Raw genomic sequence first — 142,107 nt, forward strand, 5'->3', positions numbered from 1 at the left:
AATCTCAATGTATCTTTCCTGGTAAAATATTTTATAAATAAATAAATAATTTAGAGGCTGGTAAAAGGGATTGCAATTATTCAAAGGTTATTACAAAAATGTAAATAAAAAAAATATATAAAAATAGAAAGGCAGACAATTAGTTCTTATATTCAGGGTTATTCACTAAAGTGAAAATTCTAAAAGAATTGGAAGGGAATTTCAAATTTCAGGTTAAAATCAGAAAACATTCTATAAGTTAGCTGTGCTGTCAGTTCGACTACTCTGGCCTTAAATATGAAATTATCACTTTGAAGTCTCACTTTAGTAAGTAACGCTGATAATCTTCTCCTCTGTGCAGGCCGATTGCTTCCCAGCAGTCCAGCTCGATCTCTGATTGCAGCATCTGAGTTCCCAATGTACATAGATGGGAGGCAATCAGTACAGCAATCTAGGTTGAAAAAAAAAAAGACTCTGGTCCATTGAGTTGTTCATTTTCAAACATATATATTTTCAACAACTTATTGTTTTGGTTTTTCCTGCTTTTTTAGGTTAAGTTCATCCATGACCAGGCTTCATCAGCACCAAAATATCGGGGTTTCTTTCATGGCGTGCGGGAGATTATTCGAGAACAGGGTGAGTAAGTATGTGTTGCAGTGCCCCCTGCTGGCTCAGTGTACTCTGCAGTTTCCTCTAGTCTAGAGATTCTAGGGACAAGGGGTTCTAGCCTCTCCACCCACTCCCATGAACAGGGTGGCCCATACATCCCTACCCATCCAGCACACAGATACACTGGATACATAAGATATATGGATGGGTAGGGACTTATGGGCCACCCTGTACAATAGGGGACCTGGAAAACAATACTAAAACATCTTGTGAAGAAAGTGAGAAGTATTGATACTTTTTGTTATGTATGGAATTATGCTGGATAGATTATACATTTCACAAAAGAATTGTAATAAAAGATGCTGTTTTCTGGGTGAAATAAAACACACTTCTCCTCTCTTTATCTATCTGTCCACTAGATGGTACTGTTGACCTTTGTGAATAATGTAAGAACACTAAATGTAAAAAGCAGGAATGAGCCCTGGAAATAGTTTATCCAGATTTTTTTTACCCTTCTTTGGTTCAACTGACTTTTATTATTGTCCCATTTAATTTTGGCCTAATTTGAAAAAAAATTGTTTGATTGTGTTACTTCAAGCACCATCACTACATCAGTGATTTGAAGTGGTCACGGTGCCTGTAGTTTGCACGTGAAGCATTTTACTATGAAACGTTGCACATACAGATATATGTTTTGCTTTGCTGCCAGTGGTGTACTCCACCTCCGATGAAACAAGAGTTCTGAGCTGGCTAATTTCAATTCTGTGCATGTTGAATGTCTGTCGTCAGCATGCTGGCAACAGGAAACCAATGGCATTTGCCACCGAAGTCTCCAATAAGCCTGTCTGCACTGACAACCCTCCCTCTGCAGTGAGATAGAGAGACGTCATTAGAGGATGATGGGCCTGCAGGGAGAACTTGGCTTCAGCACAGATTGCTGGTATTTTGTGTAATTTTATGTAGGGGGGAGGGGACCAGGATAGTAAGGGTTACACAAACAGTGTTTTATTAAAACACTTTTTTTTCTTGATGTTGAGATACCCGTAATAATACTCAGCCATACCAATGAAAGTAAATCCTGAGTCTTTGATCATACATTGGGTAACTTGTCCAGTGGTCCCCACCCCTTTACCTATATGTGTAGGGTGAGAGGTTAACCTGCATAACTGTCCACCTAACCTCCTCTCCCCATGGCTCTGGGATGGGGTTCAAACAGTAAAGCTGTTTTGATTAATTAAAAATGTTTGGGTGTTTTCTACTATTAAGAAGTTCCACTTTTGGCTGTAAAGTTAATCTGACTTTCTGAATCAGGCAGTGTGAAAACAGCTGGGCTTATTTAGTGATCGTCACTTTAAATGCATATATCATTGTCACTCTGCAGGTCTGCGAGGGACGTACCAAGGACTTACTGCTACTGTTCTCAAGCAGGGATCCAACCAGGCCATTCGCTTTTTTGTCATGACCAGTCTTCGTAACTGGTATTTAGGTAAGTTCTAATGGGATGAGTGGGATGCTGGGCAAAACAATTAATCTAGTTTTCTATTTCCTACAAATAGAAGCCACTAACAGTGAAATGGGAATTATTCATAAAGTGGAGATGCACTATCCCTTTTTCTTAATGAAACTAAACCTCAGTTTGAATACAAACAGAGAGATAATACAGAAACCGAGTACAAACGGTATCTGCATAGAAAACTCCTAGCAGTAAGTAATTAGCAGTAGAAAGTCTAACCAGATACCCAATCACGTTAGCAGCCATGAACACAGGCTCCTGCTCAGAGCAGTTCTGACATTCTTGAGATGCGTCTGGTGTCTTCACATAATTCTGGATTTGGGGAGACCAAGCAGCTGGCTTTTCTTGGACACTATTTAATTTACTTTTAGGTGATGATCCACAAAGAGAAATGAATCCATTTATCACTGGAATCTTTGGTGCCACAGCTGGGGCAGCTAGTGTATTTGGAAACACTCCATTAGATGTTATCAAAACCCGGATGCAGGTAACGGAAACATTTATTTATTTATTTATTTAGATATTGACCTAAATTCATGCAAATAAGTTTGTATTATCATTTTTACAATTGATTCAAATTGCAGTTTAATTGAACGCTGTGTTCACAGAAAGACTATCAATATTTCCTCTACACACATTGCTCCATTAATTTCCCATTTAATTCCATGGCACATTTGCTAAGCAAAAAAAATAAATAAAAAATAAACAAATAGTGCAATAATATTAAAGTGCAGAAAGTGCATATGCAATATGTGTCTGCTATTGAATAACTTTATTGTATAGCAAACTTGAAATATATAATATCTAATTCTAAAATATTATTAAATGGTAGAAAATTGTGAATAATGGTTAAATAATACCCTTATGCATCACCACTGGTTTATTCATTTTTTTTGGTCACAGACCTTTATCTTCTCTTTGATATCTGCAATGGTTGCTAAGTTGTTTTGTTATATATTACTATGTCCACGTTGGGGGTTACAAAAACATGTATTACACACATTGCAAATTGATCTGGCTTGCTTTTAACAGTTGGGCACAGATTGTACCTTAGTAATAGGCAGGGGTTTTTTTTTTGAACTTGTAATAGCAAATTGAATATTTTTCAAAATATGCCCGATTATTACTGACTTACGGAATACAAGCTGCATTAGGTGACTTTGCAACCAGGATGGATCTGTTGAATAGTTGATTTGGGTTTCTTTCTCTAAGAAGCCTACTTCACCGATCAATTAGCCCAGTTAGTGCCATTTCGAACGTTAATGAATAAACTCCTATGTCTCACACTTTAATGATTGCTGTATTATTTTTTTTTATCCTTAGGGGTTGGAATCTCATAAATATAAAAGCACGCTTGACTGTGCCAACCAAATACTGCGCAACGAGGGACCATTAGCGTAAGTGACCCCTCTATTTGCTGTGGCTTAATTTACTTTCTGTTGTATGTCTTTTTTATTTTTATTTTATTTTTTAAAATAATTTACTAGTAAGTAAATTCAAAAGAAAAACATCATGAGACTATCAGGTCTCTAGTATATCAATGAAAGGCTTAACAAGAATGCTGGTTTGAGTGAAGGGATGCATACCATGCATGGCTACATTAGAAGACACCTTCAAATGGAAATAATAATGTAAGAGGCACAGAAAGTAGAAATTTGTAGGGTTTGTGCCATATTGTCACATACAGGAAGTTTAGAACGGTTCTTAACACATCGTCATAATGCAATATTAAGTCTTACAATGGGCAAACACTAAATGATAAATGATAGTAGAGACCTCAAGCTAGACCTAAGTGCACAAAACGCATGTGATTAACAGCCCTAGAGTGTCATAAATATCTTGGGGAACAAAAATATTCTGAGTGTTATCATCCAATCAAAATTATTTGGGATTCTGAGAACATATTTGGCCCTGATTAGTAGTAGCACCGATTAGTTGACCAGCCATTTGCCAGTTGGTGTAGGGCAGGAGAATCCTGATGTGCAACCCAACATATACAAAATGAGTGGCCAGTATACCTGGAGGAATGGTCACCCCATAACCCCCTGCTTGTATGAGACTCGGGTACCCGTGAAGGGGGGGCACTGTCCTTCAGCAGTGAGACTTGAAAATCTGTTGACCCAGTTTCCACAATCCATTGTGTCCATATGAACATATAGATCTGGGATCTCCCAGTTGCACTTATTCTTTGAAAGACTAAGGATAAAGGTGGCATTATTTCTAACATAGAGGTATGAGTCCTTTAGCTAGATTTAGTATCTGAATGGCCATGGATTATTTTTTTCTTTTTTGAGGCTCGAGTGGTAATGTTGTGCAAGAGTATAGTCGCTGGCTAAGGTCGGGGAAGTAACAGGACCTGTTGTCTGCTTGAAAGCAATGGGGGTGTAACAATGTTAATTTATAAAATCTCTATTGAAATCTGCACTTTGTGTAAAATAGAAAAGGGACACACTCTTCACTCTTAAAGGATTTCAACAAGCTAAAGGTATTAAGGAGTCTGTAGTGTCCCTTAAAGTTAGATCAGGAAAAAAATATATCAGAAAATGTAAATCTATTCATTACCTAGCAATTTAGGTAACACACTGCATATTCTGTACAGAGTGCTAGCATGCTGTTTTCTAACGAGAAGAGCAATTTAAGTTTTTATTTTATTTTATTATTTTCTCATTGCATTCTATATAATATGTAAAATTTGTAAAAAAAAAAAAAAAAAGAAAAGAAAAGAAAAATCACCATATCTTGTTATAGGCCTTTCAAATTAAATTAATGTCCTCTATGTCCCAAAGTATAAAATCTGTGTGTGTGTTGTTTTTATTTTATTTTTCCCTATACACTGACATTTGTGGTTTTCCACAACACACAAAGACTTATTTATAAAAAGTGCCTGTTCTGTAAAGTGATGTGAACATGTAAAAAGGGGTAGAGTCACCAATGCAGTGTGCCTGTTGGTATCACTGGTTTCCATAGAGACTTCCCCACTTTTTAATACATTCGATTACTTTTCAGAACACAACACTTTTATATATAAACCCTCATATATTGATCTTCATCTTCACCTAACAGTTACCACATGGCTCTCTCAAAATCAGATCCAACCGACATCTACACATATTGCTGACTCTAAAAGAGTTTAAATAGTTTGCATTAAAACACAGTTTCATTTAAAAATCTTAAAAACTTTGTTTCTGTTTGAATTCATTTCATGAAAAAGAGATTCTTATATTTGAGATGTTTGTGTTTCCCCCCTCCCCACAGGTTCTACAAGGGGACAGTCCCACGCTTGGGCAGAGTTTGTTTAGATGTTGCCATTGTATTTGTCATTTATGAAGAGGTTGTAAAAGTTCTTAACAGAGTTTGGAAGACCACTTGACCTTATTCTCATTGACTGCAACTCAAAGGCTTTGAAGGAAGATGGGTAGAACTTGTTGTCTTAACGTTGTTTTTTATTATTCCATTGAGTTCTGAAGGGTTATGCTTTATGAATTAATGTGATAAGCTTACATTAACCACAGTATCTGCCTTTAACCTGGTTGCTGCTAATTTTATTTTTATTTTTGCATTTATTGCTAATGTTTGGTCTTAAAATGTTTTCAGATACTTCCTTTATGTGGGAGGCAACGCTTTTAAATGTTATGTAACTAGCAGCTTCCAATGAAAGGCTATGTTATGGTATATTTGTTGCCTAATACTAATATTGCAGAAATGCCGTAGAAGAGGGATATATATCTAAATCCTTTTTACAAGAAAAACCCAGAGCAAGGTGCTGATAGAATCCAGTAACATGCCCAAAACACAGAACTCTCCTGAAATCTGGTGGAATATAAACAGCATTTGAAGACATTACTCGTCAGCAGTGCTTTTGGATTGTCAGTTTTTAAAATCTATACATTACTAGGTTTGCCGAAACAATCCATCTTTTTTATTCGAAAAAAAAATAAAAATACTTGGACTGTGCATACTTTTATTTACCACATTAAGTTTACAAATGAGAGTATTTCAGCTAAAAATAAATTTAAGTGAATGTGTCATCCTCAAATCGTGACAAGTTACCATTCAGGCAGGTATAGATTCAGTCAATACATTGTTCTGGTAAAAGCACTAGCAATTGTATAGATTAAAACAAATGTTTACCTGAAGATAACCAGAATGGTTGGCCAGACTTGTGTGCAGCTGACAGTGTGAGTGCTCGACCTTTCAGAGCCTCCAATTTGGTAATCTTTACCAATATGCCATTGGCCCAAGAAATACCGTAAATTTGGTCACTGTTTGGCTATCACAAAGGGAGGCCAAGTTATGTTAGCCATGACTGATGCATGATAAATGAGTCAGTTGTCGCTCAAATCAGTGACCAAATGGACATTTTGATCAGTATGGATTCACTTTCCATACTGATTAGAGTACTAACTGAATTTGAGCGACAACTGACTTCTTTACATAAACATTAACCGCATCACTAACAAGTTTTTTGTTTTTTTTTCTGTAAAAAAGACTACAGTAACATTTATTAGAAGCACGACATGCATTGCTAGCACATTCACTGTGGACATAAAAAAAAACCCCAACAAGTTTGTGTATAGAGTGTTGTCTATTTTATGCAATTTTACACTATTTGAATTTTTGGGGAATGTTTAATTTCCACCACAATATAAATAAAATATCTGTTATAATACACACAAACCGTTCATTCAGTTACACCAGACTTTATATGCAGGCTATCACAGCCTGCAAAAAATCTCAATGGTGTACTTTGTATGCTTAGAATTCTCCCTCTGTTCTTCCCCTCGTCGTCTGCTATTGTATACCCTTCACGTTTGACTTGAGTTTTATTATTGCCAATAAAAGTATTCAGTGCCAAATGTGCTTATTAAGCACAGTGTGGAAGCCTCACTAAAGTGTGATATGTACAACAATTTTCATTCAAGTCAGACTTGTGGAAACCTCATCAGATTCACTCTTATTTAACCGTTACTCCTAAACAGTGGTTTTTAACCCCAGGGCCAAATGTGGCTTCCTGTTGCTCCCCATTGGCTATAGGAGACATTATTATATATCCATCAGGTTCAATGAAACTGCCTATAACTAATTGTTTACTGCAACATCACTGCCTTTGCCTTTGAATGAACTACTTTGAAGAGCCTACTCAATGTATTTTAATATATTTTATTTATTACACTAGACGTGAATACTGTGTCACTGAGCTTTTACAATGTAATACCTGTCATCAAGCCAATGCAATGTGCATAATTTATGTCGTTGTCAAAAAAGATCACTGCTCTAAAACGAACATTTGGAAGTATTTGATCTCTTGTACATATTAGATACTGTGTTTGTGTATATGATTTCACACATTTGTATCTTCCTAACATGATTTTTGTCTCATTTTGTGGCAATATTTATAACAAATATATAACTGCCTTTATATATATATATAAACACTCCATCTGAAGTAGCCGTTTTCATTTAAATGTTTTTTTAATTTCAATGGAAAATCTGAGGATTTTTCTCAGTAAATTGTGAATGGTCAGGAATTAATCCGTGCATATATTTTAGTCTAAAATGTGAAATTGTCTGGTCGGTTTCTGACCTTTAATGGTTTAGTGAAAAAGACCACGTCTCTTGTAAAATTGTAGATCTTACAGCCTTGGAAATGCAACAACAATGTTGCAAATGGCTCCAGTGATCAACTCTAACCGGGTTATTTACCAAAACAGGAATTGTGGAGAATTAACACATGGACACACTGAAATTTATAGTGCGCCTATATACAATGGGCCCTTTGAAAGTAAGGCACCTGCTTGTGTGCGGTGGATCACAGTACTTTAAGATGCAGATATAGCAGTAAAGCCCCTAGAATGTTCGAAATGCGTAAACTGAAGATTTTTTATCTATTAATTTGCTGGCTATCACAGAGTGTATATGACACGTGCTCTTAAAGTAACACCATGCAATGCTAGGCGTGATAGGTGCAATTTTACAGGCTTACATTTCACTTTACCAATTCTTTACAACTCTGCGTTTAGTAAATAACTCCATTAATATTTTAAGCATACATATATACTGTACATGTAGACCATAAAAAAAACAAAACCCAACCATTGAAAGTGTTTGTGTACAGCATGTAGAGCAACGCCTGCTTTAACTCCTTCACTACCTAGCTGTTTAATTCTATGTGAGACGGGAGTTCTTTATCATTGTTAAATTGTCTGATCCTACAGTTGTTTAAAAACACATTCACACCGATCTTTTACTATCATTAGAACCCAGATGTGTAGAGTTATTTCTTTAGGCAAGCAATTTGGGGTCTTTTTCCCAAATGTTCCAAAATAATTGTCAGTTCACTTTAGTAGGAGTCTTCCATTCCCAGCTCTTCTATTTTGGTGTAAATTTGCAAGTCAGCTGTCAACACACTGTTTACCCATAGTGATTAAGGTGTATTTAGGCTAATACAAGAGCTGATGTCTTGTATGATAATTCCCTTTAAATTTGACAGACATAATACCTCATATACTAATATTTTTTACAGGGTGATACTTTCTATATATTTTTAAATTAAAACTCATCTTTTCTGCCATGCTATTGGGCTACTGTTGCAGCATTTGTCCTATGGTATAATGTGGAATGAAGAAGCAGCGTTTGTGAACTAATAACTGTGAATGAATAACCGTATAAACCCTAGTATATGGTGTATGGAGTGTACCTTCTAAAATAAAGCTTATTTAATCTTACAAAAGGGAACTATCATGAATGTATATTTATTAATGGCCGTGCCTTTGAAATGTGTAATTTATTACAGTATATTGTAATGTTAAAAAAAAACAAACAAAGAAAATCCTTTGTTATTTTTTTACTTGTTTTATTTTAAGATTTATTTTTTTGCCTGTATTCCAAGTACGATTTGTATGTTTACTGCGATGTGGATATTAAACAGCACCTGCCATTTTAAAGCGGGTCTTTGCATAATTTAGTAAACACCACCATCTCTAGCTAGTATCAGCAGCCGTGGGGTGCAGTGGAAGGTAGGTTACCAGAAGGTGTCCTTAACAGCTGTCACCATCTTCATCCTGGCAATGACATTCCAATGTAGCCAGTGTTAGTATTATGTAAAGCTTACATCTTTATAAAAAAAAGTAAGACGTGACAGACCAGCATTACAAGGATATTTGCAATTATAATTTTTTTTACACAAGAGCACAGTGCAGACTTCATTTTCTTCAGTCCACAGCCCGAGCCCTACATCCATCTGCAGTATACAAAGGAGCTCTTCAGGTGGTAGTAGTCCCCTCTTTTTTGGTAGTAGTCCCCTTTTTCTTATTGCATTATGCAGGCAATGAATTCAGCAAACAGATGCCAAGGAATGCCAGTTTATACAGTGATGCCTCCAAAAAACATTTAAAGGGAAACTATAGTGCCAGGAAAATAAAGTTGTGGTGCAGAAAAATACCCTTCTGTCACTAACACAGTTGATTTCAGCTCTGATGTCCCTCGGCGCTGGTTCAGGCTCCGCCTTCGCTCCTCTCGTGGGGGAGCCCTAATGTGCATGCGCGACATACATACATTCAATGCCTTCCTATGGGGGTTCGGGTGACACTGGATGTCCTCATGCATAGCGTTAGGATGTCCAGCATCAGTTAAGCGACCAAAAGTCGCCAAACAACTCTGAAGTCCCTAAAGTGGGACTTGCAGGGTTAAGGGACCTAGGACACTGCATGCAGACCACCTCATTGAGCTGAAGTGGTCTGGTGGTATATGTACATATATTAATATAAAAATACACTTATATTTAAATTACACACATGTATATATATATATAATATATATAATAACTATATCTATTGTATATATATATTATTATAAAATACAAATAATAAGTAATTTAAATTAAATAAAAACATGTAAAAATAATAATAAAAATTTAAAAAAAATATATATCTATATGAAATTTTATTCTAACTGTATTTTGATAGTAATCTATATTTATTTATATAAAAAATACACTTAGAATGAAATTGTATATATATATCTATGTATATATAAATAAATAAAAATAATACAAAATATACATATGTCCATATACAAAATTACATAAATAATTATATAAATATACACGCAGACTTCAAATATATAAATATGCATATATATTTAAATTCTACGTGCGTATTTATGTAATATTTTTTTTTTTAATTCTTTATTTTTGAAGCGCAGTGTTACAAATATAGGTAAGCCTTGATAAGACATGAACATGAACAACGTTCCTGCATGAAAATCTGCACTTATTTTTTTTTTTTTTTTAAACAGGGTGGTAGACACTGTATATACAATCAGGCAGGGTATACAAGAGTAGTCAACTTTGGGTACATAAGCTTAGTGTGTGTGAAGTTGATCTTCAATGTCTGGGACATATGAATAAGGGAACAGGCTGCAAGTGCTTATGCTATAGCGACACTTGTATAATGTGAGGCAGGGGAGTTAGCCATGGCAAGTGTTGGTTGCATAACTACAGCACCTTATCTTCTGGGCTAAGATGTTCTGACGCGTAGTACTCAGTGCTATAGGAAAATTTTGAGTGTACAGGGTACAAGACATGTGGTTGCGCAGCTGCTAAATGGTAGAGACAGGTAAAGCTCCTTGTGGTGATTTATCAGCAGTGTGATAGTGTACAGGTGAGTTGGTTTGCCTCAGGGACTAAAAGCGTCAACCCATATCAGGTAAGCTGAGGTACACGTTTGAAGGCCACGGCCTCTAAGACCAGCTCTCTAGTATACAGGCTCGGGGTGTGCACATGTTATGCTGAGGTGGGTGTAGCGACTTGGTTGGCATTACATCTTCCAGGTATGAGCTATAAGGTGACGTAGTAGTTTGGTGAGGTGAGCTTGGGTCTGGGTGCCTGGTTTTGGGTCCCCGGATTAACGGGCAGAGACATTACAAGGCCACTATGTTTTAGGGCTCCTTAACCCCGGAGTCCTGGGGGGGGGACGGAGGGGGAGGGGATTGTGGATCTTGGATTGTGTCAGGTCAGAGGACACAATCTATAGTGCGATTCGTGTGTTCGCCTGATAGGTGTGGGCCGTCCGCCGACTAGGGCAAAAATGCAGAACTGGCAAACAGGTTATGTACAAAATTATACACTCCCGGTGGTGGATATTGCACTAGGCAGTGTAACGGAAACATCAATAAGTCCAAACAAAATTAGAAACACCAATAAGTCCAAACAAACAAAAGAACCAGCCGGCATATCCGTTGGTTCCTTGTGGCGGGGAACTTTTCCCTATCAAGTGCCGGTTGGGTGCATGGTACTGCGTCCTGCTGGGGCCACCGGCTCCGAAGGGGTAAACGGTGTTATGTTGGCGACATCCCATCGGTGTGTCGTGTTGCTCCTGGCGCCTGCCTCTGGGTGAATGCCTAAAGCTTGAAGAAATTGGGGTGCGTCTTCTGGCGTTGTCAGTTTGTGGGTTTGCCCGCTTTTGGTGGCAATTAGCGTGCGGGGGTATCCCCATTTATAAGGAATGTCCGCCGCCCTCAATTGAGTTGTGGTGTCTTTCAGCGTTGCCCGCCACTGCAGCGTCTGGCGGCTCAGGTCCTGGTAAAATTGTAGGGTATGGCCATCGAAAACATACGGGGTCTGTCCTCTGACTGCACGGAGGAATCCGTCTTTGTCTGAGCGGGATTTAAAGCCCATTATGACATCCCTTGCGGAGGCTGGGGCGTTGTTTGGGCGCCCTGGTATGCGGAATAGGCTGTCTAGGGTCAGTCCCTTGGCCTGTTTGGTTGGTAGGGCGGCTTGTAGCAGTCGCTTTATGAGGGATGGCAGTTCGTCTGCCGTCACCGTGTCAGGGATCCCCCTCACCTTAACATTTCTCTGTCGCGCCATATCTTCTAGTTGCCCTACTCGGGCGTTTAGCTGGGAGCATGTGGTTGTGAACTCGAGCAGTTGTTTTGTCGTGGAGTCTTGTCGGACTCTTAGGTCCTGGACCGCATCTTCCGTGGCTCTCATGCGGCCTGTGAGTGTGCCCAGCTCTGTTTTGAGGCCTGACAATTCAGCCGTGAAGAATGCTTTAAGGTCAGTCACCATACCTGTCAGGTCGGCCTTAGTGGCTAGTGGTGGTTCTGACTGCTTTGATGGAGCTGCTTGGTGCTTCCTTTGGGGTGTCGGGGTCGGCATATCGCTCAGGTATTCATCCTCCGATGCAGATAGTGACTCCATTCCCATGCTGTGAAGGACGTCCGCCATTTTGGGCCTGCAGGCCTGGGACAGGAGTTGCCCGATGTCCCGTGTATGTTCTGCGGGCGACCCTCGGGGTTTTCGGGAGTGTTTCCCCATGTTGTGCTGGGTCTTTTGCAGCCTTTCCCCGGCTTGTGGAGGTATTTTTAATGGGTTTCGTGGCTATTTGGTCCGTGTAATGTCGGAGCTCAGGTTTCCTGCGACCTGCCGGCTCGGCTGCTAGCTCCGCCCTTTATGTAATATTTTTACATAATTAAGTAATTTTATTGATTGCAATTTGAGGGACCTGTCAACTCACCCTTATATAAAGGGATGTAATTGTAGAAAAATCTACAGGGGGTGATGAGAGTGGAAAGGTCACAACAAACAGGACCCAGTGGAGCGCTAAAGAATATGTCAACTCACCCTTATATAAAGGGATGTAATTGTAGAAAAATCTACAATTACATCCCTTTATATAAGGGTGAGTTGACATATTCTTTAGCGCTCCACTGGGTCCTGTTTGTTGTGACCTTTCCACTCTCATCACCCCCTGTAGATTTTTCTACAATTACATCCCTTTATATAAGGGTGAGTTGACATATTCTTTAGCGCTCCACTGGGTCCTGTTTGTTGTGACCTTTCCACTCTCATCACCCCACTGTTTTGCATGTTATTGTGTTAAGGTTTGGAGGTACCTTCACGTGTGTTGAGCTGCTTAGTCATACTAGATTCTTCATTTTATCATTGTTTGAGCGCCTCTATAGCACGGTTTTTTTTGTTACAATTTGAGGGACCTGCCTGCCAACCCAGGCCAAAAGTCCAGAGAATTTAATTTGCTAGCACAATATTTTACCCTGTAACGTTCTATGACACCCTAAAATCTGTACATGGGGGGTACTGTTTTACTCGGGAGACTTCGCTGAACACAAATATTAGTGATTCAAAACAGTAACACATATCACAGCGATGATATTGTCAGTGAAAGTGACTTTTTTTTTTGCATTTTTCACACACAAACAGCACTTTCACTGATGATATAATTGTTGTGATACATTTTCCTGTTTTAAAAGACTAATATTTGTGTTGAGCAAAGTCTCCTGAGTATAACAGTACCTCCCATGTATAGGTTTTATAGCGTTTTTGAAAGTTACAGGGTAAAATATATGGGTCAAATATTTTTACATTGAAAATGGCCAGGTTGGTTACGATGCCTTTGAGAGTGTATGGTAGCCCAGGAATGAGAATTACCCCCATGATGGCATACCATTTGCAATAGTAGACAACCCAAGGTATTGCAAATGGGGTATGTCTAGTCTTTTTTAGTAGCCACCTAGTCACAAACACTGGCCAAAATTAGCGTTCAATTTAGTTTTTTACTTTTGTCACACGCAAACAAATATGAACGCTAACTTTGGCCAGTGTTTTCGTCTAAGTGGCTACTAAAAAAGACTGGACATACCCCATATTGAATACCCTGGGTTGTCTAATTAAAAAAAAATGTACATGTGGGGTGTTATTCAGAGGTTTATGACAGATAATAGTGTTACAATGTCACTATTGATAAATTTTAAAAATGTATGTTTTGAAACCGCAATATCCTACTTGTACCTATAATACTGGGTATTTTTAAACTCAGGACAACATTTAGCAGTTTTATCATTTTCTTTTGTAGATGAGTAAAAGATTTTTCAAGTAAAAGTCAAAAAAACATATTTTTTTCAATTTTGCATCATATTTTTATTTATTTTTTACATTAAATTACATGGGATTATATAAATAATGGTATGTAAAGAAAGCCCGTTTTGTACTAAAAAAACCCCAATATATAATTTGTATAGGAACAGTAAATGAGAGAGCGGAAAATTACAGCTAAACACAGATACCACAAGAGTGTAAAAAGAGGCCTGTACAACATCGCCAAAACAGTCCAGTCCTTAAGGGGTTAAAACATCCTTTAATGATTGGAAGGAAGTAGGGCAGTTGTCTTTTTTTATTGAACATCAGTGGAAGTTTTTCAACAAAACAACACATTGTTTTTAAAATTAGCATTGAAATAAAGATGTAATTTACAATAAAGATTGTTCTGGGTAATACATTGTGCTATCACTCGTTCCTCTATTTCAGATCTTTATTAGTTTCATGTGGTTGTTAACAGTAGTTCAATAATTATCTTACAGAACGATTAACTTTGACCACTTAGCTCATTGGATTTGCGTGGTGCTTTACTCAACCATATATTCTAATTAAAACATAAATAATGTTCCAGTCATATTACCTATATCCCAGCACCTGCACTGAAGGGGGGGGGGGGGTCACTCGAGTAGTTCTCCAATCTAATTGTCTGTCTCCTATGCATGTCGGAGGGTTATGTTTACACAGCCAGAGAGGAAGTGTTAAGTTCCATAAACCTCCTGTGCTATAGTGGATGTCAACCATTGTGCCCAGATGCCCATATAAGTCTGTGGTTTACACTTTGCACTAAAGCTCTGTAAAGATCAACAATTCTTCCATGTGGGAATACCAAAAATCTGAGGAGAGAGTTTTGATAAACACTCCTTCCCACATACGTTTGCCATGGACTCCTGGAGGAGTGTGGAAACGGCCTCCTGCCCACTGACTGGGAGTTACCCTGCCCAGCCCCCATTAGTAGCTTTCCCTGGGTGCCCCTGGTTAATCACTTTCCCTTCATGTGAATAGAACCGAACACTGGCTCTCTGACGGCCGTTCGGATGAACCAAACCCCAAAATAGTCCCAGCGATACTTAGCTGTGACTGCTATGGAACTAAATTCGGCATGAGGACTTTGTGGGTTCCCGGTCACCTCAGCTAAGTCCCATAGCCACTAATCTTATGGAACTGTTTTCGGCATGAGGTGAGCGTGCAGTTCCCGGACAACTTGGTTTGCGGTTTTGAACCACTTTGAAATCCGCCAGGAGAGAGCTTTTTGAAGGGAAGGTGTCTGAGACTAAGGGGGACATTGCTACCTAATTGCCTGGCAGAGAACCCCATATTGCGGCCACAGGAGCTCCCGAAAGTTGACTGGCAAATGCACCAAATGCCCTGGAACTTTTTTGGGCAAAGATCACATGTGTAGCTGGTCAGAACTTTAACACAGTGGCCTTTTCCCTACACTGCATAGATCTGAGCAATATTTGGAAAACTTGGGCGCTCAGATCAGGGCTATTTAACTATGTATTATTTGTGAGGTTGCCGGTTCCAGACAGGTAGAATACTTCTCTATATCATTTATGTTGGTGTTGGTGCTCCTTATTGTTTTGTTATACTGACCTTGGAGATTTGCACCCACATTTTGAGAGGAGTGCTGGCCCTCCCATGCTGCTTTGCTCAATGTCTGTGGAGTCCTGTACCATAAACTCATCAACTTGTATGTCATTTTCTCGATAGTGAGCAGTGGTGGATAAAATCGCAGATCTTTTGCCATTTGGGTATCTGTAAAAAACAAGCCCAACGCAAACTCTAATTTTATCATAAGGGAGGGTGAGGGGGGTCGCCCTTGTGTTTTAGGGTAGCGGTAAGGTAAGAAATTCCATGTTTTACCAGGTCCGAGTTGAGGCATACTTCCTCAGATGGTGTGAAGTGTCGGCTGAGGAGGTGACCTTGTAGAATTCTGTATAAAAATATCTTTATTTGGTGATATCTAAATATTGACATAAACCTTGTAGCGCCTGACCTCAGTAGCATTTTCATTGTGATTATCAGATCATTTGTTATCAAGTGCCTGGCCTGTAGTAGAATGTGTCCTGTCATCCTTCTAAAAGTCCTAGGGTCTAATACTGGAGGAAAGGCAGGATTGTGTACTATGGGCGTTAGAGGGTATTGGCAGGAAGATAAGATTAACATAAATGCAAGTGCATAACATATTGTTAATGTTGCTTTGACAAAATTGCTACCCTTAAACTATTATTAGGGTATGGAGGGTAGGTAAGGTTATTTTTTTTAATGGTGCGTTCCCCATTAAATAGCCTCTGAAGAAGGGGATCTCTAATCCACAAAACATGTTCGGCGAACTCTTGCACTTTTAACTTTAACCAGTGAACCATCAAATTTCATCAAACAGAGCCATCTGCTAAAGTGACTGTTTGGTGGAACCCACAGCACCTAGTGAAACACACAGCAACTTGGTCATCAGCTTTTACTACACGGATGCAGCCCCCAACCCATACAGCCATACCAGGAGAAAGGGTTTTATTCCTTTTTTGGCTTTTAATTCATTTTGAAATGTGAGTTTTTTTAATAGTATTATCAAATAAAGAATTATACAGAGACCACTATGGACTGCACTTTCTTTTTATAGGTATACTGAGGCCACCAAGAGGATACTATTATTACTACACTTGGTCAATTCTTTGAAAGTTATCCAGCCAAACAAAGTTATCCAGTGTAACTTGAAGGTACGCTAAGGACACCTGGTGGATATTTATATCATTACACATGGTAATTTTCCGTAATTTACTATATCGCAGGTTATTTGTAGTTACCTGTAAAATTGCTTATTAAATATGATATTATTTTAGCAAACAGGTTTGGGCTCAGCATCTATTTATCCCTTGGCCGCTTAGTTATTACTATCATGTAGGCCACAACAGCACCAAATCCTGATTTACTATTTTTTGGTCTTTAGTTTGACTTTTAAGGGACTTTTGTGGAACTTTTTTTGATTATTCAAGAAGTTGGATTAGAACACATATTGTCATTTCCATATGTAGTGGACCTGCAATCCTGAGACCGAATATCTCAGCTGAAGTCCTCTGAGGCTGGAAGAAAGCGCTGTTCAGTGATTATAGCCTATTCCTGCAGTAACTGGGCAACTCACAGTTCTGGGAGTCAACTGCTTTATTCAGTTCCAAGCTCAGATTTTTATGCAGCATGGGGTCTCCATTGAAAACCACACAAACCCCTCCCATGCATCCCTGTGTCTGGGAGATAATTGAGTAAAGACTGGATAACTTAATTATCTCTCAGATACAGGAAATCCCATGAAAAAGACATGAAACCCCCAAAAAACATATTTATATTTCACAGTGAAGTGGAAATCAATTCAATCAATTGATTATTTTTGTGTATCTGCCCCTTTTCAAATTGGTTATGGTGCATGCATGCTTTCCAAAGTAAATCACACCAGACACGTTTCCCGGTTGATGAAATACTCTGGAATGTTTATTCAGGGGGGACGACATGTCCCTTATCAAGCACAATTACATCATAAGCATTGTCAGAGATAACATGAAATAATACATTAATAATTGGTTAAGTGTTAAGTGTTTTATTCAAAGCACGTCCTACTGGGTGTGCCATCTCATGTCATTACTGTCGTCATGAAGTTCTCCCCCGGATTCCAGCGCCATCTTGAAAATGAGAGTGTTTAGTCGATGGGTGGGGTACTCTTGAGTGACATCTAGTGGTCATTTTAGTAATTTATTTAATAATACTGATTATAACTAAATGGAGTAAATAGGCATTTTACTTTAGCTAATATTCTGTCCACAACAGTCCCTCCTTAAAATGACTATTTACGACTTAAAACAACTACAGTAAGCATTCAAAAATCTAAAACAAATCATAAAACAGACAAGGAGAGCAAGGAAAATTAACATTAAGAAGACAGCCACGCCTATCTGGGTCAGAACCTTTTGCTAGCCATTCATCCATCAAGCAATCTACCCCATGAATTAATGGTTCCTGAATTACTTTTAATTCTTCAGAGGGACACCCTAGCTTCTCTATCGTCAAGGTTACGTTACCATATGAACCTGTGTTATCTGGAATGTAGGTATAACATGTCATGTCATAGTATCTGGGAGTATCTTACATACTCATCCTCTCTTTGCCAAAATCGTGTTTAGGGCCATCTGGGATGTGTCTTGTAAGAGTTAAGCCAGTTCTTGTAAGGCATCTCTAGTATAATTAACAACGTGCTGTTGGCTATAATAGATATAATAAAAGCAAATTAAAATATCATGGTGGGGGCGGGGCTTGGGAGCAGAGCTGAGCGGACGCCATCTCCATCAGCTCCCGACCTCGTAAAGATAAACCTGAGAATATCACGAACATCTCAACCCACTCGCAGACACCAACCCCACTCCGAGCATTGGGTGATCGTGAGGAGCCGACCAATGCCCTTCTTTCACCAACCAAAGCCGGGAAAGGTGAAATTAAAACACCGGGCCTACCTCACTCCCACGAGAGACGACCTGGAGACTCTCCTAGATAGCATCGGGACGAAATACCGCCCGGAATCGGAGGAGACGGTCACCGCACCACACAGCAGCCCCACTGCAACAATGGGGCGCCGCACACAAAAACAGCACCCGACATCGGCACCAGACCAACCAAACATCGGGGAAATGCTGCAACGACACGCACCCTCCAAAATGGCCGCCACGAGATCCTCCACAGTAGGCCTCCCGCCAGCACCTTCGGAGCGGGCTCACTCACCGGAGCTAAGGCCTGAAGACAAGCGAACCAAATCTCCCCTGGCTGGCACAGAACTGAGCGAGAATACCTTTGCCACGAAACAAGACTTGCAAACTTGGATGCAAGAGATTCAATCCCTGCTGGCCGCGGATATTGGTACTCTCAAAACGGACGCACGAAAAACCGCGGAGAGGGTGAGTGCCCTGGAAGGGGACATACAATCATTAACCAGTGAGACATCCAATCTCACCGGAGCCCTGCAATCCCTGCAGACTGCCCACCAAGCACTGGCGACGCAGGTGGTCGCCCAGGAGGACCGCCTGCGCCGCAATCATATTAAGCTCAGGGGAGTCCCAAAAGACATCGCCCAAGAGGAATTACCCCACTTTGTGAGGAGGCTTCTAACCTCCATACTACCGCCAGCCACAGCCAGAAAAATCAACCTAGAGGGCATATTCCGCCTGCCAGCAGGCAACAACACACCAGCCGCGGAGGCTAGGGACGTTATACTAAAATGTGCTACAACACAAGACAAAGCGGCAATTCTGGCAGCAATCAGAGGCAAGACTCCCCTACTGTTCGAAAAATCCAGCCTGTTATTTTTCCAAGACCTCACTCGAGCGACATTACACTGGCGGAGATCAATAAAACACCTAACAAGCCGCCTGAGAACCGCAGGCGTACAGTACAGATGGGGCATCCCGCGAACCCTGCTGATTCCGCACAACGGGACTATTCATAGAGCCACGTCAGAGGCTGACATACTGGCAGTCCTCACACTTTTTGGATTATCGGACGCACCCCAGACAACAGCCCAAACAGGACCATCCGGGATGGGAGATCCAGCTACCACGAGGCCATTTACTCCCCGATCCCCAAGCACAGGCTCGGAAACCTGACACAGCCTACAAGAAGGCCTGGTCAACCTGGCTCAGGCGGACTCTATTGTACTCGCATACTGAACTGTTACTCTTTCTCTATAACTGTTTAGATATTTAGTTATACCTATTACTACATATGTTCTTAACTCGCACACTCCTCCACAATCACCCATCCACGCACCCAGAAATAATCACACACTCCGTGACAAGCACACGAGCCCTCATTAATGCAAACAGGCTCCAGACAAGCTAACTACACCTTCCCCCCCCCCCCCGCAGCCCCCTTAGGTAAGAACCGTGACCCCACGAGGACGCTACAGTGCAACCGACCGGCTCACATAAGTGTCCACAGCTAAAATAGCTCCTCGGGTATACCACCCTCGACTTCTCACGAAAACTACGAACTAGTGCACTTACACATAGTAGTACCTAGCCTCAACAGAAGCGCAACCATGTGACCCTATCCGCGAAGAACAGAAACAGGGGCTACCTCCATCACACGAAGGGTTATACACCCAGACACATTTGTAAGCACTACTACACACAACCGTTACGCAACATGTTATAAAAAGAAAATATGTGCTGAACTACTTGACTAATACTCGTGTAATGCATACTTTAATCTCTTGTAATTGTCAAACTAATGCATGAAACCGAATAACGCACAAACAAAATAAAGAATTTACAAAAATATCATTAGCGGTGATGGTTGGGGAAATGGACTCAAACTTTGTCTTTTACTGTGAAAACATCTGGTACCCCCCTTGGCACACCTATGGCATCAATATATATATATATATATATATATATGTGGGTCAAACATCCCTTTACAGGGGTGCTCCTTTTTGTCCTGAAGCATGAATGTGGTGTGTCAAGAGTACCTTGTCATGTATTATGTGTATGGACATAAAAACCTAGGCTAGGGCACATTTACTTATTCATCATAGTATGAAACCTGTCCCATGCTACGTCAGTGTAGGTGGACTCAGATCATTTAGTCAATATTAATATCACCACAAACTCAAGATGGGCAGATAATCCTGAAGAAGCTTGGCACCTCAGCTTCCGGATGTGAGGGCTGCAGGGTAAGGACTAGGTCTGAATCTCTTTAGCTTCACGAGGTCTCCTTTTGGAGTCCTCGGCTTTCCATCGATGGCAGGTGGTCAGGCGTTATTATGGCCATCAAAACACCTACTTGTTGATATATATATATTTTTTCTAACAAGTAACTTTTTCTTTAGAGTCACTTCCCACGGAGCAGAAGCAGGCTTGAATCTGGAATGGTGAATCCACGGAGTGATCTCTGCAACTTTCACGATGCACTACTGGGTATATGGTCTTGGTTGTCACATTGGTGACTGGCTAGGTCTCTGGCCATCCTGACAAAATGTCTATTATAACTAGTGCATATTTGAACCGGCAACTTTTTGGCACCTGGATATAGTCACTTGGATTCTTGAAAGGGATAGTGAGGTTTAGCTAGATGCTTAGGGCTTTCCTCCTTTTCTGTCTGAGTTGTCCTTGGCACAAATGACACAGGATCGGCAGTAACTGTTGATCAGAGAGGTAATTCTAGGTGCTTCAGAGTATTTATTGATCAAATAGTTCATGAGGGTCTTGGATAGGTACAAAGCTCCATGGGTCCACTGGACCACTGCCCAGTACATGTTTTTGGGTAAACAGAACTTGAGAGTGTTGGAGTACAGCCCGTCTTTAAGGGTTGCCCCTTTCTGTTTCCAGCTTTGTATTTCTTCAGGTTCAGCAGCTGCTTGTTATTCCTTCAGGAGCTTGAGATCTGTGGATAGGATCTACATGGTGAATATAGAAGTTTCTTCAGTGGACACTCTTCTGTCCACTTCCCTTGGTGCACTTGCGGCTTGTTTGGCAGCTTGGTCGGCTGAGTAGTGCTTCTTCTAAATTCAGTTTTCCGTGGGCCTTCACCTTCAGTATGGCCACTTCTTCAGGAGGAGTAGGGCATCCACCAACTTCTTAATAGCCGTGCTATGCTTAACTGGCGTGCCAGTCGCTGTGCGAAATCTTCTTGTCTTCCAGATTGATCCAAAATCATGTGCCACACCCAGGGCATATCTTGAGTCAGTGTAGATATTAGCACATTTTCCTTCAGACATTTTGCATGCCACTGGGAAGGCTGTCAATTCAGCTTCTTGAGCAGATGGATGTGGGTGAGGAAAGTGAAGATGCTTGATGTACCTGATCTTCTGTAGCAACAGCAAATCCAGTATGTTACCTTCCCTTTTCATCCGCAAATCTAGAGCCATCCACAAACAGAGTGGAGTCATGATCTGGCAAAGCAACTGCATGCACAGTTGAGAGGTGTCTTGTTTCCTCTTTCATCTGTTCAAAGCAACCATGAGGAGCAGTAGTAGAGGTATCCTCACCTATTCCTGTGTGATATTGAGGGTATCTGTCTTTCCATTCACAGTTCTCTTGCTGACCCCCCTCTTTAGAGAGCTGATATTGATTTTTAGTGTTCCATGTTTTTTTCTGATGAGCCAAGTTCCTTTCATGAGATTTCTGGGGACTTGAGGGAAAACATGAGGGACAGCCACCTCCCAGTGATGATACATGTGTCTTACTTCCATGGGTATCTGGATCAGGGCCGCACTATTTCCTTGAGAGTCCCCAAAACAGGTCTGTCATGATGAGGCGTACCTCCACCAGTCTGAATAGTTCTTTTTCGTAGCGTGGATCTGGTCCTGGACGTCAGGGTCTATGTCAAGACTGTACCAATAGTGTGGTATTCCCCCCCTGGGAAGTGGCAGAAGAGTGGCCGGAGTAAAATTTATTCGCAATATGACGTTGCCAGGTAGAGGCAGAGTTGTCTGTGGGCGGAAATGTCTTAGAGAGGTAAGGTGCTTGAGCTGGAATTAATATCATGAGGTGCAAGAATTATAAGCTTGTGTCCAAAAAAAAAAGTCATTTGTATTATTCTGGAGTTTGCATGCTTTAAAATTGCCCACAGGCAGCAGGGGCTTCCTTGTGCCACAGGGTTCAGCTGATAGGAGTAGAGTTAATAGGACGCTGGCAGGAACCAAGAGATAGTGTGAGTACCCCAGAGGCATGAATCAGTCTGTCAGGGGCAAACAGTTTAAAAGGTGTCTGGTAATTGAGGAGGCCAAGAGTAGGGGCTGAGGAGTTAACAAGTTGCATAGCACAGAAGCCTGAATAGGCTTCATGAGACAAGGAAAAAGTTGAGGTACTATCACTTATATGAATTAGACCATAACAATTATACCACCCTGTAACTTAAATGAATAACCAGTAGTGTCTGGGTTAATAAAACATGTCACAAATCCTTCTAATGCTAAAACATTATTTAACATTAAGGGTGTTACTGTAAACATACGATCTGTAACTAGCAAGATTCGATTAAGTGGAGATACAATGTTTAAAAGAACTTGCATTATTTGGCTATTTCCCTTGTTGCAAGACACAGGCATTAATGCATATTCATCTGGATAATCAGCTGTTATGCTCTTATATTCATGTCCAACAGATATCATCCGCAGGCCACACCGCAGCTGCAAATGGCATCCTAGCATTTTTTATTTTTTATTAAATATTATTGTCACTGACACATTTCTGATACAGGGAAACAAATAGCAGGATTGTTTTAGTAATTGTAATTTTTCTGTTCATAATATGTAGAGTTTAAGGAAAACAGCATGTCTCAAAATAAGACGAGCATAATAGGGGTTGGCCTCATGATGGAGGCAGCCATGACAGGGGCGGGGAAGGAAATGATGGCAAGGGAGGAAGTGAGGGGGGTGACGTCGATGATATGTGTTGGAAAGGAAGAGACAGGAGGTGGGGGCATGGTAAGGACGGAAGTGACGTTACTTTAGGAGCGAACATGACTGTAGATAATGGTAATTGGGTGGAGGTCACGGGACTGGCAGGGCCAACCTCCTTCTGTACTAGGCGCCATCTTTTAGGGAGGTGGCTGACGTACTTTCAACATTACACTATATTATAACTAATAAAATAAGTCAGATAAGCAAAATGTTTTGCAAAATGAAATACTAAACTATAAACAAACCTGGCAGGTTAAATAAGACAGTTGAGAACATTATGCATTTAACTGCCCATAAAGCTGTCCATAGAAACGTACTTTAAAATAACATGATGCAAAATAAACTCACGGAATTCAACCAATTTCCCTTATCATCCAACAACCATTAATCTCCTTCCTCTTCATATACTAACCTAGCTATTCTGCATATTCCCTCTATCCACATTGCTTAGTATTGCAACAAATCACACTAGCCTTTTACACTTAACATGTCCAAATATACCTCTATTATTGTATCAGCTTCACCTTCCTAAACACCGTAATCAACCCCTCTCTGCCTTATACACCAATCTCGGAGGAGATACTTTACACCGTGAAAGAAAATACAGCGCCTCAGAAAAGTGGAATGCATTCTTGTGAGCTAGTCTCCCCCACAATCACAAAACACAATATATATATATACAAAGCGTTACAGAATCTGTTGGCGCCATATAAATGGCAATAATAATAATACTAATAATAATAATAATATATTCAAACTCTAGTAACCTCTATATGACACATCACTCCGTAACCTTCCTAACAACTTCTATGTATATAACAATGTACACAAAATTACACAATTAGAATATTTTCCAGCAGAAATCCCATCTCTAACTCTTATCAGTAGCTCTGAATAGCTGAGCAACCGTAAAACTTCACTGAACACAGACTTGCCATATTCCTCACTGAATGCATGCATGTCGCTCCTCCCCCCTAAACCTGTACATCACAGAAAGCAAGAGAAGGGGAGGAGGGGGTGGAGAAATTGAGACAGAGTGCAAAAAGGGGAGAGAGAGAACCGAGAGAAACTGCAGGCATGAAGGTTAACCATGTGAGGCCGTAAAGTAACAAGACAGAAGGACAGAGACTTATACGTTACATTTATTGCAAGCAAAGAGGCACATAAACAGGTGAAGACACAATATACAGACTGCACCAGGGCCGGCGCTTCCTATAAGGCGAACTAGGCAGCCTTATAGGAGGGGGCGCCCTCCGCTCCCATCGCCGGCCCTTTAAATGCCTCAGCCGCCTGAGCGCTCTATAGAGAGCGCTCAGACGGCTGCTGCACTGCCTCACCTCCCCTTCCCTGTAGCGTGGCCGAGCTCCTCTCCGGTCCGCGCCCCGGCCGGACTGACAGGAAGTGCACACTCAGTGTGCACTTCCTGTCAGCCCGGCCGGGTCGCGGACCGGAGAGGAGCTCGGCCACGCTACAGGGAAGGGGAGGAGAAGATTGTAGGGAGGGGGAAGAAGTATTGGAGGGATGGGGGAGAAGTATTGGAGGGAAGGGAGAAGAATATTACAGGGAGGAGGGAGAATATAACAGGAAGGGAGGGGGGAGGGAGTATTACAGGGAGGGAGGGGGAAGAATATTACAGGGAGGGAGGGGGTAAGAGTATTACAGGGAGGGAGGGGAGAAGAATATTACAGGGAGGGAGGGAGGGGGGATATTACAGGGAGGGGGGAAGAATATTACAGGGAGGGAAGGGGGGAATATTACAGGGAGGGGGGGAGAATATTACAGGGGGGGGAGAGTATTACAGGGAGGGAGGGAGGGGGAAGAATATTACAGGGAGGAAGGGGGGAGAATATTACAGGGAGGGAGGGGGGAGCATATTACAGGAAGGGAGGGGGAGAGAGTATTACAGGGAGGGAGGGGGAGAATATTACAGGGAGGGAGGCAGGAGAATATTACAGGGAGGGGGGGGAGAGTATTACAGGGAGGGAGGGGGAAGAATATTACAGGGAGGGAGGGGGAGAGAGTATTACAGGGAGGGAGGGGGAGAATATTACAGGGAGGGAGGGGGGCGAATATTACAGGGAGGGAGGGGGGAAGAGTATTACAGGGAGGGAGGGGAGAAGAATATTACAGGGAGGGGGGATATTGGAGGGAGGGAGGGGGGAGAATATTACAGGGAGGGAGGGGGGAAGAGTATTACAGGGAGGGATGGGGATGAAGATTACAGGGAGGGAGGGAGAGAAGATTACAGGGAGGGAGTGAAGAAAATTACAGGGAGGGAGGGGGGAGTGGAGAAGATTGGAGGGAGAAGAAGAGAAGATTACAGGAAATGAGGGGGGAATGGAGAAGATTGGAGGGAGGGGGGAAAAGAAGAGAAGATTACAGGGGGAGAGGGGGAGAGAAGAAGATAAGATTACAGGGGGGGAGAAGAAGAGAAGATTACCGGGAGGGGGGAAGAAGAAGAGAAGATTACCAGGAGGGGGGGAGAAGAGAAGATTACCGGGAGGGGGGGAGAAGAGAAGATTAGGGGGGGAGGAGAAGAGATTACAGGGAGGGAAGGGGGAGAAGAAAAGAAAATTAATGGGGGTGGGAGATTGCAGGGAGGAGGGGAGAAGAAGAGAAGATTACGGGGGAGAAGAAGAGATTACAGGGACGGGGGGAGAAGAAGAGGAGAACACAGGGAGGGGGGGAAGAAGTGGAGAACACAGGGAGGGGGAATAAGAGGAGAACACGGGGGATAAGAAGAGGAGAACACGGGGGAGATGAGAACACAGGGAGGGGGGTTGAGGAGAAAGTGGTGGAGAGAGAGACCACTAAAGGAGGGAGGGGGTGGTGGAGAGACCACTAGGGGAGGGGGGTGAGGAGAGACCGCTAAGGGAGGTGGGGGGTGGAGGATAGACCACTAGGAGAGGGTGGGGGGAGAGGAGAGACCACTAATGGAAAGGGGGGGCAGAGGAGAGCAGAGACCACTAAGGGGGAGACAAGAGATCACTAATGGAAAGTCGGAGAGAAAAGGAGACCACTAAGGGAGGTGGGGGGGGGGAGAGGAGAGACCACTAAGGGGCAGGGGAGATCTCTAAGGGGTGGAAGGGAGAGCTCTATAGGACAGGGGGCAGGACAGGGAGCTCTTTCACACTACGCACACACACACACACACAATGCATCCCTATACACACAGAAACACAACATGCTTCCCTTACACACAGAGAAACACACAATGCATCCATTACACACACACACAAACACACACACACACGCACACGCACACACACACACACACACACACACACAATGCAACTCTTACACATAAAGACAATGCATCCTTTGCACATATACACAGAAACACACAATGCATCCCTTACACACACATGCAAACACACACTGCTTCTCTTACACAGACACAGAAACACAATGCATCTCTTACACACACTCAACGAACCCCTTACAGACACACACACTGCATCCCTTACATACACAGAAACACACTTTGCATCCCTTATGCATACAAACACAGATTCACACAATGCATCCATTACACACAACAAGAAACACACAATACATCCCTTATACACAAACACACGCTGCTTTTTATCCCTTACACAAAAACACAATGCTTCCACTACACACAAACACACTGCATCACCTACACAAACTGGTATCCCTATACACTACATTCCATAAGCACACACATTAGATTCTCTACAGTAACACATAACACATCCCCTGCCTACACACTCCACTCCCTGGGAGCAAACTCATGGGTGGAACATGTAGGTGGACTTATGGGTGGACCTTATGTACAATGAAGAGAAATGTACAGGCACTCTTCCATCTAACAGGTGCTGGATATCCGGGTAACCCACTCCTGGTACCTCCCAATAATATATGCAACAAAAAAGGATACCGCACTCTGTATAAATACTGCTTAGAAGCTAATTCTTGCAAAAATAGTTTTATTTAAATAATCAAAGCGAATAGAATATCATAAAGGTATACTTGATGACTAACAAAATATATCTACAATCCTACCATTGCACCTAAACAATAATTAATATATACAAAAAGCCCCCAATATAAACCGCAAAAGATAATCAAGTAAAGTGCACAAAGGCACTATATGATAGAGAGCCCTCTATCTCTTATATACACTGTACAGAAAAATTCATCAGTAATATAGAAAAAATTCATCAGTAGTATAGAAAAAATATATATGTGAAAAAACAAAGAGAATGTCCAAAAAATAAAACAGTAAAAAGAAGAAAAAAATATAAGAAAAAATGAGAAAAAAATGAAAAAAGTATTTACAGTCCAAATGTGTATACACTGATGATTATAAGTAGTTATTACTCCAAGTGTTAAATGGTTAGATCTCACCACAGTTAGAGGCCAGAGGATTCCCTGTATCATTAGTTGTTTGTATCTGCGTCCAAGGGATTATCTCCGGTCTGTGCCAGGATAGAGGAACATGTAGTCAGTCCTCCTTTGTGCAATGCGTCCTCCAGGCTCCTTCCTTGCTTGCTCGTTGTTTTTAGAGGGTCTCTTTACCTTTGATGAAATGCTGTAGCAGGCGGTGGGGTGCTGTAACGGGCTGCGCGCTCGGAATCCAATGATCCCTTCAATGGCCCTGTCGGGAATGAGTGTGAGAAGCTGCTTATGTCTCTATTGCGCGCCCGCCCTTTCTCGCGGGTCGCGCTATGATGACGTCACACTCTAATCGACATGAATGTGCTCCACAGAGCGAAAATCTCAAAATAACTTTATTAACATATTTACATATCTACAAAACTCACAAAACCATTCCCAACTATCGAAAAAAACCTTAAATGTGTTTAAAGTTGGAAACAACTTAAAATAAAAAATACTAATCTGTTATATATTAACAATTATGAATGGTTAATGACCAAAAAAGGGGGAAAGATTATGCTGTAAGTAACATAGGTCGTTATTATTATTGTAAAGTGTTATGGCCGACACCCACTCCATATCATTTTTAAAGGGACACAGTCACTTTCTTAAATCCTCTGTTTTTTAAACCATATCTATGTAATTTCTGTTGTGGCCCATCTGTGTAACTCAGAGGTGCCTCTGTAAGCATGTAGTAAGAGTATATCACCGAATTGGTACATAAAGTATTAAGACACTACAATGGCCCCTCAGAGATAAAAACTCCGGCTGTTTAACAAATAGAGATGTACTCACCAGTGGTGTACCAATGAAATATATCCATGGCCATCCCAAATGAGAACCCCGTAATAACTATTCGGGTTGCGGACCAACATAGGTTAATTTTATGAGAGCCAGAGGTGGAGATAGGGGACCAGGCGGACCAATCATGGTCAAAATCTGATAAAGATAAAATCATAATGTTATGACGGTTACTTGGATCTGAGTACACAGTATATCAGTTTAAACAATGCTAACCTGTATTTATAAAAAATGTTTCAAATCATAATCCTCATTCAAACCCTGTGGATATAATGTGTCCAAGACACTAATCCACTTCGTCTCCTTGCACAAAAGTGCCTTCTGTCTATCCCCACCTCTCCGTAGGGGCTTGACAGTATCGATCACTTGAAAGCGTAATTGATTTACGCTGTGACCGTGTTGAATAAAATGTCTAGGCACTGGTTTAGCATCTGTTCCTTTTTGTATAGCGGCCCTAATGTCCCTCTTATGTTCACCAATACGGTCTTTGATCGGTCTTATAGTTTCTCCAACATAAAGAAGACCGCAAGGACACTTCAATATGTACACCACATAATCCGAGTTACATGTGAAATAATCTAAGATCTTAAATTGTTTCCCTGATAGAGGGTGTGCGAAGTATTCACCCCTTATAATGCTATTGCAGTGTCTACAATTGAGACATGGGAAAGTGCCTTTTTTTGGTTCAGAGAAGAATCTCCGTTGTTTCTTGCCGCTCCCAATGTCGGAACGTACCAATCTATCTTTCAAATTCTGTGCCCTACAATAGGAGAACAGTGGGGGATTTGTAAATTCAGTAGGAAGATTAATGTCACCCTCAAAGATGTTCCAATGTTTAAGGATAATGTTTTTAATATCCTTACTGTGGGGGGTGTATGGGGATATGAAGGGTATTCTCTCCATTTTCTCTGTTGTTCTGGTAGGATTAAGTATAATGTTCCTATCCATAAGTTGAACTCTTTCCTTATGTTTGCTGACTACCTCTAATGGATAACCTCTATCCATGAATTTTTTGCAAATCAGATCCAGTCCTGGTTCCACTTGATTATCTTGTGAGATAATTCTCCTGACCCTTAGGAGTTGGCTATATGGTAAGCCTTCTTTGAGATGGCGTGGATGATAGCTTGAATATTCAAGGAGATTATTCCTATCAGTAGGTTTTGTGTAAATGTTGGTATATAACTTATTGTTGAGTAAATGAACACGGGTATCCAGAAATGGTACCGACTCTACGTCACACGTTATTGTAAATTTAATATTGGGATCTAACATGTTCAGAGTATGGAAAAATGTATCTAATTGTGTCTTTGTCCCGCCCCAACAGACAAAAACATCGTCTATAAATCTCTTCCATGTTATGCAATTCTTGAATAATGGAGTGGTGTAAATATATAGCTCCTCCAATCTGTTCATGTACATATTCGCATAGGTTGGGGCTACATTCGAACCCATGGCGGTCCCTTTGATTTGTCTATAAAAACTATCTTCAAATAGGAAGTAGTTTTCCGTTAGGACAAATTGTAGTAGATCCAAAATATATCTTTTTGTGTCCGGATGTAATGTTAATGTATCATCCTGGTCCAATGTCCATTCTATTGCTGCTATACCTTCAGTGTGGGTGATCGATGTGTATAATGACTGGACATCTAACGTGACAAGCCAAACCTCTGTGTGTGCCTCAATCATCAGATTATCTATCAATTTGAGGAATTCATTTGTGTCTTTGATGTATGATTTCTGTTGGGGTACATATTTAATTAGGTACTTATCGAGGATCACTGCTGGTGGTTGTAATACCGAATTTGTTCCGCTGACTATGGGCCTTCCTGGCGGGGCTTCTGGGTTTTTATGAATCTTAGGGAGAGTATAGAAAACCGGAACGGTGGGATATTTCTTATCCATGTATCTATACTCTCCCTCTGAGATTATGCCCTTCTCCAGCGCATCCTTATTCAGTGTGCTTAAGGTGAGCTGTAACCGTTGGATGGGATTCCCTTCTATTTGTTGATAACTTGTTATGTCATGAAGTTGTGATCGGATTTCTCTAACATAATAGTCCCTATCCATAATCACCAGTGCCCCACCCTTGTCTGCGGGCTTAATGACTATTGAATTGTCATCTTTCAGAGAATTGAGTATTAGCCATTCCTTCCTAGTGAAGTTAGGTTTCTGTTGGCAAAATCTACCCTTCCTTTGTCTCTTCTTCCTCAATTGCTTAACATCTTTCTTCACTAGATTAGAGTATATGTCAATAGACTGATTGAACATGTACGGAGTAAAAGTGCTTTTAGGCTTCAGACCTGTGTCCAGTGAGATGGATTGTTCCGTGGAAGAGAGCGTCCGTCGTGTTGTCTCCATTAGTGTGTCTGTATTTCCCGTTTGGCTCTGTGTGTCTCTCTCAGCATCTGCGACAAAAAAATGAGCTTTCAATTTAAGTTGTCTCAAAAATTTATAAATGGCCACATCATACTCATACCAATATGGGGTTGGAGTGGGAACAAAAGATAAGCCTTTGTTTAACACTTTTTCTTCCTGTAATGTTAGGGGCCTACCTGGGTGGACCTTATGGGCCTACTCACCGTCAGGCCCTGGGGCCCAGACCTTGAGCTGTGTAAGGGGCCCCAAAAAATGGAGCTGCTTGCCGTTCTCCCAGAACACTGAATTTTGGGACCACAGTTACAAACAGTCTCCAGAGATTCTGTTCTACACCAGAACCAGTGGAACCAGACTGCAGCCAGAGCCCATCACCATCCTCACCCGTGAGTCCCGTGCGTCTTCCCTAAACGTAGACTAGTCACGGGGGTCCACCCACCCGAGGTGGTGGTCACGGACCGGAGCGGGTGAGCGTGGGTGACTAACACAGCTCTGGGCAGCAAGTACAGGAGAGGTAGAAAACAAGTGAAAAGATGAACGTGGAGAGGCTAATTAAAAAACATTGACAGAAATCACAGATATAGAGATGTGCACAGATTCCGGAATCAAGGACGAGCCACACAACACACACACACCTAGGGTACCCACACTATAGCAACAATTGCACAAAAAAACACAAAATGATGGAGAGCAATATAGCCATGTACATATTAAAACAATGAGCATAGTAAAACAATAAAACACAGCAAATAAACCCTGATCCACTCAGGACAGTACAATAACAATAACAATCCCAGTCTTTCTCTAGGCTGTACCCAACCCCTTACCGGGCGGACAATAATAACCCCAACCCTTCAGCGGGTGGTCAACAAAACCCCAACCCTTCTACAGGTGGTCCCCAGCCCTTTACCGGGCGGTCTACAAAACCCCAACCCTTCTACGGGTGGTCCCCAGCCCTTCACCGGCGGTCGCGTACCCTGCCCGCTAGGCAGTCAAGCTAAAGTTTAAAAAAAGCAAAACTCACTCACCGGCCGTCTCATACACATACAGTAATTCAGGAGGCAGATAGACAATCGACAGGTTCGTTCAAAGAGGCACCGGATAAGAGATTACCTGTCTTGTAGCCTTCTGGAAGCCGGAAGTGGACACTGAGACGGACCGGCACAAAACAGGAGAATACAGACAAACGGCTGTATTTAGGAGGTGATCAGGCTCCGATTGTCCCACTTCCTGGGGGCCTGCTCCGGTCCTTGGGTTCCGGCCATCCAAACCGGCAAATTAGGTGCCCCATGTTGAGGCGCCAAATGAAGTGGAAATCAATTCAATCAATTGATTATTTTTGTGTATCTGCCCCTTTTCAAATTGGTTATGGTGCATGCATGCTTTCCAAAGTAAATCACACCAGACACATGTTTCCCGGTTGATGAAATCTGGAATGTTTATTCAGGGGGGACGAAATGTCACTTATAAAGCACAATTACATCATAAGCATGGTCAGAGATAACATGAAATAATACATTAATAATTGGTTAAGTGTTAAGTGTTTTATTCAAAGCACGTCCTGCTGGGTGTGCCATCTTATGTCATTACTGTCGTCATGAAGTTCTCCCTCGGATTCCAGCGCCATCTTGAAAATGAGAGTGTTTAGTCGATGGGTGGGGTACTCCTGAGTGACATCTAGTGGTCATTTTAGTAATTTATTGAATAATACTGATTATAACTAAATGGAGTAAATAGGAATTTTATTTTAGCTAATATTCTGTCCACAACAACAGGAACCCCACGAATCTTATATTACTGAATAGCCCATGTCTGAGCACCCAACATATCCAAATAGGATGACCCAAAATAGTTCCAGAGAAACGAGGGCAGCGGCCAGTCCACTTTCGGGGGGTTCCTGTGCAACACTGATGAAGGCTTCCCCTGGCTTTTAGGTAACGAATGCTCCACCCAGTCAGTAGTTCCTATCTCCTGAACATCGTTCGTCTAACTGGTCGTGAAGTGGGACGGGCAGCAGTTCAATCTTTGCCCGGGTTTGTGAGAACACGTAGCCGAAATAAGTTCCATGCATTCGAAGATCAAGTACCACTGCCTGTGTTGGGGAGACAAAATGGCCTCCATTCACTGGAACACGTGCGTTTGGTTATATGCATGGAGGCCACCCAGGGAAAGCGAAAGCGCTCAAGTTAATCACTTAATTGCGGTTATCAGCCAGGGGGGTCAGTGTTCTGGGAGGTATAAAAAAGTGACCAAACATGTTCGGTTCGGTTCATGAATAAGTTATGGAAACTTGGGGTAGAACGGGCAACCAAAAGGAATAGTACAAGGTCCGCCACACCATATCTATCCTATTTCATATTTTTTAAAGTTTTGTTTATTCTTGTTTAGTGTTTTATACTATTACTCATTCAGTAGCATGAACACCTGTATATTTTATTATTTTTAAATGATCTGTTTTTATCTTTTTTATCACATATTGCTTTCCTTCTTTTGTTTCTCACTCCCTGCCTTTATATCCTAGATCAGGGGTCGGCAACCCGCGGCTCCGGAGCCGCATGTGGCTCTTTTGAACCTTTGCCGCGGCTCCGGGGCGGATACTAGGGAGGGGAGGAGGCGCATTGTGCGCCCTGACACTCCCCACTGTGGCGGGCGCTGTAGTTACGCACCGTCCTGACGTCTCCTTCCCGCCCGCTGTCAGATCGGAGGGCAGCGGCGCGCATGCAGGTCTACGACTGCGAGGAGGAAGATGACATCCGTCCAGACTCCCGTCAGCAGCAGCAGCAGCAGCAGCAGCAGCGTGCTAGGCACCAGTGTGAGGTAAGTGAAGTGATGCCTCGGGGGGGGGGGGGGGGGGGGGGGGGGGGGGGGTGAGCCCGGCCCACACACTTACACAGACAGAACTTAAAGACATTTTTATCCAATTTAATGTGCCACTAGTGTACAATGTATTTTTTTTTTTTTTTTAAAGTGTAATTTATATCATATAATAAAACATAAATCCCAAGTATTCCTATTTAGGAGGAGAAGTCCCTATTTCCCAAATTCCTTTGTCACTCATTTCTATCATCATTGCCCCTCTTTTCTAGGAGCTCCATTTTGTTGGTGAGTCTACAGCAGAGCTCCACCAAAATAATACTGACAGTAGTATGTCTTTAAACTACAATAAATGTGTCTGAGTCTACAGCACAGCTCCACCGCAATAATACTCCCAGTAATGTGTCAGAGTTTGTAACAGAGCTCCACAGTAATAATACTCCCAGTAATGTGTCTGAGTATATAACGGAGCTCCACCACAATAATACTCCCAGTAATGTGCCTGAGTTTATAACAGAGCTCCACCACAATAATACTCCCAGTAATGTGCCTGAGTTTATAACAGAGCTCCACAGTAATAATACTCCCAGTAATGTGTATAACGGAGCTCCACCGCAATAATACTCCCAGTAATGTGTCTGAGTGTATAACAGAGCTCCACAGCAATAATACTCCCAGTAATGTGTCTGAGTGTATAACAGAGCTCCACAGCAATAATACTCCCAGTAATGTGTCTAAGTGTGTAACAGAGCTCCACAGCAATAATACTCCCAGTAATGTGTCTGAGTGTATAACAGAGCTCCACAGCAATAATACTCCCAGTAATGTGTCTGAGTGTATAACGGAGCTCCACAGCAATAATACTCCCAGTAATGTGTCTTTAAACTACAATAAATGTGGTTAGAAATCGGTCTGTATAAATAAGATATATTGTTCTTCAAGTATTCCTTTGTCCATTTGAAATGTTAGGAGGCATGTTAATACTTGTTAATAGATACTACTTGAAATCTGCTGTAGTAAACTGTATGATCAGTCATAATAATGAAATTAAATGTGTTACGCATAACCAGCTTTTGTGGACAATTGTGACCATAATACATAAAGGGTAACTGAGCATAGCGCAGCCATAATCCTTAGTAGCTGGGTTACTAATACTTTGTTGTCATCTTTTTAAGCAATCAGAAGGAAAAAAAAGTGACAACAAAGTTCTTTTTATAATGACGAGGATGACATTGGGCCCTCATTATTAATTATTATTTATATCAGGCACTGATTATGATTTATAGTAGACTGGGGCCCTGATTAATTTTCTATGGCATTTTGGGGCATTGATTTTGCTATGGGGCCCTCTGATTTCTAATTACGTCCCTGTTTTGGACCCCCGGTAGGCCAGCCATGGATAAAGGCAAGAAAAGAAAAATTTCTGAAGAAAACAGAGTGTTTAATGATACATGGACAGAATCATTTGCATTCTCTACTGACAAGACTGGTTTACCAGTATGCTTAATATGTGGTGAGAAATTTGCAAACAACAAAAAGTCAAATATTGCAAGACATTTCCAGAATAAACACACAGCCTTTGCTGAAAAATATCCAGATGGAGATGAGAGACGAAAAGCCATTGCAGAACTTATGAGGAAGGTTGATAGGAGCAAAAATAATTTCAAGAAGTGGGTGAAGTCTGCAAATTCCACAACATATGCTAGTTTTGTAGCCGCTCAGGAAATAGTCAAGCACGGGAAGCCGTTCACAGATGGAGAGTATATAAAAGAAGCATTCATTAATATTTCGGAACATCTATACATGGACTTCAAAAACAAGAATGAAATTGTGCAGAAAATCAAAGACATGCCTCTCTCTGCGAAGACTGTTAAAGACAGAACCCTAAAAATGGCAGAAAACATTAGCAAACAGCAAATTCAAGACATTAATTCAGCTGTGGCGTACTCCATCGCCTGTGATGAGTCCAAAGATAAAAGTGATATTGAACAAATAGCGCTGTTCTGCCGATATGTGAACTCTTTTGGGCCACAGGAAGAACTGATTGAGCTGATACCACTAAAAAACCAAACAAGGGGTGAGGATATCTGTAAGGCTGTCCTGGACTTTTTAAGTGCTAAAGAAATAAACACCAACCACCTGGTCTCAGTGGCTACTGATGGGGCACCGAGCATGAGAGGAGCACAGAAGGGCTTTGTGGCTCTACTGCAGAAGGCGCTGGGTAGAACACTGCTGTCATTTCATTGCATCCTGCACCAAGAGGCATTGTGTGCTCAAACATTTCCCCCTGAATGCACAAAAGTGATGGATGTGGTCATTCAGATTGTTAATAAGATAATGGCAAAGGGTTTAAATCACCGCCAGTTTCGTTTGCTATTGGATGAGGTGGAAAGCACATATTCTGACCTCCTGCTTCACAACAAGGTCCGGTGGCTGTCCAGAGGCGAGGTGCTAAAACGCTTTGTCACATGTTTGGAAGAAGTAAAAACCTTCCTGGCCAGCAAAGAGCTCACCTTTGCTGAGCTGGAACAGCCAGAGTGGCTGGAAAAATTACATTTTATGGTAGACATGACAGCCCATCTAAACACGCTAAATACAACCCTTCAGGGGAAAGGAGGCACAGCCCTGCACATGCTGGAGGAGGTTTTGGCATTCGAGCGCAAGTTGACAGTGTTTGTCAAAGATTTCCAGAGAGGTACACTGTCTCACTTTCCCTCTTTGAGAGAGTTCAAACAAAGTCATGATACGATAAATTTGGAATATTTCAAGTCTGCAATCACCGCAATGCAAAGCTCGTTTGGGAAACGATTCTGTGAGTTCAGAGAGGAAAAAAACACATTATCCTTCCCTGTCACTCCCCTGGCGATCGATCCATCCCTATTGAATATGACTGCATTTGCAGGTGTAAGTCAACCTGATCTTGAGATGGAACTGGCCGATATAGCCGACAAAGATATATGGGTGTCCAAGTTCAAATACTTGACCGCTACTCTTGAGGATGTTGCCTGTCAGAAGGCCATTCTGGCTCAGAATCATAAATGGAGTGATATTGAAAACCTTCCCAAACAGGACAAACTTGTATTCGAAACATGGAATGCCATCCCCAACACTTATATAAACATGAAAAAGTATGCATTTGGAGTCCTGTCGATCTTCGGTTCCACATATGTATGTGAGCAGGTCTTCTCCAACATGAACTATATTAAAAACAAACATCGATCACGCCTCACAGATGACAGCTTGCAAGCCTGTGTGAAAATGAAGGTGACGTCTTACAGCCCTGATGTGCAGACACTGAGCACTGAGGTTCAGGAGCAAAAGTCCCATTAACCAGGTAAATTAAACATTTTAATTAGCTATTAATTTGCAAAAATATATTTTACATTGTTAAGTGAAAGTCCTTGTTTTCTTCAGATTGACAGCTGACTGCACGATCCTGTATATATAGCATTAAGGTAAGAAACAATATATGCAGTGTTATATTTGTTTTAAATGTCGCAATGGTTTTGCGGCTCCCAGTTTTTTTTTTTTCTTCGGAAACTGGTCCAAGTGGCTCTTTTTGTCTTAAAGGTTGCAGACCCCTGTCCTAGATAGTAGCCCCTGGTCCCCCCACTTTTTTATTTAGTGTTTCCTATATTTAGTTTCTTATACAGGACTGGTGAATCCAGTGATCCAGTTGAGCACTATTTAGCATCTAACTTTCACACTAACTCCATTTATCAGGATAGCACACCCAATCCTTACTGGGTCACCTTCCCCTGTATTAGATTTTAATTATTGTTTAACAGTGTTATTATTTTAGATATGTTACAGTGTTACATGATAACCAGTGGAAGGTGATTCCATGGGCTTTAATAAGGGATACTGTAGGCACCAAAACAACTTGAGGTTAATGAAGCAGTTTTGGTGTATAGATCATGCCCCTGCAGTCGCACTACTCAATTCTCTGCTATTTAGGAGTTAAATTGCTTCCTTAATACAGCCCTAGTCACACCTTTCTGCATGTGACTTACACAGCTTTCTTAAAAACTTCCTGTTTAGAGTCATCTAATGTTTGTACTTTATCCTGCAGGTGCCTCCTGTGTGGGATTCAAGTTCAATTTACAGAGTAGGAGATAAAAACTTCTAAAGCAAGTTAACATCTGATTGAAAATGAAACACTCTTTTCATGAGTCATGAGTCACAGCCAGGGTAGGTTTGTCTAGGGCTGCATAAGCAGAAACAAAAGTGATTTAACTCCTAAATGGCAGAGAATTGAGCAGTGAGACAGCGGGAAACTACTTAATTAAGCTAAAGTTGTTTTTTTTTAAATTCTTTATTTTTCGTGATGCTTTGTTTCAACAAGTAATCAGCATAGAAAAAAAAGTCGGTACAGTTACATATATAACAGTGAGCATAACATTACTCTGAGAACTTGTGGGTTAAACATTTTTGACAGCATCAATTTTCTATGTTACGTGCTTCCACTTTTTGGGGACCACAAGAGGAAGGTCGCTCGTTAATGAGCTTCTGCTTGTGTTTGGTTCTGATTGTGGTCCCTGTGTGTGTTGCCTATGACCTATGTCCTGTGATGGTGCGTGCTTATGCTTGGGGTTGCTGGGTACAGGTGTCTTGTCATATGTCAAGTGTGAGGTGACATGCTGGTTTCAGGTTGTAGAGGTGGTAGTGGATCGTGAGGAACTTATGCCTGTGCACCCCAAATAATGTGGGGGTGAAGTAAAGGGATGTGCTACCATGCTGTATGCCCTTACCTTGGGGGCAGCGGGGGGGGTGGGTGTTATGCCATTGGTATTCGCTGTTTTGCTCGTCAGCCTACTCTGCCCTTGCTTGAGCCGTGTTCATGCCTGTGTAGGCATTGTGTGGTGTTGCCATATGTGAGCAAAAGGTTATAATACAATCTACAGAATTAACTCTACTATCATCACAAACTGGGTTAGAATTGGTTTGAAAGGGAGGTCTTCAGGGGGTTTGCACCCTGCAGTCACGGTGTTTCTGGACGTGGGTTCATCTCTCTCGGAGTGAATGGTGTGATGTTGGCGGGATCCCATGTGGTCGCTGGCTGCTTGGAGGTTGAAGGTGTGGCTAGGTGTATCAAGCCTAGTGTGCCCAGGAAAGTCTGTGCTTCTCCCATATTTAGTAGCGTATGTGCAGTCCCGTTTTGATTCACTACTATGGAGCCATTCGCTCCCCAGCGGTATGCCAGTCCTGCGTTTCTCAGCTGGGTTGTGACCGGCCCATAGCTTTTACGAATCTGGAGGATGGCTCTTGTAAGATCCTGGTAAAATGTGAGGCTTGAGTTCTCGAATGTGAGCGGTGCCTTGTCTTTGATTGCCGACATAATTTGGAGCTTATCAGGTAGCGTGAGGCATTTGAGAAGGACGTCTCGTGCCAAGGTTGTCGTGCGTTGAGTGGGGCTTGGAAGGCGATATACACTGTCTATGGTCATGCATTTGGCCACAGTGTGTGACATGATGGTTGTCAATAGTCTTCTAACGTAGTGTGGCAGTTCTTCCGCAGTGATCGTTGAGGGGATGCCCCTGATCTTGATATGCGTGCGTCTCTGGCGGTCTTCTAGGGTTGCGAGTCGGAGTGAGAGTGTCTGATTTTGAGCTTGGAGCGCTTGCACAGAGGTATTGACATTGTTTAGGTGGGTTTGTACTGTAAGTATTTCCTCCTCTGACACTCGCACTCTCTCAGTGACTGCCTGTACCTCCGTCTTTAATTGTGCGGAGTCCGCCGCCAGTAGCTTATGAATTTCTACTAGAAGGAGTTTTAGATCCCTCTTTGTGGTAGGTGCTGAGTCGTCTGGCTGTTCTTGCAGCTCAGCTTGAGGTATTTGTGGGGGTTGTGAGTTTTCAGGTCTGTCACTGCCTGCTGTTGTGCCCATGTCCCTGATTGGCATGCTTTCCTCGGGAGTAGGTCTGTGTAGGGAAGGCCTTTGTAACATGGCCCCTATGTCCTGACCGTCTGCCTGGTTTTGGGGCTTTTGGGAGCGCCTACCTTTTCCTGGCATTGGTGCTGCTGAGGCTGATGGTGTCTGGGATTGCTGTCTGTCTTCTTCGCTCACGGCAAAGCCTCCTAGGAATTCCTCTAGGTTGTGGAGCGCTCGGTAGGCCTCAGGCCTGTGCTTCCTCCTTGCTGTTTTTGGTGCCTGGAAAAAAGCCATCGTCGGTTCCTCTTGCCCTGCTGGATCCGGTTCGGTGAGTGCCGTGGTGAGATTGCGCTTGGTGTTGCTGATATTGGCGGATTAGATTTGTAGGCAGAGGAGCTGTCAGAAATGGCGTCTGATCGGGTCCGTGCTTAAGCCCCGCCCCCGCTAAAGTTGTTTTTAAGCATGAAGTGCCCTCGTTAGATCTATGTTCCCAGGTAGAGTTGTTAAGCATTCTTTTCACTTGAAACCATTAAGTCAAATATAAAAACCAAATGCAAGTCTTAATTGACACATTTTTGGTGAAGAAAAGGTCCAGTGAGTCTCAACCAGCTGCCACTGGTGTGAAACGATCAAGAGGAAGAACGCTAGAAGAACAGCTACCTATTGTGATTACGGAAGGGGACTCGCCATCCAAACAATAACATACCTTCTCCTTTCAACTTGCGCCATCAACTCTCATCATTACAGGTAAAGCGAAGCTAAATTTTTGTTTAATTTACATTGTGTTTATTGTTTTTCTGGATGATTATATGCATGTAAAGTATTATTAAACTGTAAAAATTGTGTTGAAATGCTGTAATGTTGGGAGTCTGAAACAAATGAATCTAATTTACATTCATTTTTATGGGAAAATTTGATTCAGTTTTCCTTTTCTTATAGGATCTCGAACAGCCTTCTCGAATGGATTAAGTTTGAGTTACGAGGTTCCACTGTATCAGTAAAATTAACCGGTTTATTTACTAAAGTGAGAATAAAGTGAATTTAAAGTGGTTTTCAACTCTGAGGCCAGAGTAACGAGGCTGAAAGTATAGATGACTTAAAGAATGTTTCCAGTTTGGCTATGTTGACCTTAAATTTGATGTCACTTTGAATTACCTTCGGATTCCCACTTTAGTGATTATCCCTTTAAGTGGTATGCCCAGTACTTCATTTTTGTGTTATATTTCTATTAATAGTCTTGTGTGGAGTAAGATAAAGTAATATAAGTAATATAAAGAAAATTAAGTCATGATATTGTTTATTTATCACTGGCATTTATACAGCACAAACATATTCTTCTACAAGTGGGTAAAAAGACAGTACAATATAAAGACAGTACAATATAAACAGACCAACACAAAAGGTAAAGCATTACATTATTTATTGTCTGAATTTTATAGTGGAATTTTCTGTCCCTTGTTCTACAATTGTTGGTTCAGCGTTTATTTATAATATCATATAATATATATAAATTAAACTGTAATATTCTGTAAATACATTATAGACAAGTTAAAATGTTCAATTACAGCTCGTGGCGACGTGTATTTATTAAATTGACGTCCAATTAAATATATATATTTACGCAAACATGTCAACTTGAAATTTGTGCGGAAGACTAGCTGTCAGACTGATAAACCCATGAGCTAGGTACACAAGTCTTGGCAGATCTTCCGTGTTTCTACCGAAGAAAATCTAGAACAGAAAAATGATAAAATCTTTAGTATTTCCCCCTGTTTGATCATAATGCACAGTATAGCACATAACAATGTAGATGTGTATCAGATTGAATTTTGGCTCCGTGAATTTAAGAATGTTCAAACATAAGAAATAATCTGATGTAAAGTTTGATTGGATAACATTGTGAGACGGGGTTAAATGGGGTCTAAGACCAGGGAGAAAATGAATAATTTTTTGTCTGTTTATATATTTTTTTTGTGTGTAGTAGTGAGTAGCCTGTCTTAGAATGTTCATAGAAAGTCAGTTGAACAATATTAAAAATACATATGTATATTCAACTCACTAAGCTATAATTTAGAAGTCATGAAATTACATCTCAGTTTTTTAACCCTTGATGACCAAAATATAAATTAAGAAAAGAGTCTAAATGAAGTGTATGATGTCAGCAGCCAATCACAAACTGTAATTTGCTGAGTAGCTCCCAGCATTCCATTGTACATTGAAGATTAAAATATAATGTTATTTATCTGGAAGTGTAATCTTCCCACTATAAACATAGGTTAGGTAGAAATATTAAAAAAAATTATTATAAAAAAAAAAATCAAAATGGGAATTTAAAAAAAAGAAAAATAATTCAGTTTAAAGTGATATGTTAGTGTCTTTTAAACATTTCAGACATAGTCAATGACAGCGCTACTTTAATAATTAAAAACTAACATCTGTAATATCAAAGTAAAGACATTGGACAGCGTTCTAACTGGAAATCATTCTTTAAGTAACCTGTCTCACTTTTGCAAATCTGTTAAAGTGAACAAAGTGATTGGGTGACTGGCCCTGTTTCAGGAAAGTAATTAAATATAATAAGGGATTTGTAACATGCGATGAAAACAAATGTGTATTTCTTTGTGTGTGTGTGTTTGTGTGTGTCTGTGAGCGTATTTCTGTGTGCTTGTGTGTCTGTGAGTGAATTTCTATGTATGTGTGTTTGTAAACATATTTATGTGCCTTCATCTGTGACTGTATGAGCGAGCATGTGTTTGTATTTGTATCTAGGAATGAGTATGTGCGGAATGTGTGTTAGGGAGACTGTCCAGTGGTTTTGTAGGGGGGTCACAAAACTTGTGATAGCAGTTGCGAGTATTATGTATAGATTGAATTGTGTTTTGTAGAAAGTACCACTATGTAATTTTGAATACAATTGTAACTTCGAGCTATAGTGGGATAAGAATACTTTAAACACAGTAAAATATTTGAACAGTAAGATATTTGTGTCCAAGTTCTAGTAGAATTTTTATTCTTCTCAATGTTCTGACAACTTACAACATTACGCCTTCCAAAGCTTCAGGTTGAGTTCTGGGATTGTAGAGCACCTTACAAAGTCTTTGGGGTAGCTATTCCCCATGAAGACATTTAGAGGGACCTCATTAATTTTAGTGTTTTCACAGATGATACGCGCCAGAGTCACCTTCTCTATGGCATTCCTCTGAGCAACAGTAAAAACGGAGGGGTTTTCATAGTAAAACCTGCACAGAGACAAATATACACAACTTAACTTACACGTTTAAGAAAGTATTTTTGGTTAAATGTTTTCAACATTTTGAATTTTCTACAATATAAATATACAAACTGTAAAATTAGATCTAATGTTTCTTCTTTTTATTTATCTTTTGATATATCCATCATTGTTTTCATGAAAATATTACTAAAAATATTACCAAAGGTTAAACCTTAAGTACATGCAAAAAAACACATGATGTTCTGTTAACTAAACACCTGTCTATACAAAAGAACTTCTATGGCATCTATAATTTCTTTCCGACCTTTATCAAATCAGGATTTCCACAACTTTCAAGTTTGGCTTTGTCTATCTAACTGGTTAACAATTCGACAATTAAGCTAGATCTAGACTATCAAGAATGTGGAAGCCGACATTTGCACATATTAAGCAAGACTATTTCCAGTGGGAACACAATATTGTTTTATTAACTCTTCAAAATCAGTTTTATTTCTCTTGATTCGGGTGATCTTTCCGGACCGTACATGACCCATATTATAATCCAATCCTTTTGCAGTTTGTAATTATATTTTTCTCTTTTTTTCTCCTCTAAACAAAGTGGTGTTTTCTTTTTGTTGCTTATGATAGACTGTGTATATTGATGCCTCAGTCCCATACCTGTCTCCATGTCGACCCCTATGGAACTGGTTTCCAATCAGACAGGTGAGTAGTTTTCCAATTCTGCCTCCTGGAACCAGGGGTTCTGCAACTCCTCCAACCCAGATGTCTATGTTTTCAGGTGTTCCATAGAGATCTATAAACTTTTTGGCCAGCTCCTTGTTATTTAACACAGAGGTCAACTCTTTCAGATTGCGTGGAGCAGATAAACCACAAAACCTCCTCCATGAATTGTATCCTGGGGAGTAAAAATGAGTGCATTATAACAATGTTACACAAGGAATTCACAATCTCATAAACCTATGTAAAGAAGTTTATAAAGACATCTGATGGACTGAAACATGGGTGTCAAAAGAAATGAAAAGTCTCTCATGCAAATATTTACAAATATGTCTTGAAGTTCTGAAAGTATTTTCCAGACATACCTCGCAAGCCATGATCACGACCTCGTTGCATATTTAGAGCTGTTAGGTCAAGGCCAATACGTTTAACAATCTCGAAAAGATGATCCCTCAGTTCGTCAACCACCAGTTGGTTTTGACGGTTCAGTTTGGCTCGATTTGCCATCAGGCCACGGAGCAGTGGATCAATGCCACCTGTGTGAAAACAGTCATATGAAACATTTATGGCCAAATCTTGATAATAAGTTTATGTGATCTTCTTTGTTATAATTTTCTGTACATATTACTCTAAACGTGGGAGGTTCAGTCAAACTTTTTGTGTCCACATTTTTTTAATATAATGATTTTATTTCTGATTTTGGAGCACATATATCACAATTCTGCAAATTTAATTTTATTTATATTAGTTACAATAACATCATAATTTAATTATATTAAATAACACAATGATCTGGAATATATTGTTTTACATGATATTAGAAGAAAGTCTCTCAATAAAACTCTGAATTATATGACCTATAAATACATTTTAATGATAAGATATCTATGATGGGGTAACACAACTAGTTATGTTACCTTGTTGAATCACTCTCCAGGTGGAGAAGAACGTCTTGTGAAGAAGAGTCTGTGGTTCTGGTGTATATGGGCGGTACTTATCAGCTAGACGGTAGATGAATGGCTGTATCAAAGTATGACCCATCCGAAACGCATTAGTAAAGACATTGGCCACGCTTGAGTCCTCAGACTCATCATAGGATTTATACGGAGGTAGGACATTAGGGAGCTCTGATCCGAGCAGTAAGGGAAGCCAGTCTTTGTATGTTATTTTCTGTTAGATATACGAAGGCAAACAAAACAGATTAATAACTAGTAGGTAAGAAATGTGCTATTTACTGAAGTTAGAATGTAATCTGATGAATATAACACACCTGCAAGATTCCACCAATGATCTTCCGAGTTTCTTGATACAAAGTTTCCCCTGACCATTTTGGATTTAACTTGTGCAACTCAGATGCAATGCGGTTGTGTTCCCTCACAAATAGGGTATGGAAAGATGTAAGACCAGGCTGCTCACTGACTCGTGGGTCTCCTACAACAAATGAAGGTCTTTTTAAGTTGCAAAACTATTTCAATTTAGATTCCTTCCAAAGTGTCATACATATCACATCACTTTTCAGATAGGGAAAAATATTCCTCTTACTACTTTGCTTGCAGAATGAAGTAGACTTGTTTCAGTTGTAGGTATTATTTATTAAGTTTATTAAAGAGACAATATAGGCACCCAGACCACTTCAGCTCATTGAATGGTCTGGGTGCAGTGTCCCTGTCATTTTAACCCTACAATTGTAATTATTGTAGTTATCGAGAAACTGCAATAAGACATTTCAGGGGTAACTCCGCCTCTAGTGACTGTCTACCAGTCAGCCACTAGAGGTGCTTTCAGGTTGTTAGACAACGTTTGGTTGCCTAACTGACGCTGGACAGTCTCACTTTGTGCATTAAGACATCCAACATCAGCTAAAACTCCATATGAAAGCATTGATTCAATACTTTCCTATGGGCTTGTCCTAATGCGAGTGCGGCCCTCATCGCGCATGCACATTAGGTCCCCATTGTCAGCTGATGTCAGGGGAGGAGGAGGGGAGGCAAAAACTGACCCATCGCCAAGGAGCATCGGTGCTGGAATCAGGTACGTGACAAATGAGCTCTGGAATCAGGTAAGTGACAAAAGAGTTTGTATTCCTAGCCTTTATTTTCCCTTTAAGTTATTAAGGTTGATAATTAAGAAATATTAAATCACTTATTCACACTAAAATATATCTGGGAATTACAGATCACACAAGCTTACAGAGATACTATAGCTGTATCCCTGGTACTATAGCTCCCTCTGCCTCCCTCCTGCCATGGTAAATAAAGGGTTAAAAAAAACTTTATTTACCTGATCTAGGCACCACCTCCTCCGATGTCTATTAACGAGGGGGCTCTAGCAATACTTTCCTATGGGGGAACAGCTGTAGCTGGATGTCCTCACGTAGAGTGTAAGGACGTTCAGCATCAGTTAGTGGACCAAAAGTCTGGTAACATTCCGGAAGCGCCTCTAGTGGCTGTCTGGTGGACAGTCATTACAGGTTGTGTTAGTACTGCAATGTAAGCATTGCAGTTTCTCTAAGACTGCAATGTTTTACTTTGCAGCACTAAATGCATTAGGGACACAGTACCCAGACCACTTCATTGAGCTAAAGTGGTCTGAGTACCTATAGTGTGCCTAAAAAAAGCAGTGGAGAAAAATGGAGATGGCTATAATAATTTAACATTAAACATAATTATATCTTAAAATTAATATCCAAAGGCAAACAAACAAGATTTTAAGGAAAAGCCATGCATTTTTCAAGTCTCTTTCAATTTTGCAGAATAAAATAAAAAACATGCAGTCCCTTTATCTGTCTGTCTGTTTGTCTCTTTTGCGTATATTTGATCTGTTACCTTACCTGCAATAAAACAGGGGATACCAGCTGATACATTGGCTGTGATACACACATCTTCACTAACAGTATCAAAGGGCAAGAATGGGAGACCATTGTCGGTGAAGTTCTGGTTAATTGCCATAAGACCCAACTGGTTTGTGTTGTTGCGTAGTTTCTCTGCAGTTGGAGCATCACTGCCGTAAATCTGGCTTCCGTCTATGTAAGCTGTGAGAGTGTTAATCTGTTCACGAACTTGAGATCCTTTTTTACAAACTGGAGCTGATCGGAAGAATGGGATGCAGTCATTCTGATTCTTAATGCGAGGATCGTTTGGTGGAATCTTCAAACAAAGAACTATATTAGTACTAGTCTGTGATATTTTAAATGGGCGCTATCATGATTTTGATCATATACTTTAAAGTATATAACATTTTTTTTTCTTCTCGAGTTAGTATCTAATCAGGATGAGGAATGGCAAAATATTTAGTCAGTTAATGCATTTCTACTCCATACATTATGATCGGACGAACAGGATGATATACAAGGTTACAATGTTATTTTTGAAACATTGTCGAGGTTATTTACTAAAGTGAAAATTGTCAGGAATTCAATGTGAATTTAAAAACTAAGGCCAAAAATAGCCAAACTGGAAAAAATATCAGCTGAGGTTCCTCTTTGGCTATTTTGGTCTAAAATTTGAAATCCACTTTGAATTAACTTTGAATTTCTGACAATTGTTCACTTTAGTGTCTGAATTGGCTGCCAAATTACTCAAGATCGACTCTTAAAAATGTAGGTGTTTCCTATATATTTATATAAAGCATTTATCTAACCAGTATAGACTAAATAGTACGTTTAAAAAATGAGGTAGCTACCTTCAAGGGGAAGCAGGGGCTTTCGCGGACACAGCTAGTTTCACAGTCCACACTCTTCAAGAAGGTTAGCCTGGCAGGACTTGTAGCGGCCAGGTCAAGATCATGATCTGTCCATTGCCCCCACTGCATGAACATGAGGGCTCTACCTTCGTCTAATGTTATGCTCTCAGTAGGGAATTGGACAATTTCATTTGATACTGCACGTGCCTGTTTAAAACAAATGAATGAATAACTATTAAAACAAATACAGTGAGCTACAGGTTTACATTAACACTAACATCATGACCTCTACTAATAGTATGTAAGAGGAAGACTTATTCGCTTAAGGGTCATGATCAGACTTAAAATATCGTCTAATTTAAACTTCCAAGGAGAAGATGGCCTGTCATCCAGGCTTAGGCGGGCAAAATCCTAAACATTTTATAGGTAGATGTACAGATCTTCTCTAAAGAATACCCTGCATTGTGTATTTTAAACCTATTCTGCGTAATAGGCCAATTGTATATATGTATTCACACACAGGTGAATCTTTATTTGAGCTACTTTGAATGCTTGCCATAATTTGTACTAACCTGTCGTAAGCCTCTCACCTCACAGAATGAGAATTTGGATTCAGAGTACATTTATAAAAGGATGGGTGTGGCACAGAGACAAATAAGACAATGGTAAGCAATGACTCCTATCAGTGAGAGAGAATTGAAAGTGGGATTGAATTAAAGCATGCTGTTAATTATACCAGTGGAAGAGAGAATCCATTGAAGGCCTTGTTTTCAGTCCAGCCTCGAGGAAGTGAAAAACCATCTTCGTATTCGGCTGGTAGCAATCGTTTGTAGCCAGTGTTGGAAGCACCACGGCTGGGATACTTCCTATTAAGCAAACACATAACACTTCCATGTTAGGGTGCTAAACTCCCCACTAAAACTGAGGAAATTAGATAGCAGTTCACTGATTCCTTGCGGGCACAATCAGGGCCGGATTAAGAGCCCAGTGGGCCTGGTGCTGACAATTATGAGGGGCCTAAGTACAGAATCTTATCGATCAAAAACACTGAAACAGACACACCTCTCAAGCATTATGTATCTGGTGGAGATGTTGCAGGAGGGAAACTCAGAGGATGCAGCTATAAAAAAAACTCTCTTAAAATATGCTAATCTCTCTCTAAATTATGCTTTCATCTTTCAAGTAAATCCATACTCCCTAACAGCAGTGTCCAGTGAAGCAGGAAATCAATGGGCGGGGTAAAAGGGTGGACCAGTGACGCGGATCATGTAACCAGAACTTCCAAAAGGGCTAAACATGCCCCAAAAGGAGGCGTGTCTGCCCAAAGAATTGGAAGGCTAGTCTAGCATGAATGCATGTCAGGCTGCCTGCCAATCATGCATGCTGGCCAACAGCTTCCTGAACTTGGCATAAATGCATCTAATGATGTGCTAGCTCTATGCTTTCTAAGGTCTGTCCCCTAGTACTCGCTGGTCCACTTCTATCCTAACCTACTTACTAGAAGGAAGAAGCTCCTGGTATACAGTCTGAGACAGAGAAAAGGTGGATGTAGTGAGTGTAGAAGAAAGGGAACATGCCACAGTATTAAAGAGACCAAAGTCGGCATTACCTTAACTAATTTCATTTCAGCTAGTCCACACAAGTTTTGTTCATCTATATCTCTCTTAAGTTTCCATACTTAAGCAAGAGTATGTGAAGAGTAATTAGGGCTACCACCTTTCTTGGAAAAAAATTACAGGCCTTGCTAATTTGCATAACTAATTATGTATGCGGGACTTCACATGGTGTAAATCACAAGGAGTGACAGAGAAAATTCTGTGAAATCACCAAAAAACTACTTAGTTTGATTCTGCTGTATAGATGGATTGCTCCCAGTCTCCCAGTGTCCTCATGTTGCCCAGTGTCCCCTAGTGTATGTGTCCCCATGTCTTCCAGTGTCCCCATGTCACGAGCGGACACTGTGAGACACGGGGACACTGAGACTATGCATCACACTATCTCTGTATCCCCATGTCTCTGTGTCTCCATGTCTCCCAGGGACACTGAGAGACATGTGGACACTGAGAGACATGTGGACACTGAGAGACATGTGGACACTGAGAGACATGTGGACACTGGGAGACATGGGGACACAGACACTGGGAGACATGGGGACACTGAGACACCTGGGAGACTAGGGACACTGAGACACTAGGGACACTGGGAGACTATGGACATACAGACACTAGGGACACTGGGAGACATGGGAACACTGAGAAACTAGGGACACTGGGAGACATGGGGACACTGAGACACCAAGGACACTGGCTTGGAGACATGGGACAATGAGACATTTGGGGACATTGTGTTCCTAGTTTCTATGTCCCCATGTCTCCCGGTGCCTCAGTGTCCCCATGTGTGTCTTTGTCCCCATGTCCCCTAGTGTCTCAGTGTCCCCTAGTGTTTCAGTGTCCCCATGTGTGTGTTTGTCCTTGTCTCAGTGCCCCATGTGTGTCTGTGTCCCCAAGTGTCTCAGCATCCCCAGAGGTCTCCATGTGTCCCCATGTCTAATAGTGTCCCCTAGTGTCTTAGTATCTCTGCAGGCTGGGAGCTGCTGTCTGGACTCTTTGTGCTGTGTAGCTGCTCCCCCGCGGATCAGTGAGTAGAGCAATGCAGGTATATGCTGTAACTTCCTATCCCTGCCTCTCTCCACCATTACCGGCGACCCCTACTGGCCGGTAATGGTATTGCAGAATAATCTCTTTATACTAAGAAATAAATCTGTTTATACTGAGAAAAATACAGGCATTTGTATTGCCGGTATTACTGGAATATCGGCACTGGCCAGGCAGCCTCAAATAAATAAATACTGGCCAGGTGAACAACCCTAAGAGTAGTGTGTAAAAAAAAAAAAAAAAGTAAAAAAAAAAAAAACATTTTTTTTTTTTAAATCAATGGGCCTATTCCATGGGCCTGGGCCTGGAGCTGCAGCTCCATCAGCCCCTATGTTAATCCGGCCCTGGGCACAATGTCACTGTGATTATTGTCAGCTGTCGATGCTGCAAAATTGCAGTTATGTCAGAATTCTCTTTTTGGAGACTTTCAAAATTCACTTCTAAGGATATTGTGGGTTACTATAGAGAGGCTTTCTAAATGCTTGGTTATGGTATTTTTTTTGTACAAGGGAAATAGGGAACTCTTACCTGTTGTTACACTCTCCAGTGATGCTGCGATAAGGGCTGTCCTTGCAAACCTTTGGAATAAGCTGTGAGGCGCAGCCTGTTATCTGTGAAATAAGTTCGAACTGCTTTGGTGTTAGCAAATCTGAAAGATAAAATTTTTACCATTAAGCTGTAACTTGGCCAAACTATTGTAAGCACCATTGTATCTAAATTTGTCAACATAGTTTGTATCAAAAAAGTGTTTTACAATTTTTTTTATAATAAACAGGTTTTTACTTGTAATGAACAATAACAAATTAGATAAAAGGGGAAAAAAAAAAAAAAGAGGGTAAGGGGATAACTGACTGTCACTTCCTCCCAGCATCCGATACTACAGGGACACGGTCGCTCTCTTAAACCGGGCCCCTGTTCAGCATTAATACCCATTGGATGCTTTATCTGCATGGGCCACCTAAAGGGCAAATAGCGTCTGAACCCCATTTATTTTTGTTCTCCCTGGGGTTTTGCTGAAAAACACCAATTGGGAAACACTGGCCTAAGTCAGATCAAACTTTATCCCCATTCAATTAAAGAAACACTTCCAAAAATTGCCGAAATGTTTCCCTCTGCTAAAATCTCCTTGCAAACATGGGACTTGTTTTTTTTTAAATTTTAAACCACCTTCAAATTGGTCTAGAGCAGGCATAGGCAACCTTCGGCACTCCAGATGTTTTGGACTACGCCTCCCATGATGCTTTGCCAGCATTATGGGTGTAAGAGCATTATGGGGGATGTAGTCCACAACATCTGGAGTGCCAAATGTTGCCTATCCCTGGTCTAGAGCTATACCTCTATCTATATTGAAATATTATTCACCACAAGTAGATATTACATTTTAGTATTCCCATTCTATTTATAATTTAAGGCTTTGCAATTTACTATGGATCAAAGCTTCCAATCTAGGAGGCAGTTGAGTAAAAGTATGCAGGAGGAATAACTCTAAAGTGAATCATGGCTAGTTTGGAACAGACATATTTATTAGGGACACACAGCAACCTGAGATACTTGAATGGGGGGTTACTAAAACGGAGCAAGTCTGGACAGACTGTTAAGACGTTATGCATTGTTCTCCATGCAGTATTTTAACTCTGGTCTGGGATAGAGAATAGTACATATGTATAAGTATAATATTTTGGAAAATTATTTTTGTATATTGTGTCACATTCTGACTTCACTATGTGAGTTGTAAATTCAGAAAAAAACATATTTAGTATATACAGTATGGTGGTAGAGGGGCTAATAGGTATTATATGATTTAATGCAACTATAATAAACATGTCAAACATTTAATAGATCTAATATGCCTATATATAGACATTATTGGGACTTTATGATGACAGAATACCATTAAGTGCATTAGAAAAACCCACATTTATTTTCTTGTCGCAACCACTGACAAAAATAAAACATATTCTTCCACTCAACATATACCCAATGGCCCAGATAAATTTAATTTGATCCCTCTCTAAACCTTTTGCTATTTGCAAAGAAGGGTGTCAAGGTTCTCATGTTTCCTTTTTACTCTTTGCCCTCACCCTTGGACCCTTCTTAAATATGGAATCACTCCTGGATCGTGGAATTTGTACTACTTGGAGATCACAGGACAGCCGCATATCAAGACACTCTTTTGTTTCTGGCTACACAACCCCTCATTTCCCTCCCCAGAGCCAAATCTCCACCTCATTTACCTTCCACTGGCAATCTCACCTTAAGTACCCCGCACTACTCACTTGACATCCAATGTATCACTGCTACTGTAGTATATGGCCACAAATCTTAAATGCTGGGCACTCCCCTAAATTACATGGGATGTTCATATAAATGTTCTTAAAATTAGTATTGTACCCCACTTTTCCATCTTTTCTAGACCTTTGTTTGTGCCATGTGAAATATTTCACAGCAAGTGATACTGTATACCATCTAAAATGATTTATTCCCTGCATGCAGTAGCTCCTTCTCTCCTCACCCTGTTTTCATATAAAGCTATAAGAGGATGTAACATACCATAACATCCTCCCATGCTCTCAGTGAATATATGCTATGGAAGCCTGCTGGAACTGATGGGCACAGAACCAGCCACCTTTGTTTCAAGATAAGGTAATTGGAGGGTGGCTGATGGGGACTGGCAGAGGGGAGACTGATTTGTCTGCTCCATCACCGTGTGAATCTGCGCTTTACATCTCAATGGAACAAGGATGCAACATGTGCTGATAGACTGTCTGATGGCTGTGGCTGGTCTTACAGCACATTATCACCACTACATCACCAGGGTAAATGTGTGTGGAGGGCAGTCAGAAAGATCCAGGAATGCATGTATATTTAGATTTGACTGTTTCAGTATATGTGTTACAGACAGTGTATATGTGTGTGTGTGTGTCAGTGTGTGTCTTTCAGCATGTATAAGTGTATATGTATATGAGAGTGTATTCAGGCACACACACACACACCTAACATTGTGTATCTGTGTGTGCCAAAGAATGTGGGTCTCTGTGTGGTCTTTGTGTTTGTCTTTCTGGCATTTATATGAGCGAGTGTATCTGGAATGTGTGCTGCATCAGAGTGTATATAGACGTGTGTATTAGTGAGTGTATATGTCTGCACGTATTAGCACGACCAAAGAGGCAACATGAAGATGCTATGGTATGGGTAACATCATACACAGCTTAACTATACACTAACTGCAAAAATATATCTAGTTTTTAAACTTTCATTATTGCACAGTGTGTTTAATTTAGAATTATCTATCTCCTGCTTTTTAACAGGGCAGGAAATAAGAACTTGTAAGGTAAAAACACTGTGCTGTAAGATCTTAAAGAAATTCTCCTTTTTTTAGTCACGTAGACTGTGAGAGTCACAGCTAGAAGAGGTGTAGCTAGGGCAGCATAGACATAAGCAAAAGTGATTTAACTCCTAAATGGCAGATAATTGAGCAGTAAGACTGCAGTGACATGATCTATACACCAAAACTGCTTCATTAAGATAAAGTTGCTAATGCAATTAAGGCTTTGATAGGACTGTTTAATGTTGTCCTTCTTGATAGTTTAACTTCAGTAAGGGAACTAGAGTTATCCTTAAATGAGCTATTTACTTGGAAACATGACTGACAGAGTCATTTACAAGAGTATAATTTAAAGTGATTTTAAAGGGAATTCAAAATTTTAGGGTAAAAATAGCTGAACTGAAAACATTCTCTAAATTAACTATGATTCCGCCTTTACGGACCTCCTAAGCGATTATAGTGAGCTATACATACTTAGCTCCTAAGAGTGTGAGTGGGCATATTTCCCCCTTTTTTTATAATATATTCAAACTATATTACAGTATACACTATGTTCTGTTTTGTTTGTTTATATTTTTAAGGTACCATATACCACGATTGGAATCCTATACATTTATTAAGGTACAACTTTCCATATGTTTACACTAGAGCACGTATTATCACGGTTATAAATATTCAGCGCTTCACCTTCACTTCACTATTCGAGTTTTTAAGATAAGAATTTGGTGACATAGCAGCTGTATTTTTTGTATTAAAGAACAGTGTCTTTGGATTTAAATATTAGCGCTAGTACATTTTACCGTTTTATATAACTATGATTCCAGTTTAGCTACGATGAAATTCACCTAGAATGCTCACTTTAATGAATAAGCCTTTGAGACTCTAGAGATATATAACTAAGCGATGTCTCTCACGCACCTGTTACGTTGAATGGTCCGTGGTGAGTAAGTTTGAGTTTTTCAGCTAGGAGCTGAAGGAGGGCACCCTGGTTTTCAGCAGCCCGGATAGCATTCCTGCTCGCACCCACCGGCTGCTTGACATACGCCAAGAGATCACCAGCAGTAGCTGTCTTTTTGTTTAGCCGGCCCTTAAAACTGAGAGAGATGAGAGGCTTTGAGTTATTATTTTTTTTTTTGTGTGTTGGCATTTTGATATAAAGAGATGTAAACTGACTGTCAAATTTATAAGTGTCAGTAAAAATATTTAATTAGATCTGAGACGTTCAGTGCAACAACCCCCCCTCCCAAACTAAGACAGAAAACTCTATCAAAATCCAAAGCCATTGTTAGTGGGTTAACTCACACAACAAATGTTGAGCCTTGTTGGCCCCAGTGGAGTTGATAGATGGAAAAGATACCAAAGGTTTAAGCCCAAAGATTCCTTTTATGGCCCACCCCACATATATTGACTCAAACCCTTCCCAAAACCTAATTCAATACTATGCTCTTTATTCAACTCTAAATCCTAACATAATCAATAAAACAAAATATCACACCAAATACTGGAATTAATTATATAAACCTGTATTTATAAACTCCACACATGCTGTATTTACCACACATTATGCTGAATCAAACCTGCACCCACAGACTTTACATCATTAAACCTGCACCCACTGCATTAAAACCCAGCACCCACAGCAACACCCCAAGCTGTCCTGTTTAATTAATGCCAGATTTGTTGCATTAGAGTGGCACTGTTACAAATTATATAATTGGACGTGCTGGTTTTCATTTGACATTTCTAGGTCTGACAATAAAAGGGTGCCAGATTCAAGCACGGGGTTTGTTAGGACCCCATTAGGGGTTCCAGCCCACACCAACCCCACTCCCGCAATCCCCTGGTTGGACCTGGTTTGAAAATACATATTAATGCTCTATTGTTTGGTTATCACATTGTAAAACCTTACTTATCTCTTGTGGTTTTATAGGCTCTGTCGATAAGCACATTTACTTCTTTTCCACAGTCCCTAATGAGGGAATCATCGACCTCATCTGCGTCTTTATAAAAGAAAAGATTAAAAAAAGAAAACAGAAAATCATATAAAGTACCAGAAACTTGAAATCGCATTATGCAACATTTTCAATTTGTGACAACTATATAAAGCAATCGTACATTGTTTAAAAATGTTTTTTTGAATACGACTTTATTACAGTTGAAGCCAATTTACGGAATTAATTTCGTCAACATGTGTTTTTTGCCTTATTCTACATTGAGAGTAATGTGTGATGCACTTCTGTTTTTTTTTTTAACCTAATATATTATAAATGGTAAAATATTCTCTGTATGAATACTCTAAGAGAAACCTTTGTAAAGTTCCATCCAGGCAATTGTATCCGCTTTACATTCATTTACATTCTGCCGTCACATTCAATGTTTCTAGGTTTCATATATCAGTGATATGTTGACTTAACAAACAATCTCTCTTTTTCTCTCTCTTTTTTTTTTTGATCTGATGGCAAACGGATTTCAATTAAATATTTATGTAATGGTTTTATACCAGTACACACACACACACACACACACACACACACTTAAACATATTCTAATCTTCATTAGATCTAACAGTTAGCATTTCAAGATAGTAGAAATTACAAGCTTATGTCATGTTGAAGAATATTTAACTTATAGTACATTTTAATTATACTCTTAAATACATGTAAGATTACATTTGCACCAAATAAATGCAAAGTACTAGAACACACATTTATTTTAGAATAAAAATATATATTTAACTGAACAAGAAAAAACGTTATATTTTTGAAAACAACCAATAGTTTATGTCCTACATCAAGCACAGATGTGTTTTTCAAAGTCACAGGAAAGTTCCAAATCACAGGGAGATTATTAATTTACTATTCACAAACAATCTAAAGCATCTAACCAATGATTTAAGATCAGACAAAGTGTATGTAGCATCGTTATCTGCTGTTAAATACCGTCATGGTATGCATTGACAAAAGGAAGTCAAAGCTATTTTAAATACTTTTTGGTCTTAAAACTAGGGAAGAAGACAAGAAGACAGAGGATGGATTTACCAGCAAACTTGCTCTGACATCCTGCAGTGACCACCAGCAGAATCCCGAGTAAAATGTGCAGAGAAGCCATTTTGTTCACTCTATGGAGAGATAAATAATATTAGTCACTCATTGTGAATAGCTTGTATCATTCAATGGGACAGTCTTATCGGTACTCACCAGTATGGTGCTCTTGTTGCGGTCCTGCACCCCTGCTTTATAGTGATGAATGGAATGTCACCTGTGGTGGGCTGAGATCTAGAGAGGAGGGGTCATAATGTCATGGTGACACCCAACATCACAAGAATACATTTCTGACTGATGGGGCAGGGGATTTTTGACACAGGCTAAGAGGAAATATCTCTGTATTTATTCAGTGTCAGTCATTCACAGGAAGCAAAATAATTTATTTGCACATAGCACGTAGTCAAAGTGAAAGTTAAAGGACAGGTGTGTCAGATTTGGAGACATGTCTCCTGAGGAGTTACATGCCATTGATAAGGGCCACAACATGCGTCTATTTAAAATAATTTAATTTCTGAACATAATATGAAAAAAAAAGAGTGACATGACACCAAAATATTTTAATAATCAATGATATTTTATACAGTGTCACTTCTGCGTTTTGTGTGATTGTTTCCATCTACTATGGTGGTTTTAGAATGTTAATGGTTTTGATAATATCTTGTTTATTTATTAGAAATAGCATTTTTTTTTTTTATCCCAATAATGTCTAGCATACAAAAGAAAAAGGTGGAGCAATTATACATACATATAACAGGCAATAAAAAAAAAAAGCACCATGTTCCTTACGGATAAAAAAGTATCTGTAAAAAATGGTCAAAATAGTCCCAATAAAGTCACTGGAGAGAATATACTAAACTTGTACTTGTTGGTGAAATATTAGTAAGGGCAGTTCTGTTTTTCTCTTTAAAAAACAACATTTTATATTAATATTAATAAGGTCTAGAGTTCAATATCACATGAAGCAGTCATGTTACCTTGTAGTACTAATTTTACAGGCATAGTTTACTCTTAATAGTTTATGACAGTAAAGTTTCAAAGTAACTGTCTCCCTATTATCGTTCACTTTTGTTTTATTAATTTATTTGGTTTAAGCAGTTTTATTTTTTTTACAATTGATTGGCGCTTAGTATTATTATATATCAAATCACTCTAACATTTGTTCTCCCCCCCTTCCTTTCTTCTCTCTACTAGTGGATTTGGTGACCTTGAATTTTATGGTTTGTGTCTCTTATGTTAGTGACCCACACACACACACACACCAGCCCACTGTATTTTTCTCGCACATTCTCGATCCTCCATAATGAATTGTTTTTCCCATTCTCTCCAATTTTATTGTTGTCTTTCCGATTTTCTCAATATTTATTTACAGTCTCTATATTCCTAAAACTAAAACATAAAAATAATATAAAAAGACCCACACACAATACTATGTGAATTAGAACTCACTAGATTGCCATGGGCCTATGCACAGGACAAATATGTACTTTTAAAAATCAAATCATTAAGCCATGCTCTTATGCTCTTGTTGGGATGACATTTTGAAACAGATTTTTTTTTTGTGAGCAATCGACTATGAAATTAAAATCCTGAAAAACTGAGAATTTAGATGTACATTTAATTTTTTTTCTTATGGATATTTCATAGGCTCTACATGTTCTGCTACTTCTAAGACCCAGGAATTGTATTGTATCATCCCTTTGTATATCTTTGTGATTGCTGCCCTTACTTTTGGCATGCCTCGTCCCCTGAGACACCATCTGTAGAAGTCACCATATCTCTGCCACCATACTGACCAGCATCAAACTTTTACACAATATGACACTATTTTTAACTCCCTGTAACCTTAAAGGGACACTATAGTCACCTGAACAACTTTAGCTTAATGAAGCAGTTTTGGTGTATAGAACATGCCCCTGCAGCCTCACTGCTCAATCCTCTGCCATTTAGGAGTTAAATCCCTTTGTTTATGAACCCTAGTCACACCTCCCTGCATGTGACTTGCACAGCCTTCCATAAACACTTCCTGTAAAGAGAGCCCTATTTAGGCTTTCTTTATTGCAAGTTCTGTTTAATTAAGATTTTCTTATCCCCTGCTATGTTAATAGCTTGCTAGACCCTGCAAGAGCCTCCTGCATGTGATTAAATTTCAATTTAGAGATTGAGATTCAATTATTTAAGGTAAATTACATCTGTTTGAAAGTGAAACCCTTTTTTTTTTTTTTTTCATGCAGGCTCTGTCAATCATAGCCAGGGGAGGTGTGGCTAGGGCTGCATAAACAGAAACAAAGTGATTTAACTCCTAAATGACAGTGAATTGAGCACTGACATTGCAGGCATGGGTGTAGGAACACCCCAAAAATCTGGGGGGATAGCATTTTTACTCGCCGGGTATATTCTTATTCCGTAAACTAGGAGTTGTTTATCCCATTGTACAGCGCTACGGAATTTGCAGTCGCTAAATAAATGATTAAATAATAACATTAAAGGGTCACTACAGGGAAGGGGTTTTACTTACCCGGATACAGCGCCGGGATCCTCCTGATGCCGCGCCCCCTATTTCGTCAAAATGACAAAATAGGAGGGTGCGAGCAGGGAGCAATAAAACGCTCCTATTCAGAAGCGTCATTGCTCTCTGGTGCGCATGCGCAGCTTTGCCGCACATGCGCAGATACTTCATAGGGCGGCATTCATGTCTCGACTAGGAAGCACCTCTAGTGGCCAATTGAGTGTCCACTAGAGGTATTCCTCAGCAGTAATGTAAATATTGCCTTTTTACGAAATGGCATTGTTAACATTAAAAAGCCTGCAAAGACATGCTATAGATACCAGAACTACTACGTTTAGCTGTTGTGGTTCTGGTGACTATAGTGTCCCCTGAATATAGAGAGGAAAAAAGAATCATCACACATGTAAGAAATAAAATGTCTGTATCATTATTCTAATAATTATTTTAAAAAAATAAAAAAATATGCACATTTCTAGCTTAATTTTTAGCACGACATATGACACAAACATTTTGTACTTTGCAGATTACTTTTTATATATTTTGTATACATATACAGATTGTGTAATACTGCCCCTGACTTAGGGTGACCACATTTCCTAACTGAGGGGGACCTCTGGACGTCCGGCAGGCTCAGTGTCAGACTGAGCGCCGGGTAGTCACGTGACACCGGCCAGGGCCGGTGCAAGGATTTTTGCCGACCTAGGCAAAAGTAAAGTTTGCCGCCCCCCCCCATGTGACATCACAATGCCCCACCCATATGATCTGCCATGTTAACTAACGCCAGTGCTGGAGTGCCACCGTGTATACATTAAAAGGCCTGCAGGGACAGGCTATAGACACCAGAACCACTACATTAAGCTGCAGTGGTTCTGGGGACTATAGTGTTTCTTTAATGTGAGGTAAATTAGAGATTAGTGCCACGAATAATATGCTAGATTGCCTACTTACAACCAGATAAGGATGATGATGGGCTCTAGCTGCAGTCTGGCTCCACTGGTCTGGTGTAGAACAGGCTCTCTGGAGGCTGTTTGTAACTGTGGTCACAAAAATCAATGTTCTGGGAGAACGGGAAGCAGCTCCATTTTTGGGGGGCCCTTTACACAGCTCAAGGTCTGGGTCCCAGGGTCCACCTTCATGTTCCACCAATTGTTCACAGGGGGTGGAGTGTGTAGGGGATGTCCTGATATGTGTGTAAGGAATGCATTGTGTGAATCTGTGTTTGTATGTGTAAGGGCTGCAAGGTGTGTTTCTGTGTATGTACGGGATCCAGTGTGTGCGTGTGTAAGGGGTGCATTGAGTGTGTGTAAGGAATGCATTGTGTGTTTCTGTGTGTGTAAGGAATGCATTGTGTGTTGCATTGCTTGTGTGTGTGTCTAATTCATTGTGTGTGTAATGCATTGTGTGTTTTTCTGTGTGCAAGTGGTGCATTGTCTTTGTGTGTAAGGGGTGCATTGTGTGTGATTGTGTGTGTGTGTGATGGATGTCAATCTCTCCCCCCCCCTTGTCACTCTCTTCTCCCCCCTCTCCCTCCCTTGTCACTCTCTTCTCCCCCCTCTCCCTCCCTTGTCACTCTCTTCTCCCCCCTCCCTCCCTTGTCACATTCTTCTCACCCCCTCCCTTGTCACTCTCTTCTCTCCCCTCCCTAGACACTCTCTTCTACCCCCTCCCTTTCACTCTCTTCTCCCCCCCATTGTCACTCTCTTCTCCCCTCCCCCACCCCACTCTCATTCCCCCTCCCTCCCCGTCAATTCCTCTCCCTGTCAATTTATTTTTCTCCCCCCTCCCTGTCAATTTCTTTCTTTCCCTCCCTCCCTCCCTCCCTGTCATTTTCTTCCTCCCCCTATCCCTGTCAATTTCTTCCTCCCCCCATCCCTGTCAATTTCTTCCTCCCCCCATCCCTGTCAATTTCTTCCTCCCCCCATCCCAGTCAATTTCTTCCTCCCCATCCCTGTCAATTTCTTTCTCCCACCCCCATCCCTGTCAATTTCTTTCTCCCACCCCCATCCCTGTCAATTTCTTCCTCCCCCTTCAATTTCTTCCTCCCCCTCCCTCCCCCCTGTCAATTTCTTCCTCCCCCCGTCAATTTCTTCCTCCCCCCTCCCCTACCTCTGTTGTAGCGTGGCCGAGCCCTGTATGGTCCGCGGGTACAGGGAGATTTTGTTTCCTGTACCTGGCCAGGCTGAAAGGAAGTGCACACTGAGTGTGCACTTCCTGTTAGTCCGGCCGGGTACAGGAGACAGATGCTCCCTGTACCCGCTGACCATACAGGGCTCGGCCACGCTGCAGTGAGGGAGTGACAGGAGGGAGCGGTGAGCGCTTCCCTCCTGTCAGCCCCCCTCCTCATGCTGCGCCTGGGAGGTGCGCCCTCATGGACACACCAGCCCGGGCAAAGCTGCAGCGGCCTGAGGCTCTCTGCAGAGCGCTCGGACGGCTGCAGCATGAAGGGGGCCGGTGGAGCTAGGGGGGGATTTCCCTATAACCTGTCCCCCCCGCATGATTTGCTGGGGGGGATGCATCCCCTCCATCCCCCCGGTTTCTACGCCCATGATTGCAGGAGAATTATCTATACACTAAAACTGCTTTATTTAGCTAAAGTAATTTAGGTGACTATAGTGTTCCTTTAACCTTAACAAACCCTCACCGTGACTAATTATTACCCTTGTTAACCATAACGCTGGCAAATCCTAGCTAGCCCTAAATCTAACTAATTCTACCATTAGTGGTTAGGCTCTCAGATTGAGAGATCACTGTGAGATCAGTTTACAGTGATCACTTTGTTTTTAGCTATTATATAAGGTGTGCTAACACTGTGACTGGCGGGGGCCAATAAGTCACTATTGTGCTAACACTGTGACTGGCGGGGGCCAATCAGTCACTATTCATGGACTGCTTCCCTGCTTACAGAAATCACAGAAAGTAGATGTTTAAATGCCCCTCTGCTTGCATGCCAATCACACAGACCAGCAAACAACCCCCACAATACCCAATACCCACATTTAGTTAAGGGCATGGTAGGAGGCAGGTGGTAATGTTTTAGGAGTTTTCCACGTCTACTGTCAATACGCAATGCGTGACAGCCAATTAGCTTTCAGAGGGATTTAAAGATACCTTCAACATGACCTAACCTGACTTTATTTTAAAGTTGGATGAAGTCATTCTCCCCATATGTTACACATTGTTTAACCACATTGTTTAACCCCTTAAGGACACATGACATGTGTGACATGTCATGATTCCCTTTTATTCCAGAAGTTTGGTCCTTAAGGGGTTAAAGTGACACTAGAGGCTCCCAGACCATGCCATCTCATTAAAGCGGTCTGGGTGCAGTGTCCCTGTCCCCTTAACCCTGCAATGTAAAACATTGCAGTTTCAGAGTAACTACAATGTTTGAATTGCAATGTTAAAACAACCTCTAGTCGCAGTCTCCCAGACAGCTGTTAGAGGCACTTCAAGGTTCCTCACAGAGTTTAACTTCATGAAACGATGTTGGAAGTTCTCACTCATTGCATGAGGACGTCTATCGTTTTCAAAGCCCCATAGGAAAGCATTGATTCGCTGCACATGCGCATTATGTCATTTATCAGTGGGATGTCACTGAACGAGAAGACGGAGCCAGCTCAGAGGGACCTTGGCCCTGGAATTAAGGTAAGTGTTAAAAGGGTTTTTTAGCCATCTCAGCACCGCGGGTGGGGAGAGGGACTGTGGAGGCAGAGGGTCACTTAAGCACAATGGATACAGTTTTGTATTCCTAACGCTTTTGTGTTCCTTTAATAGATTGGCCACCTGTTTTGAACTGACCTAATTTGATTTTATTTATACAACTTTTATCTTGTGGGGAGACACCTATGTGAGCTAGTTGTCAGGACTCACAATAATTTATAGATGGAAATATTTTTGCTTGTTAATTCCTTTTATGTATTTGTTTTTCTTTGATAAGATTTTAACAAACTGCAAGCTGTAAAATCTTTTCCCTGATTCACTTTTATCACACGTGTATAGTGCATTATAAATAGTGCATGCTATGATTCACTAAGAAATTTCCCTAGGTATGGCCTATCCTACATTAGGAGTGTATGACAGTAACAAGAAAGTTAAGTAAATAGCATTTTTTGTTTTCATTTCCTTTAAGAGATGTTGATTTACATAAAATTTATTTACTATGCGATTGTTTGAAGATGAAAAGACTTCATGGATTGTGACTTTGAACTGAATTGTAGTTCAGTCAACCTCAGGACACAAAAGCAAAATTAAAAGATAAACGTGTGTTTCAGCAGCAAATACAATATACAATATACATTATTCAGGGTTATTCCCTAAAGTCTGAATTGCCCTTTACCGTAATGGGGAAAAACCAGTCAGTGCAGTATGAGGCCAATTGCACTGAAAAATCCGTACATTGTGCACAGTATATAACAATGGCTTGACTTCGTGGAGCAGACCAAAAGCTGCCAGAAAGCTGAAATCAAGGTCAAGGACAATAGATAGTAGAATGGTCAAGGGAAAGTCAAGGTCAGATAAGCCAGAGATAAACAAGAAATAACACGGATTAACTAAAGAAATTAAAACCACAACAAAAACTCAAAACCTAAAATGAGTTTAAATATCCTTAGGAGGACAAGGATTGGCCAGAACTCACCTTGTGATGCCAAAAGTGCATGCGATTATGCATGCACAATTGCATCAATTTTGACATAATCAGAGGCAGAGCTTTAAATCGGCTTCCTAGCGCAGCAGCCGGCGGCCATCTGAACAGCACATCAGCCATGAGCTGCATAGAGGGTGGACCGGATCAAAATCTGCTGCAAGGTGAGTCTCATTACAGGGCCAAAAGCCAAAACCAATGAGACTGCGCTGATCAGGTGTGGCCAAGTGATCACGCTTCTCATGCGCTGTGACACAGCGGCGCAAGGGTCAATCATTTGGGGGTTTGCCAAAGCTTGCTAGGCAGCCACCACATTGAAAAGTAAATACAGAAGAATATGGGAGAATAGGTTACAATGTAATAACTGGGAGGGGACATCCCATCTTCCCTCTCAACCTTTAAATGATTGGTGAGGGCTATGTAAAATCAGGAGGAGGGACTTGTTATTGTCCACCTCCTGTATAGCCCCACCTATGGGCTTTGGGTAGGAATGTATTAAAAAAAACTGGCTATATACATGCTACTGTCCACTACCCACACATGGGTTTTGTTTGTGTGATATTAAAACAAAGGGCTTTAAACATGCTACTGCACCCATGGGCTTTGGCTTGGGGTTATTAAAGACATTACAGGGATTGAGATATCATTGCCCATTCCTGAACACAATTAGTGCCAGCCCCCATACCCCCTTAAAGACCCTAGTCACCCCCCCAATAAAAATTATAGTAGTGGGGATAGTAGTGGGGAGGGGGGACAATGTTAATAACTGTAAAAATATAATTTATACTCACCTTCTTAAACGCACTTTATTTGTAATTTTTCCTTTGTTCAGCCGCCCAAAAAGGTGAAATAAAAATCCATAATATTCATACATTGCTATTAAAATAAAAAAAGACCTTAACATAGAAACCTAGAATGTGACGGCAGATAAGAGACATTCAGCCCATCTAGTCTGCGCAATTTTCTAAATACTTTCATTAGTCCCTAGCCTTATCTTATAGTTAGGATAGCCTTATGCCTATCCCACACATGCTTAAACTTCTTTACTGTGTTAAAAAAACAGAGGAAAAAAGCATGCAGTGTTTAGTGAATACCCATTACAGCTTGAGACAACACTGAACAATAACAATGTAAATATTTAAGAATTACAATTTCAGGTTCCATGCTACTAACTAGAACTAAAAGTTACTCATCACTGTGAATCTGGAACGTCTATGGCACAGTAACCAGGGAATATGCAGTTCAGGGCCGAATTTTCACTTCCAAAACACGTATAAAAACAAGCAAAGCAACAGCATGCACAGTACTTTTTATTTCAGTTTTTTTCTTCAACAAAATAATAAGGTAACCCATACTTAAAGGACCACTATAGTGCCAGGAAAACATACTTGTTTTCCTGGCACTATAGTGCCCTGAGGGTGCCCCCACCCTCAGGGACCCCCTCCCGCCGGGCTCTGGAGAGAGGAAGGGGTTAAACACTTACCTTTCTCCAGCGCCGGGCGGGGAGCTTTCTTCCTTCCTCGCGACGTCATCTGCTGAATGCGCATGTGCGGCAGCAGCCGCGCGCGCATTCAGCCGCGCGCGCATTCAGCCGGTCGCATAGGAAAGCATTTACAATGCTTTCCTGTGGACGCTGGCGTCTTCTCACTGTGATTTTCACAGTGAGAACCACGCAAGCGCCTCTAGCGGCTGTCAATGAGACAGCCACTAGAGGTTCTGGAGGCTGGATTAACCCTCAGTATAAACATAGAAGTTTCTCTGAAACTGCTATGTTTATAAAAAAAAAAGGGTTAACCCTAGCTGGACCAGGCACCCAGACCACTTCATTAAGCTGAAGTGGTCTGGGTGCCTAGGGTGGTCCTTTAAGTATGCACCTAAATGGGACAGGAAGGTCAGTTGGACTCTATTGAAAAATCTTTCAAAAAGAGAATAAAATGAATCGACTTGTGGTTGACTTAAAGTAAAATATACATGTGCTAGTAAATATAATTCACAATATTTAGTTTTAACTTTTATTTTATTTTCAATGTTTAGACACGGTATCTGCCAGGATGCTGGATATAAATAGATAATAATAGTTAATGCCATATTATTGACATTGAATAATTGTGGAGTTTTTACACTAAACACTGAATTGCAATGAAGTGAAAAAGACATTGCAACATTCAGGATAAAGTGACCATACTGCATCTATTGTTGAGTTGGAGGATTTTTACATCAGCATGTCACTATAAACAATGACACAACATTAGAAACATTTTGAGAAGTTTCCTTAGAAAAAACATGTTTGTTTGTTTTTGTGCAAAGACATTCCATTTTAAGAGGGAGACATCCTTGTACACTAACATGTCCCAGTGACATAAAACTTGTCAGGCTTAAAGTGACTCAGCACACATATATACAGTATAAGTACTTTCTGGCCACCTGTACAATGCAGTGATGGATAATTTCACATTGGAAAGCATGAGTGTAATTTATAGACTTGTGCATGGCGAAAAAAAATATTTTGGCTGAATCACTGAAAAAGAATTAGATGAGCCAAACGTGTGCAAAATCTTAGCCAATCAGTGTACTCCAATATATATATATGTATTTAGGCCGTTTTGCCTGTATTTGTGGGAGGGGCTTAAATTAATCCATTCCCCTATATAAGGGACACCCCTTACCTGACTCATATCGCTTGAGGTCAGCATCAGAATGATTTCCACTTCCGGGTCCTACAGACGCCATTTTACCTGATTACTCCATGAGGTTTTCTAAGCTGAGCTGTGTCAGGAATCCAGCCACAGGCTTTTCCGGCCTACCACCTTTTTTCTTCAATCCATCGCCCTGGATGGTGTCCAAGTGACTTACAAACCGTAAGTTGACCTACCCGTTACGCCAGGCATCAGTCCCACGGCACCATGCACGGGTCAGGTCCTCACTTTAGGGCTGCATTTTGTCTAAGTCAGTTCTAAAACCATTGCATGTTCATGTATATAATTTGTTAAACCCCTTAACCCCTTAACGACGAGTGACGGATGAGGTCCGTCACTCAGGGAATTGCCTTAACGACGAGTGACGGACCTCGTCCGTCACCCGTTAAAATTAACCCCAGATCGCCGCAATCGCGGCCATTGTGGGGTTAATGGTGCTCCGGTCTGCCTCTGCATTAGAGGCAGACCGGGAGCACCGGATCGGGCTGTCAGAGTACATGTGCCCGCTCTGACAGCATGCCAGAGCGGGCACATGTGCTCTCTATACTCACCTCCGCCTCCCTGCACTTCCGGGTTCAGTGTGAAGTGCAGGGAGACGGATCAGTGTTGATCCTGCCCCCTGGTGATTAAAAAATAAAGTTTAATTAAAATCCCACCCCCCTTTACCCCCCCTTTACCCATTTTAATATAAAATTAACCCCTTCCCTGCCAATTGATCACTGACTACAGTGATCAATTGGCAGGGATTACATTTTACTATGATCTGATTTTTTTTTTAACCCCTGAGGGTTAATTATTATTTTTTATAACCCTCAGGGGTTAAATTTATTTTATTAATTAATTTAAATATTTTAAAGTTATAAATTTAGCTAGCTGGGGAGGGTGGAAGTTAGTGGGGAATTGGGGGATTTAGTATTAGGCTAACTAGGGGTTAACGTTAAAAAAAGTTTAAAAATAAGCTTTAAAAAGTTACAAAATTAAGTTAAAAAAAAGTTTTAATAACGTTTAAGTAAAAAATGTAAAAAAATAAACCCTTTACCCAGTCCAAATAAAAATTAACCCCTTCCCTGCCAGTCGATCACTGCCTACAGTGATCAAAATACAGATCACAGTATTATACTGTGATCTAATTTTTTTTTAACCCCTGACGATTAACTTTTATTTATTTTTTTAACCCTCAGGGGTTAAATTTATTTAATTAACTAATTTAAATATTGTATAATTAAATATTTTGCTAGCTGGGGTGGATGGGAGTTATGGGAAAATGGGGAATTTACTGTTAGTGCTGCTTACTGCTAGTTAGGGGTTAACGTAAAAAAAAAGCTTAGAAAAATGTTAAATCTGTAAAAAAAAGTTTTACGAAAGTTTAGGAAACTTTAAAAAAATTAATAAGCAAAACAAAAGTTTAAAAAATAGTTTTAAAAAGTAAAAAAAGTTTTAGAAAGTAAAAAAATACATTTAATAACTCTCATTACCACTACACCTGGTACAAGCTAGCGGAAAAATGATCCCACGCTAAGAAATGGTATGGCTTTATGGGGTATTTGGTTTATATAGCCTGGTAAAATACTCTAAAATGGGACATGGGCACAGCGTAAAAATGTAAAGTTTGAAAAAAAAAGGAATGGCTGTGTCCCAAATGTGCCCCTCCGATGTCCACATATACCTGGCAAAGGTACATACGGGGGTATTTTTGTATTCATCAGACATAGCTGAGCAACATATGAAGTATTATACAGTGGTAGTACACATAAGGTTTGCAAAATATACTGTGCAAACTCACTTTGTGTGTCAAAAAGGCAGAAAAAACGCTTATTACCACTACACCTGGTACAAGCTAGCGGAAAAATGATCCCACGCTAAGGTTCAAAATATGCCTTTTGAAATACCCTGGGGTGTCTTCTTTAAGAAATGGTAGGCCTTTGTGGGGTAGTTTAAATTTAAAACCTGCGAAGATGCTTGGAAATTGCACTTAGGCCCGGCGTCAAAATTCAAAGTTCGGTAAAAACTGATATGGCTTGGTCTCCTATATGGCACTGTAGCTTCACGAAATAGTGCCATAGACATACAATGGGGGTGTCCTTTTACTCAGAAGACTTAGCTGAGCATAATTTGGGTGGTTTGAACTTAGTGGCACATATGAAATATACAAAATGCCCAGCAAAAATGCAATCCGTATGTAAAAAATGCACAAAATTATTTTTTACCACATACTTTGGCATGTAATGGTAAAAAAATGGGGGCATGTTAAGGCACAATATGCACCTTATGAGATACCCTGGGGTGTATACTTTTACAAATGGTAGGCCTTTGTGGGGGTTTTTTGAACAGTCAAACTGTTATAATACAGCAAATGGAAGCATAGGCTCATTAAATCCGTCTCTCAAAATTCTACTGTGAATACTGAAAAGGACAGGTCTCCTGTATGGCACTGTAGCTTCACGAAATAGTGCCATAGACATACAATGGGGGTGTCCTTTTACTCAGAAGACTTAGCTGAGCATAATTTGGGGGGTTTGAACTTAGTGGCACATATGAAATATACAAAATGCCCAGCAAAAATGCAATCCGTATGTAAAAAATGCACAAAATTATTTTTTACCACATACTTTGGCATGTAATGGTAAAAAAATGGGGGCATGTTAAGGCACAATATGCACCTTATGAGATACCCTGGGGTGTCTACTTTTACAAATGGTAGGCCTTTGTGGGGTTTTTTTGAACAGTCAAACTGTTATAATACCCCAAATGGAAGCATAGGCTCATTAAATCCGTCTCTCAAAATTCTACTGTGAATACTGAAAAGGACAGGTCTCCTATATGGCACTGTAGCTTCACGAAATAGTGCCATAGACATACAATGGGGGTGTCCTTTTACTCAGAAGACTTAGCTGAGCATAATTTGGGGGGTTTGAACTTAGTGGCACATATGAAATATACAAAATGCCCAGCAAAAATGCAATCCATATGTAAAAAATGCACACAATTATTTTTTACCACATACTTTGGCATGTAATGGTAAAAAAAATGGGGGCATGTTAAGGCACAATATGCACCTTATGAGATACCCTGGAGTGTCTACTTTTACAAATGGTAGGCCTTTGTGGGGGTTTTTGAACAGTCAAACTGTTATAATACCCCAAATGGAAGCATAGGCTCATTATATCCGTCTCTCAAAATTCTACTGTGAATACTGAAAAGGACAGGTCTCCTATATGGCACTGTAGCTTCACAAAATAGTGCCAAAGACATACAATGGGGGTACCGTTGTACTCAGCAGAAGTAACTGAACACATAATAAAACTTTGTACAGGAATAGCCCACACCAACTTTACAAAATACACATGATAAGTTCTTTGTTATAAGTTTGTGTGCGAAAACCCCCAAAAAACACAATTTTACTCCAATATTTAGCAGAGGTTGGCGGTAAAATGGCTACGTAGAAAGTGTCAAAACAACCTTAGGTAAATAGCCTGTGGTGTCTACTTTATATAAATATATACTTTTGTGTGGCAATTTTGTTTTCTTTTATGGCTATTAGGCTTACAAGACAAACATACCAAATTTTAAAATCGCTCCATATTAAAAGTTTATTTTACTCCTTGTGCTTTGCGACCTGTAACTACCAAAAAAAACTTAAAATCCCAGACACATTATATATTCTGTAAATCAGAACAACTAAATGAATTTATTTTTAATTACTTTCCTTAACCTGCACTAATTAGGCACACATTATTATTGCAAAAACTGTAAAAAAAATCAAATTTTTTCATTTTTTTTGCATTTTTCTGTATTTTTTTTATAATAAATAAGCATGTATATATATATATATATATATATATATATATATATATATATATATATATATATATATGTTACATCAAATGAAAGCCCTTTCTGTCCTTTAAAAAACGGTATATAATATGGGTCGGTGCAATAAATTAGTCAAATGCAAATTGCAGTTGAACGCAAACAGCAAAAAATGCAAAAAATGCCGTTGTCACAAAGTGAAAGACAAGCTTCCGAAGCTCTGTCCTTAAGGGGTTAAGGACTGAGCCAAATGTACAAGTTGTGAACAAAACAAAACGTAAACAAAAACTGGCATTTGTGCTATATGTCTGTCCAACCGTAATTCACCTCTTTCATATTAAATGCACCCCCCTTATTATATATATCATTTTATTCAGGGGAAACAGGGCTTTCATTTAATATAAAATATTTAGCTATGAAACATAATTTAATATGAAAAAAATTGGAGAAAATAAGAATTTCTTTTATTTTTTTAGTTCTACATGACATTTTAACTGTCAATGTCATAATACGGTTTGCTTTTACTGCAATAAAATACACATATTTGTATTCAGCAAAGCCTCACGTGTAAAACAGTACCCCCTATGTACAGGTTTTATGGTGGTTTGGTAAGTTACAGGGTCAAATATTGCACGTTACATTTAAAATTGAAATTCGCCAGATTAGTTACGTTGCCTTTGAGACTGTATAGTAGCCCAGGAATTTAATTTATACCCATAATGGCATACCATTTGCAATAGTAGACAACCCAAGGTAATGCAAATAGGGTATGTCCAGTCTTTTTTAGTAGCCATTTGGTCACAAACACTGGGCAAAGTTAGCGTTTGTTTGTGTGTGAAAAATGCAAAAACGCCAATTTTGGCCAGTGGAAGGAACATGTCCCTAGACACCCCAGCAACAGCAGACCTGCACATGGTGGGGAATTTCTTAACCACTTGGCATGGTAAAAGCATGTTCCTTCCAGGATTGTCTGACACTTCTCCAACCAGATCGTCAGACGGGGCGTCTACCACGGGTTTGGCAGCGATCTATCGGGAACGATTGCTTTGGAGCTGTTGGCCATGGCATCCAGGTTTGGAAAGATTTCCACCACCTCAGCCCCTTTGGGGGATCTACCCCATTGTAGCAGCTGCTGTGGCATGGGGTAAATCATGGTCAGGGTCATCAATCCGTTGTTACTGAGACAACTAAGCACATGTCATATCATCAACAAACGCCACTCATCATCCATAAGGTCATGATATCTCTGGGGAACTCACTTGGTTGGCTACTTATCACATTTCTTTTACTTTCATGTACCAGGCGGGGGTATACATCCCTGAAGACAATTGTCTCATTTATATTCCAGGCATGTTCATCATACGATTCCCATAGCCGCCCATACAGTCACGGCCACTCTTTCGTTCCAGGGACAAAATCATGGATTAGACATACTCACGCAGCATAGCATGCACTATCCCACCTAGCACATTTGTCCCATACTTGTAGAACGCATAACACAGCTTTTCACCTGGCTTAAAGAATCTCATTGGAACATGACATAGCTCAACCTGTGTCATAACATTTCTCCTAGGTTTTGCTTCTTTTTGCCACCTTAAACTTAAACTATCTCACACACCATTAATTATATATTTTACAGGCATTCAACAACACAGGATAATCTATGGCCAAAACTACCACAACTTCATGCTATCATACCAGACAAGAATATACTCAGAGGTTTTCAGGGATCCATTCCCCCACGTTCCTCTCAGAGATTAACAATAGCCATCCAACTTTTCATCCTTATCGGACCTATTAGATCTACAACCATTCAATTATACTACCAAGTCGGCCATTACCAGCCATGCACACTGCCTTCTATGCCTTTCTAAGTCCAGAGAATCCACTACCATCACCATTCCTCAGACAGATCATTGTCTTCAACGATCCCACGTACGTAAACACATATATATATATATATATATATATATATATATATATATATATATATATATATATACACATTACCTATTGGCTCTACCACATTCCGAAACGAGTCAACACGCACCAACGGTAGAGATAACATACTATCCTACCCACAACAAATGGTGTCCACTTTCGGTCCTAGATTCCTACCTTCAAAATCCTTGCAGGAATTAAATAATGTAATGCATTTAAGAAAATGTCTGGTGATTTGTATATATTTGTTGACTGTATTAAATCTTTGATTATTCATTTTTGCCCTCTTTATTTACAGGCCTACCGTATCGTCGGTCTCGGCACACCACAACCGACTTGCTCCCTTTATTCTATCCTACGCTTATGCTGGATCCTTACTCCTTATACGGCTATTTGCCCCTTACAGGCCATTTGGCCTGTATTTGTGGGAGGGGCTTAAATGAATTCACTCCCCTATATAAGGGACACCCCTTACCTGACTCATATCGCTTGAGGTCAGCATCAGAATGACCCTCCCACCCACTCCTCATTTCAACACTTTCTCTTTTCTTTCCATTTACCGTATATACTTGAGTATAAGCCGAGTTTTTCAGCACATTTTTTGTGCTGAAAAACCCCAACTCGGCTTATACTTGAGTCAATAGTCTGTATTATGGCAATTTGCATTGCCATAATACAGACAGGGGCTGTGGGGGCTGTCAGAGCTGTATCTTAACTCTCCTGCAGCTCCTGTCAGCTCCCTCCTCCTCCGCGCCGTCCGTTCAGCACCTCGGTCAGCTCCCAGTGTAAATGAGAGAGCTGACAGGAGCTGCAGGAGAGGTAAGTTACAGCTCTGACAGCCCCCCTCTCCCCCCACTGAACTGCCAATGCCACTGGGCCACCAGGGAAGGAGAGCCCCCCTCCCTGCCATATATCAAGCAGGGAGGGGGGGACGAAAAAAATATATAATAATAATAATAAAATAATAATAATTAAATTCAATTAAAAATAATAATAAGAAATAATATAAACAAAATAATAATAATAAAAAAAAATTGCCCACCCCCCACCAAGGCTCTGCAACACACACACGCACTCATACACATACACACACTGCACTCATACACATACACACACTGCACTCATACACATACACACACTGCACTCATACACATACACACACTGCACTCATACACATACACACACTGCACTCATACACATACACACACTGCACTCATACACATACACACACTGCACTCATACACATACACACACTGCACTCATACACATACACACACTGCACTCATACACATACACACACTGCACACATACACACACTGCACTCATACACATACACACACTGCACTCATACACATACACACACTGCACTCATACACACACACACTGCATTCATACACACACACTGCATTCATACACACACAAATAAATTCCCGTGGAAAAGAACCTTTTCTGTGCCTTCAGGCGGCACGTATAACCTTTCTTTTGCAGATAAACAGCTCTCAATGGGATGTATATAGAGAGATGAAGCAGATTGAAAAAAAGAAATTCTATGTGTAGTATATTATATATCAGTGGAGATAGAATGCACTAATATAAACTCTCACCTGATGTGGAGCCCATGGAACTGGCTCCAAGTTGTATAGCTTGGTGTCTATTTTTATAGGGTGACACTACCCTGCTGGAACCCAGATTGAAATTAAGGATACTAAGAGATTAGTATATGATAATAATACCTTTTATTTCCAAAATTAAAAACAACAAATCAATATACAACAAAGATAATTTGGTCCTCTTGATGTTTCCAATTGCCGAGACACGTTTCGTCTGTAGGTCAACTTTTTCAATCGGTGAAGGTGCATATCCAGGTTCCTTTTTATGATTGTCCGGTCATCCTGCCTTTCAGTTGTATTATCCAATAGGATTCTAATTACCAGCTGGAGTGTAGAGGCAGGCAGTTTTTTGTAGTCTTTTTTGGGCTTTCGTGTTAGGTTCGATGTTCCGGAAGTGACGTATGTATCCTCCTATGTCACTTTCGCATCACCTGCATTTACTTCAAACTACCTTTCCCATAACGCCTGTGACGTCTGAATCACTGCATTTTCTGTATGGTTTAAAGTCCCAGTTCATATTTAATTTATGGGCTTTGGTATAAAGGTGGAAAAAGGGATATATATTAGACATCTGCTCTTAGAATTATTATATAATTAGGGTAGAAAACATAACATCCAAGACATTTATTTATATATATATATATATATTTATATATTATAGGGATGGGGGTTGCATTGAAGAAACTGGGCTTGGGACAGCAAGAAGGCAAGATTCGACCATTGGTACTCCCTAGCAACTGCACTCTGCATGGAGTTTCTGATTTGTATTAATGCTTTCTTAATGTAGTTGTTCTAGTGAGTATAATCATGCAATGCAGGCATTTTCATGCAAACACTGCCTTTTCAGAGAAAAACAGTGTTTACATTGCCCCTAGGGACACCTCCAAGTGGCCACTCCACAGATGGCCACTGGAGGTGCTTCCTGGGACAGTGCTGCACTGTAGGCAGCTCTGCCGTTCAGCGTCCCCACGCTTTGCATGGAGACGCTGAATTTGCTTCAAAGAGATCTCTATGAGGAGGTGCTGATTGGCAAAAATAGCATTTGGCCCCGTCCCCTTTCCAAATTTAGCCAATCCAATGCTTTCCCTATGGGAAAGCATTGGATTGGCTAAAAATCTGCAACTCTGATGATGTCACCAAGGTGGCGGGGCTAGTGCAGGAGGACCCATACCGTGCTGGAAATAGGGTGAGTTTTTCATGCTTTTAAGGAGGGTAAGGCGGGGGCAAGCCACCTTAATGGTGGGTTTTGCACTATAGGGTCAGGAATACATGTGTTCCTTTAAGGCTTTTTTTGTAGTAGGTTAAAATGCATTTTATCTTATTTGAGGGTATTATCTCACACTATGAATAATAAGATAGATAGGCACGTGCAAAGGGTATTACCTGTTTAGGTTAATTTGGGTTAGCTTGTTATGTTTTTAGGTTAAATTACAATTTTTCCTCGGTGTCCACACCTATAAGGTACTTGATGTTCAGAAACATTCTTTTGTAGGGTGTTTATCATATTGATTTTGTCTGCAGGGACTGACTGAACTCTTGCTATTGTTTAGTTCATAGTTGGCTTCAATCAAATTGTTAATTTTTAAAAGACTTTGGGAAGATATGCAGGAACCAAAAGGAAATAAACATAGAAAAATTGAAAAAAATAAAATCTCTGTTACCTCTTTGTTATGGTATTTGATTCTCACATATTTTATTATTTAGACAAGTGTGGTTATTTACTTACTTTAGCAAAAAGGTGACTCGGGGAGGATATTATAACATTAGCTGCCCTCTTGGTTATATATATATATACCCAGTGGAACACACAGCACCTAGTGGAACACACAGCACCCGGTGGAACACACAGCACCCGGTGGAACACACAGCACCTGGTGGAACACACAGCACCCGGTGGAACACACAGCACCCGGTGGAACACACAGCACCCGGTGGAACACACAGCACCCGGTGGAACACACAGCACCCAGTGGAACACACAGCACCCAGTGGAACACACAGCACCTAGTGGAACACACAGCAGTTTGGTCTACACAACTGGGAGGACTGCAGCCCCCAACACAACCACACAGCGATACCAGAGACAGGGTTTTATTACCTATTTGGCATTTAATCCATTTTGAAATGTGAGTGTTTTTAATCGTATTATCAAAAACAGTGTTTCATCATACAGAAATCACTATGGACTGTACTTTCTGTTTTTAGGTATACTGAGGCCACCAACTTTTAAAGAATTACTACATTTAGCCAATTCTCTAAAAGTTATCCAGCCATCCAGTGTAACTTGAAGGTACGTTTAGGACCCCAGCAGTGAGAAAACAGGGGTATGATCTACACAAAAACTGCTTTATAAAGCTAAAGTTGTTTTGATACGTAAAGTACCCTTATGAAAGGGTATGCTCCCAGGTAGAGTAGTTAAGCTTTTTATTTTTCACTTGAAACCATTAAGTCAGAAATAAAAACCAAGACGCATTTTGTAAATTACAAAATGTCTTTATTATGATCTTACACCATTTGTGATTCAAATATAGCAAGACATAAATGCCTCTGTTGAAATAATACATATCCTTATAGTAATTTTTTAACAGAGTAAAAACACGTTAATGGATCCATTAGCCATAGTGGCAGACAAAGCAACATCCAATTTACCGTCAGTCCTGTAGATGGCAATCCAAAACTACTGAAACGATCTGAGTGGTTTTTGGATATGATGGTCACTAAGATCAGGACTATACAGATGTGACTTATGCAGGGTTTCCATGGATTTTGGGGGTACTTTTGGGGTGCTTGAAATTTTTTTTATTTTTCTCTACCTCGAGATAATTGTGTTTGTACAGTTCCTGACTCAATTATCTCTCAGGCACAGAGGAAGAGTTTGTGACATGTATAAACTCTGTGACTGTGCTTCCATTAGACAGTTTGACTCCCAGCATTAAGTCTCGGCTCATGTGTGGGGGGGATATGCGATACTGGTGATATTTACTTTCAGGATTATTGGAGCTGTGATATTTGGGGAAAAGGGAATCCTTGGCGGTGATATATTGGTGGTCCACCACATCAAATACTTATTTCAATCATGACATGCAAATTATTAACTTTTGGCATGCATTTTTCTGGATTTTATTTTGGTTATTCTGTCTCTTACAGTTAAAATACACTTACCATTAAAATTATAGACTGATCATTTCTTTGTCAGTGAGCAAACGTTCAAAATCAGCAGGGGATCAAATATTTTTTTCCCTCACTACACATGTGTGCAAAGTGGGTTGAAGTGCAAAATTATGTTATAAAGTCTCACCCTGATAAAGCTGTTCTAAGTCATGCCACAAACATTTTCAATGATAATGCAAGTCTCAATTGACAATTTTTTAGTGAGGAAAAGGTCCAGAGGTCAACCAGGTGTCAGTGGTATGAAACAATGAAGGGAAAGAACGCCAGAAGAACAGCTACCTATTGTGATTACAGAAGGGAACTCGCCATCCAAACAATAACATATCTTTTCCTTTCAAATGCTCCATCAACTCTCATCATTACAGGTAAAGCGAAGCAAAATTTTTGTTTAATTTACATTGTGTTTATTGTTTTTCTGTATGATTTTATGCATGTAAAGTATTATTAAACTGTAAAATTTGTGTTGAAATGCTGTAATTTTGGGAGTCTGAAACAGATTAATCTAATTGACATTAATTCTTATTGGAAAATTTGATTCAGTTTTCCAACAAATAGGATCTCGAACAGCCTTCTCGACTGGATTAAGTTTGAGTTACGAGGTTCCACTGTATCAGTCAAATTAACCGGTTTATTTAGTGAGATTAAAGTGAATTTAAAGTGATTTTCAACTCTGAGGCCAGAGAAACGAGGCTGAAAGTATAGATGACTTAAAGAATGTTTCCAGTTTGGCTATGTTGACCTTAAATTTGATGTCACTTTGAATTACCTTCGGATTCCCACTTTAGTGATTATCCCTTTAAGTGGTATGCCCAGTACTTCAATTTTGGGTTATATTTCTATTAATAGTCTTGTTTGGAGTGAGATAAAGTAATATACCGTATATACTCGAGTATAAGTCGAGTTTTTCAGCACATTTTTTGTGCTGAAAAAAACCAACTCGACTTATACTTGAGTCAATTTCTGTATTATGGCAATTTACATTGCCATAATACAGACAAGGGGCTGTTTAGCTCTTACTTACCTCTCCTGCAGGTCCTGTCAGCTCCCTCCTCCTCCGCGCCGGTCTGGTCAGCTCCCCTGTCAGCTCCCAGTGTAAGAGCTGACCAGACCGGCGCGGAGGAGAAGGGAGCTGACAGGAGCTGCAGGAGAGGTAAGCGCTCTCTGCCAGCCCCCCTCCACTAAACTGCCAATGCCACTGGACCACCAGGGAGTGAGAGACCCCCTCCCTGCCATGTATCAAGCAGGGAGGGGGGACGAAAAAAATATATATAAATAATAATAAAATATAATAATATTTAAAAAAATAATACACTCATACACACACGCTGCACTCATACACACACGCTGCACTCATACACACACGCTGCACTCATACACACACACACACACGCTGCACTCATACACACACACACACACGCTGCACTCATACACACACACACACGCTGCACTCATACACACACACACACGCTGCACTCATACACACACACACGCTGCACTCATACACACACACACGCTGCACTCATACACACACACACGCTGCACTCATACACACACACACGCTGCACTCATACACACACACACGCTGCACTCATACACACACACACGCTGCACTCATACACACACACACGCTGCACTCATACACACACACACGCTGCACTCATACACACACACACGCTGCACTCATACACACACACACGCTGCACTCATACACACACACACGCTGCACTCATACACACACACACGCTGCACTCATACACACACACACGCTGCACTCACACACACACACACGCTGCACTCACACACACACACACGCTGCACTCACACACACACACACACGCTGCACTCACACACACACACACGCTGCACTCACACACACACACACACGCTGCACTCACACACACACACACACGCTGCACTCACACACACACACGCTGCACTCACACACACACACGCTGCACTCACACACACACACACACGCTGCACTCACACACACACACACACGCTGCACTCACACACACACACACGCTGCACTCACACACACACACACGCTGCACTCACACACACACACACGCTGCACTCACACACACACACACGCTGCACTCACACACACACACACGCTGCACTCACACACACACACACGCTGCACTCACACACACACACACGCTGCACTCACACACACACACGCTGCACTCACACACACACACGCTGCACTCACAGACACACACACGCTGCACTCACACACACACACACGCTGCACTCACACACACACACACACACACGCTGCACTCATACACACACACACGCTGCACTCATACACACACACACGCTGCACTCATACACACACACACGCTGCATTCATTATATACACACACTGTAAATAAATATTTCATTAATATAATTTGTTTAGGATCTAATTTTATTTAGAAATTTACCAGTAGCTGCTGCATTTCCCACCCTAGTCTTATACTCGAGTCAATAAATTTTTCCCAGTTTTTGGGGGTAAAATTAGGGGCTTCGGCTTATATTCGGGCCGGCTTATACTCTAGTATATATATATATGGTAAGTAATATAAAAAAAATTAAGTGTTTGTATTGTTTATTTATTACTGGTATTTATATAGCACGAACATATTCTGTACAATTGGGAAAAAGACAGCACAATATAAAGACAGTGCAATATAAACAGACCAATACAAACAGTAAAGAGTTCAATTATTTATTGCCTGAATTTTTGAGGGGCATTTTCTCTTCCTCGTTCTACAATTGAGGGTTCAGACCAGATAAGTGCTCTCACTTGCTTATTTTAATTATTGTTTTTCGAATTTACCGTTTACAGAATGTTATATATTCTATTTTATAACTTCTATTGTGTCTCCCAGCCTATCGGGTCCCTGGCCGGACGTCCCCCCTTCCAGGTATCGTGGGTGGCCTCCTGGTGGGTGACAGCGGCCTCCGCTCGTGTCGGCTGCGGCTCCATGAGTATTTGTTGATTGACCTCCAATTAAATACATATATTTACACAAATATGTCAAAATTTTTGCAGAAGACTAGCTGTCAGACTGATTAACCCGCAAGTTAAGTAGCACAGTCTTGGCAGATCTTACGTACTTCTACTGAAGAACATCTAGAATTGAAAGATGATAAAAAAAAGTTAGTATTTTCTCTTGTTTGATCATAATGCACAGTATAGTACATAGAAATGTAAATGTGTATCAGAATATTGAAATTTGACTCCCTGAATTTGAGAGTGATCAAACCAAATAAATAATCTGATGTAAAGTTTAATTGGATATTATTGTGAGACGGGATTGACTGGAGGTCTAAAACCAGGGAGAAAATTAATAAATTTTTGTATATTTATTTTCAGCCTTTGTGTGTAGTGAGTGACACTTGGCCTGTCAATAGAATGTTCTTGATGTAAGTCAGTTGAACAATGTTTAAAAATAAATATATATATATTCAACTCACTAAGCTATAATTTAGTAGTCATTACATTACATCAAAGTGTTCTAACCCATAATATAAAATATAAATTAAAAAAAAAAGAGTCTATATGAAGTGTATGATGTCAGTAGCCAATAATAAACTGTAATCTGTTGAGTAGCTCCCAGCATTCCATGGTGCATGGAAGATTAAAGGATTGTTTTATTTCTCTGGAAGTGTAATCTTCCCACCATAAATATAGGTTAGGTGGAAATATTTTATTTTTATTATTAAAAAAAACTAACATTTGTAATATAAAGCAAAGACATTGGACAGCGTTCTAACTGGAAATCATTCTTTAACCCCTTAAGGACCAAACTTCTGTCATAAAAGGGAATCATGACATGTCACACATGTCATGTGTCCTTAAGGGGTTAAGTAACCTGTCTCACTGTTGCAAATCTGTTAAAGTGAACAAAGTGATTGGGTGACTGGCCTTGTTTCAGGAAAGTAATCAAATATAATAAGGGATTTGTAACATGCAATGAAAACAAATTTGCATTTCTGTGTGTGTGTTTCTGTGAGCCTATCTCTGTGTGCTTATGTGTGCCTGTAAGCAAATTTCTATGTATTTGTGTTTGTGACTATATTCCTGACTGTGTGTGTCTATGAGCATATTTCTGTATGTGTCTTTATCTGTGACTGTATGAGTGAGCATGTATTTGTATCTAGGAATAAGTATGTGCGTGTATCTAGGAATCTGTGTTAGGGAGACTTGCCAGTGGTTTTGTAGGGGTCCATAAAACCTATGAACACAGATGCGAGGACAATGTATAGATTAAAGTGTGATATGTAGAAAGTACCACTATGTAATTTTGAATAAAATGTAAACTTGGAGCTATAGTTGGATAAGAATTCTTCAAATGCAACGTTTGCTCTGTCAGTCCACATTCAATAAAAATTGCACTAATTACCATCGCTTCAATCAGGCTATGAATACTCCTAAATCTCACCAATGATATCTATACACTATGCTCTGGTTGTTTTGTTATAGCATCCACTCTTAGCCAGCAGGAAGGAGCAGTTCATCATAGTGTCCCTCTGCACAGTGAGATGTTTGTGTAAAAGCTATGGTAGGATTTTGATTCTTATCAATGATCTGACAACTTACCACATTTCGCCTTCCAAAGCTTCAGGTTGAGTTCTGGGATTTTAGAGCACTTTACAAAGTCTTTGGGGTAGCTATTCCCCTTGAAAACATTTAGAGGGACCTCATTAATTTTAGTATTATCACAGATGATACGCGCCAGAGTCACCTTCTCTATGGCACTCCTCTGAGCAGCATTAAAAACTGATGGATTTTCATAGTAAAACCTGCACAGAGAAAAATATACACAATTTACTAACAAGGTACTTTTGGATTAAAAATATTTTCAACGTTTTGTGTTTTCTACAATATAAAGATTCAAACTGTAAAATATTAGATCTAATGTTGTTCTTCTTTTGATATAATTATCATTGTCATCATGAAAAGATTACTTAAGGTTAACCCTTCAGTACAAACAAAAAACTAATTATGTTCTGTTAACTGAACACCTGTCTTGCATATTCACCAACATACAAAACCAAAACCAAAACCGACACAATAGAACTTCTAAGGCATCTGTAATTTGGTGAGAAGGTGACAACAGTTGGTGCGATTATTCGCAAATGGAAGAAACACAAAATAACTGTCAGTCTCCCTCGGTCTGGTGCTCCATGCAGGATCTCACTTCGTGGAGTTTCAATGATCATGAATGATGAGGAATCAGCCCAGAACTACACGGGAGGATCTTGTTAATGATCTCAAGGCAGCTGGGACCATAGTCACCAAGAAAACAATTGGTAACATACTACGACGTGAAGGATTGAAATCCTGCAGCTCCCGCAAGGTCCCCCTGCTCAAAAAAGCACATGAATAGGCAGTCTGAAGTTTGCCAATAAACATCTGAATGATTCAGAGGAGAACTGGGTGAAAGTGTTGCGGTCAGATGAGACCAAAATCAAGCTCTTTGGCATCAACTCAACTCGCCGTGTTTGGAGGAAGAGGAATGCTGCCTATGGCCCCAAGAACACCATCCCCACCGCCAAACATGGAGGTGGAAACATTATGCTTTGGGGGTGTTTTTCTGTCAAGGGGACAGTACAGCTGCACCACATCAAAGGGATGATGGACGGGGCCATGTACCATCAAATCTTGGGTGTTAGCCTCCTTCCCTCGGCCAAGGCATTGAAAATGGGTCATGGATGGCCCAGCATGACAATGACCCAAAACACACAGCCAAGGCAACAAAGGAGTGGCTCAAGAAGAAGCACATTAAGGTCCTGAAGTGGCCTAGCCAGTCTCCAGACCTTAATCCCATAGAAAATCTGTGGAGGGAGCTGAAGGTTCGAGTTGCCAAACGTTCGCCTCGAAACCTTAATGAATTGGAGAGGATCTGCAAAGAGGAGTGGGAAGAAATCCCTCCTGAGATGTATGCAAACCTGGTGGCCAACTACAAGAAACGTCTGACCTGTGTGATTACCAACAAGGATTTTGCCACCAAGTACTAAGTTGAAGGGGTCAAATACTTTTTTCACTCATTGACATGCAAATCAATTGATAACTTGTTTGTTATTATGTCTCTCACTGTTAAAATACACCTACCAAAATTATAGACTGATCATTTATTTGTCAGTGGGCAAACGTTCAAACTCAGCAGGGGATCAAATACTCTTTTCCCTCACTGTAACTGATTAATAACTAAACAATCAAGCTAGATCTAGACTCTATCAAACATGTGTAAGCCGACATTTGCACATATTAAAGGGACACTCCAGGCACCCAGACCACTTCTGCTCATTGGAGTGGTCTGGGTGCCAACTCCCACTACCCTTAACCCTGCAAGTGTAAATTTTGCAGTTTTTTATAAACTGCAATAATTACCTTGCAGGGTTAAGTCCTCCCCTAGTGGCTGTCTAGTAGACAGCCACTAGAGGTCACTTCCTGCATCATAGCACAGATTATCTGTGCTAGAGCGTCGCTGGACGCCCTCACGCTGTGTGAGGACCTCCAGCGTCGCTCTATTCCCCATAGGGAAGCATTGAAATTCATTTTCAATGCTTTCCTAGGGGGTGCGCCAATGCGCATGCGCGGCATTGCCGCGCATGCGCATTGGGACTCCTCGGCCGGTGGGCGGGATCAGTCTCGCCCACCGGCCGATGGAGGAAGAAGGTGGAGCGGCGGGGGAGGAGCAGGCAGTGACGTGGGACATGTCGCTGCCTGAGGTAAGTGACTGAAGGGGATTTCACCCCTTCAGTAACCGGGTATTGGGGGGTGGGAGGGAGAGGGACCCTCCAGTGCCAGGAAAATGGATTGTTTTCCTGGCACTGGAGATTCCCTTTAAGCAAGACTATTTCCAGTGGGAACACAATATTGTTTTATTAACGCTTCAAAATCTATTTTTATTTCTCTTGATTCGGGTGAACTTTCTGTACATGACCCATATTATAATCCAATCCTTTTGCAATTTTCAATTAAATTATTCTCATTTGTGTCTCTAAACAAAGTGGTGTTTTTGTTGTTGTTGCTTATGATAGACTGTATATTGATGCCTCAGTCCCATACCTGTCTCCCTGTTGACCCCTTCGGAACTGGTTCCCAATCAGACAGGTGAGCAGTTTTCCAATTCTGCCTCCCGGAACCAGGGGTTCTGCGACTCCTCCAACCCAGATGTCAATGTTTTCAGGTGTTCCATAGAGATCCATAAACTTTTTGGCCAGCTCCTTGTTATTTAACACAGAGGTCAACTCTTTCAGATTGCTGGGAGCAGATAAACCACAAAACCTCCTCCATGAATTGTATCCTTGGGAGTTAAAATTAGTGCATTATAACAATGTTACACAAGGAATTCACAATCTCATAAACCTATGTACGGAAGTTTATAAAGACATCTGAGAGTTCTGAACCATGGGTCTCATAAGAAATGAAAAGTCACTCATGCAAATAATTACAAATATGTCTTGAAGTTCTGAAAGTATTTTCCAGACATACCTCGCAAGCCATGATCACGACCTCGTTGCATATTTAGAGCGGTTAGGTCAAGGCCAATACGTTGAACAATCTCAAAAAGATGATCCCTCAGTTCGTCAATGTCAGGGTACCTGAGGCCTCTACCTCTAAGGGAGGTAGAGACTTGGTGGTGTATCCGTCCAGGCGAGCTGTCTCCTCCGTTCCTCGCGGTCCATCCAGTCACTTAAACACCGGCCGCGAGGAATCCACGTCCTTTTCTAGCAGGACGCTCAATACGTGACGTCATGACGCTAGCACGAGCAATCTGTCACTCAAGTGTCCGATATCCAATCGGCACTTGTCAGAGGCGTGATTTCCATCCAGAACCAGGGTATTTAAGCTTACTCCTTACTTCAGCTCATTGCCCTGTCGTGGTTCTAGCTTGTCTAGTCACTCAGTGCTCTGGTATTCTAGTTTGCTCTATTGGTTTTGACTCGGCTCGTTGTACTACCCTGTTTCTCTGTTATCCCTTGACCCGGCTTGTCTCTCGCTTATCTGTCTTCTCGTTCCCTCGACCTCGGCTTGCCTCTGACTATTCTTTACTCTCGGTACGTTAGTCCGGCCATTCTAAGGCCCGGTATACGTACCTTTCCACTCTTTGTACTCTGCGTGTTGGATCCCTGTCCCGATCCTGACAGTCAACCACCAGTTGGTTTTGACGGTTCAGTTTGGCTCGATTTGCCATCATGCCACGGAGCAGTGGATCAATGCCACCTGTGTGAAAACAGTCATATGTGACACAAGGACAATTATGGCCAAATCTTAATAATAAGTTTATGTGATCTTCAAATTAAGTTAAAGATGTACAATCTGTCAAGTGCATTCCTTTATTTTCTTCTTTGTAATACTTTTCTGTACATATTATTTTAAACGTGGGAGGTTCAGTCAAAGGTCTTTTGTCCACATTTTCAATGAAAGGATTTCATTTGTGATTTTTGAGTACTTATATATCACAATTCTACAAATATATTTTTTATTTATTGTGGTGGAATGTGCCGTTCCTTTAGACTGTTTTATCCTTTAATACGTTTGGGAGCTATTGTATCAAACCCACTTTATTCGACTCCCGAATTAGGACTACCCCTGTTCCTCATTAGAACCATAACACCAGTATAAGTGGGAAACCGCAAGGGAAATAATGAATGAGTGCGTCCCTTGGGTGGACCATTTTGTCTCCCGAACGTAGGCAGCGGTACTTGGTCGTCGAGTGCCTGGAACTTTTTTGCTATACACTCACAAACCTGGCAAAGATTGCACCGCTGCCCGTCCCACTTCCCGACCAGTTATATGAACGACGTTTGGGAGATAGGAACTACAGACTATGGGGGAGCATTTGCTCCCTGAAACCAAGAGAATATCTTGTATGGTGCTCGCACCGGAACCCCCAGAACGGAGACCGGTCAGTGCACCCATTTCCCTGGAACTGTTTTGGGCTTTCACCTCGTGGTCCGCCGGTCAGAACTTTTCCCCGGTGGCAATTCCATTCTACTGAACTGATCTAAGGGCTATTTGGCCAAGTTGGGCACTCAGATCCGGGGGTATCCGGGGATATGACTCTCGTGGGGTTCCTGTTAACATTGGGGATCCTTTTAGGGGATTGTATGAATAATGTGTATGTTTCCCTGTAACTGAGAGATCATTGAGTTATAGTTTTCAGACTCAATTATCTCCCAGACACAGGGACGCCAGGGAGTGACTTGCTATGTTATTGTATGGAGACCCCATGCTGGGAGTCTGTGTATAAATTGAGAGTGTTTGGCCTGAATAAACCAGATGACTCCCAGAATTATGTCTAGTTACTGGGGGGATACAAGCTTAATCATACAATGGTTCCAGCCTGAGAGGAGAAATAGCGGAAGTAACTAGTCGGGTTACAGGGTCTGCTACATTTATATCAGTTACAATAAAACTATTATAATTTAATGATATTAAAGGACCACTCTAGTGCCAGGAAAACATACTCGTTTTCCTGGCACTAGAGTACCCTGAGGGTGCCCCCACCCTCAGGGACCCCCTCCCGCCGGGCTCTGGAGAGAGGAAGGGGTTAAACTTACCTCTTTTTCCAGCGCCGGGCGGGGAGCTTTCCTCCTCCTCTCCATCTTGATCGCGACGTCATCGGCTGAATGCGCATGCGCGGCAGGAGCCACGCTCGCATTCAGCCGGTCGCATAGGAAAGCATTTACAATGCTTTCCTATGGACGCTTGCGTGCTCTCACTGTGATTTTCACAGTGAGAAGCACGCAAGCGCCTCTAGCGGCTGTCAATGAGACAGCCACTAGAGGATTTGGAGGCTGGATTAACCCTCATTATAAACATAGCAGTTTCTCTGAAACTGCTATGTTTATAAAAAAAAGGGTTAATCCTAGAGGTACCTGGCACCCAGACCACTTCATTAAGCTGAAGTCGTCTGGGTGCCTAGAGTGGTCCTTTAAATAACACTTACAATGATCTGGAATATATTGTTTTACATGATTTTACAAGAAATTCTCTCATAAAAAGTTATATGGCCTATAATAATTTTTTCTTTTTAATTATTAGTAAACTATGATGGGGAAACCACAACTAGTTATGTTACCTTGTTGAATCACTCTCCAGGTGGAGAAGAACGTCTTGTGAAGAAGAGTCTGTGGTTCTGGTGTATATGGGCGGTACTTATCAGCTAGACGGTAGATGAATGGCTGTATCAATGTATGGCCCATCCGAAATGCAATAGTAAAGACATTGGCCACGCTTGAGTCCTCAGACTCATTATAGGATTTATACGGAGGTAGGACATTAGGGAGCTCTGATCCGAGCAGTAAGGGAAGCCAGTCTTTGTATGTTATTTTCTGTTAGATACACAAAGGTAAACAAAACAGATTAATAACTAGTAGGTAAGAAATGTGCTATTTACTGAAGTTAGAATGTAATCTGATGAATATAACACACCTGCAAGATTCCACCAATGATCTTCCGAGTTTCTTGATACAAAGTTTCCCCTGACCATTTTGGATTTAACTTGTGCAACTCAGATGCAATGCGGTTGTGTTCCCTCACAAATAGGGTATGGAAAGATGTAAGACCAGGCTGCTCACTGACTCGTGGGTCTCCTACAACAAATTACGATCTTTTTGAGTTACAAAACTATTTTAATTTAGATTCCTTCACTTTTCAAATAAGGAAACATATACCTTTTACTACTTTGCTTGCAGAATGAAGTAGACTTGTTTCAGTTGTAGGTGTTATTTATTTAGTTTATTAAAGGCGCACCCAGACCCACTTCTGAAGTGGTCTGGGTGCAGTGTCCCTGTCATTTTAACTCTGCAATTGAAATTATTGCAGTTATTGAGGAACTGCAATAATTACATTGCAGGGTTAACTCCACCTGATGCTCCTCTGCACTGGTTCATGGCTCCACAGCCTCCACTAGAGGATGTCTCAGTGCTGCAATGTAAGCATTGCAGTTTCTCTAAAACTTTAATGTTTTATATTGCAGCACTAAGTGCAATAGGGACACTGTACTCAGACCACTTCGATGAGCTAAAGTGGTCTGGGTGCCTATAGTATCCCTTTATAAAAAAAAAGGGAGTGGATAAAAATGGAGATGGGCTATAATAATTTAAAATGAAACATAACTGTATCTTAAAATTAATATCCAAAGTCTAGGACAGCAAAAGAACAAGATTTTAAGGAAAATCAACACATTTTTAAGTCTCTTTCAATTTTGAAGGATTTAAAAAAACAACAAAAAACAAACAAACATGCAGTCCCTTTATCTGTCTGTCTCTCTCTTTCATTTATTCTGTTACCTCACCTGCAATGAAACAGGGGATTCCAGCTGACACATTGGCTGTGATACACACATCTTCACTAACAGTATCAAAGGGCAAGAATGGGAGACCATTGTCGGTGAAGTTCTGGTTAATTGCCATAAGACCCAATTGGTTTGTGTTGTTGCGTAGTTTCTCTGCAGTTGGAGCATCACTTCCGTAGAGCTGGCTTCCATCCATGTAAGCTGTGAGAGTGTTGATCTGCTCACGAACTTGAGATCCCATTTTACAGACTGGAGCTGATCGGAAGAATGGGATGCAGTCAGTATGATTCTTAATGCGAGGATCGTTTGCTGGAATCTTCAAACAAAAAAAAGACACGTGCTATAAGAGTATTTTTAAAAAACAAAAATAAAACACAGTATCACATGAAAAAAAGGTTTACTTCAATGGTGTTGACTCTATCAGAGTTATCCACTTAAGGAACTGCCAGGAATTCAAAGTAAGTTTCACATTTAAGACAGAACTAGTTTGAATTCCTAACACTAACTTTAGCGAATAACTCTGTATATCTAATTTTTAAATGAACAGTTAAAATAACCAAAAGTGATGCGCCCCTTGACAACATATCATTGTCAGAATCCAGGTTTTGAAGACTGCAAGCACACAAATCTTATATTATATTAGTACTAGTGTGTGATATTTTAAATGGGTGCTATCATGATGTTGTCAAGGTTATTTACTAAAGGAATTCAATGTGAATTTCAAACAAAGGCTAAAATAGCTAAACTGGAAAAATTCTCCATCAGCTCAGGTTCCTCTATGGCTATTTTGGTCTAAAATTTGAAATCTCCTTTGAATGAACTTTACATTTCAGACAATTGTTCACTTTAGTGTCTGAATTGGCTGCCAAATTACAAGAGATCTGCTCTTAAAAATGCAGGTGTTTCCTATATATTGATATAAAGCATTTATCTAACCAGTATAGACTAAATAGTACTTTTAAAATTGAGGTAGCTACCTTCAAGGGGAAACAGGGGCTTTCGCGGACACAGCTAGTTTCACAGTCCACACTCTTGAAGAAGGTTAACCTGGCAGGACTTGTGGCAGCCAGGTCAAGGTCATGATCTGTCCATTGCCCCCACTGCATGAACATGAGGGCTCTTTCTTTGTCTAATGTTATGCTCTCAGTAGGGAATTGGACAATTTCATTTGATACTGCACGTGCCTGTTTAAAACAATGAATTAATAATTATTAAAACAAATACAGTGAGCTACAGGTTTACATTAACACTAACATCATGTTAGTGATGTAACCTCTACCAATAGTATGTAAGAGGGAGACCTATTCTCTTAAAGGACCACTCTAGTGCCAGGAAAGCATACTCGTTTTCCTGGCACTAGAGTGCCCTGAGGGTGCCCCCACCCTCAGGGACCCCCTCCCGCCTGGCTCTGGAAAGGGGAAAGGGGTAAAAACTTACCTTTTTCCAGCGCTGGGCGGGGAGCTCTCCTCCTCCTCTCCGCCTCCGTTCCTCCCCGTCGGCTGAATGCGCACGCGCGGCAAGAGCTGCGCGCGCATTCAGCCGGTCACATAGGAAAGCATTCATAATGCTTTCCTATGGACGCTTGCGTGCTCTCACTGTGATTTTCACAGTGAGAATCACGCAAGCGCCTCTAGCGGCTGTCAGTGAGACAGCCACTAGAGAATTAGGGGGAAGGCTTAACTAATTGATAAACATAGCAGTTTCTCTGAAACTGCTATGTTTATAAAACAATTAGTTAACCCTAGCTGGACCTGGCACCCAGACCACTTCATTAAGCTGAAGTGGTCTGGGTGCCTGGAGTGGTCCTTTAAGACAGGGGTGCCCCAGATGTTTTAAAACTCCAGCTTCCATGATGCTTTGTCATTCTAAAGACATACAAAGCATCATGGGAGTTGTAGTCTTACAATATCGGGGGATCTACTTATTGGGCACCCCTGTCTTAAGGGTTCTACAGAAATTCATCCTGAAACTGATTTGCCAGTCATGATCAGAATTAAAATATGGTCTCCAGTCTAATTTAGACTTCCAAGGAGAAGACGGCCCATCACCCGGGGTTGGGCGGAATCCTATACATTTTAGAGTTAGATCTTCTCTGTAAATAATACCCTGTGTTTTGTAATATGATGGTGACTCTTTCATCAGATATTGACTACAAAATAGCAAAACATAATATATATATAGTGAATTTAGCTTTCTTCTTAGTAAGTTTGCACTCTGCTTGAAAGAGTGATTTTTACAGAGGGTTTTAACACTGCCTGAGAGACAAAGAGGGAATAAGTTGAAGTATGACAACACGTTCCGGCACTATGAAGGCTAACTAGGTAAAGATTTCCTAATTTCTCTCAAACCATGGGTAGTGATCAGGAACACCCTGACCACCCCAGCATCTTGGGACCTCCTGCTAGGTCCTTATGAGCTGATCCACTGTCAGTTTCTCCACACAGGAGGTTTCTCCTCCTTGGATAAGTTGTGTGTCCAGAGGAATCTGAATCTGAATGCGAGGAATTGCATCTGGGGGGACATGTATAGAATAGAATAATGGTTATGCCGGCCAGTAGCATAATGAGAGGACAATATGGACAGATACATTGACCAAGAAGATTATAAACTGGGACCAAGAGGATTATAAACTGTTACAGAAGGCTTGTGCGAATATGTGTGTCTTTGGAACCTTGCAAAAAGATGAAATTATTGGTTATCATAAAAAGGAGACTGTTTATTAAAGTGGTAGGGGACTAGGAGAGAAAAGAAATGAAATTGTGAAGTAGCACAGCATTGCATGGCGTCTATACTCAGTGGACAAAGGCTGCATTGTGTACCCTATTTTGCGTAATAGGCCAATTGTATATATGTATTCACACACAGGTGAATCTTTATTTGAGCTACTTTGAATGGTTGCCATCATTTGTACTAACCTGTCGTAAGCCTCTCACCTCACAGAATGAGAATTTGGATTCAGAGTACATTTATAAAAGGATGGGTGTGGCACAGAGACTGTTACTTAAACAATGGTAAGCAATGACTCCTATCAGTGAGAGAGAATTGAAAGTGGGATTGAATTAAAGCATGCTGTTAATTATACCAGTGGAAGAGAGAATCCATTGAAGGCCTTGTTTTCAGTCCAGCCTCGAGGAAGTGAAAAACCATCTTCATATTCGGCTGGTAGCAATCGTATGTAGCCAGTGTTGGAAGCACCACGGCTGGGATACTTCCTATTAAGCAAACACATAACACTTCCATGTTAGGGTGCTAAACTCCCCACTAAAACTGAGGAAATTAGATAGCAGTTAACTGTTTCCTTATATACCCTTGCGGGCACAATGTCACTGTGATTATTGTCAGCTGTCGATGCTGCAAAATTGCAATGAAATGAACATTCTCTTTTTGGAGACTTTCAAAATTCACTTCTAAGGATATTGTGGCTTACTATAGAGAGGCTTTCTAAATGCTTGGTTATGATATTTTTTTTGTACAAGGGAAATAGGGAACTCTTACCTGTTGTTACACTCTCCAGTGATGGTGCGATAAGGGCTGTCCGTGCAAACCTTTGGAATAAGCTGTGAGGCGCAGCCTGTTATCTGTGAAATAAGTTCCATCTGGTTTGGTGTTAGCAAATCTGAAAGATAAAATTTTTACCATTAAGCTGTAACTTGGCCAAACTATTGTAAGCACCATTGTATCTAAGTTTGTCAACATAGTTTATATCATAAAAGTAAAAAAAAAAAAAAAAAAAAGAGGGAAAGGGGAAATATCCTTCCACAGTCATATTCTCAAAACTATACAATTATTTTACAAAAAATGATAAGAATGCAAATAACATTCTAAATACGCCTATAATAATTGGGCACCAAGTATTATTACACAGTCAATATTAAAATCAATAATAGAGAAAAGATCAGGACACTCCAATAGCTTCAGGCACATTTATTAGAACAAAAGGAACATTGCAACGTTTCGACACAGAATTGGGTCTTTGTCAAGCTTGATTTTTAGTATTTCCATACTATATCCATACTATTTATAATTTAAGGCTTTGCTACTATGATACTATGATACTATAGATCAAAAACACACAAAATGTAGAAAGCCCTTCTTGAAAAAGCTTCCAATCTAGGAGGCAGTTGAGTAAAAGTATGCAGGAGGAAGAACTCTAAAGTGAACCATGGCTAGTTTGGAACAGACATATTTATTAGGGACACACAGCAACCTGAGATACTTGAATGGGGGGTTACTAAAACGGAGCAAGTCTGGACAAACTGTTAAGTCTTTATGCATTGTTCTCCATGCAGTATTTTAACTCTGGTCTGGGATAGAGAATAGTACATATGTATAAGTATAATATTTTGGAAAATTATTTTTGTATATTGTGTCACATCCAGTTGTAATTTCAGAAAAAAACACATTCAGTTTATACAGTAAGGTGGTAGAGGGGCTAATAGGTATTATATGATTTAATGTAACTACAATAGACACGTCAAATATTTAATAAATATAATATGCCTATATACAGACATTATTTAACTTCCTGGTGACAAATTACCAAGAATGCCATTAAGTGCATTAGAAAAACCCACATTTATTTTCTTGTCGCAACCACTGTAAATGCCAAAATAAAACAAATTCTTACACTCTACATATCACCAACAGTCCAGATAGATTTCATTTGATCCCTCTCTAAACCTTTTGCTATTTGTAAAGGAGCGTGCCAAGGTTGTCATCTTTCCTCTTTGCCCTCTCCCTTGGACCCTTCTTAAATATGGAATCACCCCTGGATCGTGGAATTTGTACTACTCGGAGATCACAGGACAGCCGCATATCAAGACACTCTTTTGTTTCTGGCTACACAACCCCTCATTTCCCTCCATAGACCCAACTCTCCACCTCATTTCCCTTCCACTAGCAATTTGTATCTAAAAAAAAAATGATTTATTCCCTGCATGCAGTAGCTCCTTCTCTCCTCACCCTGTTTTCATATCAAGCTATAAGAGGATGTAACATACCATAACATCCTCCCATGCTCTCAGTGAATAGATGCTATGGAAGCCTGCTGGAACTGCTGGGCACAGAACCAGCCACCTTTGTTTCAATATGAGAAGGTAATTGGAGGGTGGCTGATGGGGACTGGCAGAGGGGAGACTGATTTGTCTGCTCCATCACCGTGTGAATCTGCACTTTACATCTCAATGGAACAAGGATGCAACATGTGCTGATAGACTGTGTGATGGCTGCGGCTGGTCTTACAGCACATTATCACCACTACATCACCAGGGTAAGTGTGTGTGGAGGGCAGCCAGAAAGTTCCAGGAATGCATTTAGATTTACATTTGCCTGTTTCAGTATGTATATGTGTAGCAGTTTGTGTCTGTCAGCATGTATATGTGTGTATGTATTTAGATATTTATGACTAAATACAGTGACAGTGACAGTGTATTTAGATATATTTAGATATTTATGTGTGTACACACACACACACACATATATACATACATACATACAGGGAGTGCAGAATTATTAGGTAAGTTGTATTTTTGAGGATTAATTTTATTATTGAACAACAACCATGTTCTCAATGAACCCAAAAAACTCATTAATATCAAAGCTGAATATTTTTGGAAGTAGTTTTTAGTTTGTTTTTAGTTTTAGCTATTTTAGGGGGATATCTGTGTGTGCAGGTGACTATTACTGTGCATAATTATTAGGCAACTTAACAAAAAACAAATATATACCCATTTCAATTATTTATTTTTACCAGTGAAACCAATTTAACATCTCAACATTCACAAATATACATTTCTGACATTCAAAAACATAACAAAAACAAATCAGTGACCAATATAGCCACCTTTCTTTGCAAGGACACTCAAAAGCCTGCCATCCATGGATTCTGTCAGTGTTTTGATCTGTTCACCATCAACATTGCGTGCAGCAGCAACCACAGCCTCCCAGACACTGTTCAGAGAGGTGTACTGTTTTCCCTCCTTGTAAATCTCACATTTGATGATGGACCACAGGTTCTCAATGGGGTTCAGATCAGGTGAACAAGGAGGCCATGTCATTAGATTTTCTTCTTTTATACCCTTTCTTGCCAGCCACGCTGTGGAGTACTTGGACGCGTGTGATGGAGCATTGTCCTGCATGAAAATCATGTTTTTCTTGAAGGATGCAGACTTCTTCCTGTACCACTGCTTGAAGAAGGTGTCTTCCAGAAACTGGCAGTAGGACTGGGAGTTGAGCTTGACTCCATCCTCAACCCGAAAAGGCCCCACAAGCTCATCTTTGATGATACCAGCCCAAACCAGTACTCCACCTCCACCTTGCTGGCGTCTGAGTCGGACTGGAGCTCTCTGCCCTTTACCAATCCATCCATCTGGCCCATCAAGACTCACTCTCATTTCATCAGTCCATAAAACCTTAGAAAAATCAGTCTTGAGATATTTCTTGGCCCAGTCTTGACGTTTCAGCTTGTGTGTCTTGTTCAGTGGTGGTCGTCTTTCAGCCTTTCTTACCTTGGCCATGTCTCTGAGTATTGCACACCTTGTGCTTTTGGGCACTCCAGTGATGTTGCAGCTCTGAAATATGGCCAAACTGGTGGCAAGTGGCATCTTGGCAGCTGCACGCTTGACTTTTCTCAGTTCATGGGCAGTTATTTTGCGCCTTGGTTTCTCCACACGCTTCTTGCGACCCTGTTGACTATTTTGAATGAAACGCTTGATTGTTCAATGATCACGCTTCAGAAGCTTTGCAATTTTAAGAGTGCTGCATCCCTCTGCAAGATATCTCACTATTTTTGACTTTTCTGAGCCTGTCAAGTCCTTCTTTTGACCCATTTTGCCAAAGGAAAGGAGGTTGCCTAATAATTATGCACACCTGATATAGGGTGTTGATGTCATTAGACCACACCCCTTCTCATTACAGAGATGCACATCACCTAATATGCTTAATTGGTAGTAGGCTTTCGAGCCTATACAGCTTGGAGTAAGACCACATGCATAAAGAGGATGATGTGGTCAAAATACTCATTTGCCTAATAATTCTGCACGCAGTGTACATACATACACACACACACAGAAAAGACAGGAGCACTTTCTCGGTTTTCCAAGTGTATGAAAAAAATAATCACAATCTATACATCAATGTTTCGACCCTCCAGGGTCTTTATCAAGAATGTCTCAGATCTAATTATATATTGTTACTGAAACTTATAGATTTAACAGTTTACATAATCTTGATAAAGACCTTGATAAAGACCCTGGCGGGTTGAAACGTTGATGTATAGATTGTGATTTTTTTTTTTAATACACTTGGAAAACCGAGAGTATGTTCCTGTTTTTACTTTGTTTGTATGCTGTGCTGGGAAGCACCCCAGTATTGTTTTACTTTTAAATATTGTGCATCTGTGTGCGCCAGAGAATGAGGGTTTCTGTGTGGTCTTTGTGTTCGTCTTTCTGGCAGTTATATGAGTGAGTATATCTGGAATAGGTGTGCTATATCAGATTGTATATATACGTGTGAATCAGTATGTGTATTTGTGTGCACATATTTTTATGTGTCCAAAGAGGCAGCATGGCTGCAATGAGGATGATATGGTATGGGTAAGATCATATACAGCTTTCCTACACACTTGCTGCATAGAGATATCTATTTTTTAAACTTCCTTTATTGCACAGTGTGTTTAATTCATAATTTCTTCTCTCCTGCTTTGTTAATCAACAGAGCAGAAAATAATAACTTCTAAAGTAAACACACTATACTGTAAGATCTTCAAGAAATCAAACTTTTTTTTATTCATGTAGGTTGTGAGAGTCACAACTAGACATAAACAAAAGTGATTTAACTCCTAAATGCCTGAGAATTGAACAGTGACACTACAGCGACATGATCTATACAACAAAACGGCTTAATTAAGATAAAGTTGCTCATGCACATTAAGGCTTTGATAGCACTGTTTAATGTTGCTCTTCTCGTTCATCTTCAGAAAGGGAACTAGAGGTATCATTAAATGAGCTATTTACTTGGAAACATGACTGACAGAGTTATTCACACGATTCAAGTGATTTCAAAGTGAATTCCAAATTTTAGGGTAAAATTGCTGAACTGAAAACATTCTCTAAATTAACTATGATTCCAGTTTAGCTATGATGAAATTCACCTAGAATGCTCACTTTAATGAATATGCCTTTGAGACTATAGAAACGTATAACTAAGCGATGCCTCTCATGCACCTGTTATGTTGAATGGTCCGTGGTGAGTAAGTTTGAGTTTTTCAGCTAGGAGCTGAAGGAGGGCACCCTGGTTTTCAGCAGCTCGGATGGCATTCCTGCTCGCACCCACCGGCTGCTTGACATACGCCAAGAGATCACCAGCAGTAGCTGTCTTTTTGTTTAGCCGTCCCTTAAAACTGAGAGAGATGAGAGGCTTTGAGTTATTTTTTGTGTGTGTTGGCATTTTGATATAAAGAGATGTAAACTGAATGTCAAATTTATAAGTGTCAGTAACAATATATAATTAGATCTGAGACTTTCAGTGCAACAACCCCCCCTCCCAAACTAAGACAGAAAACTCTATCAAAATCCAAAGCCATGGTTAGTGGGTTAACTCACAACAAATGTTGAGTCTTGTTGGCCCCAGTGGAGTTGATAGGTGGGAAAGATACCAAACGATTCCTTTTATGGCCCACCCCACATATATTGACTCAAACCCTTCCCAAACCCTCATTCTATACTATGCTCTTTATTCAAATATAAACAACAACATAATCAATAAAACACAATGTCACACCAAATAATGGAATTAATTATATAAACCTGTATTTATAAACTCCACACATGCTGTATTTACCCGACATTATGCTGAATCAAACCTGCACCCACAGACTTTACATCATTAAACCTGCACCCACTGCATTAAAACCCAGCACCCACAGCAACACCCCAAGCTGTCCTGTTTAATTACTGCCAGATTTGTTGCATTAGAGTGGCACTGTTACAAATGATATCATTGGACGTGCTGGTTTTCATTTGAAATTTCTAGGTCTGACAATAAAAGGATGCCAGATTCAAGCACAGGGTTTGTTAGGACCCCATTAGGGGTTCCAGCCCACACCAACCCCACTCCCGCAATCCCCTGGTTGGACCTGGTTTGACAATACATAATTATGCTCTATTGTTTGGTTATCACATTGTAAAACCTTACTTGTCCCTAGTAGATTTGTAGGCTCTGTCGATAAGCACATTTACATCTTTTCCACAGTCCCAAATGAGGGAATCATCGACCTTATCTGCGTCTTTTTAAAAGAAAAGATTAAAAAAAAGAAAACAGAAAATAATATAAAGTAACACAAACTGGAAATCTCATTATGCAATATTTTCTAACATTTTCAATTTGTGACAACTATATAAAGCAAAAATACAGAAAAAAGAGCACAACAGTCAATACATATGGGTATTAGTGATAATATAAAAATTCCTTGCATGCAGAGTTCATTAATTGGAGTATATGTTCGTTCTGTGTGATATCTTAGGGAATAAGCTTAGAGTCATGTCTACAAATGTTCGCAGTTTAGGAAATAAGATCCATGAACTTGTGGCAATAATGGCAACTGATAATGTAGATTTAGTCGCTGTTACTGAGACATGGTATAATGAGAAAAATGACTGGGACACAGCAATACCAGGGTACTCTTTATATAGAAAAGACAGAGAAGGCAAGAAAGGGGAGGGATTGCACTGTATGTGAAGGATAGCATAAAATCTAGCCTTATCAAAGTTAGTGAGGTGAGCATAGAGTCCGTTTGGTAATCACACAGTAACTCGTGTAGGTTTGATTTAATGGCCCCCAGGATAAATACAGGAGTTAGATAATCTACTAGTTGAGGAAATAGATAAAATTACAATGAAGGGGGAAGTTATTATCATGGGTGACTTTAAACTTCCTGATGTGAATTGGAAAACCAGAATAGCAGCTTGTGCCAGGAGCACACATATTCTAAACTCCCCACTGGGATTGTCTCTATAACAAGTCGTTGAGTAGCCAACTCGTAAAGAGGCCATACTAGATTTAGTGTTAACAAATGGAGATTTGGTATCAGATATTACTGTAGGTGAAAGGTTAGGATCCAGTGATCATCAGTCAGTGTGGTTTAATATAAGAACAGTGACTGAGTCACACCACACAAAACCAAAAGTTTTAAACATTAGAAAAACAGACTTTTCTAACTATTATTATATCAAAATGGAACCGATCTTGACACCATTTCTTACGAAGCTTTTTAATAGCTTTAAAACACCAAATGCGATACCGCCGGAAATGTTAGAGGCATTTATAGTAACCCTTCCTAAGCCTGGTAAACCACCAACAGAATGCGCTAACCTCAGGCCCATTTCACTCTTAAATGTAGATATAAAAATATATGCTAAAGTATTGGCATCTAGAATAAAACCGATCCTATTGGGGCTTATTTCAGAGGAGCAAGCTGGTTTTGTTTCAGGTAGACAAGTAGAGGACAATACAAGACATTATATTAATCTTATAGAATGGGCAAGTATTAATAATTATCAGGGGATTTTGCTTGCTTTGGACGCTGAAAAAGCATTTGATCGTTTGAATTGGGGTTATATGGAGCATGTCCTCCAGAAATACAATTTTCCACAATCCTTTGTGAACAATATTATGGCATTATACTCAAAACCATCAGCGAAGGTTATGAATACTGGCTTTATATCCTCTAAATTTGAGATCTCAAATGGAACACGCCAGGGGTGCCCACTTTCCCCAATAATTTTTATAATAACCTTAGAACCCTTGATTAGACACATAAAACAACATGCTGGTATATGTGGGTTAAATACCCCGGTTGGGGAACAAAAATTAGCTCTTTTTGCTGATGATGCACTTTTATTTGTATCAAAACCTAAAGAATCATTACCGTATTTAGTTAAACTGTTGGAAAGATTTAGTATGATCTCCTATTATAAAAATAATGTTAAAAAAACCCAGGCGTTACCGTTGGGTGTACCTAAAACGGAGATAAATCAATTAGCAGGTACTTACTCGTTCGATTGGCGCAAAGATTTTCTAACATACCTGGGCATAAAACTTACTAAAACAAGCTCTTTTTTAATTAAGCATAATCATATTCCTGTATTACATAAATTAAAAGATCAGTTAGAAAATTGGGGGACTTTGGGGACATCTTGGTTAGGGCGTGTACACACAATTAAAATGATGGCCTTACCCCATGTATTGTATCTTTTTCGAACTATTCCTATGGCTGTGCCAAAAAATTTATTAAAAAAATTTCAACTTATGTTTAACTCATACATATGGAAAAAAAAACCGCCAAGGGTGGCAGCTAGGCTTACAGAGCTTCCATATCTACAAGGCGGATTGGGTATTCCTAACATTATTAAATATTATCAGGCATCTATGTTGTCCTATGCTTTGGCAGTACTTTTCCGTTTAAATTCACCAGTATGGTTAAAACTGGAACAAGCTTGCGCTAAACCCTATTTAATAGAAAAGCTTTTATGGGAGACCTTAATGAATGGGTCAATAGGCAAAAACATGCTTTCTACGACAAAATTAATGCTCTATCATTGGTCAAAATGGACTCCTAAATTGCTAAAAGGTGTAAAGCTATTAGTCTTAGCACCATTATATGTAATAAAGTACTTTATACAAGATTTAAATTTGAATACTTGGGAAACTAATGGCATTAGTAAAGTGCATATGTTATATAATGAGGCAGGGCTCAAATCATATCCTAGTTTGCAGGCAGAGTTTGCCCTTCCGAATAAAGAGGTATTTTCGTATTTAAGGATCAAGAATTTTTTGTTAGAAAATAAGCTGTTAAAATTAGATATGGCCTTAGTGACTTGGTTGGGTAAATTCTGTTTGAACCCTAATATGGAGAGTAAACCTCTGTCAATATGCTACAAAAGCCTTTTATATGTAAATGGGGAAGAAAAGTTGCCTTATATGATATTATGGGAACGAGACCTATCAAAAACCTTTGATCTATCCCATTGGTATCAAACTATAAAAATTACTAAACAAATATCTCACAGCCTTACATATTGGGAAGCTTATAGCAAAATATTAATGCGTTGGTACTTAGTTCCCGCAAAAGTGTCTCGAATGTATGAAGCTGCCTCTGACAGGTGCTGGAGGTGTCAAAGGGAGAAGGGAACTTTATTACATATTTTTTGGGGATGCTCTCGTCTTGTACAGTTTTGGAACGATGTTAAATTAGTAATTCAAATTTTAATGGATACAGTGATACCAAATTTCCCTGAGTTCTATCTTTTACATATATACCAAGAGTGGAGTCGAATAAAAAATAAGGTAGTTATTATTCATATATTAATCGCTGCAAAAATAAGCATTGCTCAAAATTGGAAAAAAACAATCCCACCATATATTTTGGAAGTGCAGGAAAGAGTAGACAAGACGTATGAATATGAGAGAATAGTAAATAAAATAGAAGGAAGAGAAGGTGGCCATGAAAAAGCATGGCAAGATTGGTTAGCATATAGGTGTAAGGTATAAATAGAGGTTATAGCAAAAGGAGGAATAGCCTAAAACAGATATGAGGTTAAAGCATGTACATTATTGCATATTAATGAATAATTGATAGGGTATGACTGCAAAGCTGAAAGATTTAGGTAAAATAGTATTAAAACTGTTAAAACAGGACGAATATGCTGAGCATTCCGCTTGTGAGTAAGAACTAATTGTCAATGTCAATTATTTTTCTTTGCATACTGGTATAAGTTGAATATAAGGATTGTAAATTAAATCAAGGTAATAGCAAAGAAAAGTAAAATTGAATTTATTTTGTTTATGTATTTTTATTTTTATTTTATTTAGTTTTATGTTATTGTGTTTTGTGTTGTTTATGGCTTGTGTTGTTTTTTCTGTGTGTGTAAGAAATAAAAAATTAACAATGAAAAAAAAGAAAAACAGACTTTTCTAAAATTAGAATATGTATAAAGGAATAATTATCAGACTGGAGCAGTTTAAATTGAGTCCAAGAGAAATGGGATTATTTAAAAGTTGCACTGCTGAAGGCAACAGAAAATTGCATTAGGCTTGTCAGTTAAAGCAAACAATTCAAGAAACCACTGTGGTACGCTGCACATGTGGCCAAAATAGTAAAAAACTAAAAGTTAGCATTTAGTAACTATAAAAAAAACCAGAGTGAGAAAGACAGAAAGATCTATAAGATTAGGCAGAAAGAGGATAAGCAAGTTATAAGAGCTTCCAAATCACACACAGAAGAGAAAATAGCAAAGTCAGTAAAAAAAGGGGAGAAAACATTTTTTAGATACATAAATGAAAAAAGGAACGTAAAACAAGGATTAGTTAACTTAAAAACAAAAGAAGGGAATATGAGCGACAATAGCGACCTGCAGGTGGACACAATCCCGGAGAGCAGGATAATTGACCTGTGGCCTGGTGAACCCTGGAGAGGCGGCCGATCTCACAATAGGGAACACAAAGAAAGCAGAGGAAATCACCTCACAGAGCCCCGTAACTCCCCCCCCCCTCCCCCATGGACCAGTGGGGGATATCCCGGTCCGGGAGGCAACCTGGCGGAGACAAGCACAACCGTTCAGCAGCCTCCCAAAGCAGGAAACACAGCGACCCAACCAATATGGCGGACACCATGTGCGCAGCACAACCCAGGACTCAGACCACGCACGTAAATACACTTGAAAAAATCTTCGAAGATTTCTGGGCAAAGCTACAACGAGCATTGCAGGAGCCCTGCTTGCTAATGCCGGGCTGTAACTCACCACACATGAGGCCCGCGAGCACCCAGTCCCCTCCAACGGCTAGGGCTCCAAGCGGGCGGCACCCCCATGTGCGCCTCCCTGCCAGGAAACCTACGACGAAACCAGCGGGAACACCGAAACTCAGGCGGAGGGGAGTACAGACAGAGACACCTGCGAGTCGAGCAGCTACACGACGCCGATCTAAGGTACAAGCCACTGCAGCAAGACTCCCCCTCCACTTCCCACTCATTAAAGGGCCGCTGAAACAACACGGGAGGTGCCTTGAAGAGGACACAGCGAGCTATATACCAGCCACCAATCTGGTCCAGACCATGAAGGACCTACGCTACTGGCACCGGGGACCCGGTAGAAACGGCATAGGGTGAAGAATAGCCTACAGAGGGACTTGTTCACTCGTAATGGGAGCTGCCCACTACAAGCTAAACTGTCTGCCTCAAGTTATGAACAATTTACAAAGCTAAGCTTACTCGAAGTACAAAGGTTTTATACCATGTCTAGTTATATCCACAGTCATGCAAACCTAGCCCAGTTCAACCCAATATATATTGTAAAAGTCATGCTGCTTTCTCTCCTCGTGTGAATGCAGCAACCAAACTTTTACACTCATATTAATAGTGAAGCAATATGGCCCGATGCAGGCTGTGGGTTGTTTTCACTAGCCAGCAGGATAACACTACTCTTTAACAATTTACTCCCTTTAATCCCTTCTACCTTGTAATGTTTTTCGTTCAGCTAACCAAACAGTGAGCAATGTGCGAATGTTCATTTATTTTGCAATTGCAGACCATAAATTACTTAGAATGTGTTGGAGGCTAACGTGACAATCTGTTTAAAACTGTTTAGCATATTATAAAGTACTAACCTGTTACCTATATAGACAATACTAAATTAGCACTGTTACGCGACAACTAGCTTACTTTACTCTAGCGATCTCATTATTTAGCCAAGCTTGCTAAAATCATATATTATTAATATGGTCTAAACTTAACTACCACAAGGCTTGACTTGTTCCTGCTGACCAAATGTTTATAACCCGTTTAAAAAAAAAAAAAATGTGCAACGTAACTCTTTCATGACAATATGAGCTATGAACTGCCTGAGTTGCTATCGTGGCACCGCAGGCTTGTCTGTTAACCCTATTGCACGAAAAAATAAAGAATTTATAAAAAAAAAGAAAAAAAAAAAAAGAAGGAAGGTATGTAGAAGAGGATAAAGGTGTAGCTGACTGCCTCAATTAATATTTTTGTTCAGTATTTACAGATGTAAATGAAGGAAAGGGGCCTCAGTTAGGAAAAATGACAAATGAGTCAAATGTCTTTACAGAGGAATATGACTTTACAGAGGAAGAGGTTCTATTTCAAGTGTCAAAAGTAAAGACAAATAAGTCAATGGGACCTGCTGGAATACACCTAAAATTATTAAAAGAGCTTAATGCTGTACTAGCAAATCATTGTTAACAGGAGTAGTCCCAGAAGATTGGAAGTTAGCTAATGTTGTGCCCATTTACAAGAAAGGTAGTAGGGAGGAGTCGGGCAACTATAGGCCAGTAAGCCTTACTTCATTAGTGGGGAAAGTTATGGAAACCATGTTAAAGGATAGGATTGTTCAACATTAAAATCACATGGATTTCAAGATCAGAGACCGCATGGGTTTACTTCAGGGAGATCATGCCAAACTAATCTTATTGATTTTTTTGATTGGGTAACTAAAATAATAGATCAGGGTGGTGCAGTAGACAATCATTACTTAGATTTCAGTAAGATTTTTGACACTGTTGCACTTAGAAGGCTTATCAATAAACTGCAATCTTTTAGTTTGGATTCCAATATTGTTGAATGGGTAAGGCAGTGGCTGAATGACAGGCAACACAGGGTTGTAGTCAATGGAGTATATTCGAAGCATGGGCTTGTCACCAGTGGGGTACCTCAGGGATCTGTACTTGGACCCATTCTCTTTAATATTTGTATTAGTGATATTGCAGAAGGTCTTGATGGTAAGATATGTATTTTTGCTTATGATACTAAGATATGTAACAGGGTTGATGTTCCAGGAGGGATAGGCCAAATGGCCAATTATTTAGGTAAACTAGAAAAATGGTCAGAGTTGTGGCAACTGACATTTAATGTGGATAAGTGCAAGATAATGCATCTTGGACGTAAAAACCCAAGGGCAGAGTACAGAATATTTGATAGAGTACTAACCTCAACATATGAGGAAAGGGATTTAGGGGCGATTATTTCTGATATCTTTCTATTTGATTTTTATGCAAACTACACAAGGGAATTTCTACAGTGAGCAATCTGATTTGCTTCTTAGCATTTGGTCTCCAGGAATACTTTACAAGGCGCTTATAGTCTGAGCCACTTCAAACGGCTCAGCACCACGTGAGTGGGCAATTTTATACCTATATTTATTTGTATTATTATATACAGGCTATATCATGTTCTTTATTTTATGTTTTTAGGACAACAAGCCAAAGATATATGGTAACATTGCCTGTTTTATTCATCTTATCTGTTCTATACTTGGTGTATATAGTTTGCTCTCACCATACCACTTATGTTTTTTTACTATATATTTTCTGTGTGATTTGGAGTGACTCACACTTGGTGATTTGAGCATCTTTTATCAATATTTTTCCTTTCCTCTATTGTATTTTATATGTGCGATTATTTCTGATGATTTAAAGGTAAGCAGACAATGTAATAGAGCAGCAGGAAATGCTAGCAGAATGCTTGGTTGTATACGGAGAAGTATTCGCAGTAGAAAAAGGGAAGTGCTCATGCCATTGTACAGAACACCGGTGAGACCTCACTGGGAGTATTGTACGCAGTACTGGAGACCGTGTCTCCAGAAGGATATTGATACTTTAGAGAGAGTTCAGAGAAGGGCTACTAAACTGGTTCATGGATTGCAGGATAAAACTTACCAGGAAAGGTTAAAGGAACTTAACATGTATAGCATGGAGGAAAGACGAGACAGGGGGGATATGATAGAAACATTTAAATACATAAAGGGAATCAACACAGTAAAGGAGGAGACTATATTTAAAAGAAGAAAAACTACCACAACAAGAGGACATAGTCTTAAATTAGAGGGGCAAATGTTTAAAAATAATATCATTAAGTATTACTTTACTGAGAGGGTAGTGGATACATGGAATAGCCTTCCAGCTGAAGTGGTAGAGGTTAACACAGTAAAGGAGTTTAAGCATGCGTGGAATAGGCATAAGGCTATCCTAACTATAAGATAAGGCCAGGGACTAATGAAAATATTTAGAAAATTGGGCAGACTACATGGGCCAAATGGTTCTTATCTGCCGTCACATTCTATGTTTCTATGCTTCTATATGAAACTTTGTATCCAAGAGACTTTTCAATATTCCATGTGCTTTAAAGGATACAGAGAAACAAAATATAGTGTAACACAGTTTTATTAAACAAAAACCAAGTCCCCAAACCCTTAAGAGAAACTCTTACACGGTCTAATAGTATGTGATAATATGTTTCCAATCACCACTTCAGAACGCAGAAAATCTGTGATAGTCAGACAAGCGGGAAGTTCATAAAATATTGTTACCACTTTAATGAAATTTTAATACCATTATTATGTTTTTTGTTGTTTTTTTTAATTCTTTATTCCATTTTTGGTGAAATTCGGTGGGGGGGGGTTACAGAAAAGAAGAGGGGTATCAAAAATTGCAAACATACAATTTCGTGATGTCGGTGGAATACAGATGATACACATTGTGATAGGGTTTCGTACAGGTTAGGGTTTGTGTAGGTACATACCTCGTGAGGGGTTCAGGAGTGTGCGCGCTGCTGATCACCCTGGTATAGGCGTTCTGGTAGAGTGGTTCTTTCAGGTCGAGCTTATAGGGTTCAGTGTTGTGAACGTGATCGTAGGCATGCACGGTCATTGCCTTGGGGGTCCTGTGCTATGTCGTCCTATCGTGGTGTGTATAAGAGGGGGGAGTTAGGTGAGGGAAAACCTGGGGTGGTTGTGTAACTTGGGGTGTGAGGTCTGTACAGAGTGCCGAGTTGAGAGGTGTGTGAGTGTGGTGGGTTGTATGGTAGTGAGTGTTTTACATTGTGTGGGGGCGTTTGCCCGTTACGAGGTTAATGCCTCGTAAGTCTATGTCGTGGGGTTTAGCGTGTGTCGGGTGACGGGGGGGTGGGTAGCGGGGTTTCTAGGGGTTGTGTATGGTGCTCTTTACGGCGTGTTGGCCGCGGAGTCCCTTCGTAATCCATTATTATGTTTTTAATAGTATGTTTATATCTGAATCTGCAGTAAAGTATATTTACACATATAAGGAAGAATACATATTTCTGACTTGGATTCGTTTTAAGGACATATGTCCCAAAACATTAGAAGCCGTGTATTAAGACATTTTTAGACATCGCAAATTTCTCCACTTCCATTGATATTTTATATTATGTTGAATTTGAAATTATTAAAACATTTTTTTAACTTACTATGGTTGATTCTATTATGTTTCAGTATACCTGAATTATTGTATGGCAATGAAATATAGAGGGAGTACATGACAAAGTACTGTAAGTAACTAGTGTTGTAAGATACATGAAATGTTGTGCCATAACAGTGAATATATATTTAAGAAAGTACCAATTCTAAATGGATAACCTCGGGTATATAGGAAACCCATAGTATGGCTAGCTACTCATCTTGAAAAAGCCAGCTGAGCCCGGGCTAAACGCGTAGAGCAGAGGCTGGCCTGCACGCACATCATCAATTACCGACTATCCAAGCGGTATTGCATGACAACGTCCCTCCGTGTCGGCATCCACACACTGCGGCTTTGGCATCCAGAATATTGACGGGTCCAACTGCTCCAACGGAGTGGTAACAATATTTTATGAACTTCCCGCTTGTCTGAATATCACTGATTTTTGGTGTTCTGAAGTGGTGATTGGAAACATATTACCACGTACTATTAGACCATGTAAGAGTTTCTCTTAAGGGGTTGGGGATCTGTTTTTTTCGTTTAATAAAACTGTGTTACACTATATTTTGTTTATCTGTATCTTTTAAGGCACATGGAACATTGTAAAGTCTCTTGGATACAAGGTATTACATTTACTTGATATTACACAGAACAAACATATACTTAGATTAATACACTGCTGTGGAGGCGCTGTGGAGGCGGGAAAGTACTTTTTGAGCTCTGCATGCAAGGAATTTTTATAATTATCACTAATATCCATATGTATTGACTGTTGGGCATCATTTACTAAGCGTTGACACTTTAAAAAAAAAAAAAAAACTTTATAAAGCACTTATGCTTTGTTGTATATTACAAATTGTTTCAAAATTTATGTTTTTTGAATTAGGACTTTGAGTTAAAGTCAATTAACAGAATACATTTCGTCAACATGTTTTTGTTTTTTTTTGCCTTATTCTGCATTAAGAGTGATGTGTGATGCAATTCTGTTTTTTTTTAAACCTAATATACTATAAATTGTAAAATATTCTCTTTATGAATACTCTATGAGATTCCTTTATGAAAATATTCCCGATTGTATCTGCTCTACATTAATTTATCAGCGATGTGTTGACTTTACAAACAATCTCTATTTTTCTCTTTCTCTTTTTTTTTTTTTTTTTTTTTTTTAATCTAATGGCAAACTGATATCAATAAAATATTTATGTAATGATCTTATGCCAGTACACACAAAAATAAAAATATTCTCATCGTTGTTAGATCTAACACTTTGCATTTCAATATAGTAGAAATGATAAGCTTTGGTTATGTCATGTTCAAAAATCTTTAAATTCTACTCTTAAATACATGTTAGATTACATTTTTCACAAATAAATACACAGGGCTAGAACACACATTTATTTATATATTTACAAGTCTATATATTTAACTAAAAATGAAAAAAACTTTATATTTTTTAAAACAATCAATCGTTTATGTCCTATTTCAAGCACTGATGTGTTTTTCTAATTTCCAATCACAGGGAGAATATTCACAAACCATCTAAAGCATCTAACCAATGATTTAAGTTCAGACAAAGTGCCTGTAGCATCGTTATCTGCTGTTAGATACCCTCATGGTGTTCACATACAAAGTCTAAGTTATTTTAAATACTTTTGGTCTTTAAACTAGTGAAGAAGAGAAAAAGATGGATTTACCAGCTAACTTGCTCTGAATTCCTGCAGTGACCACCAGCAGAATCCCGAATACAATGTGCCAATAAGTCATGTTGCTCACTCTATGGATAGATAAATAATGTAAGTCACTCATCATGAATAGCTTGTATCATTGATTGAGACAGTCTTATGAGTACTCACCAGTCTGGTGCTGTCTGACAATGAGCTGGTATTGACCTGTGTGGTGGACATGTCTGCCATCCCTGCTTTATAGTAATGAATGGAATGTCACCTGTGGTGGGCTGAATTCTAAAGAGGTGGTATCATCTCATGGTGACACCCAACATCACCAGAATACATCTCTTAGCCTGACACAGGCTAAGAGGAAATATCTCTGTATTTACTCAGTGTCAGTCATTTACAGGGAACAAAATTATATCTGTGCATATAGCACGTAGTCAAAGTAAAAGTTATAGGACAACTGTGTCAGATTTATAGACTGGTCTCCTGGGGATTGTCATGCCACTCATTAGGTTCACAACATGTGTCACATAAAAATTATATAATTTCTAAATAATATAATTTCCTCCCCCCCAAAAAAGTGGCGATTCATACCACTAAAGCACAACACCAAAATATTTTAATAATCAATAGTATTTTATAAAGTATCACTTTTTGTATTTTTTGTGATTGTTTCCATCTACCACGGGGGTTTTTTAGAATGTTTGATAATATCTTGCGCTTACGTTTTTTAAATTTTGTTTTTGAGCAGTTGTTTATTTATTTATTATAAAAAGTAAAAATCACAATAATGTCTAGTATACAAAATAAAAAGGTGGAGCAAATATATTTATATAACAGGCAATCCAAAAATATTGCAGTGTTGCTTACGGATAAAATAGTATCTGTAAAAAATGGTCAAAATAGTCCCAATAAAGTCAATGGAGAGAATATACTAAAATTGTAGTTGATGGTGAAATATTAGTAAGGACAGTTCTGTTTTTCTCTTTAAAAAGCAACATTTTATATTAATATTAACAAGGTCTAGAGTTCGATATCATATGAAGGAGCAATGTATAGTTTACTCTTAACAGTATATGACAGTAAAATTTAAAGTAACTATCTCCTTATTATCGTTCACTTTTGTTTTATTAATTTATTTGGTTTAAGCAGTTTTATTTTTTTATGATTGATTGGAGCTTAGTATTATTATATATCTGATCACTCTAACATTTGTTCCCCCCCCCCCCTTCCTTTCTTCTCTCTTCTAGTGGATTTGGTGACCTTGAATTTTATAGTCTGTGTCCCCTATGTTAGGGATACGCACATTCCCCATCCTCGATATTCACATTCTCTCCATGTTTATTGTTGTTTTTTTGTTTACTCAATATTTATTTCCAGTCTCTAAATTCCTAAAAAAAAAAATCTACAAATAATATAAAAAGACCCACGCACAAGACTATGTGAATTGGAACTCACTAGATTGTCACGTGCCCATACACATGACAAAAACGTACTTTAAAAAATCAAATCATCAAGTCATGTCTGGGTGACATTTTGAAACAGATTTTTTTGGGGAGCAATGGAACAGGAAATGAAAATCAAGAAAAACTGAGAATTTAGATGTACATTTATTCTTTTTAATGGGGATTTTCCCAGGCTCTGTAAGTTCTATTACTCCTAAGACCCCAGAATTATGTCATCCATCAGCAGAATGTCCCTGGAGGTGAAGAAGGAGCCAGCTCAGAAAGACCTTGGCACTGGAATTAAGGTAAGTGCTAATAGGGTTTTTAACCATCTCAACACCAGGAGAGGGAAGAGGTGATGTGTAGGCATACGGTCACTATAGCACTAGGCTATCATGTTCCTTTAATAGGATGGCCACCTGTCTTGAACTGACGTAATCTGATTTTTTTCATACAAATTTTTACAACTGTGTGGGAAGACACCTATGTGAGATAGTTGTCAGGATTCAGCACAATAATTTATAGGTGGATATATTTTCTCTTTATACATATTTTATGCTATATAAAATATTATTTCCTTTATATTTATTTGTTTTTGTTTTATATAATTTCAACAGTAAACAGTAAACACATTTTTCATTTGCAAACTGTAAAAATCTTTTCCCCTTTTCACTTACATCACACGTGTATAATGCATTATAAATAGTGCATGCTATGATTCACTAAGAAATTTGCCTAGGTACGGTCTATCCAACATTAGGCGTGTATGACAGTAACAAGAAAGTTAAGTAAATAGCATTTTCTTTTTAAATCTTTATTTTTGCTGTGCATAACAAGTTTAAATTATCAATACCATGGCAGTTAATTCAATGGTTAAACATAATACAACTAAGGTATTGGCTTTAAGACAATTGCACAATATATTTAAAAGTAACATCGGGTTGGTCCCATAAACGTGTGTTCTCAGAGTTATAGTGAAGTGTCGGTGGTACTCTACTACTCAGGTTGCCTTTGTGTCAGTCGATGCGTTAACTACTCAATTAGGTGGCAGGTGGAAGTAGGGCCTGTCTTATGCCGGTACCGGTCTAGGGTACGTCTAAGGAACACTTCTGTTTATGTGTGAATTAACTATGTGTGGGTTATCCTCAGGTCAGTATGACAAGGTGGTTACAGCGGTCTGGCTTCTTTCTGTGTCTCTTGACCTATCTGTGGGTCCCCTAACCTATGGGGTGACGGGAGGGGGGGGGAGGGAGTGGAGGATAAGTAAGGTCTTCCACGGTTTAGCAGCACACTACACGGGTTTATGAGATTGTACAGTAGGGGGGACATGGGGCTCTCGGGTGAGGGAATTGCGTGTGCTCCTCTGTGCTCGGGCCAGTGTGGTCCATTAGGACTCGGGTACACGTCCAATGCTAACCACCTAAGCACCAAAGGTAAGTTCGTAATACCTCTCTTATCATAGGAAGGATGAGAGTGGTGTGCCGAGGCATCAGGTTAACATACAATAAGTTGCAACCAAGAGTGCGTTGCTTAAAATCTGATTGTACTGAAAGATAGGAATGCAATCGTTGATAACCTTTGGAATATTAAAGGCAACATTGCTGTGTAACCAGTGGAGTATAAAACACAACAATAATAAGCTTAAAGTCTCGGTCAAACATATATCTGGTGTTGTCTGCCAGAGTCCCAAGTTTTTTGCAGGCTAGGGTGGCCAGAAATTACAAGGAAAAATTGAAGGAAGAACTTTGGAGGCCGGGGCATGTCGGCAATCAAGTGTCAGTGTCCCGTCTGGTCCCTGGTGAGAAGGGGGCGATGTTACTCATGTCCCAATCAGCAGGGGTGGACAGGGTAGCCTGCGTTGCTGGTATTTCCAGTGTCCTTAGGAAAACCGCACAGTCCGATGGGCTTGAGGCCTTGTAGTGTGTCCCGTTTTTGATCACTGTGATGGCTCTGGGGTAGGACCATCGGTATGCCAGTCCTGCATTTTGAAGGGCTCTGGTGATTGGTTGCATGGATTTCCTCCATAGTAGAGTGGCTCTGCAGAGGTCTTGGAAAAAGGTGAGGGAATATGATTCAAATTGCAGTGGCGTTTTCCCCCGCGGGGCCGTGAAGATCCTCTGTTTGTCTGCATGGGACTGACAGCATAATATGATATCTCGGGTTGAAGCAGTGGGCGCTTGGGGGGATTTGGCAATGCGGTAAACTCCTTCAAAGGAGAATTGCTTGGCTGATCGTGTCGGTAGTAGGAATGCAATCAGGCGCCGGACAAAGTGTTGAAGTTCCTCCGGGGGAAGCGTGTCCGCAACTCCCCTTATCTTGATATTTTTTCTCCTACTCCTATTTTTACTCTTTTGTGCGCGGCACCGAGGTGAGCATTTGCCCGATGTCTTGGCCGTCTCTGGCCACCGGTTGGCTTAGCTGCGGCTTTTTCCGGCCCATTGCGTCGTCAGGGGATGCACCGAGTATGTGCTTGGTGAATAAGTCGAGGGTTGCCTCGAAGTTGCCGTCTTGAGTGAGCTGTTGGCCTCCTGCGTGGTAGGCCCGAGATCCTCGGCGCTGGGTATTGGGGGTCGCCAGGAAAAAAAGGGCATCTGCGGGTTCGGTGAGTCCTCCCGGGTAAAGATCCGGGGTTATTGTGCGTGTGTGGCGAGTTTCTCAGGTTAGAATTGAGGGATTTGTCGTTTAGCTGGCCGGAGCCGTTCTGAGTAGCGACCGTCTCCGTGTGCTGCTTAGCTCCGCCCCTGCATTTTTTTTAATTTATTTTTTTTAAATAAAAAAGATAAAAAGACTCCATGGACTCCATGAATTGAATAGTAGTTCAGTTAACCTCAGGACACAAAAGCCAAAAGAAAATATACATTTGTTTAAAAAAAAAAAAAAAAAAGTGTTTTGCAATGTAAAATCCGTGCAATATTCACAGTATATAACAATGACTTGATTTCATGGAGCAGGTTACGAATGAGTTAGACCTAAAGCTATCAGACAGCTGCAATCCAGATCCAGATTCGTTCTGGATCGGAATTGTTAAAATCCATGGCCCGGATTTTAAAAATATAAACAATTCGCCTCCGGCAGCACTAGCAGCGTGTCGCGGATAACTATGACCCAACATGCACATTTTAAGTAAGCAAATATAAATCTATAAACGGCCTTAGAGCGGCTGGACTGAACACAAAATATAGCAGAACAGGATAAGCGGAGGTCAGGATAATCATTATAGTGAATAATAATTATAGCGTGAAAAAACAAGAATAATGTAAATAGTTAAGAATTACAATTTCAGGTTCCATGCTACTAAGCAGAACTAATAGTTACTCATCACTGTGAATCTGGAAGGTCAATGGCACAGTCACCAGGGCTGAATTTTCACTTCTAAATCAAGTATAAAAACAAGCAAAACACCAGCATGGGGGGGCGGAGCCAGCAGCGCAATGGAGCGGACGCATCTCTGTGAGCTCCGACTCCAAATAACTTTCACTGACTCTAAACGGGGAAAATTACCGGTAAAATACCCGTAAACCCGACCACGGAAGCAAGGTGGAACATGGGCAGAAAGTCCAAAAAGACAAAGGCCGACAAAAGCCCTCCCGGACGGGATATTGTCGAAATGCTGCGGAACACACAACAGGCCGCATGGTCCAAGATGGCGCTGGAGGAGGATATTGCATCGTACTCATCGGGCGACTTTGACACGGACCTCATGGAGGCAGCGTCCTTTGGGCCGATGCCAAGCCGCAACACGGGGTCCAAAACACCCGGAGACCCGGTCACAGTGAGCCAACTTAAGGAGATGCTGGCTGAGCTGAGAAAGGACCTTTCTGCCGACATGGCCGGCTATAAAGCGGCCATAGAAGGGGCAAGGACGAAAATCACCCAGCTGGAGACTAATGCGAGCAACCAGGACTCCAGATTGACAAAGGTGGAAAAGCAGATGGCTGACCTGGTGACACAGCAACAGGTTACAGCAGACCGCTTGGATGTCATGGAGGACCAAAGGAGGCGACACAACCTAAAAGTAAGGGGAATACCCGACTCAATCAGCCTAACTGAGCTACCCCACTACATCAGACGACTCTTGGGCTTTCTGCTCCCGCCGAAACAGGCAAAGTCCCTGAGGCTTGACGGAATGTTCCGACTGCCGAAGCCGACCCGAGCTCCAGCAACCGCTACAGCAGACCTCATCCTGCGTTTTCAGGGTATGTCGGACAAAGCAGCACTCCTGTCTGCACTGAGGGGAAAGACTCCCTTCTCGTTTGAGGGCAACAACCTGTCTTTCTTCCAGGACATTACCAAAAACACGCTTATCTGGCGGAAAACAATGCAGCCGTTACTGCTCCACCCCCGCGCAAGAGAACTGCCCTACCGATGGGGGAACCCGAGAGCGATATTCTTTACCTACAATGGGATATCACACAAAGCACAGAGCTACCAAGAACTGGCTGCACTCCTAACTTCCACAGGTATAATCCAGGCCGCACCCGAACAAAGGTCAGGTCTGTCCAAAATCAACCCGGCTACCATAAAAGTGTTCACCCCGAGGGAAACTCCGAGACAAGCACCGGCCAGTCTACCGACCTGAGTTATTTGAGACTGTATCCTGACCCACTGACCCACCTGCAGTGAAAACCAGCTATCCGTTGTTTCGGACTCCCACAACCAATTAGACTTGTTTTAGTCTTTGATGTTTGTGTTTACGGCTCGTTCCCGACACTACCCTGAGGCTGACCTTAATGATACCCTTCCCCGTTCCCCCTTTCCCTCCCCCCCCCCCCCGCCGATACTCAGATGAGCCCTTTCGGGCAAGCATAAGCTCCAGACAGCGACGCGGGGGTAGACCCCCTATGTGAGGACACACATTTTTAACCCTACCCTGACTACACACTCATATAGGATGCCACGGTCGGACGCCTAGTCTGTTCACACTAACACACATATTTTTATCCAAAACGTATGATACTTATGTATGCCCGTTACTACCTTGATGTTTTTTCTTTACCTTTTTATTAACTAAGTTGAGTTATCGCTGCAGCAGATACAGCGCTGTCTGCAGCTATAGTCTCAGTAGACCCGACAAATAGAAAGAATGTACCTAACTGCCGCGCTAACTGAGATATGTTACTAACGTGTTCATAATGTTTGCTTTATACTACTTTACCTATAAAATACCAGTGCAGCATACTTCAATACTTTGTACAAACCATTACTGTATATTATCTGATGCTAATGTATTTTCACCATGCTATTACCAAATGATGTACCTACTCTGCTGCACTGCCAAAAATAAAGAATTAAAAAAAAAACAAAACACCAGCATGCACAGTACTTTATAGTCAGTTTTATTTTATCTTCAACAAAATAATAAGGCAATCCATACTTATCCAAAAGTATGCGCACAAAAAGGGACCGGAATGCCTATTGGGCTGTATTGAAAAATATTTGAAAAATAGAATAAAATAAGACGGCTTTTGGTTGACTTAAAGTAAAATATACATGTGCTAGTAAATATAATTCCGAATATTTTGTTTTAACTTTTATTTTATTCTTAATGTCTAGACACGTATCTGCCAGCATGCTGGATATAACCAGACAACATTAGTCAATGCCATATTATTGGCATTAAATAATTGTGGAGTTTTTACACTAAACCCTGTATTGCAATGAAATTAAAAAGATGTTGCAACATGCTGGATAAATGGCCAAGCTGTATCTTTAGTTGCGTTTTGGATTTTTCTATCAACATGTCACAATAAATAATGACACAACATTAAAAACATTATGAAAAGTTTACTTAGACAAAAAGAGATATTTTTGTGCACAGAGACATTCCATTTTAAGAGGGAGATGTCCTTGTACACTAACATATCCCAGTGACATAAAACTTGTCAGGCTTAAAGTGACAGCTTTTCTTAAATATATGCATAATCTTTGTCATATGTGCAAAGTATGAATTCATAAAAAGTTACAACTTCCTTATAGCTCACATATGACTCTCACATGATGTGAGCACAGAAATATACAGTATAGGTACTTTCTGTCCACCTGTACAATACATATAAAGTGATGGGTAATTTTATAGTGGAAAACATGAGTGTAATTTATAGACTTGTGGGTGGTGAAAAAAATTGTTTCGGTTGAACCACTGAAAATGAATCAGATGAACCAGAAGTGCGTGAAAACTTGGCCAATCAGTGTACTCCAAAATATATACATTATTATTATTTCTTTATTTATATAGCGCCATCAGATTCCGTAGCGCTGTACAACAATGGGTGGACTAACAGACATGTAATTGTTACAGACAACTGGACGTACAGGAACAGAGAGGTGGAGGGCCCTGCTCAATGAGCTTACATTCTATAATGGGATATAAATATATCATATATATATATATATATATATATATATATATGTATATATATATGGTTTCTGGCTAATCATGGCAGCATATACAAATGGTTTGCTCCGCAAACTGTGATGTCTTTAAATAGTGGAGCCTTATGCAGTGGTGCCTTTATACTGTGGCACCTTTATCAAGTGGTGCCTTTAAACTTTGGTGACTTTTGCACCTTGTTGCCTTTTAGTCACCTTGAAAGCTCTTCTACTTTATTTCTTATGCTTACCCTCGGTCCCGGCGATTTATTCCCTGGGTGTTCAGGGGCCATGTATGCTGCAGACTGAGCTCTCTCCCCAGTCTCTAAACGGCAAATGCACGCGGCAGCCATGTTGGATAAGGGCAAGTGTCAGAAAGAATGGAGGGAAAATTACAGTAAACATCGTAAACTTATTCGGAAGGTATTTGCAGGTTCTCCAGACATTGGTAAGTGCTGTTTGAGACCGACACTAAACATATTAAAGTAAAGAAATACATTAGGGATAAACACGAATACACAAACAACCAAATAAGAACCTATGATGTCAAGAAAAGATTCCCATTAGATGGATATACACAAAAATACAGTGGGACATCAAGACATCAAACTGAAAGAAACATTTCTAAATTCTAAAAAAACACAGATACAACCTAAAACCCACCATTCTTACAATAGATCACCACAATACAATCAAAATAAATTTTCTTCATTTACAAAGAAACCTACATATTATGGAGTCACTCCACATTTTATAGAACTAAAAGAGACACATCTCCCCCTTATCACAGATTACCAAAACACATAAGACCAGCCTACATAAACAAACAATATGATCCCTAACTTTCTAAAACAAACCCACATACTTACACACTTGTCACCAAGATCACCTAGATCACCCCAAAATAGATACAACACAGACAAACACCAACATGATCACTTCAATAGAAATGTATCCCCACCGACATTTGCACATAAAAACAGATACCAACTGATATCTCTGGATTCTGATCTTGAACATGAAGATATTTTTTTAGAGATATGCCACAACCAGGAGCAACACCTGTCATTTCCCCCAAAAGGCAAAAAAAGAAACCTGTCTTTTTCTAGGAAGGTGAGCTGGTCGAAGAACGCAAAAGAGCAGAAAGATTTTAGTATCTATGTCCGAAAGGGAGGCAGAATTTTTAATTTGTTACAGAAGACATTAACAGCATCCCAACCTTAGTAAAGGTCTTAAGTATGCTCCCACTTGTAATTTTAAACCATTCCAAGCTTTCATCGACATAAATAAATTTGTCAGGAAGGCTACCTTAAAGAGATTTTTTATTCAAAATACCACAAACACAACAGAAAATACAAATTATGAGCTAAACCCTAATAATATAATTAGAACAGATCTAAAAAGGAAATCAAGTTTTTATCCGTCAAAGTTTAAATCAGGTCCATTACAGTGTTTGAAAAAAAAAACTGGTCACAAGGGATATGAAAAAAATAAATAGATATGGCACTCAGAATCTAACAAATATAAGAAAGAGAAGCAATAAAATAATTAAAAGAGGATGCAGACATAGTTATTGGACCAGCACATAAGGGAGGTGGGATAGTCATTCTTCCCTCGGAGATGTATAATAAGGAAGCTATACGCCAACTAAATGACACGAAAACCTATGAAAAGTTCCAACAATAAAGATCCAACAGCTATTATTAAAGAGAAACTTACTAGTTATCTCTGTCAAGGTATAGATCTAAATACCCTGAACAAAAAAGAATACTCTTATTTAAATATTGATAATCCCATAATCCCATAATAATATACTTTTTACCAAAAATACACAAGAATGAACAAACACAACAAGGTAGACCAATAGTCTCCGGTATAAATTCCCTTGCAGCTAATATGTCGGAATATATGGGCATTATGCTCCAACCATCTGTAAATAAAATAAAATCATATTTAAAAGACTCTACCTCATTACTTCCACACTTAAAAAACATAAACCATTAAACCTGAATATATTCTGTCCACCTGCGATGTCCAGTCACTTTATACAATTATACATTAGGCTGTGAATCTGTTAAGAAGATTTTATTGAAAGGAAATATTTATTCATCTTTCATTTTATATTATCTAATAATTATTTCTGGTATATGGACTAATTTTATCTATAGAAACAAGGGACAGCTATGGGGACCAGGTTTACCCCCCAGTTACGCAAATCTATTTATATCAGACTGGGAAAACACTGCCATCTGGGGAAACCACTCTTGGAACAAGAACCTGGTCTCCTATTTTAGATATATAGATGACCTATTTTTTATTTGGGATAAACCTATTTCAGCATTTGAAGATTTTTTAAATCATCTTAACAACAACAACAAAGGTATTATTTTGACAGAATACAGTAAACAAAGTATAAATTTTTTAGATATGCAAATTTTCATTCAAAATATGGAAATACATACATGCACTTTTTTTTTTATTAAAAAGGTCCCTGCTAATGCTCTAATTAGCCAGACTAGTTGCCACCACATACATTGGCTACATGGGATACCAAAGAGCCAATTTTTGAGGTTGAGGAGAAACTGCTAAAAAAAATACAGATTTTAAAGAACAAGCTTACGGATTAAAGGATACATTTCTGGAGAAAAACTCCTCACCTGTCACGTCTAAACATTTGTTATGAAGGAACACAACTGCAGATTTCTTAAAGTTTGAATATTTATTATAAAAAGTAAAAGGTATTGACTTTAATTCCAATTTACAGGTACTGTAGCTTTAAGTAATAAACAATAACTGAAGTCCACAATTATAGGCACTGTAGCTTTAAGTAGTAAACGATGACTGAAGTCCACAATTATATGCACTGTAGCTTTAAGTAAGAAACGATAACTGAAGTCCACAATTATATGCACTGTAGCTTTAAGTAGTAAACGATAACTGAAGTCCACAATTATAGGCACTGTAGCTTTAAGTAGTAAACGGTAACTGAATCAGAAAGAGTCCTTTAGTAGTATTAATTAAGTAGGTGATAAGAAGTTACAATAGCTGTTCCATAGACTTAAACTGAAGTAAGACAGATGCAGCTAACTGAGACAAAGCATGAGTTGAAGTTAGCTGTAACGAGTTTGTTTTAACGAAGGACTTTGGAGACAGGAAATAACAGCTTTGAGATGCAACGCTTATCACAGAGGTTTTACTTAGCTTCCGGCACATAGAACACTGGTTCCCGAGATCTCCTCAGAGGCGGTTTATCCTGAATGGTGAGAGTCCAGCTTTAGTCGTGGATGAGGAAAGGTGAAGGGAACTTGAAGTCTTCCAGTCCGGTCCGGTAACAGAGGGCTTTCACAACGATGTTGCAGCCGGTTTGTGAGTACGGAACGTAGTTCAATAATCCAGCGTCGATCAGCTGGTGCGGTCAGATTAAATAGGGAGACCGTGTCATAAAGAGGTGTGGCTAAGCTCCGTGGAACCAGGAAGTAAGAGGATATCATAATTAAGGCATGACAGTATCCCCTCCTTAATGAGCAACCTCTGGGTGCTATTGACTTGGCTTAGAAGGGTAACGTTTGTGAAATTTGGAAATTAATTTGTCAGCATGAACGACAGAGGAGTTTTCCCATGTATCTTCATCAATGCCATATCCTTTCCATCTGATGAGGTATTGTAAGGAGCCACGATGGATCCTTGAATCCAGTATACTTTGAATTTCGTATTCTTCTTCACCCTGGACCAATATGGGATCAGGAGAAGTAGTGACATTTCTTTGGAAAGGGTCAGGATGATGAGGCTTCAACAAGGACACATGAAAAACAGGATGTAGCTTTAAAGTTGGTGGAAGTTTCAATTTAACAACATTACGGTTGATAACCGATATTATTGGAAAAGGACCAAAAAAAAGAGAACTTAACTTCTTTGATGGACGATTTGTAGAGATGTTCTTTGAGGAAAGCCAGACAAGATCACCGATTTTATAAGAAGGTGAAGGTTGTCTTTTTGTATCAAAAAACTTCTTTTGATTGGAGGAGGCCAATTCTAGATTTTCATGTAATTTCTTGAATGAAGAGGACATATGATTCGATCTTTGGCATTCAGAACAAGATTTGACATAAGATTCAATAGTTTGGTCTTGACGAGGCCACCAATAGTATCTTTTAGACAATTCAAGGGTCTTTTTTATACCTGGATGACCTGCCAGAGGAGAATCATGAATAAATTCGAGTACTTTAATTCTGAAAGAGGGAGGTACGTAAATCCGGTCTTTGAAATAGTAGAGACCGTTTTTCTTGGATAATTTAATTGATTTAGGAAGTTCGAGAGCATCTTCACTGAGATCTTTAATGTCATCAATAAGAGAAGATAATATTCCAATGACTGTAGGAGGAGGAAACTCCAGTTCGGTGTCAGAACAACATGAGGTTTTAGCTGGTTCTTTAGTAGACTGAAGAATTGGAATACGTTGCAAGCATGTTTTCTTGCAATAATCTGAATTAAAGGCAAGAGAGAAGGGAAACCATGAGATTTGAGGGTTGTGGTTCCTTAACCAGTTGATCCCTAATATAATAGGAAAAAATGGTGATGAGACAACATCAAATATAAGACTTTCAGTATGAGTATGATTGATGGTTACTTTTAGAGGGATGGATTCATGAAGTATAGGTCCCGATGAAATGAGGGACCCGTCAATCACTTTAACAGGTACAGAAGTTCTTTTACGAACACAAGGAATTTTATTCTTGGTTACAAAGGCTGAGTCGATGAATACTCCATTTGCACCAGAATCGATGATAGCTTCAGTCATAATTCTTTTATTGTCCCACTGTAATACAAGAACGATAGGGGACATTTGAGTATTTGCTGTAGAGGGAAGTACACTTAGGATGGAAGAGGCATGAGACTGCCTACTGCCTTTTATCCGTTTCAATGAAGGACAATCAGAGACTAAATGAACTTGAGAGGCACAATACATGCAGAGGTTTAATGTACGTCTTCGATTTTTCTCTTCAGGAGAGAGGGGACTTCTTATTATCCCTATTTCCATAGGTTCGATTGGTTCGGATGGGTTGTCAGGAGGCTTTGGAGGATGAAATGATTTTTTCCCAGTTGAAGTTGAGAGAGCCTTTTTGGTCTTTCTTTCTCTAAGCCTTCTGTCAATGCTGATCGATAGATGAATCAGAGCATTCAAAGTAGTAGGGAGTTCTATTCTGGATAGTTCATCTTTAACAGCTTCAGATAAGCCGATTCGAAACTGGTTGCGCAATGCGATGTCATTCCATTGCGTTTCTGCTGCCCATCTTTTAAATTCAGCAATATAATCTTCAACGGGTCTATGGTTTTGTAGCAAGGTTCTAATTGTTAATTCAGCAGTATTTTGTTTGTATGGATCTTCATAGAGAAGAGACATGGCTTTAAGGAATTCCTCCAGTGAATCTAAGATGGGGTCATCATTGTCCAAAAAGGAATGGGCCCAGGACATAGGTTCACCTCTCAGAAATGAGATAATTGAATAAACCTTAGATCTTTCTGTGGGATAAGATCTAGGTTTTAAAGCAATCAATAATTTGCAGGAATAAAAAAACTCCTTATATTTGGAACGATCACCATAGAATTTTTCAGGGTTACATACAGCAGGATCGCTAACCGAGTGCAGAATAGTATGAGGAGTATGAGTTTGTAGATCTCTGACATAAGTGAGAATTCTTTCGTTAGCAACTTGCAGGTCTTGTACACCTTGGGCTAGTGTATCAACTCTTTGATTTAGCGTAGTTATCGTAGAATCGAAATCTGCTGGATCCATTACAATGGCTGGATTATTCTGTCACGTCTAAACATTTGTTATGAAGGAACACAACTGCAGATTTCTTATAGTTTGAATATTTATTATAAAAAGTAAAAGGTATTGACTTTAATTCCAATTTACAGGTACTGTAGCTTTAAGTAATAAACGATAACTGAAGTCCACAATTATAGGCACTGTAGCTTTAAGTAGTAAACGATGACTGAAGTCCACAATTATATGCACTGTAGCTTTAAGTAATAAACGATAACTGAAGTCCACAATTATATGCACTGTAGCTTTAAGTAGTAAACGATAACTGAAGTCCACAATTATAGGCACTGTAGCTTTAAGTAGTAAACGGTAACTGAATCAGAAAGAGTCCTTTAGTAGTATTAATTAAGTAGGTGATAAGAAGTTACAATAGCTGTTCCATAGACTTAAACTGAAGTAAGACAGATGCAGCTAACTGAGACAAAGCATGAGTTGAAGTTAGCTGTAACGAGTTTGTTTTAACGAAGGACTTTGGAGACAGGAAATAACAGCTTTGAGATGCAACGCTTATCACAGAGGTTTTACTTAGCTTCCGGCACATAGAACACTGGTTCCCGAGATCTCCTCAGAGGCGGTTTATCCTGAATGGTGAGAGTTCAGCTTTAGTCGTGGATGAGGAAAGGTGAAGGGAACTTGAAGTCTTCCAGTCCGGTCCGGTAACAGAGGGCTTTCACAACGATGTTGCAGCCGGTTCGTGAGTACGGAACGTAGTTCAATAATCCAGCGTCGATCAGCTGGTGCGGTCAGATTACCGTATATACTCGAGTATAAGCCGAGTTTTTCAGCCCATTTTTTGGGCTGAAAAACCCCAACTCGGCTTATACTCGAGTCAAGGTCTGTATTATGGCAATTTGCATTGCCATAATACAGACCGGGGGAGAGGGGGGCTGGCAGAGCTGTAACTTACCTTTCCTGCAGCTCCTGTCAGCTCTCTCCTCCTCTGCGCCGACCGGACGGCGCAGAGGAGGAGAGAGCTGACAGGAGCTGCAGGAAAGGTAAGTTACAGCTCTGCCAGCCCCCCTCTCCCCCCCACTGAACTGCCACTGGACCACCAGGGAAGGAGAGCCCCCCTCCCTGCCATATATCAAGCAGGGAGGGGGGACGAAAAAAAAAATAAATAAAATAAAATAAGAAATAATAATAAAAAAATAATAAATAATAAAAAAAAAATTAATAACAAAAAAAGGGGTATAAGGACCACTATGGGAGGGGAGGGGGTATAAGGACCACTATGGGAGGGATGGGGTGGGTTAAGGACCACTATGGGAGGGAGGGGGGTATAAGGACCACTATGGGAGGGAGGGGGGTATAAGGACCACTATGGGAGGGAGGGGGGGGGATAAGGACCACTATGGGAGGGAGGGGGGTATAAGGACCACTATGGGAGGGAGGGGGGGATAAGGACCACTATGGGAGGGAGGGGGGTATAAGGACCACTATGGGAGGGAGGGGGGGGATAAGGACCACTATGGGAGGGAGGGGGGGGGATATAAGGAACATTATGGGAGGGAGAAGGGGGATAAGGACCACTATGAGAGGGAGGGGGTGGGATAAGGACCACTATGGGAGGGGAGGGGGAAGTAAGGACCACTAGGGGAGGGAAGGGTAAGGACCACTAGGGGAGGGAAGGGTAAGGACCACTAGGGGAGGGGTGAGTCAGGACCACTGGGGGGGGGTGAAGGAACACGGGGGTGGGGAGGTAAGGACCACTGAGGGAGGAGGAGGGGAAGTCAGGACATATGGGGGGGGGGAGGGGGCGGCAAAATGTTTTTTGCCTACGGCGGCAAATATCCTTGCACCGGCCCTGCACACACTGCATTCACACACTGCATTCATGCACACACACACTGCATTCATGCACACACACACTGCACTCATGCACACACACACTGCACTCATACACACACGCTGCACTCATACACACACGCTGCACTCATACACACACGCTGCACTCATACACACACGCTGCACTCATACACACACACATACGCACACACTGCATTCATTATACACACACTGTAAATAAATATTCAATTAATATATTTTTTTTAGGATCTAATTTTATTTAGAAATTTACCAGTAGCTGCTGCATTTCCCACCCTAGTCTTATACTCGAGTCAATAAGTTTTCCCAGTTTTTTGGGATAAAATTAGGGGCCTCGGCTTATATTCGGGTCGGCTTATACTCGAGTATATACGGTAAATAGGGAGACCGTGTCATAAAGAGGTGTGGCTAAGCTCCGTGGAACCAGGAAGTAAGAGGATATCATAATTAAGGCATGACATCACCAGAATTATTATATAAGGAAATTCTGTATGCAGAGAATCAAGACAGAGATAATCTTTTAACTTATAAAGAGAAAACAAAGACAAGTACTCCAGTATTATCCATAATTTTAGATTTTAATAATTAGAATACATTTTAAAAAAATCCTAAATAAATACTGTACTACAACAGGATGACTTACTCAAGAAAATAATCTCAAACAAACCACAAATCATATTTCAAAGAGCTCCTAATTTATAAGCTAAATTAACAAGCCGCTCAACGAATATTATTTATGTCTTAGAATGTCCGTGTACCTTTCAATATGTAGAAATGACAACAAGAAGTTTACATGTAAGAATCAACGAGTATTGTAGAAATATTAGACAAGGATATAAGAACCATTCCATATCTAAACACTTCTTATTACATAACAAGGACACAACATTTTGAACAGCTTTTGGTATACAAAAATGTACTAGACCCTGGAGAGGAGGTGATCTTAATTTTTTTTAGGAAAAGCAGAAATGAACTGGGTTTTTTTAACTGAAAGACACTACAACCAGAGGGACTTAATTCAGATTTTGACTTACATAATTTCCCCCTTTTTTTGAATGTCTGTCTGTGTATCAAGGTGTGCATATCTGTGTTTGTATGTGCCAGTGTGTGTATCTGTGTGTCAGGTTGTATGAATCTCACAGGCACTCCAAATTCAAGCCGCAGGCAGTTTTATTGTAACAGAGTGTAACACAACGTTTCAACTGTCTTTTTCAAGCTGACACCACATAGTGAAAAATGTGCTTATATAGCAAAAAGGAAATCAGTTAATAATCCAATCAACTAATTAATAGGAATTACTAATTGATACAAAACAATTAAAAAAAGCATATTTTTTTATTTTTTTATTTTTTATTATTTATTATTTATTATTATTTTTATTTCCTTTTTATTATTGTACTAATATCTTTATATTTATTTATATTGATTTTTTTATCCTTTATTTTTGTATATTTGTATTTGTATTTGTATTTGTATTTTTTATTATTCTTTATTATTTTTTTTCACTATGTGATGTCAGCTTGAAAAAGACCTTTACGGTCGAAACGTTGCGTTACAATCTGTTACAATAAAACTGCCTGCGGCTTGAATTTGGATCGCCTGTGAGTTTTTCTTCTCTACCTATTATTCTGGGATTGCTGGTCCTGCTCTGGAGCACCCTTGGCCATTGGGAATGAGTGCAGTTCTCATCATTTACTCTGCTTAATAGTGTGTATGAATCTGACACACAGATACACACACTGGCACATAGTGGCACACAGATACACACACCTTGACACACAGTGTATATCTGTGTGTGTGTGTGTGTGTGTATGTATCTGTGTGTCAAGGTGTGTTTATCTATGTGTCAAAGTGTATGTATCTGTGTTTGTATGTGCCAGTGTGTGTCAAGGTGTGGGTATCTGTGTTTATACAGGGAGTGCAGAATTATTAGGCAAGTTGTATTTTTGAGGATTAATTTTATTATTTGAACAACAACCATGTTCTCAATGAACCCAAAAAACTCATTAATATCAAAGCTGAATATTTTTGGAAGTAGTTTTTAGTTTGTTTTTAGTTATAGCTATTTTAGGGGGATATCTGTGTGTGCAGGTGACTATTAATGTGCATAATTATTAGGCAACTTAACAAAAAACAAATATATACCCATTTCAATTATTTATTTTTACCAGTGAAACCAATATAACATCTCAACATTCACAAATATACATTTCTGACATTCAAAAACAAAACAAAAACAAATCAGTGACCAATATAGCCACCTTTCTTTGCAAGGACACTCAAAAGCCTGCCATCCATGGATTCTGTCAGTGTTTTGATCTGTTCACCATCAACATTGCGTGCAGCAGCAACCACAGCCTCCCAGACACTGTTCAGAGAGGTGTACTGTTTTCCCTCCTTGTAAATCTCACATTTGATGATGGACCACAGGTTCTCAATGGGGTTCAGATCAGGTGAACAAGGAGGCCATGTCATTAGATTCTCTTCTTTTATACCCTTTCTTGCCAGCCACGCTGTGGAGTACTTGGACGCGTGTGATGGAGCATTGTCCTGCATGAAAATCATGTTTTTCTTGAAGGATGCAGACTTCTTCCTGTACCACTGCTTGAAGAAGGTGTCTTCCAGAAACTGGCAGTAGGACTAGGAGTTGAGCTTGACTCCATCCTCAACCCGAAAAGGCCCCACAAGCTCATCTTTGATGATACCAGCCCAAACTAGTACTCCACCTCCACCTTGCTGGCGTCTGAGTCGGACTAGAGCTCTCTGCCCTTTACCAATCCAGCCACGGGCCCATCCATTTGGCCCATCAAGACTCACTCTCATTTCATCAGTCCATAAAACCTTAGAAAAATCAGTCTTGAGATATTTCTTGGCCCAGTCTTGACGTTTCAGCTTGTGTGTCTTGTTCAGTGGTGGTCGTCTTTCAGCCTTTCTTACCTTGGCCATGTCTCTGAGTATTGCACACCTTGTGCTTTTGGGCACTCCAGTGATGTTGCAGCTCTGAAATATGGCCAAACTGGTGGCAAGTGGCATCTTGGCAGCTGCACGCTTGACTTTTCTCAGTTCATGGGCAGTTATTTTGCGCCTTGGTTTCTCCACACGCTTCTTGCGACCCTGTTGACTATTTTGAATGAAACGCTTGATTGTTCGATGATCACGCTTCAGAAGCTTTGCAATTTTAAGAGTGCTGCATCCCTCTGCAAGATATCTCACTATTTTTGACTTTTCTGAGCCTGTCAAGTCCTTCTTTTGACCCATTTTGCCAAAGGAAAGGAAGTTGCCTAATAATTATGCACACCTGATATAGGGTGTTGATGTCATTAGACCACACCACTTCTCATTACAGAGATGCACATCACCTAATATGCTTAATTGGTAGTAGGCTTTCGAGCCTATACAGCTTGGAGTAAGACAACATGCATAAAGAGGATGATGTGGTCAAAATTCTCATTTGCCTAATAATTGTATTGTATGTGCCAGTGAGTGTATCTGTGTGTCAGTGTGTATCTGTGTGTGCGTATGTATCTGACACACAGATACACACACTGGCACATAGTGGCACTCAGATACACATACTGACACACAGACACTCAAACCTTGACACACAGATACACACACTCAGATACACATACACACACTCAGATGCACGCAGTGACACATACACACATCTTGACTCACAAATACACACTCAGATGCACAAAGTGACATATACACATACTTGCACCCACAGATACACACACTGGCACATACACACACTCAGATACACACATTGACACATACACACACTGACATACACACACACACATGGGCACATACAAACACGCTGATATACACTGGCACACACACACACCTTGACACACAGATACACACACACTGGCACACACACACACACACACACTGGCACACACACACACACACACACACACACACACACATACTGACACACAGATACATACACACTGGCACACACAGTGACACACACACACACACACACACACACACACTATATGACATAAATCAGAGCCACCCTCCTGTTAACTTATCTTGTGTGTCCAGGAGGGTGGCTTGCTTGTGGTCCTGGTGATGTTGGCTGAGGCTGATGGGAGTGAGCTGCTGCGGGCTCACTCCAGCCTCTTGTCCGCCATCCATGCTGCTCACTCTCTTGGCGGCTGTCTCCTGCATCCTCCCTCCCTACCATGCGGTACCATGGCAGCATCTTTGTGAAACTGGGAGGAAGTGCTACAGGGGTCCGGTCACGCTCTCTTATCAGACCCCTGATTTGTTTGGGGAAATTACGGTGGAATCCCATTTATGTTCTTGCTGAACCCCAGGGTTCTGCAGAACACCACTTGGGAAACTCTGGTCTAGAGGCACAAGGAAAACTTGACTGACAACTATGAAATTCTAGAATGGTGTGTAGTTGAAGTAGTTAATAAATAAAAAATAAAAATTATATGCTAGGCAGGCATGCCCATACACTTAATGTAGGTGAATAAAGCCGAGTAAGTCAGGCCAGATACATACATTTAAACAAAATTCTAATGTTAAACTGAGAAATAAAATACCTTCTGGTCATGAGAGGTATAAACTAAAGATACATGTGGTTAAACATGCTCAATAACAGCAATAGTGAACTTAAACTAAAAGCAAGAGCAGTGAAGAAGAATAAAGCAGTGGAGGTAAAGATGAGGGGCTGCAGCATGGTCACAATCATCCTATCCCTTTCAGGCAGCAAGTACAGTCCATCTGAGCTGTGGACAGCAGGGACGGCATGGCTACCAGGGGGCCGTCAGACGACAGGCATAGTATATTAGGTGTATGCTGGTACAAGCGGGCTCTTCTTGAGGGTCTATGCCTCGCAGGAGAATAGCCAGCTGCCGAGGTGCTCCGACCCTGTGGTTTCCCCAGTCGAAGGCAAAGATGCTATTTTATCATACAATTAGATTGGAATCATACACATCTGTGTTTCATTAATCGTAGATCGTTATGATGTCATGTGCCCACCTTTTTTTTGTGAATTGTATCTTCAGAACCCCTAAAAATAGAGCTGCATGCAGGAACTTTAATGTTATCACTTGAGAAAGCCTGTCAGGCTAAAGACATTGTGAGTTTTTGATTTATTAAATATTTTACTTATTTATTATTTTATTTATATATATATATATATATATATATATATATATATATATATATATATATATATACACACACATTTATTTATTTGATTTTTTTGGTAATTTGAAATTCAATTTTACCATTCAAATTTCTTTTATTTGGTCCTGTTATTACTAATCATCTGGAAGTCTCCAACTAACTGACACAGTTGCACTTTTTTCTATTTGTCCTTATATATCCCAGGTGGGGATTGTGCCAGCAACGCTGTTTCCAACGAGCATATGTGTGCTCTACTAAATGTAAGTACACAGGGCCGTCTATAATATGAATATGACCCTGGGCAAAGCATTTTCTTGGGCCCCCTAGGCCCTGCCCCTTCCCCCCCCCAATTACACCCAACCCCCAATCACACTGACAGACCTTCTGACACATACACACACAGACAGATATATTAAAACATTCGCAGATACATACTGACACACATACACTGACACAAATATATACTTATATACATTCAGACATACTGACACACACATACATACATACAAACACACACAGACACATACACTGACAGATGTATTGACACACACAGACATTCTGACACACACACAGACATACTGACACACACAGGCATACTAACATACACACCGACAGGCATACTGACACACACACACACACGCACACAGACATACTGACACACACACACGCACACAGACATACTGACATACACACACACACTGACACACACACACACAGACATACTGACCTACACACACACACACAAATATACTGACATACACACAAACATACTGACATACACACACACAAACATACTGACACACACACACACAGACATACTGACATACACACACACATACATACTAACATACACACACAGGCACACACACACATAGACATACTGACACACACACACACTGACACACACACATAGACATACTGACACACACACACAGACATACTGACATACACACACACATACTGACACACACACACATACATACTGACATACACAAGCATACTACTGACACACACACACACACACACACATTTAGCCACCCTCCAGGTTCTTACCTTTTCCTGGAGGGTGGTTTCCCTGGGGTCCAGTGGCAGGCTGAGGCAGATGAGAGTTCTCCTCTTGAACTCCCCTCCTCCTGCCTTTCTCCTCCTGCGCGGCTATTATCTCTGGTGGGAGGAAGTGACGCGCGGCACTCACTTCCTCCCAGCCGGTACAGGAAGGGGTCCGGTTGCGCTGTTTAAGTGTCACAGCGCCCGACCGGCCCCTGCTCACACATGCTTACCGGGTGGCCCTTAATGCATGGGCCACCCGTCGGGCCTCCTTAGTTGGCGGGCCGGTGCGGCTCTATGCAGCCGCACCGCAGGGTACATGGGGGCTGCTCAAATCGTGGGGCCCACGGGGCAGCTGCTCTAGGGCCCCCCAGGAGCAACTGGGCCCGGGGCAGCTGCCCCGTTTGCCCCGCGCTAAAGACGGCCCTGTAAGTACATTTCTTCCTACATACAAATAGAACTATTCTCATGTACAGAGAGCACCTATATAGAGAGCACTATTGGCCTTTCTTTTTTTTATTGCATATGACTTACGCTATGACTACCATCAGAGGGATATCCTGCAAGTGGGGATTTTATACCACTGCATGCTGTTTTACCTAGAGCTGGGCAAAGCTCTATGATGATGTGTTGTCTGTAGCCCATCATATTTGCCCTATTGCACTATTGTTTATTTTTGTCTTCTGTTTTATTCTATACGCTGCTGCTGAATTGAGCTGTATCAAGGACTTCACATGAACTTTCGAAGCAAGATTATCTTTTTAGGACTATTTTATACCTTTAATTGGACTTTTTTTACTGTCTTATTAGCTTTTTGGGGTCTAGTTTTATTTTATATACTTTACTTTCTGGTTCAGCCTGTACCTTTTTGTTCTGTTTCGTCAGTTTTTTCATATTTTCATATTTCTTTATTTAGATTTATAATGAAAAAATGTTTAAAAAAGAAAGACACACACACACACTGCACTCATACACACACACTGCACTCATACACACACGCTGCAATCATACACGCTGCACTCATACACACAGGGCCAGATTAAGAGCCCAGTGGGCCTGGTGCTGACAATTATGATGGGCCTATTTACAGAATCTTATCAACCAAAAACACTAAAACAATCATGCCTCCCAAGCATCATATATCTGATAGAGATGGTATTGGAGGGAAACTCAAAGGATGCAGCTATACGAAAACACATTCTTTGCTAATCTCTCTCTAATTTATGCTTTCATCTTTCAAGTAAATCCATACCCCCTAACAGCAGTGTCCAGTGAAGCAGGAAGTCAATGGGCGGGGTAAAAGGGTGTGCCACTGGCATGCGAATCACATGGCCAGAACTGCCAAAAGGGGCGAAGATGTTTAAAAAGGGGACATGTCTGTCCAAAGAATTGGAAGGCCAGCCTGGCATGAATGCATGTCCGGCTGCCCACCAATCATGCAGGCTGTCCAACTAAGGGCATACTATGCAGGCAGCACCCTGAGCTTTACATAAATGCGTCTAATGATGTGTTCGCTCTACGCTTTCTAAGGACTGGCCCCTAGCACTCACATGTCCACTTGTCTCCTTACCGTCTTACTAGCAGGCAGAAGCTCCTGGTATATAGTCTGGGACAGAGAAAAGGTGTATGCAGTGAGTGTAGAAGAAAGGGGACATGCCACAATGTTAGAGAGACAAAGTCTGCATTATCTAAACTAATTTTATTGTCAGCCTGTCCACACAAGTCTTGTTCCCATGCATCTATCTTAAGCTTCCAAACTTAAAGGGACACTATAGTCACCAGAACAACTACAGCGTTTTGTATTTGTTCTGGTAAGTAGAATCATTCCCTTCAGGCTTTTTGCAGTAAACACTGTCTTTTCAGAGAACATAACTCCAATGGCCACTCCTTAGATGGCTGCTGGAGGTGCTTCCTGGAAAAGTACTGCCTAGTGTGCAGCACTGCCATTCAGTGTCTCCACCCTCTGCATGCAGACACTGAACTTTCCTCATAAAGATGCATTGAATCAATTTTTCTTTATGAGGAGATGTTGCCTAGTTGACAGTCAAGCATTGTCATTTGCTCAGACCACCACTTCTGATGATGTCAGCAGACAGTGTCAGTTCAGAGGCAGAGCCTGCAGCTGCAGACTTGAATACAAGTAAGATTTTACTATATTTAGGGAGGCAAAAGAGGGCCAAGGGGGTTAGAGGTTGGTTTAAACATAATACATAATTGTGTTCCTGACCCTATAGTGTTCCTTTAAGCAAGAGTATGTGAAGAGTAGTTAGGGTTGCCACCTTTCTTGGAAAAAAATACCAGCCTTAATCATTTGTATAATTAATTAGTTATGTGTGACATCACATGATGTAAATCACAAGGAGTGACACAAGAGAAAATTCTGTAAAATCACCAACAAAAGACTTACAGTTTGATTCTGCTGTATAGATGGATTGCTCCCAGTGTCTCCCAGTCTCGCAAGTCACACAGTCTCTCAGTGTCCCTATTGTATCACAGCGTCAGTGTCCCTACATCGCCCAGTCCCCCAGTCTCCCAGTGTCTCAGTGTTCTCATTTCTCCCAGTGTCCCCATGTCTCAGTGTGTCCCCATGTCTCGTGGTATCTGTGTCCCTATGTCTCACAGTGTCTCAGTGTCCCCATGTTTTCCAGTGTCCCCAAGTGTTTGTGTCCCCAGGTCTCGTGGTATCTGTGTCCCCATGTGTCATCCAGTGTCCTCATGTGTCCCCTAGTGCCTCAGTGTCCCCATGTCTCCCTGCTGCCTTTCCCCCCATCCCTCACTTACCTGAGCTGTAGATCTGCTGTCTGGATTCTCTGTGCTGTGTAGCTGCTCCCCCACAGATTAGTGAGTAATAGAGAGAGGCAGGGAGGGATATGCTGTAACTTCCTATAACTGCCTCTCTCCACACACAGTGACCAATACTGGCCGGTGCTGGTATTGCAGAATAATCTCTGTTTATACTGAGAAAAATACCTGCATTTGTATTGCCGGTATTACTGCAATACTGGCACAGCCAGGCAGCCTCAAATACCGGCTGTGCCAGTAAAATACCAGTCAGGTGGAAAACCTAAGAGTAGTGTGTAAAAAAAAAAAATATATATATATTTTTTTAAATGGGCCTATTCCATGGGCCTGGGCCTGGAGCTGCAGCTCCATCAGCCCCTATGTTAATCCGGCCCTGCATACACACACGCTGCATTCATACACACGCTGCATTCATACACACGCTGCATTCATACACACGCTGCACTCATACACACGCTGCACTCATACACACGCTGCACTCATACACACGCTGCTATACTCATACACACGCTGCACTCATACACACACGCTGCACTCATACACACACGCTGCACTCATACACACACGCTGCATTCATACACACGCTGCATTCATACACACACGCTGCATTCATACACACACGCTGCACTCATACACACGCTGCACTCATACACACACTGCTATACTCATACACACGCTGCACTCATACACACACGCTGCACTCATACACACACGCTGCACTCATACACTCACACTGCATTCATTATACACACACTGTAAATAAATATTCAATAAATATATTTTTTTATTTTTTACTTTTTTATATTTTTTTTAGGATCTAATTTTATTTAGAAATTTACCAGTAGCTGCTGCATTTCCCACCCTAGTCTTATACTCGAGTCAATATGTTTTCCCAGTTTTTTGGGGTAAAATTAGGGGCCTCGGCTTATATTCGGGTCGGCTTATACTCGAGTATATACGGTAATATGCATTCTACGAAGAAGTAAGTAGAAATATAGATCAGGGTGTTGCACTGGATGTGATCTACTTGGATTTTGCCAAGGCATTTGATACGGTTCCTCACAATAGGTTAGTCTTCAAACTAAAAGAAATTGGTCTACATGAATATTCTTGTTCTTTGGTAGAACATTGGCTTAAGGATAGAGTACAGCGAGTTGTCATAAATGGTACATTTTCAAGCTGGACAAAAGTGGTAAGTGGTGTCCCTCAGGGTTCTGTTTTGGGACCGCTTCTATTTAACATATTTATAAACGATCTTGAAATGGGCATTGAAAGCCATGTATCAGTGTTTGCAGATGACACAAAACTTTGTAAAGTAATAAAATGTGAGCAGGATATTACCTTGCTGCAGAGGGATTTGGATAGATTGGGGGACTGAGTACTAAAATGGCAGATGAAATTTAACGTAGAAAAATGCAAAGTTATGCACTTCGGGGTTAAGAATGCACAAGCAATTTACACCCTAAATGGTAGTGAACTAGGGATAACCACACACAAGAAGGATTTGGGAATTGTTATAGACAACAAATTAGGTAGCAATATGCAATGTCATTCTGCCGTTGCTAAGGCCAGTAAGGTTTTGTCATGTATAAATAGGGGCATAAATTCTTGAGATGAAAATATAATTTTGCCTCTTTATAAATCGCTGGTAAGACCACACCTTGAATATGCTGTGCAATTTTGGGCACCTGTTCTAAAAAAGGATATCATGGCACTAGAAAAAGTGCAGAGACGAGCTACAAAATTTATAAAAGGAATGGAGCATTTTAGTTATGAAGAAAGGTAAAAAAATTTAAATCTCTTCAGTTTGGAAAAACAGCGCCTTAGAGGGGATTTGATAATATTATACAAATATATTCGGGGCCAGTACAAAACATTATCTGGAAATCTATTCATAAACAGGGCTATACATAGGACACAAGGTCACGCATTTAGGCTTGAAGAAAGGAGATTTCATCTAAGGCAAAGAAAAGGTTTTTTTACAGTAAGAGCAATAAGGATATGGAATTCATTGCCGGAAGAGGTGGTTTTGTCAGAGTCTATACAGATGTTTAAATTGCAATTGGATAAATACTGGCAAAAACATAACATACAGGGATACAATTTCGAATTAGTGGGCTAATAGCTGCTTGATCCAAGGAGACATCTGACTGCTATTTTGGGGTCAAGAAGGAATTTTTTCCTAGTTTGTTGCAAAATTGGAAGCGCTTCAGACTGGGTTTTTTGCCTTCTTTTGGATCAACGGCAAAAGCATATGTGAGGAAGGCTGAACTTGATGGACGCAAGTCTCTTTTCAGCTATGTAACTATGTAACTATGTAACATTTCTATTATATCGCAAATATAGCCTAGAACTTTCTTATCTGTGTATACTCCGCAGTATTACCCAGGTGTTCCTTCATATCATAAAAGATTAATATAAATGCATAAACTACTACACATACTAACAACAAATATACAATGTGCACAGAGTATGCACTAACAAACACAATCGTGCGTGTGTAACGTAATGAGCAGGCTAGCTTTGATATTCACTTCTTATATTTAAAGAAAGAAAGAGATGGTAGGGGATGAATATCAGATTGGATCTTTTAAAATCCACCTTTTCCACACCTGGTAATATTTTCCATAATTAAGTTGTGCAGAGTAATATCCCCTTTCCATTTGGGCTTGGTGTTTCATCTGATTAATTACATTACCGATCTTTATTATATAATTTTGAGATCAATTTCTAGCTATGACAATCTTTACTGCTAGAAGTCCCTGTTAAAATAAAGCCTTATCATTTCTTGATAACATTTCTAATTCCATATGGAATAGGGCCCTTTGGATCGTAGGTGGAATTGTAATATTGTTTACGCTAGAAAGAATACCAAAAATATCAATCCATACCTGTTTAACCCCTTAAGACTGCAGGACGTCTATGCCGTCCTTATTTTGGTGGCTCTAAACGCCCCAGGAAGGCAGAGAACGTCCTGCGATCTTTTGTACTTACCCGGTTGCCGGCGATCCCACGCCGGCGATCGCGGTATGGGGGACTTACCTGGGAGCCCAGGGAGTCCCCCTCTGTCCTCTTTGGCCCCCCAGGGCCATGTGATCGCGAGGTCCTTGCGAGGACAACGCGATCACATGGACGGCATAGCCGTCCATAGCAATGCCAGCAGGGGGAGTGCCTGTAATGACAGGTACTCCCCCTGCTGCCTGAAAATAAAATTAAACATGTTAAATAAGTGTAAAATTAAATAATATATACTTAGATCATATATATATATTTGTTATATATATGATCTAAGTATATATATATATACACATATACACATATACACATAAATATACATACACTGTCTACGTGTATTTTAATATTAATATATACATAATTATATATATATATATTAATATCAAAATACACGTACAATGATATTGATTAAATATATATATATAATTTTCATTATATATATATATTTATATATAATAAAAAATAAATAAATATATAAATATGTTAAAAAATAAAATTAAAAAAAATAATAAAAAATAAATAGATAAAAAATATATAAACATGCGTCATTTCGTTCTAACTGTATTTTAAATTTAATATATATATATTGATATCAAAATACATGTAGAACGAAATAATATATATATCTATATACATAAGTATATACGTATATATCAATATATATATATATACCAATATATAAATAAAAATAATAAAACAAATTATATACATATATATATACACACATATATATACACACACATATATATATAATAATTCTACGTATATATTTATGTAATAATTTTACATAATTAGGTCATTTCATTAATTACAATTTGCAGGACCTGCCTGACAACCCAGAAAGATCAGGGAATTAAATTTGCTAGCACTATATTTACCCTGTAACTTTCCAAGACACCGTAAAACCTGTACATGGGGGGTACTGTTTTACTCAGAAGACTTCGCTGAACACAAATGTTAGTGTTTCAAAACAGTAAAATATATTACAACGACGATATTGTCAGTGACATTTTTTGCATTTTTCACACACAAATGGCACTTACACTGACGATATAATTGTTGAGATACGTTTTACTGTTTTGAAACACTAATATTTGTGTTCAGCGAAGTCTCCTGAGTATAACAGTACCCCTCATTTACAGGTTTTATGGTGTTTTCAAAAGTTACAGAGTCAAATATAAGGTTTGCGTTTCAGTTTTTTCACATTAAAATTCGCCAGGTTGCCTTTGAGACCGCATGGTAGCCCAGGAATGAGAATTATCCCCATGATGGCATACCATTTGCAATAGTAGACAACCCAGGGTATTGCAAATAGGGTATGTTCAGTTTTTTTAGTAGCCACTTAGTCACAAACACTGGCCAAAATTTGCGTTCAAATTAGTTTTTTGCATTTTCAAATATTAACACTAACTTTGGCCAGTGTTTGTGACCAAGTGGCTACTCCATTTGCAATACTTTGGGTTGTCTACTTTTGCAAATGGTATGCCATCATGGGGGTAATTCTTATTCCTGGGCTACCATATGGTCTCAAAGGCAACATAACCAATCTGGCGAATTTCAATGTGAAAAAACTGAAATATGTTACACGCTATATTTGACCCTGTAACTTCCCTAAACACCATAAAACCTGTACATAGGGGGTACTGTTTTACACGTGAGACATCGCTGAATACAAATATGTGTATTGTATTGCAGTAAAAGCAAACAGTATTTTGACATTCACAGTTAATATGTCACGTAGAACTAAAACAATTAAAAAAATTCTTATTTTCTCCCATTTTTTTATATTTTTTTCATATTAAATTATGTTCCATGCCTGAATATTTGATGTTAAACGAAAGCCCAGTTTCCCCTGAATAAAATGATATATAATAAGTGTGGATGCATTTAATATGAAAGAGGTGAATTACAGTTGGACAGACATATAGCGCAAATGCCAGGTTTTGTTTACGTTTTGTTTGGATCACAACTTGTACATTTGGCTGCGGTCTTAACCCCTTAACCCCTTCAGGACCGGCCTGTTTTTGCGATGTTTGTACGTTAAGGACCAGAGCAGTTTTAACACTTTTGTGGTGTTTGTGTTTAGCTGTAATTTTCCGCTCTCTCATTTACGGTTCCCATACAAGTTATATACTGTTTTTTTCACGACAAGAAGGGCTTTCTTTACATACCAGTATATATATTATGTCATATATTGTATTTAAAAAAAATAATAAAATATGGTGAAAAATAAAAAAAAAACATGTTTTTGGACTTTTACTTGAAAAATCTTTTACTTATCTACAAAAGCTAATGAAAAAAACTGCTAAATAGATTCAAAATGTTGTCCCGAGTTTAAAAACACCCAGTGTTTACATGCTTTATTGCTTTTTTTTGCAAGTTATAGGCCTATAAATACAAGTAGGAAATTGCTGTTTCAATATATATATATTTTAAATGTATCAATAGTGACATTGTTACACCGTTATCTGTCATAAATCCCTGAAACACACCTAACATGTACATATTTTTTAAAGTAGACAACCCAGGGTATTCAAAATGGGGTATGTCCAGTTTTTTTTAGTAGCCACCTAGTCACAAACACTGGCCAAAGTTAGCATTTATATTTGTTTGTGTGTTAAAAATGCAAAAAACGCTAACTTTGGCCGGTGTTTGTGACTAAGTGGCTACTAAAAAAAGCTGAACATACCCCATTTGCAATACCTTGGGTTGTCTTCTTTTGCAAATGGTATGCCATCATGGGGCTAATTCTCATTCCTTGGCTACCATACGCTCTCAAAGGCAACCTAACCAATCTGACAAATTTCAATAAAAAAAAAAAAGTAAAATCAAGCCTTATATTTGACCCTGTAACTTTCACAAACACTATAAAACCTCTACATGTGGGGTACTGTTATACTCAGGAGACTTCGCTAAACACAAATATTAGTGTATCACAACAGTAAAATATATCACAGCAATAATATCCTCAGTGAAAGAGCTGTTTGTGTGTGAAAAATGCAAAAAACTTCACTTTCACTGACAATATCATCGCTGTGATATGTTTTACTGTTTTGAAACACTAATATTTGTGTTCAGCGAAGTCTCCCGAGTAAAACAGTACCCCCATGTACAGGATTTAGGGTGTCATAGAAAGTTACAGGGTTAAACACAGTGCTAGCAAATTAAATTATCTGGACTTTTGGCCTGGGTTGGCAGGCAGGTCCCTCAAATTGCAATCATTAAAATTACTTAATTAGGTAAAAATATTACATAAATATGCACGTAGAATTTTAATATATATACATATTTATATATTTGACGTCTACGTGTATATTTATGAAATTATTTATGTAATTATGTATGTGGACATATGTATATTTCGTATTATTTTTATTTATTTATTTATACATAGATATATATATCATTACATTCTAAGTGTATTTTGATATAAATATATATATATCAATATCAAAATACTGTTAGAATAAAACTGAATATATATATATAATTTTTTTTTAATTATTAAAAATTATTTTTATTTTTTGTTATTTATTTTTATTAACATATTATTTGTATTTTATAATAATATATATATACCATATATATAGTTATTATATATATTGTATATATTCGTGTGTAATTTAAATATAAGTGTATTTTTATAATTATATACGTATATATAAATATAAAAATACACTTAGTGTGACATTATATATATGATATATATACATATATTATATATAGGTATATATAGATATAATACATGTATATATAGCATATATATATACACATATTATTTTTTTTTTTACACAGATTTTTTTTTTTACACTTTATTTTGGATTTTTCACTTGCAGGGAGACTGCCTGTCAGCACAGACAGTCCCCCTGCAGGCAGATACACAGACCCCTATTGCGGTCATGTGATCGAGTGATCACATGGCCGTGGGGTCCTGATCTGCCGAGGGGGGACTGCCCGGGCAGACAGGCAACCCCCCTGGACCGGGAGGAGAGCTGATCGCCGTCGTAAGTAGCCCAAAACCGTTATGACGGTTCAGGACCGTCAGCGGTCCAAACGCACGTTTTACCGCTGACGGTCCTGAACCGTCAGCGGTCGTTAAGGGGTTAAGACCGCAGCCAAATGTACAAGTTGTGATCCAAAAAAAATGTAAACAAACCACAGAATTTTACTATATGTCTGTTCAACAATAATTTACCTCTTTCATACTAAGTGCACCCACACTTATTATATATCATTTTGTTCAGGGGAAACAGGGCTTTCATTTAATATCAAACATTCATGTATGGAACTCCATTTTATATGAATAAAATCTAAAAAACTTGAAAAAATTATGAAATCTTGTTATTTTTCAATTTCAGCATGGCAATTTAACTGTTAATGTCAGAATACTATTCGGTTTTCCTGCAATAAAACATACATATTTGTATTCAGAAATGTCTCACGAGTAAAACAGTACCCCCCATGTATAGGTTTTATGGGGTTTTGGAAAGTTACAGGGTCAAATATACGACTTGTCCATTATTTTATTTTCTGCATAGAAATTTGACAGATTGGTTTGAGTGACCTAGGTTGCCTTTTAGACCGTATGGCAGCCCAGAAATGAAAATTACCCCCATCATGGCATACCATTTGAAAAAGTAGACATCCCAGGGTATTCAAAATGGGGTATGGCCAGTCTTTTGTAGTAGCCACTTGGGCACAAACCCTAGCCAAAGTTAGCGTTTTTTTTTGTGTTTTCTTTTTTTTACATAAAATCTGTACTTTCACTGATAATATTATTGTTAGTATATAGTTTACTGCCCTGAAACACTCCTAGTTCTGCTCAGTGATGTCTCACGAGCGCCATGGTACCCCCCATGTATAGGTTTTATGGGGTTTTGGAAAGTTTCAGGGTCATATATACGGCTTATCCATTTATGCTTTTTCACCTTGAAATTTGTCAGATTAGTTTGCAGTGTCCAGGCTGCCTTTGAGACCGTATGGCAGCCAAGAAATGAAAATTACCCCCATCATGGCATACCATTTGAAAAAGTAGACATCCCAGGGTATTCAAAATGGGGTATGCCCAGTCTTTTCTAGTAGCCACTTGGGCACAAACCCTAGCCAAATTTAGTGTTTGTTTGTTTTTTTTGCATTTTTCACATAAAATCTGTACTTTCACTGATAATATTATTGTTAGTATATAGTTTACTGCCCTGAAACACTCCTAGTTCTGCTCAGTGAGGTCTCACGAGCGCCATGGTACCCCCCATGTATAGGTTTTATGGGGTTTTGGAAAGTTTCAGGGTCATATATACGGCTTATCCATTTATGCTTTTTCACCTTGAAATTTGTCAGATTAGTTTGCAGTGTCCAGGCTGCCTTTGAGACCGTATGGCAGCCAAGAAATGAAAATTACCCCCATCATGGCATACCATTTGAAAAAGTAGACATCCCAGGGTATTCAAAATGGGGTATGCCCAGTCTTTTCTAGTAGCCACTTGGGCACAAACCCTAGCCAAATTTAGTGTTTGTTTGGTTTTTTTGCATTTTTCACATAAAATCTGTACTTTCACTGATAATATTATTGTTAGTATATAGTTTACTGCCCTGAAACACTCCTAGTTCTGCTCAGTGAGGTCTCACGAGCGCCATGGTACCCCCCATGTATAGGTTTTATGGGGTTTTGGAAAGTTTCAGGGTCATATATACGGCTTATCCATTTATGCTTTTTCACCTTGAAATTTGTCAGATTAGTTTGCAGTGTCCAGGCTGCCTTTGAGACCGTATGGCAGCCAAGAAATGAAAATTACCCCCATCATGGCATACCATTTGAAAAAGTAGACATCCCAGGGTATTCAAAATGGGGTATGCCCAGTCTTTTCTAGTAGCCACTTGGGCACAAACCCTAGCCAAATTTAGTGTTTGTTTGGTTTTTTTGCATTTTTCACATAAAATCTGTACTTTCACTGATAATATTATTGTTAGTATATAGTTTACTGCCCTGAAACACTCCTAGTTCTGCTCAGTGAGGTCTCACGAGCGCCATGGTACCCCCCATGTATAGGTTTTATGGGGTTTTGGAAAGTTTCAGGGTCATATATACGGCTTATCCATTTATGCTTTTTCACCTTGAAATTTGTCAGATTAGTTTGCAGTGTCCAGGCTGCCTTTGAGACCGTATGGCAGCCAAGAAATGAAAATTACCCCCATCATGGCATACCATTTGAAAAAGTAGACATCCCAGGGTATTCAAAATGGGGTATGCCCAGTCTTTTGTAGTAGCCACTTGGGCACAAACCCTAGCCAAATTTAGTGTTTTTTGTTTTTTTTTGCATTTTTCACATAAAATCTGTACTTTCACTGATAATATTATTGTTAGTATATAGTTTACTGCCCTGAAACACTCCTAGTTCTGCTCAGTGAGGTCTCACGAGCGCCATGGTACCCCCCATGTATAGGTTTTATGGTGTTTTGGAAAGTTACACGGTCATATATACGGCTTATCCATTTAGGCTTTATTACATTGAAATTTGGCAAAGTGATTTTCTGGGCCTATATCGCATTTGAGAGAGCATGGCAGCCTGGGTAATAACATTTCCACTATTATGGCATACCATTTTCAAAAGTAGGCACCCCAGAGTATAACAAATGGCATAATTTGAGATGTTAGGTCTAGCCA

The 142,107-nt window shown here is 40.1% G+C and overlaps 2 protein-coding genes across 4 annotated transcripts in view; one reads left to right on the top strand and one right to left on the bottom strand.

Moving 5' to 3' along the window:
* The window catches only part of LOC134587454 (tricarboxylate transport protein, mitochondrial-like), a 19,755-nt gene extending 13,698 nt beyond the window's left edge, over positions 1-6,057 (top strand). The window contains exons 5-9 of the mRNA XM_063443830.1: positions 531-615; positions 1,970-2,074; positions 2,473-2,588; positions 3,425-3,498; positions 5,357-6,057. Coding sequence (XP_063299900.1) covers positions 531-615; positions 1,970-2,074; positions 2,473-2,588; positions 3,425-3,498; positions 5,357-5,471 — 495 coding nt within the window. The 3' untranslated portion in view covers positions 5,472-6,057. The remainder of the gene's footprint in view (positions 1-530; positions 616-1,969; positions 2,075-2,472; positions 2,589-3,424; positions 3,499-5,356) is intronic.
* A 34,933-nt stretch (positions 6,058-40,990) lies between these two features.
* On the bottom strand, positions 40,991-108,179 carry LOC134603540 (myeloperoxidase-like). 3 transcript variants are annotated; one of them, XM_063449629.1, is made up of 15 exons: positions 108,144-108,179; positions 107,985-108,064; positions 97,222-97,312; positions 96,252-96,427; positions 91,525-91,645; positions 91,112-91,241; positions 89,007-89,213; positions 88,030-88,345; positions 87,165-87,325; positions 86,812-87,064; positions 84,886-84,950; positions 84,219-84,324; positions 83,793-84,030; positions 81,318-81,520; positions 79,735-79,847 (listed from the first exon to the last, which is right to left on the bottom strand). In XM_063449629.1, the coding sequence occupies exons 2-15, from the start codon at positions 108,052-108,054 to the stop codon at positions 79,834-79,836; spliced, it is 2,151 nt and encodes a 716-aa protein (XP_063305699.1). In that variant the 5' UTR covers positions 108,055-108,064; positions 108,144-108,179; the 3' UTR covers positions 79,735-79,833. The 3 variants fall into 3 exon arrangements, with proteins under 3 accessions (XP_063305691.1, XP_063305680.1, XP_063305699.1); XM_063449621.1 differs by lacking the exons at positions 79,735-79,847; positions 81,318-81,520; positions 83,793-84,030; ... (8 more) ...; positions 96,252-96,427; positions 97,222-97,312 and adding exons at positions 40,991-41,425; positions 42,731-42,933; positions 43,584-43,821; ... (7 more) ...; positions 54,222-54,397; positions 55,213-55,303; XM_063449610.1 differs by lacking the exons at positions 79,735-79,847; positions 81,318-81,520; positions 83,793-84,030; ... (10 more) ...; positions 107,985-108,064; positions 108,144-108,179 and adding exons at positions 40,991-41,425; positions 42,731-42,933; positions 43,584-43,821; ... (8 more) ...; positions 55,213-55,303; positions 56,342-56,456.
* Between the last annotated feature and the right edge of the window lie 33,928 nt (positions 108,180-142,107).

The sequence above is a fragment of the Pelobates fuscus genome, chromosome 1 (genome assembly GCF_036172605.1).
Source record: "Pelobates fuscus isolate aPelFus1 chromosome 1, aPelFus1.pri, whole genome shotgun sequence".
NCBI classification, from domain to species: domain Eukaryota; kingdom Metazoa; phylum Chordata; class Amphibia; order Anura; family Pelobatidae; genus Pelobates; species Pelobates fuscus.

Coding starts and splice junctions, on each gene's coding strand:
- LOC134603540 (XM_063449629.1), bottom strand. CDS start 108,054: ATGACTTATTGGCACATTGTATTCGGGATTCTGCTGGTGGTCACTGCA. Junction 91,242..91,524: donor ACTGGAGAGTGTAACAACAG/GTAAGAGTTCCC, acceptor TTTGCTTAATAG/GAAGTATCCCAGCCGTGGTG. Junction 84,951..86,811: donor CTGGAGAGTGATTCAACAAG/GTAACATAACTA, acceptor GTTTTCACACAG/GTGGCATTGATCCACTGCTC.